At 37.7% G+C, this 144,179-nt stretch overlaps 1 long non-coding RNA gene across 1 annotated transcript; it reads left to right on the forward strand.

Annotated features, from left to right (window-relative positions):
* The first annotated feature begins 16,222 nt into the window (after positions 1 to 16,222).
* On the forward strand, positions 16,223 to 84,958 carry LOC311430809. Its single transcript, XR_014689039.1, has 4 exons — positions 16,223 to 16,369; positions 41,548 to 41,732; positions 42,260 to 42,437; positions 83,700 to 84,958. It is a non-coding gene; the product is annotated as an uncharacterized lncRNA (long non-coding RNA).
* Positions 84,959 to 144,179: the final 59,221 nt, after the last annotated feature.

Genomic DNA, 144,179 nt, shown 5'->3' on the forward strand with positions numbered 1-144,179 from the left:
TCCATTAATGCGGTTTGGCAGCTGGAGAGAAAGGTCAGCCAGCTCCCCACAGACTATAGGCAAATGCTCCTTAGATTGCAGTGGGAAAACAATTACAAATTTAATACAAATTTGTGTAACTGAAAGGTCCACTGTGTTTGGGGATGTGGACACTGGCAGTTGTAATGAGTGTCTCCCTGAGGCTTTGCGGTTATATGGTGTTATCTAACACTTGATTGTACACTTTGCCACAATGTAGGAAAAGTTTCAGAGTGAATGGCCTGTAAAACTCAACATCCAGGCCCACTGTGACCCGGCATTTTCTTGAAATTCAATATGACTATTGCCGTTTTCGTGTGGGGCTCATCAATTTCTCATTCTAATAACTCTCTGGAAAGGTCACATGCAGTTTGCATTTGTTACTTACATTAAAGTGTTCCATTTCTACATCATGAAATTTTATTTTGATCTGTATTAAATCTTCAGTAGAATATATTATTAATTATTCATCCTTCAAGAGATATTATAATATTTTCCAAATATGCATTCAGATTTTGTATTATCTCAGCACTTTAAGGTTTAGTGAAGCTTAATATAAATCCTTTTTTCTCCCATTGCCCAAATGCATTAGTTCACACTTTTTCTGTAGAATGAAAGAAGTAACCTACCTTTTACAAGCTGTTTTAATGTGTTGTGAAACAAATACATGAGCATAAAAGAAATCAGTATTTCAGTTTGATTTGAACCCTTGCATATTCATTTGATCATGCATATAACAGTGCCAAGCATACCTTGAAAGGACTGTTGGATGTGCCTTCTCAAGCCTACCTGTCTTACTGGGAGCAGCTGCTGTGCTTCTCATCCCAAGGATCTGCCTCCTTCTGCTCAACCCATTGCTGAGGTTGCTCTTCTATGGAGGGAGGGCAGCTAGCAGTGTTGCACTGCTAGCAACACTATGAGAGTGCAGAGAGGTAAGACTAAGCACTTTGTCACCATGACAGTGAGCTCTCCTTTACCATTTTCTTGTCCTCAGCACATCACATCCCATGTTAGTCTATTTCTGCAAGCACGTTCCTACCCTGTGTCCTCCCATGAGTGAACTGCTTCCTTCACATGCTCAGATATCAGACTAATGCTGGTCAGTGCCAACTTCACATGTGAACATGGACATTTCCTCGTCTGATATCCTTGGCAAGGCTGATTAAAATTGGTATCTGCTGTGATCAGGCTGTCTTTGGGGTCTTGGTCTAGTCCAGCCTGCAGGCTCCCTCCCAGGTTGGCCATTAATGCACAGTTTGGGTCTTGACCATACGTGCTACATAGCTTCTTCTCCAGATGTGCCTTTAGAAGATGGCTGCTGCATTTTGCTGTGCTGATACCACATAAATGCAAGACTTACTCTTCATAACATTGCTAAATATCTCCAGGCATACTTGACATGAAATCAGTATTTTTCATATTTTCGTAATTTTGTGTTTTATTTATATTTTGCTTAAAATATTTTTTTAAAAACAAACAAAAAACCAACCAAACAAACAAAAAGATGCTTCCAGAGTGTCTTCCAGGCCCAAGGCTGACTGGTAAGGTAATGAAGTTTCAGACTACCACACAAACCCTGGCTGGTATAACATGTATTCCTGCCCTGAGAGGCTGCTCCCTCCTCTCCCCAGTGAGATCAGCACAGCCTCTTCCCTTCTCTCCAACATTTTAGGCATCTCAGTAGGTGCCCAGACTTTTGCATTGTGAGGATTGTTAATTCTGCTGTGGAAATGGCAAATAAATGTCCGCGTGCTTAATCTCATCTCCTTATCTATGTAGAATTGCCTCTGAATCTTTTTGCCAATAATTACCTAGTACAAAACAGAACCTTCCTAATGGAGTGGAGAAGATAAACAGACAAACCTGAACAATTAGTAGGATGGATTCAGTGATTCAGTGATGAAGGATTTCCCCAGAGCTGATTCTGTTCTGTGACCTTTGTTTCTAACAGTGCTTTTATCCTTATAAACTGTATTCTGAATGAAGCTGCACCTTTGGTTATGGTATTTGAAGATACACAGAGATGAGAGTTTATACACATCTTTTCAAGATCTGCACAAACTGCTAGAAATAACTTTCACAGAACATAATCCAAATATGTGAAATGAAAGAGGAGAACTGAGAAGTGACCCACAGGAAGAGAGAGGTTGCCTGTTTCATCACATATGGCAACCAGACAGGATCACAACAGCAGTGCTACTCTCCAGGTACACTTGAAAACATTCACATTTGTTCAGATTTCTTTATTTCAGACCTTAAAGAAACATTAAAAAAAGAAGGACACACAAGGGAACACAAGTACTAGGTAAATTATACCAGCAAGACTGATAATTCCAGTATTTATGAACCAAGGAATCAAAAAGGTTAGTGTGGAGTACCATGTGAATTCAGCCCCACTGCATATATGCCAGTCAGCACTACATTTATGTCTAGCCACTTATTTGTACATCTTTGTTGTATAGATTATGTTCTATAGATCTACTACCCACAGGTTAAATGGGTTACAGCCAGAAAGACAGATCTAAAGCATTGCTTGTCTGTTGTAAAATGACTTAGTGGTCATACTGGTGGTGTAAGGTTGCACAGATACCCCTGTTAGATACCCCTATGGCCATTAAAGCTCTGGCTTGTGACATACATGTAAAGATGTGTCTTACAGTATACTACAGAAAAGAAGCGTATTGTTCTAGCTATCTTAGTGACAAAGAGAAGAACTTGAAAAATAAACATCAGAACATCCCCAAAGAGAATAAAATAGAAAGCATTTCAGTTCTACCAGTCTTGGATTGGTTTCCTAAATGAAGGAAGTATAAGTGATCATTTATGTTTTGTGTAAATTTGCAAACCACGATGCAAACCTTCACTAGTTCCATGTAAGATTGTGAATGCTTGAAGAATAGAGGGTGAGATTTAAAAATAAATAAATAAATATGGGCAGGTTTTATAGCTCTGGTTACTATCAGGCAGCTGGCAGCCACCCTGTGGCACTGAGCAGCTTGAACAAGCACTGCTGTGGGGGTGAGATTCCAGGCCATGTGTGGGTAGGAGTATTTTTTCAGTAGAGTTTAGGAATCGAAGACCATCCAGCCAGAGGAAGCAAAGATCATAAGTAAGATCATTAGTGACATGAACATGTTGCTTGTGGAGCAGTGGCTTTATGACGCTCTGTCTCATAGAGCTTAAGTCATGAATTTGGAAACCTTCGTGTCATCAGGATGTCATCAGGAGGGGCTGACAGACCCCCACCTACAATCTTTACTTGATGTCGTTGAGTTTAAATCTTCTGTAGCCTCTTTATCTCTGACTTGTTCCGTGGCAGGACTCATCAGCCCCAACCCTGAGCACCCAGGCATGCTGTGACATCTCATAGCATTCCTCATCGTCCCTGCCAGTGTTAATGCTGTGGAGGGAACGTGATTAATCAGGCTCTGTAACACACTCTGAAAACAGCTTTCTTATCAATTTCCATCCTTTGTCAGCCCATAAAAATGGACTGTGGCAGAGAGACCTGCCAGACTGAAGAATACAGGGATATCATGGCAGCTTTAATCCCTGGATTTAAGGAGCAGTAGTTTTAATAATGAATATTGATGTTAGAAGTGTGAGGGGGCGTCTCAAAGCAGACAGGAGGCTGGTAGTTTGCTCTTTTTCACCTTGAAGCTCTTTTTAATAAATCATAAAAACTCCCTTACAGTTACTATCACATTAAGATTGATTTTTACTGTGCATTTTTCAAACTATCCTTTATGATTATGATTAAAATAAAAATAAATATAATTCCCCAATGATCCTTCTTCCTTATCTGGCATACTTTCAGTGCCTGTCTTTAAATCCCTCACTTTGAATTTCATCCATATTTCATACCTTGTACATGTAACACCACTTGCTCGTTTACACTTAGCCTGAGTGCAGATACGAGGCAGGCCCACCAGTTTGCATTTGCATCGTGAGTAGCCTCTGAGAAGCTTTGTTAGGGAAGGCCCACACACTCTTCAATTTGCCTTGAGAATCGCTAGAAATTATTGTTTATGTCTACGATAATTATTAGTTGGTGAATTTCATCACCTCCTGTGAGCTTCTCTAAACAAGTGGAGACACAGTCTCTCGATCTAATAGCTACTGTTTTATAAATCTTTGGTTACTCTCTCAGTTTCGGATAATGTTCGTGTACATATAGTCACACAGCATTTGTGTAACGTCTTTACTTCATATCTCATTGCCTTTCCATTTCAAATTTCACAACCTGAGTGCGCCACAGAGTCAACTCCCCCGAGCGTTACAAAATTAATCGGCTCTATCCTAATCGGAGCCCATTTCTCTGTGTCTGCTTCATCCTCTTGCAGCTGGGGAGCCCTGTGATGGAGGAGGGCTGTGCTGGTATGTGTCTGCCACCTCTGCTTATAACTGTTTCTGTGGAGCACGTACATAGAAACTGCTGTCACAACCAGGCACAGAAGCAACAAAAGAGAGACCTGGAGGGACACAGCTCTGTTCTGCCATAGCCCAGCAGTCCACCACCCATATCACAGCTCTCCCCTTCACTCCAGATTCTGCCCAGCTGGATCCAGCCTTGACGGTCGTTGCTGCTCTGCAAGAGACAGCTGCTTACAAGGGCCAAGGGTGGCACTCCCACCCAGTCAGACACCTGGGGCCTTTTCACTCAGCTGACAGCACATCATCATCTAATTGACAGAACCACAGGGGTTTTTACTACCATTGTGTCACTGTAAAAAAAGAAGGCCATGAGGCTGAGCGGGTTGAAAAATCTTAGGTATTGATTTTGATACGATTTTCCTATAATAGCACTGTGTTTTTCTGCATTTTTTTTTTCTATTTTGTTTTTTAACCTAGCCCAAAGTATCTTTTGCTCATTCCAGGGCTCAGCTGAATGCTGCTGAATGATTGCTGTCCCTTGTGCTTTTTCTTCAAAGAGGCCCTGTTTGCTTCTGACACTCAGCCCAGAGGTAATTAGGAAAGTCTTCTTACATGATATGTCTTTGCCATAGCCCTGTGCAGTGTCCCTTTAGCGTGGTCATGGGAAAACTCAAGAGTATAACAGCAATTAATTTAATGTATTTTATGTGTGAATACATTAATGGGAGCAGGAATTCAGGCTTAGGCATGATAAATTGTTAAGGCTTCTAAACTGTAACAAGATCGAATGTTTAATAGTGCTGAGGCTGTACTATTCCCTCCCCTACATGAGATCCTCCATTTTCTAATACTATTTTGCATCTGTTTATTGGTGTCAAGTGTGATACAGACCCAGGCTGATGACAGGGGAGAGAGCTGCAGTCACAAGGCCATAATCTTGTCACATAATGCGAGCACATGTGCCACTGAGACAGACAATAGTGGTGGCCTCTTGGCTCCCTTGTCTGGGGGAACCTCCTCCAGGATACCTATAGTTTGAGAGTAGTCATGGGACATTCCTGATGACTTATATAGTAGAATCTGTTGAAGCACAAGGGTTGAATTCCTGGATGCAGAGAATAAATGACACAACTGTTGCTCATTCCATGACTTAAATCTCAGATGGAAAATGTATCTCACACAGGACTGAAAAAGCAGAGAATAAGCTAAAACACAGGCAAGTTTAGGGGCAAAACTAAGCTTTGGGACAGAGCTGGCTGATGGGTTCAGCTTCAAGCAGGATATGGGTTGCAACTAGGGAAAGGTGTGGAGCAAGAATAACCATAACTAAGAATAATCCTAGCTCTATTCAAGAATATTCAACTGTAGGGCATACCAAATGTGGCTCTGCAATCCTGTTTTATACAAAAGAGGTTCTAAATGCAATCTTATAATAGCAGCTGCTCTGTAGATATCATGATTTCTAAGCTGCATCAGCAAGAATTGAAAGAGGAAAATGTTTCATGTTTCTATTTGATTCACCCTTTGGGTGCAGGACAGATATGATAGATATTTGCATGATGATTAACATTCTTTTACTATGGGAACAGTTATTTAGATAGCTGTTAAGTTTTATAACTCAAAAAAGACCTGTCACTGGAGAGTTTAAATTAGAGAGGCTCCAGACCAAAAGGTTTTGCATGTGATAGGTTACAGTTAGAAATAAAAGTATCACAGAAGCCTGTTTTCTAATGTAGAATGGAGATCTTGAAAACTTTCTTTTTTAATGAACTCCCAATTTCATTGAAGATTTGTTTGTAATAAAAGCACATGGAAATGTTTTAAAAATGTTAACATTTCCAATGTAGTCAATTTTGGAATGAAACATTTCAGTTTTTGACTTTGAAATAATTGAGTCAATTTAAATATGTTCTATACATAATTCAGAAATCAAAATTAAAAAAAAAAAATAAAAAAATGAATAAAATATTTCCACTGATCAAAAGTTTAAATTTGACTCTAAAATTTTCCTATGAGAATGTTTGGATATAACTGTGGCTCAGAAATTTCAAAATCTTCATGAAAGAAATCTTCTCAAAAGCATTGCAGATTTTCTTTCTGTATCAGAAAGCTGAAAGATTTCAGGAATACCTACAAAGACAGTATAAAACAAAGAAGTTCAGTTTTGTGAATGGTCACAAAACCAAAATGGACTTATTGCGGCCACTCAAGTATCAGTCTGCCACATGGGCCAGTCTAATAAAATGCTCTGCCATGTAGCATCCTTACAAAGCTTGATTGATTGGCAAAGTTCTTGCTCTACAATGTTAATAAAGTTAAATAAAGACATTTTAAATAGAGTCTGGTTGTATTTTTTAATATGGAATTATGTGGCATGAACAGATCAAAAACATTTCTCTATAATTTCAGTCTATCCATTTAATTATTTCTTTTAAAATGAGTATCATAAATTATATACTGGACATAATTTCTGGGAGGAATTATCTTTTTGTAGGAAACAAAAGCATAGGACACATGAGCAATACAGACTATGCTATCATTTTATACTGGGTAATGGGGAGAATGATTTACATGTACCATGCACTCACTCAAAATTCACTCATTTACCACTTTAATTTATATATATATATATATTTTTTTATTTTTTTATTTTTATTTTTTTTATTTTTTTTTTTGAGGGGGGATATTGTTAAAACATCCACACATTTCAAATGTCTTCTTAGTCACTTTATACAGTTCAGGTAAACGATTATGCCATTAACAGTTTTAAGAATGAGTCAGTTCTAGAGGATACATTTTTATCATTTTTTTGTTTGAGATAATCAATCTTAAAGAATACCACTAATATAGCACATGTCTATATTGATTAGTGTGAAAGTAATCAGCATTCCTCTGTGATTTTATTCACATTGTGATTTCTTTGAATGTATTAATGATACTGTTTTCTTCCCTGTGCGTCATGAGTATTCATATCTGAAATATAGGTCTGGATTATACTTACAGCACATTTTGCATTTTGGCATTTTTTCTTCTGGATTAGTGTAACATAATAAAGTGCTAGTAAGAACCTTCATAGCTGGGAGCCTGAAGTTGCTGCAAACATCGAGGGGGTATTTATTATTTTAAAAAACAAAATCCATGACCCTCTTACTAGTCAACTTTTTTTTTTAGAATACTCAAGACTACTGTGACAGAGTTATTAATGATGATAATAGAATATTTATTAAGTGACTGTGATAGGCTTATTAGTGCATGATAAACATTCAGTTCTTTCAAGTACTTACAATCTAAGTTTGAGCTTGGAAACACATTTTTATTTGAAAATACAATACTTCCAAAACCATAAAATGGTGGTCAACAATAGGAATTATAGTAATAGTATAAAATCAGTATAATTTCTAGGATAATTTATTTTGTGGCAGAAAGGAGATGAATTTTTTTCTCATTTTGCAATTTTGCCATGAACTTAAAATTCTAAGTCACATTAATACGTAGAATTTGCATATGTACTTAGTATGTTAGGTAGTGAGGAAGTATCAAAGATTTAACCCCTCTTTTTCTTTTTTTTTTTTTTTTTTTTTTTTTCCCAGAGTGCAGTGATATAATTTTCCCTTATTGTTTAGCAAAGCTCAGAGACCATGTACAGATGGATGACTTTAATATCCATCTAGTACTGACATTTTAAAAAGTGCCACATATGAGACAAATGGACAATAGGCTTTGCACTGTTAGCCCCAACCCCCCAAAAGACAGGCCACTGAAGAAATATATAGACTCTTCTTTTGAGGGTAAAGAGGACTATTGATGAATCGCATAAGAAAAGGGATTTTGAAGTCTTTTGACTGTAATAATGTCTTCCCTGCTGAGATGTTAGTAATCTGTTGGCTCTCTTTTCCTCTTTTGAACATTAGTTTGAAGAGCTTCCATTATTGTTTTTGTTTCTAGCTGGAAAGAAAACAAATTCTTTGACCTTACTCTTATGAAAAAAAAAAAAAAAGTTTTTTTTCCCTTTGCAGTCGTGAAACAAATGGACAAACATTTTAAAACACCAACCTTCCACCTCTGCCCAGCTGAGTAACCACAGGGAACTTTAAGTCCATGCTCTCCATACAAGACCTTGTGTTGGGTTGTACTCAATGTCCTTTTTTCCCTCGAAAAGGTTGACCCTGGATAAGAAACAAGGCTGCAATCTTGTACTAATGCATGTGTCACTGTTTCTTCACTACCAATTTAGTCACAAAAACTATATTAAATTTACTGTCAGTTACTTGCCTCAACCTTTATTGTAATTTCATATATAGATCTTCCTTTTGCTACTTTAGTTCGGTGGCCACTGTGATGTATAGAAAACTTTGATTCCTGTAATGCAGACAATTAAGCAAGTATCAGTCAACCAACAGTGATTTTTTCTTTTCCATATGAAGCCAGTGAAAAAAATAGGATTTTGTGTGTTAAAGTAGAATAGAATTGTTCAGTTGGAAGGGACCTACAATGATGATTGAGTCCACTGACCACTTCATGGCTAACAAAAAGTTAAACCGTGTTATTTAGGGTATTATCCAAATGCCTCTTGAACACTGACAGGCATGGATCATCAACCACCTCTCTAGGAAGCCTGTTCCAGCCTCATGGTAAAGAGGCTGGAACATTTCCTCATGCCCAGTCTAACCTTCTCCTGGTGCAGCTCTGTGCTGTTCCTAATCATCCCATCACCAGTTCCCAGAGAGCAGAGGCTGGCACCTCACTCTGCTTCCCCTCCTCAGGAAGCTGCAGCAAGCAGTGAGGTCTCCTCTAAGCCACCTTCTCTCCAGAACTAGATAACCCAAGTGTCCTAAGTCTCTCTTTACAGGACATGCCTCCCACATCTTTTACCAGCTCTGTTGCATTCCTCTGGATAACCCAAGGATCTTAATGTCCTTAATGTCCTCAATGTCCTTTTGAAATGCAATTTTTGTCTGTTTAATAATAGAGTTTAATTAGGTATTGTTAAATTTTACATTGTCTTTTCCTTCTTCTGTGATTTAGCTAAATCATGATGTATGATTATGACTCCTTCTGAAGTGGTTATTACATCACAGTGGGAATGACCAGCAGGGACAGGACTATCCTCTAAGATAGACTGTAAGCTGGCATAGATACAAAAACTACTGGCCTATTTAATGAGATCTCAAGATGAAACAGATAGACCATAAATGATATCTGATAATAAATTATCTGATTCACAAAACCCGTCTGTGAATCATGTGGATTTTCACTTTTTAAAAAAAACTTACTCTATGACTTTTAGAAATTTCAAGTTTCTAAACGTATTAATATTTCTAATACTAAGGGTATCTTTATTATTATTATTATTATTATTATTATTATTATTATTTTCACTAGCAAGTATCTGAGATGTGAAAAATGATTCACAGAGTTCTTGTTTCAAAACCTGGGTTTTCATCTCAATGTCTTTATTTTCAGAGTGCTTGAATCTTTGTTTGTGACGTGGGTTTATGCCCCAGTGGTAAACAATTTGCAGAAGTGTTTAGGATAATTTTAATTAAGCCATAATGATCTTGAAAACCAGTAACTGTGAGAATTAAATATTATGCTATCCTCTTTCTTGGGGCAATTTTTGAATTCACTTATGTTTGGTGCTTAAGAAATTATGATACAGTCAACAATTTTTAGAAGAGTATATTCAACAACAAAAATGACATTTTAACTCAGGGAACTTTTATGATTTGTTTCTGATTGTTGATTTCCAAACAGTTTTGAAATACCTGTAATTTTTCCATGCATTTTATCTTTTGTTTTTCTTGAGGAATAAGAAAAGTGAAATTTATGTTTAGATTTTATTGCCTTTGAAAAAGATTCTGAGATATATAACAAAGACCATTTATTAAAATAAGAACTGGAATGATTTTTACCTTCATAACATGTGGACTGGAATAACTATTTTATGGCAAATCAGCTCTACATGTTAGTCCATCTGCTTTCTATAGGGCAAAACTCATTTGAGCCTTGCCATGGCTGGGGATGCAAAATTGTGGGGTATCATCACTTCCTAATCACCTTTTTTGTAATTCGGCATTGGCCACATATAGGAGTAAGCCCTGTATGGAGTAAGACCAAGTCATGAAGACCAAGAACAATTAAAAGTTAAAAATCAGACCAATTGGTATGAAAAAGAAGGCATAGCAATCACTGCTGCAGCCTAGATATTGGCAGAGTGCACCCTGGCTCATGTCTTGGTCTTGTACTCATGGGTGGATTTTACTCAGCAAAGTAAATTCTCCTCATTATTGGGCTAAAGTGATCGTATTTCAGAAAACGAGTTTGAGTAACGGTAATATTTAAGGAGCATTTTTCAAAGTCAGATGCAGAACGGATGTCTATGAGAAGATATTATACATTTTCTGTGGGCATGATGACGACAAAGGAGCATAACAGTACATAGAAGATTTGAAAACTGGGAAACTAGATGCATGCCTTAATCGTCACACAGTGGAAGACTTTAGCATCCAGCAGAGAGTTTATGGATAGTCTAATTTCTTATTAATCAGAAAAGTGCCTATTATATTATTGAGTGAAGTGGGGTTCCAAAAATTAACACTGTTTAATTGCCCAGCTGGAATTGTAAACAGTTATCAGATCTGACTGCTAATGCCAGAAATCCATCTTTAACATGGATTATTGTGCTTCTTCTTGGGTATGGTAAAAATAAAAGCTGTGTTTGACTGTAGAAGATAAAGAGTCAGTCAAATGTCTGTCTCAGTGCTGTTCAGCTGGATAATGGTTCTGCAGATGTTGAAACCAAGAGGGAAAATATTAAATTAACAGTGAGTGAAAAGCTGGGGGAACTTGTTCTATAATTTTCTTTTTAGAACAGTACTAGTCCCTTTGGCCCAGTTCACGGGGATGTTCCTGCTGCTCTTGGAAGTGGTTGATGCTTTCCTTCTTAGATTTTATAACTAGAAAATTTGGGATTCATATTCTCTGTGGGCTATTGCCACACAGAGGCATGGCCTTGAGTTTGTGTCTTTTTCTGAGCCAGGTAACGAGAGATGGGAGAACAAACATCCCTGCATGGGCCTACCCTTATGTTTGGGGTCAGCAGGGAAGAGGGCAGGTTAGGGTTAGGAGGTTATATGAGTCCCTTCTCACCTTCACAGAGTCAGTGAAGACTATGTGGGGGATTTGGAGGACAGAAGAACTTGTGCTGAACTTGTGCAAACACCTGTGGTGACATGAGACCTGTCTTAGCAGAGAGTGGGGGTGATTTGAGGCTGTCCAGCTTGCTGCCTCTTGCCTTCCAAGCCCGTTTGATTGCTTGGTGCCACAGCCTGGCCTGCAATCATGCTGGTTTGATTTCCTCATCCTCCTCATCAAGTCTCACTGCTGGAGTTTTGTCTCCAGCTTTTTCATCTCCAGGTCAAAGGAAGCAGTCTCTGAAATTACTTAATTTTTATTTAGAAATTCATTAGGGTCTCAAAAGCACTTACACATACCTTTTAATTCTGCACAGATGATGGAGGAGCACCAGCCATTGCTTTACATGTGAATGCAGACATAGGACTAAAAAGAGTTTATATCTGATTATCTGGCAGTATAGCACCGATTCTATCATGGGTATGGATGAAATGTATGATAAAGTGACAACTGAATACCTCTAAGGAAACTTTCACACAGATTCAAAATAAAATTTTCCAGAAAAGTCTATTTCCTTGCCCATAATACTTCATAAGGAAATTTCAGTTTTTATGTCTTTCATGCTTGTGATTTATTTATTTTTTTTAATAATCAGAGTATCTCCTTTAGTTATTTTCAAAATGAAAAGTTTTGTGTTTTGTTGAACTTATATTTTTTAATTTATAGTTCAGTTAATAGCAAGATAAACCAAGATAAACTTTTGAAAAACACACTCAAAATTAACTATTTTAAAATGATTTAAAATACATCATTCTGTTTGATTTCATATGCATTTTGGAAGGATTATTTTTATTATTATTATTTTTTTCTTCAAGATTTTGAACTTTACCACTTTCAAGATGGAAATAATTCTTAGACATTTAATTCCTCTACCTGTAATACAAAACCAAAAATCCCTTTCTATTTTTATGCTTCCAACACCAAAAACTGTTTTGATTTACTGTTCTTCAGGAAAATATAAAGTACTGTGAATCTCATAATACCCCCATATTTATAAATTTTAAAAAAAGAATTCTCAGATGGATAGCAGTACTGTGCAACTGAAAATAATATTTTCTCCCATGAACAAAATTGTGGCTTTTCAGTAATAATCAAAGAATTGTTGATAATTTGATTCAAGCTTTCTAGTAATGCACTTCAATTTTCTGCGTTTTGACTGCGTTAGGTAACATGCCCATTACATAGTCCTGAGGGAGTCTGAAATCAAATCCACAAGGGGTGATAGAGAACTTATATTGATTTCTGAAGGCTTGATACTGGGCTCATCAGGAACAAACTATAACAACTTCTACACTGGTCAGTCCTCTTACTTATAATTACCTGTACCTCTCCAGATATCCTTTCATTTGCAGTCCCAGTTATGACAGCAGATATTTTCAAAAACAGATATACATTAAGAAGGGTATATACACCTTTCACCCTTGGATCACATACACGTTCTGATTTTTCTGGAAAGAGAAATGGTCATCTCATTTTGTTCTGTGAACAGGGATTCAGTTGCAAGGTAATTGATTTCAGTCCCATTTAAATGGAAAGAGGGAACAGAAACAAATTCTCAGAGTGAAGGAAATGAATGTAACACACTTTCTTAGTAGTTCCCGTGCTTCATTGTGAGCTGAAAATGATAATTTACCCCTCCACAAAAATATACTCTGATCTTCTGCTACTAGGAGAGTATATGTTATTTTTTGTAACCATTGGTTACTGATTATAATTTTAAAGCAGTACTAATAGCTATTGGGATTTATTTTGTAATAGGTTTGACCACAGGGGTTTTGACTAGGGATGCACTAAGTCAATTAATAGCTGAGTGCCACTGCTGATGATAGTTTTACGATATATTTCTGCTAAGAATAGAGTTGATACTATGGCTATGCCTTGGCAGTGATAAGGAATCTTTGATGAATATGATATTTTTCTCTACCTTCAGAAGAAATTTCAATGAAATGAGCATTTGAAATATGATATTGGTGAGATCAAACAGTCATATGTCAGTAGACTGCAGGCAGAGTTTTTTAATGCTTCCTGCTGGTTATGAATAGCAATTTAGTTATGCAGTGTAAGAATGTCTTAAGAGCTTGCCAGTGATATTATCTTGTTGAGGTTATTTCCCATTGTTTAATGAAACATTTGCAATCTTAAAATATCAAGTGTATTTCTCTCATGTTTTTGTTGGGATCATACATATGGATGAGCTCTGGAACACAGTTAAAATCTGTGGTACTCCAGAGCTGCATTCTCTCTTCCTCTCACAGTACACATGCTGCACTGACTACACTACTTTTATTCTTCAGAGTAAGTCTCAGCATCCATCCCAGGCTGGTGATATTATTTCAAAAAAGGAAGAAACCTCAAAAATGGCAGTACAGGCTGCTAAATCCCACCTTTGTCCTTGTGACAGACTGCCAGGGTAACTTGCACCCGCACTCTGTTTGCTGTTTTCTATGCCCAGGACACACTCCCTTGTATGAAGGGAACTCACTAATTTTCATAACCATATACCAACGGGTAAGTGGAGGACACTGGGGATGAGTGAGGATAGACCCCCTGGGTCTATCTCAGCTGTGCATGACTCTCCAGCAATACCTTTCTGATTATGTGTGTGGCATCCCGTAATGGGCTGGTTTGTCCCACCGCCTTCAGGCAGCTCAATGCCCTTTCCAACAGCACTGCAGAGCTGAAGTTAGTCACGATGGCCTTCACTGTCCCTCTGGGGCTGTTTGACCATCCTTGTTGACCTTGGCCTTTGCAGCCCGAACCTTAGGGTCTGTCCTTGATCTTCCTTCTTGACACACTAGAAAGAATAAAGCTCCCAAATTCTGGATGTCTGGGCATGCTGCAGTTTGCTGCAGTCCATAATAGCTACTCTTGTAGGATACTAAATGCCTGTCTGAAGTAATCAGGTCAACTTCCACTGTGCTCACCTTCCACGTTGGCAAGTGCCGGGTTAGACTCAGTTGATAGAGATGAAACACATAACTTAACTGCATATTATCAGTACAGACTTGCATAAATAGCTGGAAAATCAGAAGCTTGCGCTTGGGTGTTTTCGAAAGTTTTCCTCATAATGAGGAGATCCTTGATGTAAATATATAATTTAAATGATAAAAAATGGAAACTGTTGCTAGAAAGCAAGCACTTTATTGAAATGGCATTTTTTTCAGCTCTATTATAGAATCTCTAAATTTTAATTCTCATATTCTAAATAGTTTTCAGCAATTCATCATCTGTCTTCAATTTTACATTCATTTTCATCACAGAACAAAAAGGTTTCTGTTTATTTTTCAGTATTTTCTTAAATCCCCAAATGCACATGCCAAGCATTGTGGCATAATTATATCATCTCTAAGGCATTTTAATCACCTTATAATTTAATTAAAATATTTGCTGTGGATTTGTTCAGTGATAATGGAACAAAGGGCTTTGCATTCATTTAATGATTTAATTGAAATCAAGTTCTGTCAAAACAAGGATTGATGTTGCCTAATAGATTCTGGGCATAGATTAGCTGATCTGAGTGGGCCTGTTTCCTCAACAGTTCTTCCGTTTGCTGAAGAAATTGCAAATTCCCCTGGTAGTTCTTGGGAATTTCTTTGAAAAATGTTCCCACCGTATATATGAGCACAGACAGGCAGATTGCATGCCACTTCACAGCTTCATTTCTTGGAGCAAAGCTGTTTGATTTGCTCATACCCATCCCCTTCTCCAAGGCCTTCTTAGTAAGCAGCTCACAATCCAGAGAAATAAGCTTCTATGTCTTTTTCCATCTAGCTCAATCGGTTTAATGTCACGTGAAATACATTAACACCGTGACTTATGCATCTCTTAAATTACCAGATGTATTCTTCTGCTCTTCCTCAGTCAATGCATAACATTTAAACAGAAAGCCCAGGTAAAGTTAGACTCTCCCCCTGTTAACATAGAAGTGGAGTGCATTGTGCTTAGGGTCACTGAAGCTACCTATGCAGTCAGTGGAATAAGGGAAAACATTATGTTAGATGACTGGACCCCAGGTTACAGGACTCAAGGTACACCCATCCTTCCACTGGCAGGAGAAGCAGTTTAAACAGCTACCACAGGTGGAGGGGATCTTTCCCCCATCTCTCTTGCAGTGTAGATCAAAGCCCAGATGAGGCTGGATTGAGCTCCCCTTGGGATGGTTAACTGTCTTGATAGCCAAAAAAAGTGTTTTCAGAGATCAATAACATGGAAATGCTCTTCAAAAACTGGTGCTCTTATGGGCAGTGAGTAATACCTTGCTGGACATTTCTGATTGCTTCCATGGTGCTACCTGCAGGGTGAGATTTAACTCAGTGTGATTTACAGCCAGAAAAAATAAGGGCAAGATCTATGCAGATATATCCAGTCTCTTAAATGTAGCTTTCATTTAATTTAAAAAAACCTTCTTTGACTATCAATCTAAACTGAATGACTTCATCCTCAATTTTTCTCTAGGCGAGCTCATCTTATCTGCTCTCCAGCCCCTAACGATCTCATCCAGCCCTGTGGAAGAATCACATCATCAGAACTGAGGTAGGAATCGGAAATCCATGATAAAGGTCTTAATCTGGCAGACTTTTCTCTTGTGGTGTCCCCTGGCTGTGTTGAATGAAATTGCTGTTCTACATGTCACACCAGATAGTCTTGTGGTTCAGGTAGCTCAGCCACGTGGCAAGTCTTCACATACCAGGCAAAGTACACAGTTTATCAGCAAGTCTTTCACGTGAAATGAGCTCTGGTGAAATAGCAAGTGAACCTATGACTTATTCTGCTCTACTTGAAGGTAAACCTTTAACTCCATAGTTTTGAATAGCTGGAAGGAGTGTGAAGCCATGTAATGTATAGCCAACACTACTCTGTTAAACTTTTTTTTTTTTTTTTTTTTTTTTTTTTGGGAGGGTGGGGGGAAGGTGCAAAACAGCTCACAGAAATAACAGTGAATTGATCTAGGAACTCTGGGTGTTAAATTAGACAAATTGCTTATGACAGCATGAAAACCTGATCACTTAACCTGTTTTATCACCTCCAGTGTGGGTGGAAGAATCAATAGGAACATTTTCCCAATCCTGCCTAGTGTATTGGTACAAATCAGTCTGAGCAGGTCTGTGGCTTTGTAAATGGAGGCAGCTTTCACTCTTCTGAGGGGGAGTTATGCTTCATAACAATGTTTGAATGTGGGAAGTAAATCTGTCAACTGTCAGTCTGTCTGAGATGTGCATAAGGTTCCTCACTTAGCCAAAGATCATTAATTGCACACAGTGACAATGTGTGGTATTAAAAAGAAATGTTAGGCAGCGAAAGTTAAGCAGAGTGAATTTTGTCCCTTGAAGAAGAATGAGAGATGGTGGTGAAACTGGTCTATGGAATAAAGCACGCTGACTGTTTTCTTGACAAGCAAAATTACTCAGATCTCGGTGGAAAGCATTTCAACATTGCAGGGCAGCAAGAATTTTCTTTGGCAGCTCAGTGTGATACACATCACAAATGGATATTAGCAATAATTACCAGTTTTACATTCTGTTAAGCAAAACTCCACTTTTTGTTCTCATTTGCTTTCCAGATTTTACATTCTGATTTTACAAAATGATAGAATTTCATGAAAAATATTGGATGCCAGGATGAAAATGCTGAGAATTAGCTGACATTTCTGTGGAAAAAAAAAAAAAAAAAAAGTAAAATTGTTTAAAATATTGAATATCAAGTCATGATGAAAGAGATGAAAAGTTTGTAATCCTTTTATTACGGATTTTCTGAAAATCACCTGGATTCAGGCCTGGTTTGATTCTTCCCTAGGTTCCACGCAGAAAGATCGCATGGCCCATTTCATGACCCTGCCAGGCTATGTCCTACTGTATTTCTTTTTTATCTGGCATTTTAAGCTAGAATCCCCCAGGGGGACCACATTTTGTGCTCTGGAGGGTTCTGCTCTGCCTGGTGTACTGGTTTATAACTGACACCTACTGAGGCAGCCTGGATTCTCTTTTTCAATTTATCCAGCATTTCCTCTCTATTGCCTTGCCTGTTCTTCCAGAACAGGCCATTTGCATTAATTTGAATTCATTTATAGCAATTTATTAGTCATGAATATTATTCTGCCATATCCTGTTACACCAATTAAATTCTTGTTCTGGCTAAAAGCTTACAGCCCTGATGGCTTATTCCCTGTGCTTTCCGTGGATTGACACACATCCTTCTTGTCCCTTTCTTAACCCTCCTGTCAGCAAACAATTAACTGTCTGTTTCTGAAGGAGAAATCTTATATCTTTCTAGTGAAGGTCAGAGGCTAAATCGTCTTTTCGTCTTTGAGGAGTAACCAGCTCCTCTTTTGTTGGTACTGCTACATGCCCTGGTAGGTGGCAAGCTTATTTGGTTTTCTTTTAAATAAAAATGATTAAGCAGTCCTGTTCCTGGGTAAGTACTTTCAATGTGGTGTATCTACAATGGACAATTTACTAAAGCCTATAAAATTTTGCCATCGCTGTAAGGATAAAAGACGGGAATCAGAAGATTGATACTGAAATTACAAGCCCAATCATTTTTCTTCTTGAAAATAGTACTTTGTTTACCTGAAGAGCAAATATGGAAGAAGAAACATAGAGAGTAATTTTATAAACTTTCCATCAGTTTAAACTTGGGTGTCATCAAGCTTAATTTGCATCTAGACAATCCATAGTGATCTGAATAGGTATTTTTCATTCAGTTGCCCCAAATTTATTGATTTGCCTATTTGATTATCTATTCTTAGTGAAAAAAAAAATGATTGAACAGTAAAAAAATGCTATTGTCATTTTGTCATCCAACCAGTTTGGAGAGATGAAACTGTTGGGATAAGTCAAGATATTATTTTCCTCTTAGAGATTGCAATGTGCTTTTAAAATGGTACTTAAAATGGCAACTATTTGCTTTCACAAACATCAGACTTATTTTTCCCCACTAAATGCTTCTTGAATTATGCTTCAGTGAAGTCAGCATCTCTCTTCATTAAAGATTATATAAGTATCATTTCCATATGTTTTAAAGAAATTAAATATTGTCACGGGCTTCATAGTCAAGATTTTTTTCTAGGTAGGAACTCATCATTCATTGATATTTCTTCATTTCAGCTCAGTTGTAGCTTGCCTTAGTGTTCTGGGAGTCTAGACACAGCTTGCCACAGACCTTGGGATGTCCAGGGACAGAAAGCATCTCTGTTTCTGTTTCTACTCTGGCTGCAGGAGTGAACAAAAGGTGGAGATGTGCTGCTTTCCACACCCCAGACAGCATCCTGGGGTGTCAAAGTGGCTTCTACAACCTGCATTATCATTTTCATATTCCCTAAGGAAAATACTCAAATAGTTGAATTATCTTCTTGTTTCCTCCATTGCTATTGTTGAACTCAGATAATCCTCTAATGAAAGAGGGTGCACAATAGGACTTAAACACATGGTTAAAATGTGACACACAAAGAGAATGGCACTACAGCAAAGGTGCTGGAATGGCAGTTGTCAATTTTCTAGTTGTCAACAGAAGAGATTACTTCAGTACACTTCTTTTTCTTCTAATACAACTACTTACCAAATTTACTCAAAATTAACACTTCTTCAGCTGGAAAGCTAAGCTCTTCCTGTGTTCTACATGTTCAAACTGAGATGATTCTCTTTGTATGTATATAAATGAAGATGTTTCTTCACCTTGGAATGAATGTGCAACTAAATATAAACTTACTTAAAGCACACACAAAATATTTAACTGGAGCAGATGTTGAGTCAGTCTAGGAAGCTGAAATCCTGAGACGGCTCCCAATACTGGAATAATGACTGATTCCTTAAGACTGGCTGTTGACGTGTGATCTCCATTCAAACAGATGGGGAATAACAGAAATACTGGCATTTATGGTAAGAGAGATGCAGTGAGATCCCCTTTGGAACGATTTACTGCGCCAAGCCTGAAGAGAATAAAATAATAAAAGGCCCAGAATGAATGAGGCTTTGATCACCTTAAAATGTGGCCTGATTAACTTTGACAGCTTAGCTCCATCATAGTGTAGTATCAATTATTTTCCAACAATGTGTGAAAGGCAGAGTACAGATGTTAAATCACAGATGGAGGCAGGAAGGTCATTAACAAGTTCGTTAATCCACCCCCTTCCTAGTATCAAACAGAAGCAGCAGTCAGAAATGACAGCAGAGGTTTCCCCTGTTATGTCAGTGGTGTGGGCTCTTAACTGAACAGCACTTGTTTCTCCTTCATCAGATATGCCTATAAAATTTTAAATGCAACCTGTGGCATGTTGTTCTTTTGTTAAATACAGCTTCCTTCAGGCACGGCTGCTCTCATGGCCCTGAGACTTACTGCATCAGAATTGTACTCACAGTTCTTGTTTATGGTCCCAGCAGGAACTGTCAGGACTGAAATCAGAGCAAAAAGCATCACGAAAAATCCTCTGTCAGAAAGTGAGTTTAATTCTTTAGAAATCATCATAAGTGCTACAGATATTCTGAAATATCTTCATTTTCTGAGTGCATCAGGGTTGATGCCTTTGTCCTTCTGTTTATAAAGACCTTTATTAAAAGAAAAACTATTGGTTCAAGCACCACTGTTAATACTTTGGCTTTGCTTTGTCAGCCACTACTATGAAGCAAGGAAAACTGTCACTTTGCCTATATTTCGGATTTATCCTGATCCAGCCTATGGCAGCTGACAGTAGCTGTAGCTGCACCTCTGCAAAACCAGGCACGGTGAAAGGGAACATCATGCGTACCTTTTGAGATTACATTGACTCCTGCCTTCTTAATTTTCATCGTCATGCATGAAAAGTTGGCTGTGGTAACTGTGTTGACTGATTGCAAACAGGTGGGCATCTCTTCTGGATGCACAGAAGCACAAGTCTTTAACATTGACAGAAATGTGGCATAGTCAGACACTGCCTAAGGAGCTTTGTAAGGAGCAAGTCTTCATGTTTATGGTCTCCCAAGCATTTCCAGTATCTGCAGATAAAAGTTGCCATTTACATGAATCATTCAGAAGCTTTATGGCACTTCTGTTATCACCTACCATAACTGATACAGTCTTGTGTGTAGGATAAGATAAAATCTTATGTATAGAATGTGAAACCAATGGCTTTCAGTTCATTTCTCTGGAAAGACTCTGGAGATACATCTTTATTATCTTACTCCTCAAGTTTGTGGCCAGTGATACCAGTGATGGTATTTCCATCCTATGTAAACTGTTCTGAGACCAAATGGTAAAAACTCCTCATCAAGAACTAGGCATCATTAAGTATCAAACACTTTGTAGCTGTGAAAGTTTAAGGTTTTATGCATTATTTGCCAAAACAGAATGAAAAAATGGTTTTGTTTTCCTGTATTATTTATACTATATGAATACGCAATATGATTTTATGACATGACCTGCAAATTCAGTTATAGGGAACACCATGCTCACAAATGCCATTTAGTGACTGCCACAAAAATATGAGCCTGCTGTAAACCACTGTTTGTATTCACATACTTGAATCAGCCTGAGAGCTGCAGGTTGCGATTTAGGGGCTGTTTCCAAACTGGAAGGGAAAATTCAGAATGCTTGGTTTGGGTAAACAGCCCAGAAAGGGCTGTTGGTTCATTAGTTTTGATAGGCATTGAGTGATTTCAGTATGCGAGCATATGGGAACTGCTCCTCCCACCTGACAGCAGCATCGCTCGTACATCCTGCAAAGCTCTCACAGTAAGGTAGGAAACATTCCTGCCAACAAGAAATTTCAGCTTGCTAATTCCCACTGAGGTAATTGGCCCCCTGTTTTTCTCTTATTGATGTCCTTCTCTTCAGCTCGTTAAATTATATATGTCATGAAAGGTAAAAGCAGATTTCTGTTACTTTGTAGGCATTGTTTTCAGAAGTCAGAAGAACACCAGATGATGGAATAGGTGTTCAGTATAGGTTATGTGTGTACTAATGAACTAATTAGAGCCTGTGTCAGTGTTCTGGTTTGTACTGTTACATCATTAGCACCCTCCCTGGAGTTTTTTGCCCATGTGCCCTACAGTTCTCTCAAGCAATGGCCAGGCAAGGTTGGGGGTCAGCTTGCATCAGCAGCCATTTCCAATAAGCTGAAGGTGCTGGGTTTAAGTGTAGCTGTATGGACTTGATCTGTATTGTGATACTTGGATTCTGGGCCAGAAAATGGTCCCCAGACTATCCTAGGGAGTTCTATAGCTATAGCAATTATGACTTTACTGGACAAGTTCTTGCATCTCAATGACACTCCTTAGAGGAACAAAGTAATGTCATTTTAGAAAAGACTTTTAAATCTATTGCATAATAGCTATGTTATTAAATACTATTTGTATTCCTATGACTTTCCTGTAGACATCAGATTGAGACTGGTTCTGGCAGCCTCCTCTCCCATCACTGAGTGCTGTAACAGCTCACAGAATGAGCTGAGGAATTTCTGATCTCATATGATATCACAATAAAGGGATGCAGTTTACAAAATAAAACAAAATAAATCATGAAACAATTGAACAGCTTGAAAAAATTATGTTGTTCCAAGTATTTTTTTTAAATGAAAACCATTTAAAAAGAATGAATTACATCATCTTCTATTCTTTACTTTTTGTCTTTCAGATTAAAATAAATAAGAAAAGTTCCATAAAACACTAGCAGAATCCTCTTTATTAGCTTAAAACAAGTTAATATTTTACTTGTCCCTATTTGGGACATTTTTATTTTTTTAACCAAGTTATAATGTTATTGAGTTTTTTTATAGTTTCAACAACATTTCATTCCTTGATATAAAGCTAACTTATAATTATCATGAAAATTTGCTCTGAGTGGGCTTAGATAGAAACAGATCAAAGAAGTGTTGCTAAAAGGCTTTATTTCATATAGCTTCTTTCATTCACTACATTACTCTTTCCCCTTTTTGTAACATATAAGTATTGTTATGAATCCTGGATCTGTTTGATCTTAAATCAGCTTTGTAGGTAATTTGCCATATTTATTAGACATTTTATGTAGCCTTAATCTGGCAAAGGAAGAATAAAAGAGAATTAAATTTAAAACTGGTTGATTAACTGATAAAGGCTGAGTGTTGGGCTTCCAGTTCTACATTCAAAGAAGGAATTGAGCCTTGCTGAAGAAATACAAAAATCGTCTTTTGTTCTATCGTGCCTTGTTCTCTTTTCACCCGTTGATAGAACTTCATATCCCTTCTAAATGTTTGCAGAGGCTCATGTTGTGACTGTAAATGTAAACTGAACACTTCTTTTGTGAATAATACTAAGTTTAAATATCTCTGAGAACTTGGTTATGAAAAGAGGTTATTAAAATCATTGTGGAGTGTATAGCAATTACAGTGGAAGTTACTTTAATTCTGCTAAGGCAGCACAGATTTCATCAAAAAAAAAAAAAGAAAAGGTTTATTTCTTGTGAGAGTGATGCACTTAGACTATACTCCTATGATACATTTGCAAAGGATAAATTCTTCATATAGCTCTCCTACTGGCCTTTGATGTCCTCTTTGTTTCTTTCAAATGTTGAAAGTCTCCTTCTGGGTTTGGTATTCAGGCAGAAAGAATGGAAACTGGGCATCCTCCTTCCCTATTACAGAAGTAAGACTCAGGGAAAGTTAACATACTCTGGAATATGGTTATGTTTCCTGCCATGCCCTCTATGTGGCAGATTTAATCAGAAAATCATTGTATTTTTCTGGTATGGAGTTGAAAAGCTGGAAACCATGCACAACACTGAAATCACTGTTTTAGGTTTGATGAGGTACTTGTTCAATTTTCCTTATTGTCAGGGTTACCTGCAGCTCAGGATAAAAGCACGCAGTTCACTTAAAGGAAAAGCTCAGTCAGTTCTTCCCCCCACGTCAAACCATCCTTGCCCTTCTGAACAGAAGATGCTCAGTTTGTTTTGGTGCAACTGCAATACAAACTGCTGGTTTCTAGTTCTGAGTACACCTTTACCTGGCAACTGTGCAAACAACCATCTCAGAGGCATATGCAAACAACTTTGCTTTTTTTTTGCTGTTTCTGTATCTCAGAAGAGCGGTATCTAAATTATCTCCTTCAGTTTCTTGAGTTCTTTATTAAGCTTTGTATTCCAAACCCACCCCTTTCTGCTGGAAAGGGCTTACAGGGCTTTGGTTCAGTTAGCTAAGTAAGCACCATTTTCCTGTTCACTGTTACAAAGGGATCTCTATGTCCGTTCAGAAAGGTGTGGTGATGGCAGCCTAAACATTGTCATAAAACATTAGTGCTTCCTTCAAGTTTTCCAAAAACTTTAGCTGTGCTGGGTATTTCGAATACTCTGTAATTTAGCTGTTCTATTTTCTTAGCTGATGTTACCCTTTTACTATGTGTTTTCCAGCCACATTCAAAGCTGAGAAACCTGACAGAGGTCTGCCTCTTCTGAACTGAGCCTGAACAGACCAGTGTGGTACAGCATGAGCCAATGCACACCACAGGGCTGCCAGGTGGCTCCTGCCAGTCATCAAGGCACCCACAGAAACTTTAACACCTACAGGTGATGGAGTGAAGACTGGAAAGAAAAGCACAGAAAAGTGAAATGCTGAGAGGTGGAATATTACATTCTCCTCTTGCTAGCTGAGGTGAAAATGCAATGCAGAACTATGTTAATGGACGTATAGCAAATGATCAGTGGGTGCCATGGAAGGGCTCTCTGAAGGCCACATCAAGCCACTGAGCAGTGGCATGTGTGGTGGTGCTTGCTGGCATTTTAGGATGGATGATGATATAAATGATTTTCTGAAGAGTCAAATTTTGATTTCATTGAGGCCTTTGTCTTATGATGGAATTATATTTCCCATGTTGATACTGATGAGAATCTCCCTTTAATCTCCCTGGCCACTTGCTGAGGCTATCAGCTCTGGGGCAGACGCGTTCTGCAGCGGAGCGGCGGGATGAGACAGGCAGGGCTAATTTTTCTGGCACCGAGCCCACTCGAGGGAGCCGCCAGGACCCGGCAGCCCTCGCAAGGGAGGTGAATGAGGTGAGAATGAGGCGTAGGCGGAGCCAGCAGCGCCCCCTCCCCAGCCGTTCAAAAGCTGCCCCTAGGGAGCGCAGTGACCAGGATGGGCAAACAGGGCACGGCGCGTCAGAAGGGCGTGGTGCGGCAGTTAGCACAGGCAGGGCAAGCAGAAAGGGCAGAGTGCTCCCCCCGCCCATATGAACACCTCCTCTAACGGCGGTCTACCGCTAGCTCAGCTGCAATGGTGTACACCAGGCACAGTGCGCTCTCCAGGAAGTCTGTACACACCCAGACCGACTGCCCGCTCAAAACTGTGGCAGTTCAGGTCTCTGGATGCAGGGAGTGCCTGAGCCTGTTGCTACCACCTGCGGGGGGCAGAGAGACTGTGTGCGTGAGGTGCGAGCAGGTGGACGACCTGGTCCGCCTGGTGGCAGAACTCAAGGAGGACGTCGAGAGGTTGAGGGATATCAGGGTGTGTGAGCAGGAGATACATGTAGACTTGTGGAGCAACTCCCTGCAGGGCCTGAAGGACAGGTACTGGGGTGAGACCCCCCAGATGGGGGTGGGCCCCCTGCCCTGTTGCTGTCGTGCAGAGGGAGGGGACCTAGGAGTTGAGGAGGAATGGAAACAGGTCCCTGGTCGACATCGCAGGCGATGTCCCCCTACCAGTCCCACCTTTCCAGGTGCCCTTACGCAACAGGTTTGAGGCCCTGGAGCTTGAGAGACCGGTAGCTGAGGAAGAGGTAGAAAGTCTACCCAGGAGGATGCCTAGGGTGAGGAAGTCGACTCTACACCTCAGAACTGCCTCCACCAGGACAGAAAGAAGGGTGATTGTTGTGGGCGGCTCCCTTCTCAGGGGAACAGAGGGACCTATTTGTTGGCCTGACCCTACCCGTAGGGAAGTCTGCTGCCTTCCTGGGGCCAGGGTCAGGGACATTGCCAGAAAGCTTCCCAATCTGGTTCGCGCCTCTGACTATTATCCTCTTTTGATAGTCCAGGCTGGCAGTGATCACATTGAAGAGAGAAGCCTGAAGACTATCAAATGGGACTTTAGGGGACTGAGACGGTTAGTGGATGGAGCGGGAGTTCCGGTTGGTGTTTTTGTCCATCCTTACGGTGGCAGGGAGGGGTACAGAGAGGACACAGAAAGCCCACCTGATAAAACATGTGTCTCAGAGGCTGGTGCCAACACAGAATTTTTTTATTTTTTTTGACAATGGGGCATTTTACTCAGCACCTGACCTGATGGCAGCAGACAGGTCCCTATCTCTAAGGGGAAAACGGATCCTAGGCCAGGAGCTGGCAGGGCTCATTGAGAGGGCTTTAAACTAGGTGAGAAGGGGGATGGGGCCAACACAAGGCTTGTTAGAGCTGTGCCAGGCGGCACAATGGCAAGGCTGGGAGAGAAGGCAATGGCCCCAAAGTGCATCTACACTAATGTACACAGCATGGGTAACAAACAGGAGCTGGAAGCCATCGTGCGGCAGGCAGGCTACAACTTGATTGCCATCACGGAAACGTGGTGGGACCACTCTCATGACTGGGGTGCTGCAATGTCTGGCTATAGGCTCTTCAGAAAGGACAGGCAGCATGATGGTGGTGTGGCTCTCTATATTAGAGAGAGTTTTGATGTCGTGGAACTTGAGGCTGGGAATGATAAGGTTGAGTCCCTGTGGGTTAGGATCAACAGGAAGGCCAGCAAGGGAAGCTTCCTGGTGGGGTCTGTTATAGACTGCTGAACCAGGATGAGGAGACTGATGAGGAGTTCTACAGGCAGCTGACAAAAGTTGCAAAATTGTCAGTGCTTGTTCTTGTGGGGGACTTCAACTTCCCAGATATATCCTGGAAGCACAACATAGCCCAGAGAAAGCAGTCTAGGAGGTTTCTGGAGAGTGTGGAAGACAGCTTCCTGACGCAGCTGGTTAGTGAGCCTACGAGGGGAGGTGCCCTGCTAGACCTTCTGTTCACAAACAGAGAAGGACTGGTGGGAGATGTGGTGGTTGGAAACTGTCTTGGGCAGAGTGACCATGAAATGGTAGAGTTCTCCATTCTTGGAGAAGCCAGGAAGGGGACCAGTAAAACCGCTGTATTGGACTTCCAGAGGGCCGACTTCGAACTGTTCAGGACAGTGGTTGGTAGAGTCCTCTGGGAGGCAGTTCTGAAGGGCAGAGGAGTCCAGGAAGGCTGCGCGCTCTTCAAGAAGGAAATCTTAATGGCACAGGAGAGGTCTGTCCCCATGTGCCCAAAGACAAGCCGTCAGGGAAGGCCTGGCTGAACAGAGAGTTGCGGCTTGATCTTAGGAGAAAAAAGAGTGTTTATAATCTTTGGAAAAGAGGGCGGGCCACTCGGGAGGACTATAAGGATGTTGTGAGGCAGTGCAGGGACAAAATTAGAAAGGCCAAAGCTCATCTGGAGCTCAATCTGGCTACTGCCGTTAAAGACAACAAAAAATGTTTTTACAAATATATCAACACAAAACAGAGGACTAGGGAGAATCTCCATCCTTTACTAGATGTAGGGGGGAAGTTAGTTACAAAAGATGAGGAAAAGGCTGACGTGCTTAATGCCTTCTTTGCCTCAGTCTTTAGCGGCAAAACCAGTTGCTCTCTGGATACCCAATACCCTGAGCTGCTGGCAGGGGATGGGGACCAGAATGTGGCCCTCACTATCCATGAGGAAATGGTTGGCGACCTGCTACGGCACTTGGATGTGCACAAGTCGATGGGGCCGGATGGGATCCACCTGGGGTTACTGAGAGAACTGGCGGAGGAGCTGGCCAAGCTGCTTACCATCATTTATCAACAGTCCTGGCTGTCGGGGGAGGTCCCAGTCGACTGGTGGCTAGCAAACGTGACGCCCATCTACAAGAAGGGCCGGAGGGTAGACCCGGGGAACTATAGGCCTGTCAGTTTGACCTCAGTGCAAGGGAAGCTCATGGAGCAGATTATCTTGAGTGTCATCACGCGGCACTTACAGGGCAACCAGGTGATCAGGCCCAGTCAGCATGGGTTTATGAAAGGCAAGTCCTGCTTGACAAACCTGATCTCCTTCTATGACAAAGTGACACGCTTGGTGGATGAGGGAAAGTCTGTGGATGTGGTCTACCTTGACTTCAGCAAGGCTTTTGACAGCGTTTCACAGAATCACAGAATCACAGAATTTCTAGGTTGGAAGAGACCTCAAGATCATCGAGTCCAACCTGTTCCCACAACATTCTCCTCAAGAAACTGTCTGCTTGTGGCTTGGACTGGCTTCGCTGGGTTAAAAACTGGCTGGATAGTTGGGCCCAAAGAGTTGTGGTGAATGGAGTCAAATCCAGTTGGAGGCTGGTCACTAGTGGCGTTCCCCAGGGCTCAGTACTGGGGCCAGTCCTCTTTAATATCTTTATCGATGATCTGGATATCAAAGGTGCTTGAGCGGGTCCAGAGAAGGGCAACGAAGCTGGTGAGGGGCCTGGAGAACAAGTCCTACGAGGAGCGTCTGAGGGAGCTGGGCTTGTTCAGCCTGGAGAAAAGGAGGCTCAGGGGCGACCTTATTGCTCTCTACAGGTACCTCAAAGGAGGCTGTAGCGAGGTAGGGGTTGGTTTGTTCTCCCACGTGCCTGGTAACAGGACAAGGGGGAATGGGCTTAAGTTGTGCCAGGGGAGTTTTAGGCTGGATTTTAGGAAGAACTTCTTTACCGAAAGGGTTGTTAGACACTGGAACAGGCTGCCCAGGGAAGTGGTGGAGTCACCATCCCTGGAGGTCTTTAAAAGACGTTTAGATGTTGAACTTAGTGATATGGTTTAGTGGAGGACTTGTTAGCATTAGGTCAGAGTTTGGACTTGATTTTGAGATCTCTTCCAACCTAGACAATTCTGTGTGATCTAAAAAGTTCCATCAAGACCCACTTGTTGATACTGGAGGCAGAAGAGATGGGAATTGTCTCTGGCATCAAAACAGCAGCAGCTGAGCTCAGAACTACTGAGGCAAAGAGTGATGGCCAGTGTGGGAGCTGAGCATTTCACAGAGGAGTAGGAAAACCTGCTGCACTGGTCACTCTAAGAGCATAATTTTAGGGAGTTTCCTGTGTGTAGACTCTAATTCCACTGTTTTGCTTTTTCTTACCAATAGTAAGGGATACGAAACATGATAGTGGATGGTGGACTGGGTATCATTTCTCTTTCTCAACTTGTCTTTGTTATGAGAAATGATGGCTGTTGGACCTTTTGTTTGTGTTCATTTCAAGATCAGATTGTTTCCATAAAGGATAAACACTCTCTTTTCACCTCTATTCAAAGCAAAACTGTGTCTCACCAGAATGGCTTATTGCACCGTATTGCTTGCTTCATTCATTCAGGTTTCCTTCCTCAGACACTGTTTATATCAAAAATTGTGAGCAGATTAATCTGATCTGAAATAAAAATACCAGAAAAAAAGAAAGAAACAAAAAAGGGGACAACATTAATCCATTTTTGTGACAAGATAATCTCACAGATATTTGGGATGGCATGTACATGAAATAAAGGGTTTTTCATTTCATGTCTGCTAAATTGGAATTTCTCGTATGGTTTCCTCAGGGAAAGCAACTATGCATCTGTTTAACAGTTTCTCATATAAGTCACTATGACTGGACAGAAGGGGAGATGAATTTATATGGCATATTAGGTACTGTATAAGGGTAACTTGTAGGGAGGGAGAAAGATGATTCTATGTTGTCTTTCTTCATTGATTTGATAAATGTTTAGTTGAAGCTCAGGAATAACAGGCAGCAGCAGATGAAGACTCTGAAATTTGAAATTTGGACATCAAAGAAGATGATTATGGTCTCTAAAAGATGAGAGATGAAGACAGGGCATAGAAGTTAGACACGTCTAGAAACAGCGGGAGCTGCAGACATGAAAATCTTAAGGGGAATATTGCTTGCTGACTTTTCAGTAAGTCAATCTGGACTTCTTTTTGTGGGGCTGTTGTCATCTCTGCCCTTCTGTCTGTATACCAAAAAGTATACAATTTTACATTCATAAATGATATGTGTAATTAGGAAGCTAATGTGCAGTTAGCAAAGACAAGTGGCGAGAGGATCTTCATGTGAGCTATTGCAGTTCCATGTTAGAGCAGATGGAAATTACAGGTTAGGGTCACATGAAAATCTGTTATCAATATTAACAAACATTTCTTGGTTACAAAACATCTGACTCAAGTGCCTCTGACCACTTAGTTGCATATGCTTCAGACATATGTACATGCATATGCAACAGATACGCATTAAGAAAATTAAGCTCTTCTCCTTAAGAAGTTGTTTTTAATTAAACTCGTAATTAAAAATAAAAAGTAATAATGGTAGTTGCTAAAATATCCATGTCTAAAAATCATAGTGTTTGTTTGTTTGTTTGCTGGTTTTGTTTGTTTGTCTTTTAAAGACAGCTTTCCTTCAAAATGTTAGCAATGGCTTACTCTATTGTCAACTAGGGAAAGATTACAAATAATAAAAAAGTAAAGCAAACAATTTTTTTTTAGTCATCTGAGACAAGATTTCTTTTTTTTACAGATGAAAATATTTGAAATTGTTTTTCCTACTGAAGTGGGATGGGAGAAAACATCAAAGCCTCAAATCTCCTGTGAGATGATGAAGCCATTACCTATCCAGACATACTTACCTGCAGCACACCATCATTTTGTAAGCGATGTACAGAAAGTCTCAGACACCATTACACAGCATAATAATGGGTAATGCTGACTAATGGAAAAATTTGTAGACTCAGCTGGCTCTTGGAATCAGCCATTGTGGAGTGGGCTGTGGACTCTGACCTTGAAGATCTGCTCCTGTATTGTACCAGTGTTAGCACAAGTCATGCATGAGAGATTTGGGCCTTAGGCAATGACCAAGGGACCCTCATTTACCTCACCAGGTTCTGCTATGACTTTCAGCACATTCCCTTTTCACATTGTGAGCAAAATATAGTCTGCCACATGGTCTTCTTTACCTTGATACATGGTCTTCTTTACCTTGGGTGTAACAAGCACAGTGTTCAGTTATGTCAGCCCACATAGGTGACTTTGGTTTAACCATACTCACGTTTTATTTTGTTTTCTGAATAATTGGAGAAATTATACTTGGGAGGGGTGTTTGTGTCTGGAAAATGAAATTCTAAGTGAGTCTATCAGTTTGACGGATTAAAAAATAGAATAAAAATATGCATTCAGTTGAAAGTGATTTCTTTTTCTTCAGAACAGATGAATTGCATATCCTTAGGTTAGTGGCTAATCTTTCACTGTTAATCTCCCTTTCTGCGACAGTGGAAGAGGAAATGTCAGTGGATATTTCCCATAGGAAAATGGATGAATTTAATTAAATATGGGAAAGACCTAATTAAGAACAAAAGCCTGTGATGTAAATTCAGGTATTGACTGTTCTCCAATATAAATATGCTGTTTTGTTTCTGTCCTGGGCATCTTAAAACAATGCTCCAGGACTTCAGGCACAAACAAGCCAGACTCACTGTCAGAGGATGAAAATCTCTGGCTTCTTTTTTCCTCACTCTTTTATTTTTTTAAAACTGCACTGATGAAAGCCCAGTGAATGTCAACACAGCAGTCAGAAACCTGTTCATCAATCACCTGGGCAGAGCTCAAACATTTCTCAAGTTTTTGTTTCCTCTAAATATTCCTGGAGCAGGTGGAAGAGGAAACATCATCACATTTCCCATTACCTGAAGCCTTGTTTTTCTCCTGCAATCATGTAACATTATTGCTTATACAGTATAGCTCAGGGGGATTAAACTGATAAAGAGTACTGAGCACATTTCACAAAGACAAGGTGAACTCTGTTCCTATTTTTGAAACCATAACAGAGCAATTGGCTTTCCTGGGGGGGAAAAGTCATGTTGTAAAGCTAGAGAGCTGGATGCCTCCAGTTGCTACAGTGTATGTGTGTGGCTAGATCATGTACCTTTGCCTTAATGCCAAATGCTGTTTCACCTTTACAAAACTGGTTCTGTAATTGGTCCCACTTGGAGAGAAAAGATTTAAGTGCAGGGTGGAACAAAATAAAAGGGGGGCAGGCAAAATAAAATGACATGATTTTCAGACTGATCTTTTTTATTATTTTTATTTTTATTTATTTATTTTTTTTTAAGTTTTGCACAATCTATTTCTCAACATACCACAAGACAATGATAGTTTGGGGAACAGCCTCGCAATGTTAGATAACATATATTTTTGATGATTATTTTTTCCAAGAATCTGGAATTTGTCTCTTTAGGATGGAACATATATGGTTGCCTAATATAAAGAATTTAATATGAATTAAAAATACGGGGAAAATATCAGCACTTTTTTTTTTTTTTTTTTTTTTTTTAATCTGTTAATACAACTGTTTTTACAACTGTTTCCCAAGTTATCTATGTTAGGGTAGTTGGGCAGGATCTGACTGCTTGATGGAAGTGAGGCTGCCACAGCTCCATGCTCCCAGGTCCAACCAGTAGCAAGGCTGAGCATGTATTCGCAGTAAGCACATGAACACATATCCCACTTGTACATTGCATATATCCATATGTCCACACAGATCAACGCTGACAGACACACAGAGCACTCATGTGAACACAGACAGCACCAGTAACTTCATCCTTCTCCCTTTTCTGGCTTAGCAGGATGGAGGTCTACTAGCTAGCTAGCTAGCTAGCTAAATAAATAAATAAATAAACATATATGCATATATATACAATGTGGATACCTCCAGCAGCTAGATGAAGTGTGACCAGCATCTCCCCTTACATATCAGTCTGCTGACCTAAGTGGCACCACAGACACATGGTTATCTGACCCCTGGTCCCACCGCAGTGGCTAGCATTTGTTTTTGCTCACACTGGTAGGCAACTAGCCCTTTTCATCCCTTTGTCCTTCCATTTTTTTGATCACCAAATCACCTAGATCCGTCCCCTTCCCTGCCTCTGGTTCTTTCCTTAAACATCCCATTGTAAGTCTTGTGCAATCTCAAAATGCTCTTTCCTTGTTTCTCAGGTCCCAAGGCAGTAGTCCAACAGGGGGTTCCCTCCTGCAATAGCACTGACAGGGGATCAGACAGGGTGTCCCTCTGATGCCTCAGTGGCTCCCTCCTGCTATTCTCTCTCTCTGCTCCACTGTGGGAGTGCAGAAAAGCTTTTATCACAGAACCTAACAATCCCAGATACGTATTTTTGGCTCTTCTATATCTTGTACTTAATGTACTTAATGTACTTAAAGTACTACCAGTTTTGATATGGAAGGTTATATTTTCGTGAAATCATCCAAATATCTTCTAGAGGTCATGTACTGATGTTTGCAAGTATTAAGGCTATGCTTGATCTGTGAATTTTAATAACAGGTAAAATAAAAATTGTTCCAATATTTCATCAATTTGATGAAATATTGGTGAATTTTTGATCATCAATTTGATGAAATTTGGTGAGATCTTAGAATACGGGTTGAATAAATGGCCCAAATCCAAACATAGAAAGATTTCTCATCTTAAAGACTTTTCTTAATTCAGGACATTTTTAATGAAAATAAAATATTCTGTTCAAAGTGAAAATGTAAAACAAGAAATTAAAAACATAGGTATTAAACACTTAGATGTTTCTTACTTGAAATGCTCAAAACCACTTGAAATAAAATTTTATAAATACACTTCATTGGCTGAAATTGTAATGAAATTTAACTCAATTTTTAGAAATACGTCAGTTTTCCCTGAAACACTTATTGTTCCATGAATTTCTATTAGTCAAAAAAGAGAAAGAAAATGCCTGTACTGGATTACATACGCCATCATAATATTTACCACATATAAAAAAAATGTTACTTGTTGCTCATGACTACATTTTCTTCAAGAGATATTTGTTGCATTCAGCTGCCAACCTGCTCCCTCTCTGCAAGAAAATGACCAGCTGAAGAAGGTTGCTACCTGCTAAGCCCAAAATCCCAGAGGCTGTGCTTTTTTGTCCAAGTGACAAAAACTTGTTTCCATACTTTTCTTCAGATCCACTAGCAGTGGTTTGAATGTTACAGAAAATGAAGTGATATTTTACCCTGTTTCCAAAGGGTTGTGAGGGGAGCCCTCCCACCAGAGAAGACCCTAGGTTTGGAATGGTTTGGTCACTACATATGTAGAGCTGCCCAACTGCGAGTCTTCGAGACTGGGATCGTCGAGGCCCTCTTCCAGTTACAGGTCCTCTTTTGTAATGTAAGACTCCCATATCATGTCATGAACACTGAGTTGTCACCTCATTTCTTGGTGTTTCCAGGGCCATCTGGCTGAGGAATCCTGCCCCTATAGGGGCAGAGACACAGAACTCTGTGTCTCAAAGGTTTGTGACTCAAAGATCTCCTACCCCCTCTTTTTCTCCCTTGTTTGCTGCATAACACAAAAGAATGTATTAAAACTTTATTACTTGCAAAATTATGTCTTCCTAGTCATATTATTTTTCTGTTATGTTCCCTCTCTCCCTGAACATACAGGTTGTGCCAAGCAAACAAAGTAATATTTTCTTCTGTTTTATCTACTGTGCTATTCTGAATTAGACTGACCCTTGCATTAGGTTCCACATACAATTTCTTTCAGCATTTCTCAGAAGAGCTGGGTGGAAAAATGGCACAACAATAGCTGTCTAAAAGCCAATATAACAAAATCCAGCTGTTCCCTGAATCTAGCACTGTGGCCCCCACCATTTTGTCATTTGCTTTTTAAAGTTACCTCAAAATAGCAACATAGAGATGTACACAATGAAGCCATTACACAATAAGTAGAAAGATCCCCTAGTTCTTATGTTCAGAGGGGATTGCTCACCCAAAACATATGCCTATTTAAAACTTTATATCTGTATCTATATAAATCATGAGTCTGATGGTGATGGGAGTAGAAAGGTGTTTTGTACAGACTGTTTGGGCCAGGTTTGTGACTCAAACTGTTGTGCTTTTTTTTTGGCAAAGAAACCAGGTCAATCTGAAACAGGTCTCCACAATGACTCTTCTGGCTGCCCTGACCCTCTGGATCCATGCTGCGTATGTTCACAAAGGCTGTGGTGGCACAAACATCCCCTGTGGTGGCACAAACATCCCCTCTCCCCACTTCCCTGTCCCTAAATTTTCTCCCCATTGTCAGATCTGTTTGTTCTTCGCCACTGGTGGCCCAGCAGCAGGGAGTGCTTGGGCAGAGGAGGCCTCATGGAAAAGCAGCTGTTTTGGGCTTCATGCTGTCTAATCCTTTCCAGAACTGGGCTCTTCTCTTATTTTTTGATGCTGTTTCTGTCATTCATGAAGCCAAACCAATGGTCATATTAAATCTTGGGGGGAGGGGGGAAGAAATCCTAGCAGAGACATAGGCAAGCAAATAAATTAAGAAACAAAGCCCAAAAGAGAAAAACTAGTGAGATGCTCTTTTTAAATTGCTAATGAAACATTGCAGTTGGTCTGCTTCATGTGACGTGTCCTATCTGAGCTCTGGATGTCCCAGAGCCAGCAGAGGTGCTCAGCACATGGTGTGTGGCTGAAGGGAAGGTATCACTGCAGTGCTTGCAGCACTGGGGCCAAGTGCTCTGTGTCACCTGGTGGAGTGCACGTGGCCATTTGGCACCACTTCCCTGTACCATGGGGCTGCATCCATCCATGAGCACGTGGAGAATAGCATCTCCCAAAGAGAAACAAAATGCTCCAGAGTCAGGAGCTTTCTCATGTGTCTTTAGCTGCTCTGGTATTTAGAGACCAAGAAATGGCTCCCACTGCACAGTCCCAGCCCCTTTTCCAGAAAGTGGCCAGCATCTGTTGCCTTGCTGCAAGAGTCTTCACAGCAACCAGATAGCATTACTTCTGCTGGTGAATGCTGCTGCTGCTTTGTTGTGCTGTTTGTCATGAGTCTTTGCACATGTGTGTGTGTAAACACTGTGTCACTTAGGGGCTTAATGACTTGGAAGTTTTCTGGTTTCTTATACTTAGGGTAGCCTTTCTGGTCATCTCTGGGGAGAAAACAAGAGAGAAAAAATGATCTGAATTTGAGGGGGGAAAAAAGTGTTCTTGTATTAGCACAACTCTGCTTTGTGAAAATACAGGAGATGTTTCATTTTCATTCCAGTGAAAGATGAAAACAAAGTCCAAAACCTCCCAAGTCATCATGAAGCAGAATTGTTCTTCTCTGCCTGGCTCTTGGCATTGTATTATGAGAGAAGTTGCTCTTCAGCTCCTGGTATTTAGGAATTAACTTTTATCTGAAACCATAAAACTTTGTATGCTTCACAGGCTTGCAGCCTATCCTTGAAGGTGATGCTATTATAAATCTCATTCATTTTGAGCCTTGCTAAGCTCTTTGAGTGATATTCTGTGGCTCAGATATTAGAGGAACATATTCAGAAGCCAAAGAAGCAACAAAATTAATTTTCTTTCCGAAGCTGAATTTCAAAAATCAAGGATGGGTAGGTATGCACTGTTGTTAAAAAAGATAATAATAAAATAAAATAAAGCAAAAGCAAAAAGCAAAATGATGCATTTAAATTCAGTTGTAGTTATGTCTTACTGATCAAAACATGTTTTCCTCTGAAATGGTATGCATTTGTCTTGGGGCCACAGAGCTTTTGTGTTTTTCTTCTGAGTCTAATAGCATCTTTAAAAAGGTTATTGGAAATTCTATGTTATTTGAAGCAGAGCAGAAGAGAAATATAAGAAACAAACAACTAAGGAAGAGATAAAAGTGATTTTTCTTGACTCTTCCAGATATTTGGGCTTTCTGCATGAATCCTGCTTTTCCTTTGTTCCTTTCAGTCACTGACCATCATACCTCCAGAGCTTACTCAAAACAGGTTGCTATATGTTGCCATAAGTACTGATCAGTCAAGCATTCTCTACCTGTTCAAATACTTTAATGAAATATGTGGAACTGATTACTACAGTGGCTTGGTAAAAATAAAATAAACAAATAAAAATCAACCAGCAGTTTCCTAAGGTTGCCCTTCAATTTCTACAAAGGAAGGAAAAAAAGCCTACTTTGTAATACCAGGCAACATTGTATATGTTGCAATCACTGTCTGAAATGGTAATATGAAAAACAAACAAACAAACAACAACAACAACAAAGAAAAAAGAAACAACAACAACAACAAACAGGGAACTGGGACAGAAGCAAAGGACCATCAAATATCAAAACGGACATTCAAATATCAAAACTCTGAGGCTGGTAGGGAAAATTTTTCCTTGAATAGAGCACATTGTGACAAACGCATGAAGATATTTGGTACGCAGGAAAGCCCCCTGCAGTACTGCTGGAGTAATGGCTGCAACTGGATGTCTTGTCTCTTCCTTTGCTCAGCAAACGGCACAAGTGAAACCAGAGGGGTGTTCTGCCTGCAAATAAAATAGTCATGCTGACTGAGTAATGACTCAGAGAGCTTTTGTTTTGAAGGAGCACACAACCAAACCTAAGGCGGGCCAAGTCAGCTGTGAGAAAAATGGCAAGCAACAGGCACCCTTCACTGCCTGTCCCTGACCTTCTGGAGAGAGAAGCAGAATGTGCAGTCATCTGCTCTGATATTTTCCCTCTTTATTAGATACTCTGTGAAAAAATTGGCCTCTGAGAAACTGAGTTGTTTTGTAAGTCTTCTTCAAGATAATGCAATAAGCCATGAAATACAGCAAGAAAGTACTGGAAACCTTACTGTACAGGAATAATTCCCCTCCAATCCACTAGATATTCAAATTTATCTTTTAGCCAGTAGTTATTTTTTGCTATTTAGGAATCATCTATCTCCCACATACTGTGAACAAGTGCAATTCTAATATGTCACAGTTTCTCATTAAAAAATTGTCCTTCATAGAAGGGCAGTTCTGAAGATGAACTGCTTAAAGTATCCTAAGGCTTCCTGCAAAATGCAAAGGCAGTCTTACAGAGCTAATAACAGTTTTTCTGAACTCGCTGATAAAACAATTAATGTCTTACTTCATTCACAGCTATTTTCATCCCATTAAATGCTGGGGAATCTAATTTTCCTTAGCTTTTCCTAGCTAGAATGGCTTCTGTGAAATGACATGCAACATCAAGTATTCCATTTACATTCTGTTTTTTGATGTCTGTGAAGACGGTGATCCCAAGAAAGTGTCACATTTGCAATATTCATTCAAGTGTGTATAGCAATGAGATTTAAGTAAATACACTTACATTACATTCCGCTACAGTTGACTTAGTCTGATATTGGTTCCAAAGATATATATATATATATAATATATATATATATATATTTATTTATTTATTTATACAAAGCTAATGTCTTCATTTGTTCCATTTTAGGTAGATGAGTTTAATTCTCATGAACAGGAGGAAAAGGTAGCAATGGTAGATGAAGTTTAAGGAAAGCTTGTATCAAGCAAGGACAGCCGGAAAAGCCCCAGCACTGCCTGTGTTGTCTTCAAGAAGTTCCCTGCCAGACTGAGTGAAGAGTCTGAGACTCTTCAACTGCAGGCTGATGGGAACAACTGTGTTGCTTGGTGATACAGCACCTCAGAGAAATGAGGAGCCAAAGGAGGAAAGTTAATTACTCAGAATTACAGCCCCATTAAGATGTATTTTATAAAGAGCACACCTTGCCTGATGCCTTTCCAATGAGCATCCATCCACAAAGTACCCCAGAATTTAAAAAGAAGATGTAATCAAAGACCATGGGAAGGGACCCCAAAGAGACTACCACCTTGGTTTTGCCAGTATGTGCCTCAGGGTGCCTCTGACTTCCTCCAAAGGAGTGAACTCAGACTTTTTTCCCCCCTTAAGGGTGGCCTCACCTCTGAAGTCCTTCCCATGTGAAGAGTCCCACTAGTGAAGAAATGTAAAGGAAAACATAGAGAAACAGTGAGGAGGAAACTGTTCCCTGAAGAGAGAGGGAATAACCGAAGAAATCCTTCAAAGAGAGCATAAACCCCTCTAAGGTCCTATCAAATTGTTATTTCAGCTTCTAACAGGAAAAAAAAAATATTATGCCCAGGTGGACCTTGCTTTAGCATCAGTGCCTTTAAAGACAAAGGCAGACACACAGATTCAGCTATTGCACTGGATTTCATTTCATTTAATTTCCAGAGCATCTTAGCCAGTCTGAGCCAGGACTCATGACTTATATTCCTTCATTACTGAAAGAAGAAAATGAACAAAAAATAGAAAAGAAATTGTTAAAAAACCCTTTGTTATTGATGGTGGCTTATCTTTTAATGCTGTATTTGCTTTTAGCTGTTGTGCCACATGATTTATTAGGATTTTCATGTTTTTGTCTTTTTCTTTCATATTGTATCTTATTTAGAAAAGATGCAATTTAAAGTTCACTGTTGCTGAAGGCATATACTGGTACAGTAATTGACAAACCAAATGGAAAACACACTTCTATTTCAGACTGTCAATCTGATGAAATGAAAACTAGTTAATACCTTGTGGTATTAATGTCATGTGTCATCAAAGGACCACACAGAATCCATGAGAGAGGGTTATATGATTAAAATTCTTCACAGAGGCACATGTGATCCCTAACATATTGTTTTTTAGGTATAAACATAATTAAACCATTTGCTAGAATAATCCTTAAACTAGTAAAGACAATAGTTAATTTTACAAAGCGGTAAAATAATAGAAACTATGATTTTGGCATTCAAGACACATACCAGAGAAAAGGATTTATATATATATATATATATATATATATATATATATATATATATATATATATACATGTATACACACAGTATTTTTCTCTCTTAATTTTTGATAAATCTGATATCTATTAATCTAGTACATGGATTCCCTTGGAAAATAAAAAAAAAATATGCCCCATTAGTTAAGCACCTGTTATATTTGTTTTCCATGTTGCTTTAGAGAGAGAAAGAACAGAAGCTTTTTTTTTTTTTTTTTTTAAATTCTGTGGGTTGTAGAATCAGAAGGACTTGTTTTAGAAAGTTGTTTTTCTTTTTCTTTTTCTTTTTTTTTAATAATATAAATAATATATTAAATTGAATAATATAATATCTGCTGATCAAAGCTGTTAATACTTTATTTTCCATTTTTTAAGGTAATTTAGGAGACACCTTTAAAATTGAGACATTTTGGAAGGAAAGTCTATCCTCAGGTCATGTACTCAGGCCATATAAAAGAGATTAATTGTCTTGTCCTCTGAGGCATGAGGCAAAGCTAGCTGCCCCTGGGGCTTTGCCACTCACCATAGAGGAGAGGCATGCAACAAAGTGATGCAATACAGGTTTATCTGAAGATATGAAAGAAGAGCTATGAACAGATGTATTCTTCAGTTGCTCCTGGGCAACTGGAAATGCTTTTACTTACAAGTGCAGTTTTACTCACAGAAATGACAGTAAGCGTGGTGGTGTCAGTGCCTTATGAAGTGTTTTTCCAGTAACTTTCAGACTGAATTTGCTTCAGTTATTTTTCAGTTAGGGATTTATTTAATCAGGCATTTGGGCTTGGCTGGGGAAGAGCTGTTGTGCAAATATGCATTTGATTGGCAGACTGGTCCTTTAGGCCTGTAAGCCATGGTATGATAGCTTCTTAGAAACCTCATTTTTTAAAGAAATGGAGTAATTGAATGGGAGTATTGTTAGGAAACAGGAGTAGAATAAGAGAGTGTGTAACTTTGGTAGGAATGATGAGAAGGAAAAAGTTACAATATTGAACTATACATTGACCTCAAACATGTCTGCTGTATTAGAGACTCCCTTGCCTGCAGAAGACAGAAGCTGTAATGTTTTGATTACATCACCTTGAAAGAAAAATGATTGTCTGGCTACTGGGCTACAAATGGCTCCTGAGAAGCAGAAGCAAGACTAAAGAAAAATATCTAAATGGTCCATTAAATGGTCCAGGAAGTCTTAAATGAATAAAGGCCCTTAGAAAGCAATGAATACATCTCTCTCTCCCTCTCTCTCCCCCTCTCTCCCTCTCCTTCCCTCCCTCCCTCTCTCTCTCTCTCTTTTTTTCTCCACCTTTTCCACTTCCCCCCAAATAATAGAAAAGTGTATTATCTTTCACTTACTATTCTTTCCTAGTCCTTAAGTAGAAATGACTGGTACTATTGCTTATAAAGAATTAATTCATCGCATAAGTGAAAACCTTTTCTAAAGTAGGTATGTTTAAAAATGCATGTAAAATCAACTCTTTAGACTCATCAATGAACTATGAAAGATTATGCATTGGCACATTAAGGTGTAGATGTAATCACAGCTTTCACTCTTGTGTTACAAAATCACTTTGAAGACTGCTGTATACCTTACTCTGGTTCTTTACTGATAAGGAGAAATCCCTTAAATGTGCTGACTGTATTTTATAGAAATATCAGGAAGAAGAAATACATTTTTTCTAACCCTCTAAGCATGGAAAATTTTTAGTATACAATACACTTTTCTTGAGAAAGAGTTTTAGAGGTTTTGTTGTTGTTGTTGTTTTGTTTTTAATCCCAGTACCTTGTCGAGGTGAATTTAAGATTAAGGTAAATTATATCCCTAAAGGCAAGTGCAGAGGTCTTAAAATCCATGCAATCTTTGTTTCACTTTCTGAAGAGTCCCGTGATAGTAAAGGAACCAAAGTTCTTACTCAGTTGAATTGGAAGCCACTGAGAGTATTGATAGGTTGTATTTCTCCAACTATTACGAGACCTCAGTTCAAACAACTCTATTACTAGTTCTAGGGGTTTTGCTTGCTTCTTTGTTTCTTTGTTGGTGGTGGTATGATTTTTTTTTCTTCCACAAATTTTCTGGTGATTCTTTTATCTGTCTACATTCTTTTAACAGTTTTGTGGGCTGATTCCCCCTAAATTAAAGGGAATGTAGTTTCTTACCATTATCAGTATTGAAATAGAAATTCAGGAAAAAATACATCATTCTTAGTGGCATTTGATTCAGAACATGATGGAAGCAGTGTGAATGCATATTATATGAATTCCGAGAGAATGCCCTCAGAATAAAAGGAGTATTGTTAAAAGGCCTGTATATTTTGTATGTTCTATTCAGGTCAGTAACTGAACTGAAGAAAAGAAGTGGGAGAAATTGCTAGAAAATATAATTTGCCATGCTATTGGAGTTTGGCTTTGGGGAGTTTTAGAAAGACACTCTACTTTCTCTTTGCTAAGTACTGCTGAAATAACAATGGTCCATCCACTGGGATCATCTCACACTGCATAACCTTTATTCTGGTGGTGAGTGTTCAGTTTAGTGTTGTTCCAAAGAATGAGTAATACAGCATACAAGAATACCGATGAAATAATAATGTTCCTGTAAGTTCTACTGGAGAATGTCTCCTGTGAATATAACATATTTATGTTGTGCAGTATTTTGCATTAAAAAATTGTCTTCTCCAAATGTCTGCATGTGCATTTATCTATGAACAGGGAAACTAATTCAATACAAATCATTCTAATCTCTGCAGCAGTATGAATGAGATCATTCTGTATCTAAAAACTGAGCTACATGAAAAAGTGCATAATAAATTTCAAGTCTCAGATTAGGAGTTTAATTTAGAGGCAAACAAAATCTATATATTTTTTATATTCTGGTGACAATTGGAGGAACTGAGTTGATTTGAATTAGTTAGAAGATTCACCTATGCATAAATACACAAGTAGAGGAGTCAGGTACGTGGCACTACAGTTTACAATAGCTAGAATGTAATTAATACAAAAAAGTATGAGATGTGACACCACAAATGCATATTTTTTTTTGACAGATGATTTCGTACAAAGATTTTGCTGAAGAAGAAGAAATTACTTGTTAGTCCCATCTGAGCCTTCTTTGCAAGTCAAAATCAATAAAATCATCATCATTACTGTCTATTTTTTGATAGCTGTCTTCTGCACTGAATATTAAAGAGGTTTCAGACTGACTGAAAAAAAGACATTAGAATGGTGAGAAAATTCTTTTATATTTTACTCAAACATAATGTCTCTATTGATTTGTCAGGAAGAGTAGCTAGGTTTGTCAAATGATAAAAGGCTCCTTTCAAATTGAAGGAGTTAAGACAAAGGATTAGAATACTCTAACCTTTATTGCCTGCTTTTTAAATACTTTATGTTGTTTTTCTTTCTTCCTTCTTTCCTTCTTTCCCTTTCCCTTTCCCTTTCCCTTTCCCTTTCCCTTTCCCTTTCTCTTTCCCTTTCCCTTTTCCTTCTCTCTCTCTCTCTCTCTTAGATAATCTCAAGTATTCTTTTTTGATGTTGGAGAAAATGGAAAACAGAAAAGTGGAATACTTTTTTTTTTTTTTTTTTTTTTTTTTTTTTTTTTACCAGACACTATAAAATAACCCCTAACTCAAGACATTAAACCCTTAACTCTAGAAATTAAGAATGAAGGAAGAATTTATTTACTGTTGTCTACTTCCTAACTGTATAATACAAAATTTAGGGAAGAATATAGAGGAATATAAGACTATATATACCTTATATCTGTCTGTCTGGCAGTCCCTAGCTCTGTTTTGCTCAGCTAGTGATCTCTTAGAATGCTTGCAGAGTCTTGTGTTTGGAATACAATCTTTAAACAAAACTTTCTGCCATATCTTGGAAAACAGTTTGGCTAAACTGAATCCTTTTTGGGGTCATTGATAACTTTCTATCTTGACATGGTACATATATTGCATTTTCCAAACTTCTGTGATTTTTAATTTAATCATAAAGGAAGATTTAAAGCCTATGGCTTTATCATGGCTGTCTCCATTAGAAACACCAGCGACCACTGGGACTGATAACCAGAACCATTTCCTATTCATCTAATAAACTGAATGCATTAACAATTGCTCTCACAGTGCACTGTAAGGAAAGAAAAAATACATCCACAGGTTAAGTTTCTCTTCTGCCTGGTGGTTCCTTGTACATGTATACTACAACTCAAATTTAATATTGCCTATCAACTATCAAGTGTATTTTTTTTAACTGTACAAATAGGAATAATGCACAGGTTGAGATGAGGCACGATAACACTTAAGTATTTTCAGGACAGGATCAAGTCCTTTTTGAGGGTCACCAAGGTGAGAGCATTGTGCTATGGACCCTGAACTCTTGAAAAGCTGGTAATGGTGAAAATATCAATGGTTTGCAGCAAAGGTACTACCTTGGTCTTCTTTCTTCAATTGAAAGAAAAGGAAATTACCAAATCACATCATATAACGCCTTGAATATAATGACACTAAGCAGACAATTGAATATAATGACAGTAAGCAGACAATTCATCTCTTTTTCCTCTTTCTGAGATACAGGTAACCCTATGAAGCAGGGAAGAGCAAGAACAATCTCTATGTTTGCTGTTGTTTTGAATCCTAACTTGATATAATATGCAATAACCAGTATTGCTTAAGCTGAACTTTTGCCAGTCATCAGTTGATTGTTCCTAATCAGGATGTGCAAAGCTGAATCTTTGATGAAATTCTGAAATTCACATCAGTGAATTAGACAGCTTTTTTTTTTTTTTTTTTTTTTTTTTTGTTTCCTTGGGCAAGGGGGGATGAGGGAGAAATCTCAGGGTCTTTGATTAGCTGATCAACAGAGACATTTGTTTCTGCCCTGAGGAAGAAAAAAGAAAAAAAAGAACACCTAAAAACCACCACCAACAAAACACCCCCAAACCACTCCTGATGATAGAAAGAACAAATTGAAACAGGGTGGGGATAAAAAAGGAACACTTTCTTATTGCTTAGTTGCCTCTTTGTTCGGTGTGTAAGTAAGCTTGCATTCAAGGCATACCATCAGGAATAACATATTTTTAAAATATATGTTGATTTTTCAAGTGAAGAATATGGGAGAAAAAAATATTTTGAATATTTCCACTGAAGGGTTCTGAAACAGTCTAAATCAATGAATGTGAATATGTTGCTAGAGATGTCTGTTTTTGTCTTGCCACCTCAGTCTATGTCTATGCAGGAAAAGCAAACTCTTTTTTGCATCAATAGTGAAGGACAAATGAAGATAACACATAATTTTAAACTTGCCTACAGGCATGCTTTGAATCTGTGAGGGAAACCAGGAAACATAGTGAGGGACATGTTCCCCTTCCATACAATGTGAGGCTACATTTTCCATCTGTGGGTGTGTTTCTAAGTCTGCTAATATTCACTATTTTGTAACTGAAAGAGCTGGTTGGGTTTGGAGGGACAGGTATGACGTTATGAAATGTTCTTGTGGTCTTTCATTTGCAGTAAAATCTATTACACGGAAGCAGTCCTTTTCAACATGTACAAAGTAATTTTTCATTACCTTCATGGTTGTAGATCATGCACTGTCTCCCACAGAGAGAGGCACACCTTCAGGGTGTACTAATTCTGATCTGCTTAGCTGTGACCATGAAATGTATAAACACTGTTTTTAAAACAGTGGGTGAAACTGTTCTTATGCAATTGCTGTAGAAACTCTAGGTAATGATTTGTTCCTGTCATCTGCATATATTTGGCTTAACACAACAGGACTTTGATTCGTTTTCAGCTCGTGGATATGTTTGACATCTTAGTATGAATTTGAAACAGAAATCCTGTAAGACAGTGATGGTGTTGCTTTCACAGCTGTATTTTGCTGACAAGTTACTCACAAACTTCCTTCCCTCCAGCACTGCCTGATATAACTAACTGGACACACATAATGACTAGCTGATAATTAGAATTTGAACTCTTTTGCTAGAATAATTTATTAGCTAATATCATATGAAAATTGATGTTAATATATCCTAAAGGCTAATCTATTCAAATTGCAATGCATAGTTTTTAATAGTCCAGTCTGCTTTGGTAATCAGAAGGAATTATGTGATTATGGCTTGTGGCTTGAGCAATTAAAAAGATTAGTTTAGAGTGCTCATTTCAAGCTTGTTGGGGAGTTTATAGAAAGAGATTCCTATAGTAATTTTGTCTGTAATTTCAGTGGAATGTGGACATGCCATAAATTACTGGTGTGTTTTTAGTAAACTAGCATGTGTCTCAGATGTTTCAGGACAAGGGGATGCTTAGGCCCAAATTTTCATAAATGTCCTAAAAAAGAAATTAAATTCTAGTTCCTGAGATTTTTATCTTAGCTATTGCTTCTTTATCCAAATGAGGCATGAAGTTCAACACTGACAGAAAACCATAGGTAGGGTAAATTAAAGTGGTGACACAGGACATATTTAAGACGAGTCATATTAGGGCTATTGATAGGCTTTTAACAATTTTTTCAGGCAGCTTATTTTAAATTGCTTATTCACTATTACCCTGAAGTCACTGGTTTCCAAAATAGAGTTCCCACTCTCTAGCCCTTCATTCACTACTTCTAGACATAACACTTTGCCTTAAATGGTACAAAAATACAGTTCAAACTGATTTCATTGCTTCCTGATCTTCACCAGGCCAATTTGCGGATGCAGCATGTATTTTATATTTTATAAATTGTAACTATACTTCTGTTCAGACCACAACCAATAGTTTTTGGGTAGATTCATGACTAATGTTGCTCCCAGGAGAACCTTGCTGGAAAAAAAGTCCAAAGAATGATTAAAAATCTGTCTATTAGGTGGCTCTTAATGTACATGAAATATATTTTACTGGCCCTGCTCTAATTCAACATTATCAAAATGTATGTGGCACCGAGGCAAATAGTTTAGAATGCGTAACACATTTACAGTTACCTTTATTGACCAAACTTGTAGTCTCCTCAAGGAATTAAATCAAGTTTGACAAAACCTGTTTTCTGTAAAGACCGTACTGACTGGCACCAATTATTATATTTCTGTCCTTTAATATTTTTTGTTGAGCAAGAGCCACAAAGAGCTTTCAGCTACTCTGCAGAAGGATCATTTTTCTGCAAAAGAAACTCTCCAGGCAGAGATCTCCAGACAAGCCAGGCTCTTTCTCTTTGTGCCTGTGAACCAAAAAGTGAACTACACAGGCTGCCACTGTTTAATCCCAGCTGATTGGGATTTTAAGCAGAAAATGTTGAAGTGCTAATTATCTTCAATCAGATGGACTAGTCTGGAGATCAGAAAAAAAGTACTGAGAATCCTATTAAAGTGATCAGGCTGCAGAAGTGACAAATACAGAATTCTGTTGGGCCAGTTCAAAATAAGCCAAGAGACTGATCAGCCCTAATTTATTTAGCATACAGAAGGCCAATTCTATTTTAAAAAAATATGATGAGATCCAGGAGGAGATATAATAATAATCCCATTAAAAATACATTTTTCTTTCCCATAAATGTGTTAAAGTAACTGCAGAACTGTATCCAACTTCAATAGCAGGTAAAGCACTATAAAAATTGCTAGCAAAACACATCAGAAAAGTGAGAAGTGTCAAATCTGTTAAAATGATGGACACAGTCAAGGATATCAGAGAAAACACTTCAGACCACATTGACCATTCTTTTGAGTTAAGCTTCATACTTGCAGTGACTGAGGAGTGCCAGTAAAATGGCTTCATTTTCACTGAACAGGGCACAGACCTGACCCATTCAGTGCCTGCTGAGCTGCCTCCTGAGTTGCCCAGCCACAATCATAGACACTTAGTGCACAATGTAGGGAACAGACTAAAGTTTGCTACAGCCATGACGTGGCAAGTCCTTGCCTCTGTATGTATGTCCCTCTAGTTATTTTTTAATTCAGAGACAAAAAGATAAGAGAATGCAGCACTTCTCTCTTCTCTAGGAAGAACACACAGATGAAATCACAGGATAAGCAAACTGTAGCCATCATGTTCAGTCATCCAAATGTATTTAGCATGTAATACTGTTTTTGATACGTGTACAGATCTATTACTCCACATAAAGTCTTTTAAGGATAGGACTTCTTCTGAGATATATTTATTCCTTTGCATTCAGTATCTTCATGCTCTCTTCAGGTGCCAGACATGACTTCTCCAAAAGACCTTCTGACACAAGAGTGCAGTCCTGAAAATTGGTGACATTTCTCTTGTTCTGATCCAGTTCAGTTCCTGGCCAAAATCTCCTTAATATCTGCCATTTTTTTCCTCATGTATTTTGATCAGATTCTATCACACAATCTTTTTCTTTTCAAACATCTTTAATTTTTTATACCTGGCAAAATTTGTACAACACAGCATTAGTTTCACTTAGCATTTGCAGAAAGGAATATGTATTTAGCCAATAACTTTGGTTTAGTAGCACATTGCTTTGACTAATTGTAATTTTGATGACATCATCTCCTTTTATTCATAGTTTATCTAAATAGTAATAGTGAAATATTTATAAAATTGGAAAACCTAACCTTTATCTAACTTGTCCTGGTATATGCAGATGTTTGCATTAATTAAACTCAAAATGAAATACCAATAGAAGTATTTAAATGCGGCTGAATGATCTTCTTATGAATGACAATTACAGCTTAATGATTTGAAAAAAACGTATCTTGAGTGAAATCCCTGCCCTTCCAAAATAAAGGTAACACTTCCATTGCTATGGTAATAAGCTAGAATTTCATTTAATTTATTCTGGTAATGGTGCCTTAAGATATATAAATATTAAATGTCTATGCAAACTAACAGTAGATACAAAGACGTTTTCAGTTGTCTGATTAGATGCCATAAAATTGCTTAAGTAATTTAATACATTGTCCTATCTCAAAAAGACATGACACTTAGAATAAGGTAAAGGCACTACCTTTATTTATTTATTTAAGTATTTATTTATTTGTTTGTTTGTTTGCCAGCAGTCCCATAAAATCAACCGAAACAGCCTCATTTGGATCTCATCATCTGAAACAAAAGGAAGCACTTAAAGGCTTCACTTTCTGAAGCAACAACAAAAAATGACTTTCTTTGTTGACGTGCCTTACCATTTTATTAAATAAAAATGTGGTCCACAGCAGGAGTATCTTCATCTATTTATAATGTTGATAGGTATTTTGAGCAATCATAGAATCACTGAATCATTAAGGTTGGAAAGGACCTTCAAGATATCTGGTCCAACCATCACCCTACCACCAATGTCACCCACTAAAGCACTTCTCTAAGCACCACATCCAACCTTTCCTTGAACACTCCCAGGGACGGTGACTCCACCACCGCCCTGGGCAACCCGTTCCGATGCCTGACTGCTCTTTCTGAGAAGAAATGTCCCCTAATTTCCAACCTGAATTTCCCCTGGTGCAACTTCACAGAATCACAGTCACAGAATCATCTAGGTTGCAAGAGACCTCCAAGATCACCGAGTCCAACTTCTGACCTAACACTAACAAGTCCTCCACTAAGCCATATCACTAAGCTCTAAATCTAAACATCTTTTAAGGACCTCCAGGGATGGTGACTCAACCACTTCCCTGGGTGGCCTATTCCAATGCCTAACATCTCTTTCAGTAAAGAAGTTCTTCCTAATATCCAACCTAAAACACCCCTGGCGCAACTTTAGTCCATTCCCCCTCGTCTTGTCACCAGGCACATGGCAGAATAGACCAATCCCCACCTCGCTACAGCCTCCCTTAAAGTACTTGTTACTACAGCCTCCTTTAAGGTACCTATAACTTGAGGCCATTCCCTCTAGTCCTATCACTAGTTACTCGTGAGAAGAGGCCAACCCCCAGCTCCCTACACCTTCCTTTCAGGTAGTTGTAGAGAACAATAACGTCTACCCTGAGCCTCCTCTTCACACTAAACAGCCCCAGTTTCCTCAGCTGCTCCTCACAGGACTTGTGTTCCAGACCCAAGTCCTGGGGAACACCCCTAGTGATTGGTTGCCAGCTGGATTTCACTCCATTCACTACCCCTATCTACGCCCAACCATCCAGCCAGTTTTTAATCCAGCAGAGTCTACCTTTCCAAGCCATGGGCTGCCAGCTTCTCCAGGAGAATCATTACAGTCTACCAAGAAAAATAATAATAATGTTGTTTCATGCAACAAACACAGGGTGTTAATGGTAGCTCATCTCCTATTACATACCCTGAGTCTTATTCCCCAAACTAGGTACTTAGTTTATTACAAATGAGGAAATTAGTTTTTCATATTAGTTATCCACCGTTAAGCACTCTGGAAGGTTTCCTCATTTTTAAATTCCTATATGATCAATCAGTGAGCTTAGAGTCTGAAGTAGACATGGCTTAGGGGACAGAGAGGCTACTGAGGGACAGAGAGAGGTGTGGACATATCATAGCTCTTGCATGTCAGAACTTCCGTCTTTGACATCTGTGGCATTTTGCAGCCTTCTAACCTCAGCCCATATTGTTCCCTGTGCATCCATGATATTTGCTGTGCAATCTAGTTTGAGGTATGTTAGAAGAAGTGATCCTATATTTGAGATTGTTATGTTCTTTTTCCCCAAAGCAATTTGAGTGTTGTCTACATGAATGATATTTCTATATTTTAATTTAATTTAATTTAATTTAATTTAATTTAATTTTATTTTATTTTATTTTATTTTATTTTATTTTATTTTATTTTATTTTATTTTATTTTATTTTATTTTATTTTTTCAAAACATGTTGCCTGCTCCTGCTGAGCAGTAGCAAGTTTTTAGCTACACCTATTTCCAGTCTCAAGCACTAATCAGCAACACTTGTTCTGACATTTTCTGAGTGTAGTATGTGCAGGGAGCTGGGAAATTGCTTCCTGTACTCTTCCTCTCCTCTGTCTGCTTTAACCACATGAGGAGAAATCAAAGTTTGAGGGCTTGCAACTGAAAATGTCAGTGAAGAAATGTTGAAGTAGGCACACTCAATGGATCATCCAGCTAGAGACAGCTGCAGTGTGTGGGCTTGTACTCCTAAAGAGCAGTTGAAAACAGGTAATTTTTATTTTATTTTTTTTTTTTTTCTAGTTAAACAATAGGTTGGCATTATCCATAGGGAATCTGGAGAGATGTAATCCAGTTAGAGACACCACTCACCTTAGCCATATCCTAAGATCATGCTCCTTTCAGTTTGTTTTGTTGCATCCTTTTCAATATCTTCATGTTCAGCATACTAAGGTAATAATGGCTTGCAGCAGGTGTCTGATTCTACTTGCCCTTTTGTGCTGAATGAGTGCCCTTAGGATGGGTACTGGTCTCTGAAAGTATTCCCTTGAATTTAGACAGAAATGGAACAACAAGTCTGGTGGTAGACTGAAAGCAATGTGCTTCCTGGAAATATAAATTCTTTTATCAATATTGGTTTCAGCTTGGGAGAGTTGAAAGAAAATAAAAATTTAAAAAAGGTATAAAGGAATCATGATCTTCAACATTATCATGTATCAAAGCAAATCCACAGCAAATGACAGAGGGCAGAGATAAGGATTAATGAAGATTGCCTCTTTCCAGACATCATGATCTCAGATGATTGCAGGGTAGAGTATACGTATGCGTTCACACACTGGGGTGTGAACATGGACGCACTTGAGTAGGGCAATGCTAATTTTCCCTGGAGATGTCTGTGGGAGGTGAATGAGGGCAAGAAGCAGCCAAGAGGATGGGGCTGTAGAAACTTCTGTAGCAGAGAACTGAGCTCTTCATCATGCCTACAGTCTGCCCTGCTACACCTTTTCCAGAACATCCTACTCCTCAATTCTCCATCTCACTCACCTTGAACACTATCCTTTATTCCTTACCCAACTTATTACCTGCCCTTCAGAATATGTTCTGCTTTTCTTCAGTCTTTTCATTCAACTAATGTTTTTCACAGAAAAGTCTCTTTCCTCACCAAATGATTTTCATCCACAAACCATATACAGCGAGCCACATATAGTGTAATTTATATGACCATTGTCTTTTATAAAATGCTGTCTTTTCCTGTTTGCTTCTATGGCCAGCTCTCCAAGACAAGGACTGTCCTTATTCCATGTTTATACAGTGCCTTACATAGCACACTCCCAGCAGCCTTTATAATCCCTGTTTGCTCCCTTATGGAGCAAGCACAGAACTAGAGATCTCCTAATTGATTTAGAGTATGTGTGGTCTCTCTGCCACCATGCAGTAATTTTTTTGTCAGTCAGGTCTGATTTCTTCCTTCCACTTTACTGATTTCTTCCTGGGGTCCTGTCCTCTGTAACAGAGGAAAGATGTAGACCTATAATTTGAAATGGAACATTTTACTGCCCATTATAAGATCACAGCGCAGCCTTCTGAGCAGAGCATTAGAGTGAGCATGAGAGCTCATGAAGCCCCATTCAAGCATAGCCTTTCTAATTCCTTTAGCATGAAGTAAGAATCAGATTCAGGGAATAAGCAGGTAAACATTTAGAAAACAAAACCAAGAACAAATCTACCTCTGTTATTGAAGTCTAGTTTTTATTTTTTTCCCAGTTTCTTTCTTTGAATTGTCTGTCTTCCAGAACTGTATTGTTGTTACATTTAGGATATATTTAATTAAATTCTAAATATCTGTGAACATTTGTCTCCTAACTTTAATATGCAGTGTATGGGGAAGGCTGTTTGAAAAGTGACTACAGAAAGCAGGTTCTGAAGCCTGTGGAAAGGGTCATCTGTGAAAGGTGAAGAAGCAGATTGCAAATCAGATTAAAATTGGCACAGGCTTGATGACTATAGGCTTGCAAACTGTCCATTTAGCAACAGGAACATAACTTTTGAGTTTCATTCCAGTTGTAAAAACTTTGTAACTCTTTTCACTTTTACTATAGAATTATTTTTGACTTCTCTAATTCAACCATTTTGGCAAACCACATGAATTTCAAAGATTTCAGCCAAAATTCTCTGACTTAGTGTATCTAAGTTATCCCAAAATACTCAGTAAGTGCAGTACAAGGAGCCATGCAGACCATTTACCAAAAAGAAATCAATAAAACTTGATGGCTGCCTTAACTTCAGATTCAACTGTGCCACCTGAATTACATTAAACCAGTGCCTGAGAACCAGAGCCTGTTGGGAGACAGAGAAGCAGACACTCCACTGAAAAGCAAAGTGTTCTCTTTTTGGTATTATTGTTTCAAATCCAAAACAGATTTCACTTCTGTTTTTTGTTTTGTTTTGTTTTGTTTCTTTTCTTTTTTTTTTTTTTTTTTATTGATTTGGTCAGTGTTGTTGAGTGAAAAACCTTACTGTTTTGCTTCACTGAGCACTGGAAAGCCCACAACATAGGTAATTGGATTGCTGTTCTTGAGAAAGTTCCTTAGGAAAACCTCTTCTCATAGGCAAGGAAAATATTTAATTTAAATGATAGATTTTAGTTCCTTTTGTAACAGCTCAGTGATACATCAGGCAAAATTTTATCAGCACATGCAGTGAACTCACAACGCTGGCTGCCTGTTTTCATTAGATCACAGGCAAATTGCCTGGTCTATTTACTTGCTGTATTTATGGTAATCAGTGCATCTTAAAAGCAGCTCTACAGATTCCATAATGAAATCCTTTTCCTCCGGGTCTTTGAGGTCTTTTTTGTGTCTTCAAAATTTCAGTAAGAATAACGGACTGGCTAGTTGCTTTGCTGTTATGTGCTCCAACTAAATGTGCCAGTATTTGAATTGTTTTGAATACTTAAATCTCACATTTCTGCAAATGCCCTTTACAAAATTCAGCATTTGGAGATTTGTTGTTGTTGTTACAATACTCCAGGGACATTTACTTAGAACAAAACACCCCAGAGAGAAAAAATGTGCTTGTATCTAGTCTGGACCAATGGAGAGGATTGTGCTTTGGATGCTCTCTATGCAGGGGAGCTGTGTGTGGACACCACGATGGCACTGGGGGCCACAGCCCCACCTAAAGCATGACAGAGCCTCTTTCAGAGTGCTGTCATGCTTGCTTCCAGGGTAAACATGTGTAAGATAATTTTGCAAGGCAGGAAAAGGAATGAGTTTTCTGCTTACTTATACTGACTACGTGGCATGTTGTGTTGATTTTGGTGAAATACGTGGAGCCCAATATCAAAGTGTTAATGAGGTCCTACCAATGTGCAATCATCAGTTCATTTTAATAATAAGACTTTAGATTGCTCTGGTCTGCTGCCATAGTCACTGCTGAGCATATTTTATGTTCCACTTTTTAATCAAATAGACAGAAAAACAAGGGTAAAAGTTAGTGCTGAAAATGAAATGCTTTAATAATATTGCATTTTCCTTTTAGCTGTAAAGAGTCTTTCCAAAGAAAATTCCAAGTCTGGTAATCCTTTGTGTGAGACAGAAGCACTTTGGGTGTGGGGGAGAAGAGATTTTTTTTCTGAATTGAACTGCTATTGTTGCTGTAGCTCTGGGTAAGATCCAATCCCACTGCTCATTCTGGAAGCTAATTCCATGGAAGGGTCAGAAAAGGATGTCAAAGACTGAAATACATCCTTTGCTTTTGCAGCTAATTTTTATTTGTGTTTTCTTTGCCCAGCACAGGGTCACAAAATTTTAAATCCCAGCCAGAGCATACCAGTACAGGTAAAGAACTAAACTTCAAGCAGCTGTAGGGGATGGTGCAGTCTCTTCTCTGTGCACAGTCCTGGTGTGGAAAGATCAGGACAGGTGGTGGCCACAATATGTTTCAAGCAAATTATGCACAGTTACAGTAGACTTTATATATATGTATATATATATATATATCCCCATTACTCTGTTTTTTTAATTGTCTGCATCTCCGTCCCTTGGTTTGAACATATGTCTGAAACAGATTTGGCCCACAATTTTAAGTTTGTTCTAATGTTTGTTCTTTCATTCTAATATTATATGTATATATTATTATTTTTTTTCTCCATATTTATTTTACCTTGCTGCTTCTTTTATTTTTTAACTCTAGCTTGCTTATTTCTGTTCTTGCATCTATTCCTCCCCTTGCTCTCCTTTCACTGCACATTTTCCATTTTCAACAAAAAAAGGACTGACTTGAAGGGGAAAATGTTTACTTTCTCAAGGATCCTTTTCTTTTAACTGCATTTACAGAATAATGTCTTGTCCATCATGAGGAAAGGAATAGCTAAAGGTGACCATCTTTTCCAGTGACAAAGTGGACAGTGCTACCAGAGGAAGACTGGATTTTTCTTTTCCCAATTCCCCTTGTGTCTTTGTTTATGCAAGTTCTTTTATTTAGGGAATCAGAGAAGCTCTCGCCCATGTCACTGTTGAAGCAGCAGCTCTGGGGAGCTGTAACATTTGTTTTTTATCACAGCGTGGGAACCCTTTACTGATTTCAGCTAACTGAAAGTCAGATTGCTGTTGGGGAAGGGACTAATGTTGAACAATGCACTGGCACAGTATCTCTTGCTCAAATCTTCCCCGGTCACTCAGCACTTGAGTGACAACCTATGACCCTCCATTCCTCAAACTAAGACAGCTCCAGGCAGCTTTATAAACATGTTCAGAGCTCAGGCACTGCACAAAACTTACTAATTCTCAATTATTACTTTTTGTCAAATCTTCCTTTGCTGAATGAATAGTCCCTGTGTTACATAAATCAGAAGGAATAGAATGCCCCCAGATTTGGCTCCATTTCTTATTGGAAGTCAATAGCAAACTAATAAAAAGCAGACAACCAGGAAATCTGTTGCTTGGAGTCTGTGCTAAATGCTTGCTAACTCTTGTGAATATCTGGGCTTCTGTCTTCATACAGATGTCATCTTTCCCACCTCTACAATAAGTCATTCGAAATAATGTCAGGTGTAATCTACTTTGGAGTTCATAAAACAAAATAAAACAAACACACACACACAAAAAACCCAAACCAAACCAAACCAAACAAACAAACAAACAAAAAAGAACACAAAAACCACCATAGAAAAACAGATAAACCATCTTCAATATATAAATGTATTTTTATTCCTATACCAACACTGATATACAGTTTGCATAAAGGCAGTTTGTTACAGCAGTTGAAAGGTGAGCTAAAAACTTTTTTTTTTTTTTTTTTTTTTTTTTAAGAAAAAAAAAATACACCTTCTGGAAAGTTTCATCAGCTTGTTCCCAAGGATGATACAAGTGGTACGTGCTCCACCATACCATGCCAAACTCCCATGCTGCAGTGGTGATAAGGGATGTCATACCATTAGCCATAGGTTCTTGCAGGACCTTTAGGTAATAGAGATGACCACGAGATAGCACAGTTCTACATGCTGCATTATGAAGTCGTTAGTTACAGGTTTTCCTATACGGTTTGCTTCAAAATATTATAGACTGATAGAAAATTTGGGAGAAATATGTTTTTAATGTAGAAGTTACCTAAAAGCTACTGGAGATGATACCGCTTGGGGGCTTTACTGAGGATGGTATTATTAGCCATAGCTGGGCTGCTTCTGCAGCTGTATGGCACAGAAGACTGTCTTGAATGAATGGTGATTTAATGGGAACACAAACGCATCACACAGCAAGGTGTTAGAACTGTTTCTGACAGATGAAATGGCCTGACTACATTTTTGAAGGCTGATGCACTATTCTCAAAAGTAAAAATGTTTCAGAAGAGAAAAAACAACTGTGAAGTGTCTTGCTTTGAACAATACATTTATTTATTTGTTTCTTTGTTTACCCTTAAAAAGTGTCCTATGGGAAGTTTGCAAGAGTGGGTGGTTTGAAAGCTAGATAAAAAAGTAATGTTTGATAAGAGCGAGGTATTTAATCAATGTGGAAAGATCACACATGACTCCCAGGCTGTGTTCTTTAGAAAAACACTGCTTCTTGGATATCAAGGGAGCAATGGGCAGGAGAAAGGAATATTTGGAAGACATTTTGTTAAAAAAGTGGAACTAAACAAACTTTAAGGTCTATTGTTTAAAGCTTTTTCACATTTGCATTCACTTCAGCCCTTTCTAAATCTTCAGGGCATTCAACAGAGCATCTGTAATGTCACCAGTTGTATAGACTGTGTCCCTTAGGTATTCACAAACCTTCTGAAGTTAACATTAATCTTCATGTCTCCTCTCCTTGGTACTGTAGCCAAATAAAAGCATTGCAGATATCATGCTGTCGCCAGATAAAGGCATTGCAACTGTTTAAGTGTTAAGACTTGTCCCTTGGTAACAAGGCCATGTAAAATGAAATATGAAAGGAATAGGAAGGGGTTCTAAGAGGAGACTTATGTCTCATTGATGGCTTGGAGCAGGAAAATAACAGTGGAAAGTAATGCATATATCTATTAGTGGATTGCCTTTCATTTCTGGTCATCCTGTAGACAAAAAAAACAATCCCTCAGTCTCACAGGCACTGATACTTGGATCTGTATTTTCTCCCCTCGTTTACAAACCCTCCTCAAGGCGCTGCTCTAAAGCAGATGAAACTCCTTGGACAAGAGTTTCAGAAACAAAACAACTTTCTCAGATCCTTGCTTGATGCACCTTTTCAGAGACAACCATTTGCATGATGCTTTCTACAATTATAGTTCATTTATACATCTGAGTTTGGGAGCCCTAGCTTAATAAACCTTGAATTACTAGTCCATTCTGAAAAACATTGTAAAGCCAGTGACAGATGCCACAAATAAAAGAAAAAAAAAAAAAAAAAAAAAAAAGCCTCCTCAGAGATGAAGGCTGAAATTTCAAAATTATGTTTACATGGAATGATCTGATGATGCACAAACTGTGTGTAGTTTCTACATGTTAGAAAACTCTTTAGAAAGCTTTTGAATTAGTTTATTTTATGGTGTTTTCTGATTTTTACAGATTAGCACTTTCTCAACATGCATGATAAATTGGGTGGTATTTATTAAACCATTTAACTAATATGTAGTATTTTCTTTGAAAGACCATTATTTAATACACCTTTATACTACTTTATATAGAACATGTCTTGGTTCATTAATATTATACATTTACATCTCAGTTTTGGAGCAACTTGTTACAAGCTTCAGGTTGTTGCTCTTGACCATTTTTTTCCCCTCAGAGTGTCCCCAGTCTTCTAAGGACTTTATATACTCATGATAGCTCATGTAGATAGCTCTTTTACTAGCTATCTACACACTCCATGTGTCTGGCCTCTTGTATTGGGTTTACATGGCAAGGTTTTGGTAGCGGGGAGCTGCAGGGGTGGCTTCTGTGAGAAAAGTCCAGAAGCTGCCCCATGTTAGATAAGGGCCAGTTTCAGCTAGCTCCAAAGGGACCCGCTGCTGCCCAGAGCCAAGCCAATAAGCAAGGTTGTTTGCGCCTCTGGGAGAGGAGAGTTAAGGAAGGGAAAAAATAATCTGCAGCCACACAGGTGAGTGCAGCAGGAGGGCAGGAGGTGCTCCAGGCAGGCAGCAGCAGTTCCCCTGCGGCCTGTGGAGAGGCCCCTGGTGGATCAGGCTGTCCCCCTGCAGCCCATGGGTCCCACATGGAGCAGATCTCCACACTGCAGCCCGTGGAGGAGCCCCTGGTGGAAGTGGAAGAGTGTGGATGGGGGGCGGGGGAGGTGGTTTTAGTTTTTTTTTCTTTGTTTCTCATTTCTCTAGCTTGTTAGTAATTGATAATAATTTTTGCTAATCTCCCTACACTGAGTCTGTTTTGACTGTCACGATAATTGTTGAGTGATCTCCCTGTCCTTATCTCAACCCTTGAGCCCTTTCCACTGTATTTTCTTCCCCTTCCCCTTTGATGATGAGTGAAAGTGTTTGTGGTGGAACTTCGCTGCCCAGCTAGAGGAAACTACCACACCTCTTCCTTTCACTTCATCCCTCCCTTTCCCCACTTGCATGGTCAATCCATTAGTGTTAAAGATCCCAACTTAATATTATAAAATGGAAGCAATTCAAAATCCCACAAAGAACTGGCAGTCCAGGTAACATGCCTGTTGGACCTTATCAGCAAAGCTCAAGAGCTTAATGCCACTTGTGCCCTCTCCCCACTGTGATACTTTTTCCTTCCTTTGGAACAATTGGCATGTCTCTTATGTCTCCTCCCCTGCACCTGCCCTCGAATATTACCTCTTGTTTCATCACTGAGCTGTTATGTTTAGTCTTGTGCCAATCTTTGAGAAGGCACCAAAGCATACTGCCAAACACAGTATGCTTCCAGCTTTCTGCAGTGCATTAGGTACCCTCTAGGAAAACCCTTTGCCTGCTTCATCTACAGCTGACTTTTTGTTTCTGGGTTCCTGGAACAATTTTTCCACGTGCAAGATGAAAGTTCATTTTACTCCTTTATATCCTACTTCTATATTGATTTGTGTGTGTGTGTGTGTGTGTGTGTGTGTGTGTGTGTTGTGAGCCAGCTGTACTGCAAATGTTCTTGCAGCTTCATATATTTAAAAGGCAGCCAGATGAAGAGAGGCATATGCATACATACACAGGATAGGCATGTAACTCCTTGTCATCCCTTTAATGCTAAATCTAATTTGAGTTGCAGCCCTTGGGACCTGCAATTTCATTTGTCCATCTGTCAATTAACTGCCATTTGAGGTTTTCCTGTAGCCAATTGCTGTTAACATACTAAGCTTTTCCATTTCTTCCGTTCCTCCACATCACATCTCCTTTTGTTTTTGAGGTATATTTAGAACCCAATGACAAAGCAACACTAGCTTAGCAAGAAAGAGCCAAAGGGTAAAAGATAGATATTATATCTTTAGGTCTAAGGAAAAGAATAACTGATCTACAGAAGTAGAAAGGGGTAGGTATCAAGAAAAATTAAGTATAGGATAATAATATAATAATTAATATAGTGTAATAAAATATAATAATTAATACAGTATAATAAAATAGAATGTATGGGACAATGGTTACCTAACACATACTTTTAGTTTCTAACATTTCCTTCTCACCCATCAAAATATTCACTCTAAGCATTCAGGTTTGAATCCCTTGTTCTTTGTTAGCAGCTAGGATCATCTTTGTCTCACACGGTGAGTTAGAGGTAATCCCAGTGCCCATTTCAATTCTACCCACAAGGATGATGTAAGGCTTACTTAGGTCTTTTTTCTTTTTTTTTTTTGGCTTAGTCATACCTCTACTTGTACTTGTCTTACATACTCTAAAAAGTCTTGTGAAAATTCTTAATTCTCTATCAAGTTTGGAGAGAGACTTGAGCTTTTATTTTTGAGTACACCTGCTGCCTTCAAATCTTCTAAGTTGAATATAGAATATAAAAAGTATCTGGTAAATGTTAACACATTGAAACAAGCTGGATACTGAGATTTCTTGCTGCAATGCATGAGCATACATTGAGGATTAAAAATGAAATGAAAAAAAAATATATTTCAATTCTTATATATATTTTTTTCCTTGAATTTCTATCAGGGGGGATTTAATTTGACACCAGAATTCCATCTTTCCCTATTAAAAAAAAGTGCATGCAGAGTCTGTTTTCCATGACCTATTGCAAACCTGCATTCCAACTGACTTGCTGCTATGGATCATTATTTTTGGATAAGTACAATGGGATTTGTAGACAGTGAACTAAATATGCATCACTTTCTGACATCTGTCTGTTCCTTTCTCCCTCCCTTCCTCCCTTTCTGTTGTTCTCTTGTTGTTTTGTTGTTGTTGTTGTTGTTTTTTCTCCAAATGAAGCTGATACAGATCCTATTAATTGCATGCAGGATAGAATTAGTAATCTTCCTCTGCATACTCTGCAGTATGGACATATTGAAATCTTACTGCTCCAAGTTAACTAGTAAATTTTCAAGGGAAATAAGGTGGGCACATCTGAAATATAATTGAATTAAATAGGATTTGAGTATAATTAAGACCTCTTGAAAATTTGTTGTTACAAAGAATTGTTGTGTTAGACATCCTTTCTCATATTCTTAAAATGATATTGATAACATTTATTTATTTATTTTTGTACATGGTGGTTAAATTTAGATATCCATGTTTGAAAATTTTGTCCAGATTTATCTTCATTTCACTCTTCTATGTTAAATGGGTCATGTCTTAAATTTTACTTATTAAAATGAATACATAATATTATATCAGTGGTCCCTTTCTTCTATATTTCTTCTTCTTGGTCCCTTTCTTCTATATTTCAATGCAAACAAATTAAAATAAATGGAAATTCTCTTTATTTATTACAATGGTGAATTAACAGGTTGGGTAGCTTGTCTATGGGCAGACACTTAGAGAAATTAATTCAAGTTAACATTTCAGTGAATATCCTAAATCACAATACATATCTTTGTTTATATGATAATAAAGTGGCCTTAATTTTGGATTATTTTTGATTAACTTAGTTTATTTTATTTCAGTTTGTTTTGGAAGAGAGATAAGTTAGCTGGAACAAAACAACTTAAATTCAAAATAAGAGTGTTCCCACAGGAATTTAATGCAGTTTAATGACTCCAGATTACTCTTCCTATGCATTTTCATGTAGATCAGCCCCAAGCACAAAATAAAAATGTGCGTTGTTTGTTCATTCTAAAGGAATCAGAGGTATTTTCAATTTAAAGAGGTTCTTTTAAGATCAGTTGGATAATAATGCTGAGACACTTTACATAAATTGGGTAAACCATTCATTTGAAGAAGTTGACTATCCATTTTAATAGATGTATGCACAGGAACATCTTCATGAACCATGTTATATAGTTCAATTTATCGTGAAACACCATAATGAAAATCCTTATAACAGCTGTGAAAGATCCTAAATGTTCTAACTAATTAAAAAAATGAAGGCTCTTTTGAAATCTCTGAAGAAGTATTTGCAACTAATGGATTGTGTAAACTTATTCTATAAAATATCATATGATTTTGATACACAATATCATATGATTTTGATACACAAGTTTAATTCTCCAAGAAAATATTTACATGCAAATTCTCATACACTGATTTCTGTCACATCTTTCCTGAAGAAAAGGGTTGTTTCAGATGGCTTCAATGTTTTCCTTTCTGTACATAATAATGAATATTCATGGCAAGCCTGTTTAACATAATATTCATCCTTTCCTGGCTTAGTAATGGCAACTGTATAGCATTGGCATTAACACATGGAAATGATTCAGGGAAAGGTGAGCTGACAGGAATGAGTACTGGGTACAAAATGAATAAGGGTGCATCCTAAACAAACATGTTTAGGCTTCACAAGGAAAGTGATTGGAAGATGTGATATGATAGAGGAGATGTGGTCTGACTTTGTATTAATGCCATCTACCTCAGTAGGTGCCTCAACTCCTGCGAAGTTTGAAATATAATGAAACTAAGAATTTATACCTGGCTTTTTATTCACAGCACTTCAAGAAGAATTTATATCTGTATTATAGCAATATAAAATGGACATTTGTTTCTTAGATGGTTACAACGTGATTTTTTTTTTCTACCACTCACTGTCAAGCCAGGTCTACAGGGTAGAGAGGGTCCATTGAAGAGGAGGAATTGGCCAAAACTCAGGAAAGTACAGGTGGATCAGGATGCTACTTGATCCTGCTAAGACAGGCTTGTGTGCTGTAAGAATGCAAACTTCTGTGTTTCATACGTCAGCAAACACATTGCCAAGTGTGCTTATACAAGAAGGTAATGAAGAGAAACAATACCTTGCAAGGACTCCTGGGTGACTACTACATTTTTCTTCAAAATAATTTTACAGGAGAAATGAAAATTTTGATATGCAGAAAGGAACACAGGGAAAAGATCAGTAGCTATTATAAAAATGTGGACCAGACCAAAAACAAACAAACAAACAAACATACAAACAAAATGCAGAAGAAAAGAAACAACCCACTCAACACCTACCTTTACCATTTCTAGATAATGTGGGAAACCCAGAATACTAATATATTTTTTTTTTTTTTCTACACCTAATTGTGTCAGGAACCTGAATGAATCTTAAGGAGTACAGCCTTACTGTAAATGGCAGAAAAAAAAAAAATAAAATTAGCTTGATCTGAATATTTTTTGGCCTAATATGCATCAGTTTTTTCTTAATGCTTTAGCTGTTTTATTCTATTTGTGTATGTGTTATTTGATCAAGTGGATTTGAAAAAGTGAAATTGTAACATTTTTGAAACAGGAATATGCACAAACCTTATGAGAATTCTGTAATCACTATTTTTTCTAATTAATATCACTAATTAATCACTAATTTTAAGAGAAATATATCTATTTAACTTAACCTATTTTTTGCATCTCTGTACACAGAGATGTACTCATGTTAAATTGGCGATTTGTTTGCATGTTCATCTTTTCCCCATGAACTGAATTGAAGCAGTTTTTGGAGGGTGTTAACCTTTGATAATCAAGCTATTTTGCCTAGATTGAATTTTAGACTAATTCATAACAATAGACATACAACCACATGAAAAAATAATGATTTCTTTGATCCAAGTGCAGTACAAACAAGTATGTATGGGAGAACTAAGACCCAGAGTCTATAAAACTAAACAGAAGGATGAGCAAAAAAAAAGCAAATAGATGGAAAGGTAAGCAGGAAAATACAATTTATAAGGTTTGAGAACAGACTAGCTGAGTTCTTTCACATAGGATTCTTCCTACTGTCTCTGCTATGAGCAACAACCCTGCCAGCTGCAAATATCGCTGGAAGTGAATTTTGCATGAGAGCAGTTACAGGAGACTTTCATTAACTTTGGACTCAGCTGCTTAAATTGTCACAGTGAGCAAGTTCAAGAGGAAATAATCATTCAGCTCATGGAGCTGTTTGGGGATTTTTCCTACTGCCCAGCAGCCTTTTAATGCTTCTGTTGGCAAAGTTAGATCAGCCCCTCGCTCCCCACCCCAGATGCCAGTTTGGCAAACTACAATGTTTCATTCCTTTGAGAATGAAAATGATTTTGCCTCAACTCAGGAAAAAATCTGAGCAGTGATTTGTTCTTAGGATGAATACATTCTTAGAGAACTGTTAAGCCATACCTAAATAAACAATTGTTTCATTAGGTAAGGAAGAGTTTATGCAAACATAGAATGAAGTGCATTCAGAGTGCAACGCAGAGTTGTCTCCTTAGTATTTGGCAGTAATGCTCACATACATGACTGGAAGAGTCAAAGAAAGCCTGCAAGCTCATGTATTTGCCATTAAATGAAAGAGCAGAGAGGAAGCAACAGCTAGAAAAGAGGGATGTAAAAATGTGCTGGCAGTTAGCAGTATTAGAAGACCAAATGTACTTTTCTATGGATTTCAAGTATTTAACATGGTGTTGGAAGATGCATGTTTAAAATAAAAATAAATAAATAAATAAATAAATAAATCCCTCTTTATATGTCTTTACAGTTTTGTGTATTGTGTGCTTCAACCCTGCTGGATTATCTGGCATTTTCACCATTTGAAACAAGCAGGTGTCCTTCCAAAGGTCTTAGATAGAAGTTTATGTGAAAGTTCAGTACATATGTGATGAAATCAACCACAAAGATGAAAAGAAAATAATGTTTTAGTGCTTTTAGCATAGAAGCCTTTTCATGTTGCTACTTTTCTGCTTTCCTGTTGCAATGTCTCAGCTTCTGTTATGAATAAGAGATCTCTTTCTGCTCTTATCTTTTCCCTCCAGTGAGTAACTAAACACAGAATATTTTTACTTTGATTAATTCTTCATTTAGCCATTCCAGGATTTTACACTTGGTCAGGCAGGTTCCCCCTGGCTGAGCATGCAAGTGTTGGGACTAGTGTGTCCCAACTTGGTAAAGCTTTAACAGTCAAAAGGCTTAAGCTATATCTGTAGTTTCTTCTCACAAGGGGCATATATGCTGTACAGACTACAGCTCTGATTCAGAAAAACCCTGAATTTCAAGCTTAGGTTCTACTTGAATCAAAGTCTTTAAGCATGTCCTGAAGTGGAGTCTCTTTCCCTCCAAAGAGATGTCCAGGGTGTAGAACACTACATTAAATTTAAGTGTCTTCAGAACCAGTTTTTGCTTATGATTTGGAAATATCACAAAGGTTGTGATTCAGAGGCTGAACATACAGAATATGTACTTCATACTTGTGCTTTACTTGACTGAGATGTTTGCCTTTGAAATAATGTAATACTAATATTAATCTGACTGCCAAAAGCTGTCTTGACTCAGTTGAAAAGACATAGGGTTCACTCTTTACCATGCATTTGATACAGTGATTTTATAGGCATTGGTGTTGTGTTTTACAGCATTAAGAGGTCCTAGATAAGATCTGAGCCACATCACTCTTAAAATAGATTGCTCTTACAAAGTATGGGTGTGTGGTATGTGGTGATCGTTCTTTAAACCCTTATAGTGTGGCTGTCATGGTAAATAAGGCAATGACAGTTTTTTTCTTTGTCTTTTTGACCAACTGCCATCACCAGACTCATCAATGTCATTAACCTTCTTAAAGATTACAAATTAGGATGGCTGGATCCAAAAGAGCCCCTGTTGTTCTGTGCAGAAATGTTCTGGGACCGTTCTTGCAACAGAGCTTACTTTGTCAATTTTTAAAATCAGGTTTTGATGCAGTGAAGGACTATGTATGAAGACATATTGAGAAAGGGTTTCTCTCTTAAGATGATCAAAGTCTTCTGGTTCCATAAACATCCTCATAAAGGAAAAACATTTCAGCAGGACTGGGGCAGGTTCACAAACTCAGGAATTAGTGAAAATACAAGAGTCTTTATTTATTAAATACTTTATCACAAATTTTGACTTTCAAGAGGCAAACAAGCCTAGCAAAGTGTTTCTGCTCACAGATCAGTTATGGAGGCATGATGTTTCCACTTCAGATTAATTAGAAGACTGTCTCCTATTTTTTTTTTTTGTTTAAGTTTCATAGAATGAAATTCCATTTTTTCATTAAAACCCAAAAGTGTCAATAAAATATTCAGATCAACACACAAAATAACTTTAAAATCTGTTCTTTGAAAATCTACTCTCAGGATGAAGTATGTCACAGGTAAGAGTGGGTTTTCTCACAGTTGTTTGAATACAGTTTTTCAGATGGCAGTCTGAAAAATATCCATTGGAAATTACTGTGTTTGCTCCTCAGGGGAGTTAGCTGCTCTGCAAGTTCCATATAACTCTGATTTAGTGACTGTAATGTAGAAAACCCAGTTCATTATGGTGATCAATATCAGTAAGCTCATCAATAGCATGGATTCTTTTTGTAAGCTTTGGTCAATAAAGCTGAATGCCAGGTCTAGGGTGGTTGGGTGGTTGATCATGCCGGAGGACAAGTATCCTTGACCTACCACTGCCCCTGTTGCTTGTGATATACAGAGGAGCCAACAGAGCTGTAGAGCTGTGCTCTCACCTGCACCACCCTCCCCCCCAGATGTTATGACATTGCAGTCTTGACATTTTGTGGCATGTGGAAAGTATAAGGACAGCAAGAACTGCTAAAATTTTTCAAAAGCTTTCTTTTTTTTTTTTTTTTTTTTTTTTTTTTAAAATCTCATAAACTGATTAAAATAAATACTGGGTTAATAACCATTGATTTTAGAAACAATATCTAAATGAATAGTTACAAAACTTATACAGATATCTATGTAAAATATGAGTTTTCTACAGTAAATTTAGAAATTAATTTTCATCTCATCTGGGCCTTTTTCCGGCTGTGATGTTTTTGTATTTTCTGTGTTATTTACTTTGGTTGGCAGCTCAAGAATAAGGAAATTCAGTGCTACCTACTACTTATTTTGACTGCTTAGACACTTAAATACTCATTGTTCTTAGTGATGAACTAATAGATGAAGGATGGTTACACAGAGCTGTTTGCTCAATATGGCTTTGGATAGAACATTGCTATGATATACAGTAGCTTATGTTAGAGCTGCCTAAAGAAACCTTGATAATGAAATCCAACTGTAGCCCATGATAAATTGGTAACCATTGATTAGATTAATCTTCCTTAATTTCTAAGACAAGCATCTGGAAAGACAAATGTATGAAAGAGAGGAATAAATGAAAGAAAATGAAACCATGTGACAAGATGAGAAAAAAGCAGTCAGAAAAGGCTATCTGTGGCCAAATGTAAGTGACATGAAAGGTGTCTAATGGCTGTTGTAGAAGAAGGAGCCATTTAGCTGAGAGCATTTTGGAAATATCTGGTTGGGAAAAAGAGATTTCTTAGAAGTCATCACATGTATGGGACAATGTAAGGGAAGATGGGAGGCTTTGGAAAGTACCTGAATAGTTAAGCTTTGCCCAAAGGACTTGAAAAATGAGTGTTACCTCTAAGGGGTGAAACATGCTACCTAATACTAAAACTCAGCTGGGACTCCAATAACTCTGAGTTATTCTGCATTAACAGACGTATTCTTCAGCCTGTTTTCACAGATTTTGAATTAACAATGACTTCATTCCATTCTAACTTAACTGTTATGACTACCTACAGCATAGATAAAATTGATGGATAACACACATTGTGAAAGTTTTCACCATTCTCTCCCCTGTGTTGCTGAGTTTTGGTAATGTCCTGTCAGTGCTTTAACAGGGGCCTTCCATGATAAACACTGAAACTGTGGGTAACTGTAAGTGGTTGGAGTTGAAGAATGAAAGATTATGAAAAAAGGAGTATTTGACCAAATAAAAATAAATTATCCTCAGCTGTTATCAAGAAAGTAGTGTCATTTTTCTAACACGCACAGTTATTCATTGTGCTCATCCGGGTTTATATTTTGTTCTTTTTCAACGGCAGGCAATAGTACAGACAATGTATGGCTTGATAATAGGGGAAGAAAGGTGAAAAACCTCTACTAAGATTTTCTTCCCACTCCTCTTGAAAATACTGCTATTTGGTGCAATCTTATCCATTATTAATGGGAAAAAAAGAAAAAAAAAAAAAGAAATAAAACGGCATTTCAGAAAAAAAGAAGCTATGTCTTGTAAGGACAACTTAGCAGGGAAATTGTCGCATTTCTTCCTTAATCTGAAGGCGGAATTTTAACAAAGATCTCTTGAGGCACTGTGATGCCTTCCGGCCCCTCACTGAACAAGCATGCCTGCTAATTTAGCCAGTATTTCCTGGATCCACAGCAAGCTGGAAAGTAGGCTGAAGATATTTCTCTTTTCTCTTTAGCCTTCTGGATGGTCTAATTGAAGGCAGTGAACTATTTTGTTCTTGTGAAAGACATTTTATGAAATGAGTTTCACTTTGTACTTCCTTTAAGGATATTCAACTTCAAATGCTACTCTCACAAGTCTGTGCCATTTTAGTTACTCCAACATATTCTTCACTTGGTCTGAAATCTTTAGATAAGGTGGAACTCTCATATATATAGTTCATCTGACTAATAGGTATCTCTGCAACAGAAAAGCATATGTAAGCTGGATATCTTTAGAAAGGCAAATAGACTTTCTGAGGAAGAAACAGACTTTATTACTTAGCTTTTATGATGCAAAAAAAAACTCCAATCCTCAAATCTCTTGAAGGATCACATCAGTAAAGGTAAACATGACAAAAGTTTTAACTTGTAGGAGACTTTTCTTACAAAAACCAGTTTGGAATAGAGTAGGTATTTCCTGAAGTATCAGGAAAGAACCTGTATCAGCTTACTCTTTTGACAAACACTGACAATTCTTTCCTAATTTGAAGGGTAACTTGAAAATAGTGTCATGTAGGAATCCACAATAAAGAAGAAGGAGGGATGAGTCAATGAACTGGAGTCAGAAGTCAGTAACTGGATTTGCACTGTTTTCAAATTAACTCCAGCAGAAGACTGTGGTGCCTACAGGTTAGAAGCTGAAAATCAAGTTCATGACCAGTGATATTGAATTCAAAATGCCGTTTGACAGTCTATCTGCTAATATGTGGTAGGTGTCTGAGGAAAATGATTTTTAAAAAATGCTTAGGAGATACTCAGGTGAAAGTCACTGAAAATAGGTATGTGTCTGAAATCCCACTTTCCTAAAGTCAAGGCATCTGTCATAGATGTCCAGAGACCAGGACTCTTTCTGACTCTTTTTGACATTATTAGCTGTTAATTTTATGAAAGTTAATAGTTTATGCAGTATAAAACAGAAGGAATTTAACCATGATAAATAGGACCAAATTATACTGCAGGATGAACTGCCCAAGGTTATTGTTCTAAGGTATACCACAAAGTTGACATGCAAATTCAGGATTTTCTTGTTTCTGGAAAGTTCTGACAATTTCAAGCATTTTTTTTTGCAAGTTTGCACTCTCCTACCAAGTAGCTGTTGCTTCTGTTTTCTGAGGTAGATGTTTACAATAGGCATTGAATGTCAGAAGGCACAGAGCTGCTTCCATAGCTATTAGTGACTACAATTGAGTGAGCTCAATTAAATTAATGATGAAAGTAGAGTACATGATTTCCTTAGCTCTGCTTGTCCCACCAGAGGGTGCTGTCCCAGGAAGTATTGCCTGGTGACATGACAAGTGGTAACAAGCCATTTAACCCCAAACAAGTCAGGGATGTCCTTCCCTCAAGAGTATTAGCCATTCTTACTGCTATAGCACCTGATGTGGCTTTGCAATGGGCCTGAGAGCTGCCCATGTGCCTTAAGGCATAATAATTATTTTGTACCTGTGTGCTTTGGTCAACAAAGAGAGCAATGACCACTGAAAGGGGGCTGGATGACTTTGGGAGCTGAAGGGAACCCAGCCTGGTCTTGGCTTGTGTATTGGGAGTCTTGTGGAAAACATCATATTCTATCTGGGGGTTTAGTGATCTTCAAAAGGCCTTGTTTGCTCTATTGGGCTTTGTACTTTCAGTGTGAGAAGCCTATATGTTACTGATATAATCTGCAATTTATAATATCTGTTGGAAAGTCAGGCCATATATGGAATGTATTGACCCTGACTCAGAGATGGTTGCATGTTTTTGTTCCACTGATCCATGTAGCAGTCAGCCAGAGCAATTGCTGTGTGTCCAGCCTGGCTTTCAGGCCCATGCTATGCTGCACAGATCCTGTGGCCACAGGGTAGGTAGCCTCAGCCAGCTTCCTGTAACAGAGGACCCTCGGGCAGCACTCTTTGTCTACAAGTGATTATGCCACCTTACCTTTACTTCACCATGCAGCAAGATCTCATGAATATCCTTTAGGGATACAGATGTTTTCTTGCAAGGAAGTTATGTAATAGCTGGAATGAACAATAGGGAGAGCTTCACTCCATGTAGCACCTGCTCCGTCTGATGCTGCATGAACACTGTGTGCGCGGCGTCTGAAGGGATGTAAGATTTACTCACTATCTGTATTCCTCTTACCCTGTTTTACTAAAGCAGTCATCTTATTAAGCTGTTTGTTGTTGGGTCTTTCTTACTGAAATCCAGAACGAGCCTTGCATCATCTCACTCTCTCTCACTCCCCTGATGTTCTGGTGCAGAACAACTTGTTCATACAGAACAGTCCTGGGTGAATGACCCATGCCACTGCCTGGGATCTGCCTCAAGGGAAGCTATTTTGGCCTATTATGACAAAACTATTTAAGGTGAAGATACTCAGGAGAGTGGGATCTTGGAATTAATCATGGGGCTAAGTTATTTAGCAGTATAAATATACTTATTGTTAGCATGAATCATAGGAGCAAATGTGAGAACAACGTGCACAAGGTGATTTTAGTAGTAGCTTTTTCAGCTAGAACAATGTATTTTCTGATATAAAACCCCGTCTTTCCATTCACTAGCTCTAGAAACTTTCACCTCATATAGGAAGATATTTTATAGACAAAATGTACATTTCCAGCATAGCAAGAATTAAAAGAAAAAGCAATTTACTTCAAATTAAGATATGAGACAGTTATATAACCTTTTTATATGATTCATATTAGCACCAGCCAGGGTTTAGTTTGATATATTTTAAAATGTATTGTTTCTGACATATAAATGCTAAATCCAGTTCAAGAGAAAAGTCTCCAAAGGTTCACAGCCGTGGTTTCATGAAAAACAAAAATGATTTTCACTTCTGTAACCTTCTGCTTAGTTCTGAATTTATGTGCCTTAAAAGGACTTTTCCAAAGAAACAATCTATTTGTGCACATGATAAAATTGCTCAATTGCACAGCTGCGGCAGGAGGTGAGTCCTGACAGCACTGCTTATTGGAGTGTGGATGCTTAGGAACCCGGTGTGAGTGTATGAAATGTAATTGTTTCCCTTGCTTGTTATTAAAGGTTCCAAAAGGAGAGGTCTCAGGTATCTTAATATTCAAAGTGTAAAAAGAGAGACTATTGATCATCCCTAAATGTGAGCTAAGGAGAACCTAGAATTACTGTTCCTAAGGGCTCATTTGTAACAGGGGTGTTGTAACTCCACAACTAACATGACAGTTTTCACCAAGAAGAGGCAGAGAGGGTTTTTTTCTAATTGGTATTCAGATTTCCACAGCCAGAGTATGAACTATTAATTAGGTGTACAGTTAAAAAATCCTCAACAACGCATTTCTCCCAGCATCTTCTTTCCTCACAAATACTGTTAACATTACTTTTTTGGAATAGTGTACCTATGAATGTGATAAAGTGTTTATTACCCTCAGGACCTATAACCTAGGAGACCTTTCTGACATTTTTAACTGATCTTTTCAGTGACTACTTGCTTTGTCGATTAGTAACACTCACCACTAGACAATATAGCCATCATAAAAGCTAATGGGTGTTTTGTCAGTACAACAAATGATGCTTTGCTTTTTATTCAACTTGTCACTGCATTTTAGAAAATAAAACAGTAATTAAAATAATAATAAAAAAAATCACATACCAGTGTTTAATTTTCATCAGAGATCCTTCTTCCTTATCATCTTCCCAAAGAACATGCATTAAGTATTCATAAGGTTTTTGGCTGGTAGAACAACATTTTGCTGGTACATCTTCATGTCTAAGAGAAAGATTGCATGTCATATAAATCCTCACTAAGCCAGCTAACTGGAGGTCTTGCGATTAAGCCAAGAGATCTTAACATGCCAGCCAACATTAAGTGTTATTGCATCCTGTCAAGCTGAGGAGAGGAGTAGTGTGTTTAGAGGGTAAAAGGAAGCAGTTTCCAGGAATGCAGAACCAGACAATTGGTTTCACAATTTCATTTCTAATTATTAGCATATTTGTAATAACTAGCATCAGAATAAATCTACCTGAACTTCTCTTCTTCAGTCAGAGAAGAACAAAGTTCTGATACAAAATGGAAGTGGTTAAGCAAGAAAAAAAAGAAGAAAAAAAAAAAGCCAAAGCTCACACAAAGCAAGACATTATTCACTTTTTTCACAGCTCATCAATACATAAGGAACTTTTGCTAACAAAAGAATACAAATGGATTAAAAATAATATATCATAGAAGCAAGGCAGGATTGATAATAGTTTATTCTTCTTGCATTGCGTCATTATTTGAGTATGAGTAGTCCTTCAAAAGTCTCAGCCTAGACTGTATTTTGCTAAACGTTCATTGGCGAGTGCTGTTCCTGACCTGACGAGCTTCCAGCCTACAGCTTCAGTCAAGTGAAATGAACAAATGGAAAGAAGAGTGCTTGAAAGTATGATAGTTATAGTTTAGGTGCCAATGCATCGAGAGCCCTGAATCATATGGAAATATATTCTATTAGTAATAAACAATATCTGTTACCCCAGCTACTGCTGACTTTGGCCTTCATTGGGTGGGCTTTATCAGATGTTGGTTCTTCTTGATTCCATGATTTTATAACACCAGCAGCCCATTTCTGTGCTAGATGTGAGTATAAACAAGAGAATTAGGGCTTGACCAACTCCTCAGAGAGTTCTTTTACAAGTTGCCTTCCAGTGCTCCACAGACATACCTGTCCTCATCCTTCCTTTTCTATGACCCTCTTCATTCAATTGTGGCTTTTCCCTCAGTTTCATGTACACATTCCAGCCAAAGAAGTAGCTTTTAATTCCATATTAAAAAGTCATTTTAAGCCAACAGAATTTGTTCATCATTTACATGTTTACTGTGAAAACTGAAAACACGAACAAGCAACACTGCAAAATGTTAAAACTCTCTTCATCCTTATATTCTAGAAATGAGCACTTTCACTTCACTTTTGTTTCTTTAACTGGGTTGATCTGACCACTTTACCGTGTTTATTTATTTATTTATTTATTCTTCTGTGGGTAAAATTCCCCTTTCCCATTCTGGTTCAAGTTTGTATAGGTGCATTTTGCTTGACCCTATCGAAGCTGTTATTTACACGTCAAATGAATGCTCAGTAGTCTCTCAGAGCAGGAGAGGGAATTGCTGAAGCAACTCCAATCCTTCTATTTGGATTTTGTGTTCCTGGCTCCCCCATCATTTAGAAAATCACCCCTTCATGCATGCAAACTTCATCCAAATGCCAGTGCATCAGCTTCTCTCCCCACTTAAACATTCTTTGTCTAAAGCAAAATTATGCAACACCCGTATGACTAATTTGTTGTGAATAAAGCCCAGAGTTATAATTTGTGCCTGTTCTCTAAAAGTGGACTTTTGAGGATACTCCTTGAATACTTTATGCCAAACATGACTGTTCGGATATTCATGCAATTAAAATGGGGGCCTTCAGTGCTTCTGGCAGCTCTGCTTGGAAGTCCAGCTGCATTTGGCTTGCCGTTAATGCAGTGAAACCTCATTTTGCCTCAGACTTCTCTTCCTCTGTCTTTTAAAAGCCAATAAAATGACTGACTGAGGCAATTTCAGTGGTCTATGCATCTGCCAGTAACTACATCTATTTCTCCCATTAATTTGCTTTTAAACTTCACATTGATTGCTATCATTTTTTTCATTGAACTTAAAATTTGATATGTCTTCTCTTTGAAGGCCAACATTTTAGATTCACCACCACAGGTAAACAGTGGAAGGTAGCTGAGCTTCATAGCATGGCTTTATCATTTATTGACAAAAGGAAGCAATTTAGAAACTCTGGTACATTCCAGCAACAAGTCAATAAAAAAAAACAGGGAAACAAAGGAACCGCTGTTTGCATGAGAGTCATTAAGTTCTCATATACTGCATCTATCTGCTGTTTCTGTGACATATTTTTTTCTGTAAGATTTTTTTTTGTGTGTTCTACCTACGTGATACTATGTCTATTCAGCTCCACAACATTAGCACTAACACGGCTAATTTGTAATAGCTGTTTTCTCAAAGGCAGACTTTGGAGGAATGCACAGCCTCAGGCATGCCTACCTCACCCCAGGAGAGATCAGGATTTGTGGTGCAGAAGTCCTGTGTTGCCTTTGCATGCGTAGTGCAGGGCCCCGTCTCCTGGGAGCCTGCAGCCTGGCTTTTCTGCACGTGTGCTAGTTGGCTGTGCTTCCCTGGACCGGTCCCACAGCATGCTTGCAGGGAGTCTGGCGCTCCTGGGAACTGCTGGGCTTCCCAGGCTTGTGCAGGAGGTTTGGTTATGGGTGGAGGCCAGGAGTTGCTGGCTGGTTTTGATGGAAACTTAAGACAAACAAAATACTCATGGAATACAATGGTAGGAAGGGAATGGGGAATGGATCCATCCTGGACCAGTGCTGACAGCCTGACAGTGCTGGATTTGGCTGCCTGCTGCTGCCTGATAAGATCCTGAGGTCAATTTTATACAGTTCTGTCCCATTTCCCACTCTAGATTAATACCTTCCCTTGTTTTTGATCCCTCTTCTTTCCACCTACTAGGGACATGGGATATTCCTGGAGATCTGATTCACAATGCATTCCCAATTCTCAGCACATTGCCTATTATTGTATTTAACCATGAACACTAGTGTGAGACCCGGAAAGAAAACTATGCTATTGATAAAATCAATCTGCTTTCAGATATTTTGCTTTCAAACTATCCCTGGGGAAAAAAAAAAAAAAAAAAAAAAAAAAAAAAAAAAAAAAAAAAGATATCACCCACTTCAATTTCTTGAACTCTTTTAAAATACGTGTCTATTTGAGGATTACTGGAGGCCTTTTGTTTATCATAGAAGAAATTGAAATATTTTCTCTTCATTCCAGTCCTTGTAGTCTCTCTTAACCTAACAGCACGTAACCTGTCATTTGAATAGCTCCTCTAGTACAGCTGTGCAGGGATAGCAATATGTGCAAATTGTTTTCCATTGTTATTTACTCTGTCCATACATTAAATTATTTGTTGTTTAGGAAAAGGGGTGAATAGTGAGTGAGGTGGTAGTTTGTGATGATATGAAGTTATCCAGGATAGATGGGCAGAATGCAGAATCACAGATGTATTTAACACATTGACCAACTGGCAGATAAAATGAAATTCACTGTGGATAAATAATAGGGTGACATGCATGGGAAAGAAAATCTCAACTTCACTAATACACCTATATGGATTCTGAGCTGGGTGTCATCACAGAGAGTGAAACGGGATATTTTTCTATGAAAGTTTTGTCACTGGTCACTAGCAGTCAAAAAGTATATGAAACATTAGGAATAATTTGAAAAATAATAGAAAAACAGAAAAAAAAGAAAAGAAAAGAAAAGAAAAGAAAAGAAAAGAAAAGAAAAGAAAAGAAAAGAAAAGAAAAGAAAAGAAAAGAAAAGAAAAGAAAAGAAAAGAAAAGAAAAGAAAAGAAAAGAAAATGAGGATAGGTGCTATGCTGGACAACTTGTTGCAATATGCTTCCATTAATAACAACTTTGCACACACAACAAGTTGGCTTCCCTAACCCCACAATCACAATCTTGTTGCTGTACGTTGGTGTAGCTTAAAGAGGTGATGTTTGGGACCCACAGCTGTACAGGATAGCATTTATGAATGCTGTTTCTCACATTCCCACATTGTGTTCACTCGTTCTTGCACAAATATCAATAAAAGTACTTAAGTCTGCATGATGAATGAACCCATGGTCACAACAAGACATATCCAACGCACTCTGGGCTGCGCTGCTTATTTATGTTCAGACTTTGCTGAGTGATACAATCTGTTGGTGACTGCAAAACAGTGCAAAAGGAGCAAAAGCCTTAACATTCTGATTTGAAACTCAGAACATGGCCTCATTATACAAACCTGAATTACTGCCTTATCAGAACACAGACTTGGGTTATTTTAATTGGATTGGAAATACTCTTTCACTGTCCCCTGGGTGATCTACTAAAATTAACACCTGGCTGTATATGTCCCTGCAGACAATAGGAATAGTGAGTTTGGATTCTATGCAAAATGCTGTATGAGGGATACACGTGGGCTGCATAGGGCAAACTCTCACTTTGTTTCATTGCATAATGTCTTTGAAGAATTGCTACTGTGGATTAAAATCTGGTAAATCTGAAGTAAAATTTTCAGAAAGGCATGACCCACTCAGTGTTTTTAATCTTTTCAAATAAGTTGGGATTTGGGATCTTAAATCATAAAGAACTATAATCTCAGCTTTACCTTTAGGGAAAGAATGAGTGAGAATATTAAACGTAACACAGAAAGAAGTCTATGACATTAGGATGGGACAGGATATTGCTTTAGTGTACAGAACATGGGACTTATTCTCCTTTCATCAGGAGTGTTTGATACATGATGTTCACATATTATACAGCTAGTCAGGTACTAGAACTTTTGGGAAAAAATGGGAAAATATTTATTATTAGAGTGATGCAATCATCATTAGCACTTTTCTGAGTCATATTCTCAAGATATAATTAAATTTAAATATACGTATTAGGGATGTGAGTGTCTGATGATCTTTTATATGATAACTTCTTTTGAGATAAATAATCAGGAATTATTTATGTTTTTCAGTTCAGTCAGAAGTACTGGAGGAATAGTTTTGTATATACCAATTATACAGAGGATTCCGTGTCTCTCCTCCTACACACACACACACAGACACACACACACAACTTGGAGCAGGGACAGCAGTGGCAAAGTTTTGTACTTTGAAAGCAATCAGTGGTAATTAATGAGAACTTTAAAATATTGGGATAGATGTCTTCTCTCTAGTATCTTGCTTAAATGTACTGCAGCTGCCTACTTTACTCTTAGGACATTGAAATATCATTAGTATAATATGCCCTTAGAAATGCAAGAAGACTTTCAAGCATAGTTGCCTATGTTGCTTCTCTGATGAGTCCTCTGTACAGCCTGCTGGATTCCCATCTTCTCAACCCAGCTCTCTGTCCCTTAGTTACTCCTGCTCCTCCACCAATTACTCACCAGAAAGTTTCAGAAAGGCTGGAAAAAAAGCCAGCTCTTGTAGACTATTCCTAATGGTTGTGAATCTGTTCCTAGTGGACTAGTACAAAGACACACATCTCCAAAACCTCTAAACTGGAAGTGATGTGACATGTTGCTGACCTTTTGCTGTTTCTACAAGCCCACAGGCAAATCATGCCTGCTTGAGAATCACCTCACACTAGTGAGGATTGCAATGCAATTCACTTCTGTTCCTGTTAGAGGCATCTGCTCATACATCATCGTTACACACAGAAAAGAATAAGCTGTGTTTGAACAAGAAGTCTGGAAAAATTTGGCTTTTCACTGAGGACTACCTGACAAGTGGATACCTCAAATGGATTTGTGTAAAACTGACTTCTTATGGAGCTATTTCCTCAGCCTGGTTCTAGCTGAAGAACACTTTCAAACAGATTCTTGCTTCCCCTTTAGCCTGCATTAGTGTCAATTCACCCTGAAAGATTTGTTCTCGTGTTTTTTCTGCCACATTTCATGAAATACTTTAAAAGGTGCAGTCAGTGAACAGGAAACAGAAGTAGCACAGATAGCTGCATTTCTAACTTTTGTCTTGGTATTTTGGGCAATGTACCTTTGTTTCAGTTTTCCAGTCTGGAGGAAACACTTGCATGAAGCTTTTGGTCAAATCACTGAGATGAAAACGGCTCATGTCATTTAAGATAATTCATCCCCTCTTTACAACCAAGTATTCACCTTCATTTGAGCCAGCAGGAGAAGGTAGGTGAGCACTCCCTATCATCTTCAGCATGGAGCCAGCTGCTTTCCTTAAATTACCCCTGATGTTCTTCCAGTCTTGACCAAATCCCTTGAGGAGTGTCATGAGGTCTGTTCATCTGGGTGAGCTGAGGGAGCAGCAGCCAGCAGCTGGGTGAGTGGGGACAGGAGGAGGAGTGGGTGGAGGTGAGAGCCACAACTTCTGCAGTGATCATCTGGCAGGGACCTATGGCTCTGTAAAGCAAATAGTGTTTGTGTAACACTTGCAAGAAACAAAGTACTGTAAAGAGCATAAGAACAAAGTGCTTAAGTAGATCTCAAATGATTTGAATTTGCAATGTACTCCATAATGATGGATAATGTGAATTTTCTGTAATTGCATAAAAGGATTCACATTTTTAAAGACTGCCATTAAAATATTTATCTGCTGAACAATAAAACATGGATGAAGTCAATTTGTTAATCTCAGTTTCTAGATTCCACTTTAAATAATTTGACAGTTGTTCATAAAAATACTTTTGGGAATCTGAGTACGTCTCATTTGGTTATCATCATCAAGTCAAAAAATTCTTACAGATGGAGGACCCGGTTCTGATTACTTTTGTTGCCTTGCTGTCATTCTGCTGACATCAAACAAATGATTCCCAGTTTATGACAATGTGAATCATATTAGTCTCTGCCCAAAAGCTGTGAAATGTCACTGTGACCACAAAGCACATGACAAATTGACAGCTCAGGATATGAAGATTTGGGATGTCAGATGACACATTAAAAACAAACAAACAAACAAATATATAAATTATTCTGGTTTTAGAATACTTAATATCAAGATATGAAAACTCAGAAATTCAAAAAATATCACTAATTAATTTGCCTTGAATCTGCCCATAGTTTGCTCACATGTTGCATTTTTCACCCAGTGGTGTCATTAAAGACTGGAAGTTGACAGACTGGGTCAGATCGCTCAGCTCTGCCTCTGGCACTTGTCAGAAATGAATATGTCACCAGGTCCCACTGAAAACAAAGTATTCCCATCTGTCAAATCAGTAGCTGTGATTGGGCCAAAAAAAAGTCTTTCCACTCATTCGATTTCCATGGTTTAGCATTTGCCAAGTGTTCAGCCACAATTCATGGCCTGTGTTTATGGCATCTGGGAGATCTCCAGTCCAAAAATTGAGTCCAGAACTGTTAGTTTTCAAGATCAAATGAATTCAGCTTGGCATTAAATGAACACTTGGACAATTTATTTATTGTTACAAATGAAGATGAGCATTTCTGACTCCTGTCAAGATGTGTCAACACCCTATATACAATGTACTTTTCCAGTGAGTTTTAATGGATTGTGTTGGGAATAGGATAAAAATCCATGGTCTGCTTTTTTCCCTGATGTTCCTTTCTTTCCTTGCCATGACTCTCCTTTTGATTTTTTTTTTTTTTCCATCCCTCCCCTCCATGGATTAAAGAGTCCTCATTTTTTCTATCCATTTATACATAAATCTCAGATTTCACAGATCAACTTTTAAGCTCTCTTTCTTTCCTTGAATTCACCATATATTGCATATTAGCTCTAGTGAAAAGGGAACAAAAACAAAGCAATGGCAGTGTAGCAGTTCCTGTGTTTTGTTACTGTGATGCCACCTGTGCTATAAGTATTATAAGTATTATAAGTATTAGGAAGAAAACAGAAAAAGCTTCCTACACACCTGATAACATGCGCCCCAGAGAAGGAATCCTAAACAGGGGACATTAGGAATCTCCTCACCATTAAAATTCGTAGAGAGAGAGCCTAAAACATCAAACGGTTTGTATGTATCACACTGAGGATATGAAATTATTCTGGGTCTAACTTTTTTAATGTTCTAGAAATATATATATAATATATATTTTATTTCTTTGTCTTGAGACTTTATCAAAGGAATTCATAGAACAGAAAAAAAAATCTGTTCAACATTATCCATCAATTTGTTGTTTGATTTTGCTATCAATTGAAATCTTTCTTTCCAAATCCTACTTTCCAGCTCATTTATTTTGACATACACTGAGCACATATTGCCAGATGTTCTTTGTCACTGACAATTTTGCTACTTCAGCCTCCTATGTAAGTATTGTTTAGGAAGAACTTTCCTGAATTAAATATTAATTATTTTCAACATTTTTTTCTGCCTATCAATCTTGTTCCATTGTAGTTTATTTATTTATTTATTTAATTTCAGTTTGCCTTTGCATTTGTCATGATTTCACAACCATAAGATTGTTATCTTGACTGTTTGTCTTTCTATTTGAAATTCTTTCTTGTAAGTACCCATATTTATTTTTGTTTCTGTAATCAGGCACATCAAAGTTGTTTCCCTCTAATTGGCAGAGCTACCGTTTGAGTTTTTTGATCAAATATTTGGATGCACTTAAGGATAAATGAAACAAATTGCTAGGGAGAAGCAAGAGAGAATACAAAAGCTATAATAGAATACAAACAGGAAACAAGTGACAGAGATGCCATGTAAGAATATGTAAGAATACGAGGATGGATTATTTGTACTCATGAGTTAATTCAAACTACATACTTTTACTAAAGCGGATTTTGAATGAAAATTAATGTAGCTTTATGGGCAATCTATTTTTTTACATGGAAATCACTAGAGAACTGATATGCTGCATATCCACCTCTATCCTTAAATATTTTGTACAAAACCCCAGTAAGCCTAATCATTTGAGATCATTGATGTACTGACATGAGACAGCACTTATATCAAAAGCAAACCATAGCTGTTCAGTGATGGGCAAGTAAACAAAAAGAAGACCCAAAGTATAGATCGTATTTCCCCATAATTTAATAATTTTACCCTCGTACTTAAATAAATTTATACCTAATTTTAAATTGGAATAACTTGTTCTGCACTTTCCAAGAGACAGAGCATGTAATACAGCCTGTGGTTGGTTATGGCCAAGCCCACATCACATTTGTTTGGAAAATTATATGTGGATAGAAAGAAAGCAATCCCTTGGTCAGGCTAGAATTCTGTTTCATGTGGGCTACTGCAGTAATCACTTCATGGTACTCATAAGACCCCATTTCACTGCACTCAAAATACAGCCCTAAGGAAGAGAGCTAAAATTTTTAAGCACATTAGATGGATGTCTATTTGATGGAGCTAATGTTGCCTTTTGCTCAAAGTATAAAGGGTTAACTAGTCCCACACAACAAGAGTTATGTCTCATTGCAGTAGCAGAACTCCCATATAGATAGGGCCACCACACATCAAGAACTGTCACTGTTTCATTGATATCCAACAGGAATAAACTACTAACTTTATGCTTTTAAGTTTTAAGCCACTTTAAACAAATACAAACTATTGACAAATAGGAAAAGAATGGAAATAATCCAATCCAGAAAGGCTGAGGAATTGGAAAATACAGAAAAGCAGGAGAGAAGGTTGAGAGGAAGACTGTCAGAAGACAGTCTTAACACTTCCTGGGAAGGATAAGAAACTTGAACAGAGCAGATATTTTCCCCTAGTTGTACTCTCTCTCTCATATTTTCCTTCTGAACAAGATGAAGTTTCAGGTTTCTAAGAGTTACTGGCTCCCCAAAGGTGGCCCAAAATGCCTGTGAGGGTAAACATTGAGAAAAATCGGTATTCATGATGCTGGTCATGTTTTTTTACAGTTCAACATTATATCCTGCCTGCCTATGTGGGATGTGATCGGGGTCTGGATCAGTTGGGGCAGGAGAATTGCATGCTCTCTGAAGCAGAGTTTACACTGAAGATTTTAGCCTTGGAGCATGGGTGAGGCGCTGTGGATGTGCACCAAGATGTTCGGGGAAGCTAGAAGAAATGGCATACAAGGAGAGTCTGACACAAATGTGGTTTGTTGTTGTTTTGTTTGTTTTCAGCCTCAGACGATGTGTTACTGTCTGTAACTATGTAATGTGTGGCTGTAGAGAAGACAGAGAGCCAGGCTGCACTTGGAGGTGCACAGTGCTAGGATAAGAGGGAACAGACAGAGGCTTTAATGACAGAAATTACCATTAGGTATTAGGAAAAAAAATTACTCTGAGGGTGGCAAAACACTGGAATGGGTGATCCAGAGAGTCTGTGGGATCTCCATCCTTGAATATATTCAAGACTTCATTGCACAAGGCCCTGAGCAATTTGCTGTAACAGGCTCTGCTGGATGGATGTGGTGACCTTAGGTGTCCCTTCCAACCTATGCAGTCCCACGAGCCTTTGTATGATTGCCTGGTGCTGTGCATGCAGAAATGGCCACTATGCTGTTAATGAAAATACCAACACAGCTGCCACGATATTCCCTCTCCCCTCCATGTGCGATTATGTTAAGGTTAGTGTACATAGTGCTTTGAGAATACTGATAGCTCACAGGACACCACAGAATAACACACGCCATCTGTTTTTCTATTGTTAAAGTTTAAAAATAAAACCCTGTGAACATTTATTATGTTGGCAGACTGAAAAACACAAATCAGTACTTTGTATTCCCTCACTTAGGTAATTAGCAACTGTTAAAAAAACAGAAGTGGGAAAAGAGAAAAGGAGAGACAAAGCCTATCTTGCATCACACTAAATGGTAATTTTATAGTAATATACACAAAGTTTGTCACATTCCCAGTCATCCTAACCAAATTTTGCCCATACTTGTACCAAATTTTGCAGTTCTCAGGCTGCTTTCTGTGCATTAATAAAGTAGGAGCTGATCTTCTCTAGAAGGTCCAGAAAGATATGGGGAATAAGTCTGTCAGAGAAATTGAAGTATACTGCCTTCCCCTATAAGATGATGCTACTCAGGAACAAGCAGTGAGGTCACTGCTGTGCCAGCCACCTTCCCCACATTGCCAGCCAGCACAGGGAGGAGGATGAAGCAGGACAGAGGTTATATGGGATAGACAGGTTTGGGTTCTTTATATAGATATAAAACAAATTATCTCCCAGCTGTGAGCAGCCACTATGTCCTGCAATGCTCCATCATTGCCTGATCACACTCCTTCAGCGTCCTTGTGCACAGGCTCAGTGAGCTGATAACCTTGAATCCTTTCTTGACTGGCAGTGATTGCCCGTTTTTTCTTCGCATAAGTTGATCTTGTTTTACAAGAAGCCAGCTTCCTCTCCAACCCTCCTCTTTCAGATAAAGTTTTCCTTATGGAAAACAATTAGCACATTCACTTCACTGAATGTTGACGTTCACCTGTGGTATGTTGTTAAATCTGCTGCGCTGGTGAGTAAGGCATGGGGGATTTCTGCTGTGCATGGCAATGGGGAAAACCCACACCCAGGTGCAGGTGTTCTGCACCTTTTCCCATGTAGATTCACTGGAATAAGTTAAAAACATAAAGATGCTTTGTGGTCAAGGAAGCTCTGGCTTCTTGCTGTGAAACTGGTTTGCAGTAGTTCTTAACACCAGTGATCTGTGGTGGATTTCTCACCTCCTTTCCCCCTCTTTAACTTTGCTAATTATGGTACAATGCAAAATGATTAAGAATAGAAGGTAATTTTCCTCTGATTTATGTTTGCTGCACAAGTGCTTATTGCAGTAAGAAGGTATGCACTGTGAGAAGTATGGCTGTGTTTCAGGTATTTTAAGATGAGGCCACACAGGGTCTAAAATCAGGGTAATCGACTTTATGCCAGATTTTCTCTATTCAGTCTGGTATTAACAAGGTTGGCTCAGTGTTAGTGAATATTCTCTCTTTTTTTTGATATATATATATATTTATATATGTTATTTATGTATCTCCTTAGAACGACTTTTTTGAACAGAAGACAAAAACAACTTTATGCAGATAAGCTGTTATGCAAAAAGGATAGGATGAAGGGAAAGAAATTCTTTGACAAATTAATTGATACGTACTAAATAATTGTTAATAAAATGTGTTTTAATGAGAGCTTAGACATTCTCTGTCTTGAAGCATCACTTAAAGAAATGTAAATTCCAGTTAAGTAAACCTTTTATGAACAATTAGCAATGAAATTTTCTGTTTCCCCGAGCAGAATAATGTGTACCTGCGATCTTCACGTGATTAGTTGAAGCATGGGCAATGTTTCAGATACTTGCATATATTCCTCTTAGTATTATCAATTAGTATGTGACCGTAGTTGTTTAGAATATTAGCACTTTGAAAGCCAGTATGATTGGAGAGCCTTTGAAAGGAGCTAGAAATATTAAGAAGTTGCTGCACATTAATTCAAAGGTGAGGTTAGGTTATGTACATGACAGGGTACTTGAAGTAACATCTCTGCTTACCTTTTACTAATATAAAACTCTCCCAGCCCTCTCCTCAAAACAGAATAAAATTTTAAGTTTATATGAAAAGGTTATTCTTTCCTCCTCTTTGCCTTTCTTAACTAAAATATTCCTGCTAATAAATTGTGGTACTGTTTTATCTCACTAAAAGCTTTGAGGTTATGCTTTCAAATGTGTTTTGACAGTATGCAGATAGAACTTTACACTCATTTATTTCATCCATCTGCATCAAGAACAATACAATTTGAGACTCCCAAAGAAAACTGAAAATGCCGAAATATGTTTATGTAAATTAATATTTTTTTTTTTAAAAAAAGCACAACACACCTGAATGCTACTAAAAATTATCAGTTTAAATATGCTAGGAATGTGAACAGCTTAGAATTAATTCTACTAATACATGCTTATGTATTTTTCTTCTGACTATGGCTGTCTTATTTCACAGGGGTCTGAACTGAAGACTCATTGTCTGCAGTAGGTTTCAGACTAAGCAATTCCATGCAGACTTCCTTGCAGTTACGGTCATCTAGCAAAATCCAGGGATGTCTATAGAAGTAGAAGTAATATCTGCCATCATGGATCCATGACACCTAATTTCTTTGGACATGTATCCCATGTGAAAGAAATGGAGACATAAGAGTTGTAATGGAGACAGTCTTTGCAGAAAACCTGTGACCTCTGTCTCCACAAACTGACACCAGCTGTATTTTCTGCCTGTAAGAGGAGTACTCCTACCATGAAGAGGCAACCCCAAGTACTTTTCCATCATGCTTTAACATGAAAAAAGAAATACTCTGTTGATAAAAATAACACTGACATTTCCAACAAGATTACTCTTTGTGCTCATTAATATATTTTATCTTTGAGTGGAGTTGTATGTGAACCATTAGGTTTTTGATCTGCAGACTAAGCTGAAGAGCTCTGGTCCCTCAAACATATATTATAGAGTATGATCAATCACTTCTTCATCTTGTCTTTGATGAGTTTCACAAATCTAGTACTCATATATTTCCACAAACCACGTTTCCTATATCTTAATTCATTCTTTTATTCTTCTCCAAAACTTTCCTACCTTATCAACATCTTTCTTGAACTGTGGGTGTTTCAGTAGCAGTTGCCTCAAACTGTGAAGTAAATACATAAGCTCCAACCTCTGCTTCTCAGTTTAAACATTGCAAGACTGCATTACCCCTTTTTACAAACAGCCATGAAGTGTGGGGTCATTTCAGGATGCCTCTGAGGTGTACATACTCCATTGTTCATACTCTGTTCAAATGTGGCTGTATTTTTCCTTCTGACTTTACACCTGAAATCATTCCTGTTCTACTGATTAGGACATCTTTTTCTACTTATTAAAATGCATTACACTGTTCTAGGTATGTTATGTCAGTTTCACAGAATCGCAGAATATCCTGAGTTGAAAGGAACTCACAAGGACCATTGAGTCCAACCTCAGGCTCCACATAAGATTGTTGTTGTCCAGGCCATTCATATAGCAAGAGCACATTCCACGCTTGATCATCCCAAAGACAGTTCTTTACAGGATTCTTAATGCAGCTGTAAAAGTAACAGGCTGAGATTTGCTAGAGGACAGAACAGAGGTTTGACAGTTCATCCTGCAGGCACACTTCCTGAAGTTTCAGTATGAATGTAAAATAAAGAAAGAAACCAATCTCAGATGAAATAAATGAGTTTGTTCCACTCTTCCTAACTTACTGTATTATTCCTCTCTTTGAAGAGCATGTATCTACACAAAAGGCAATCTTCTGGTTTCATGTGCCAGAGAAATTTAAAAAATGTAAGCAAATCCAGAAGTTTTGTTCCTAGGATAAATAACCTTTGTTTTATTTAGCTCTATTGCATTTGTATTCCCAGCTCTCATCATGGGAGTACATGGAGACAGCATCCCTGTCCCATCTAAGCGAGCTGATGACCTCCTAAATGCTCAGATAACTCCAAGCTGGACTGTCGAGATCTATTTTCTGAAGGTTTGTGTTATTTGTTCCACTCTTTCATTTTTATTTATATTTTATTATGACAGTTTTCTCTATCTAATTCAGATAGGTGTCAGATTGACAAACCTGGAACTGATTGGATCATTCAGTTAACTTAAATTTCATAACAATAAAATATTTCAGATTTCTGAAGTCTTTTTTAATTCAACTTAAATGACTTAACATTTCTTAAGCTCCTAAATACACATCCTAAAGTTCTTAAGCATTTTTAAGCTCCTAAATGCACATTGTTTCTATCTACTCATTAAGCATTTATTGTTTTGGCTTAATATAATATTTGAATGGTATTGCTACCATCAAAGGAGATGAATTCTTTTTCTACATTTCTCCAATCTACAGCTAAGAATGTTTAGAAAAAACTTTTGCTTTCTCTCATCACCTCTTCACTATTGACAATTCTACCATATTATTAATAATAGGCTAAAAAAGCATAGTTAGAAATCTTCCCATCATCACTTCTTGTTCTACTAGATAATAGATTATAAGGTTTCTCTGTTACTCTGGCACAGCTATTAACCATTACTCAAGAGTTTCAAGACAAACAGTAGAGCTCTTCAGAAGTTTGAGCTCACAGTCCCAGTATAGCAGCTCACAATGTTTTTATTCTGCAATCAAGCTGCAGAAGTTATACTGCATACTTCACACTCAGCAAAAACACTGAGGTGTTAGCTGGATCCTTTCCATTGTCTTCTATGCTAAGTGCTATCAGCAGCAAAGTTGATCTGCAGTAGCTGCTCTTTCTGAGCCCCAACAATCTCACTTAGGTCTTTTCCTTTGCATTAGTACTTGGCAGATATTTCAGCCAGAGTGCTTCCAGCACTGTTGGAAGCCTGGGCTGAAAGAAGTATGGCTACAGGAAAACAAATGGCAAAATACAGGAAGGAATGTGTGTACAGAAAAGCAGGAAGATTTCAGGGAGTAGCTGGAGGAATGAGCCAAGCAAATTGCATGGCTCTCCTTTGAGAAGCAGGCTGAAAGAAAAATCACAGGAGAGTATGTTACTTTGGAGTAAGAAAAAAAAAAAAAAAAGCTTAAAAGAAATTACAGATGATGAGAAAAGGAAGAACACCTGGTACTTTATAAAATAACTTCCAGCCTCTCCAGTTCTACCTAAATCATTTTATATGAGCATTGATTACTTTGATTTTCTAATAAGGCTGCTCAGGAAAACAGGACTTTGAGGTTAATTAATGCAAAGATCCCAAGTGAAGCCACAGACCAATCAAAAATACTGAATCATCAGACCTGACTTCCTACCTGACTTCCTGATCTTTTTTTTTTTTTTTTTTTTTTTTTTTTTTTTTTCAAATTTATGTAAAGCAATTGCTTCTATAAAACTTTGAAATCCAAATTACAGAGGACACCAGGTTCCCATAATCATTGCTCAGTCAAACATTCCTTTCTAAAAAACAAAACAAACAAACAAACAAACAAACAAACAAAAACTTTTATAAAAGGTTTTTACCTGTGAAGATTTTGGAAGTGTACATCTGCATTTTTCTGCTGTATCCTCCTGCAAGGCACAAAAACCTCACTGGAACCAACAGAAGGAATACAAGAGCATCAGTCAACTGCGGCCAAGCTGCTTGTGGTAAGCTCACTTTGACTCACTGATGATGATTATGCAGGAATTGCCTCTTTTGAACACCATTCCAGAAAGGGGGTGTGTAAGAATACAAAGGAGAAAAGTATCTCTGGAATTTCCATCTGTGCTATTTAGGTTGGAAAAGATCATCAGGTCCAACAGTCAACCTGACCTATTGAGTCCCATCAATAAACCATGTCCCTTAGTGCCATGTCCATACATCTCTTAAATACCTCCAGAGATGAGGACTCTACCATTTCCCATGGCAGCCTGTTCCAGTGCTTGGCTGCCCTCTCAAGAGCATTTAGAAAGCTTTGCTTTAAAACTTTAAGGTCTTGTAAATCAGGCATCGTGCAAGGTAAGGTTTCTATATATGGGATGTATTACAGCACCTGTTACTACTGTTATGAGGTTAGGTATGAGCACAACTTGGGGAATGGACAGAAGACTCTTTGCTAAAGCCAATCTATGGATGAACTGTTGGCAGAAGGTACTCCAGCAAAGTCCTTTCTCTTACACCTTATCTTGTGTTTGGGATGCTCTTGGCAAAATGAGAAAAATCTAGCTGGTAAGACAGCCAGGAAATTTACAGAATATGCAGACCTTGCAAGGAATGCCAAGTTTTCTCAAACAGGAGGACGAGATCCCAAGACAAATTTGATAGAAAGTAATCTCATGTTTGAGAATACATGAGATTACATTAGGCTGTACATAGAGATTTGATAGACAAATATGTACATAGACAAATTTGATAGAAAGTAATCTCATGTTTGAGAATACATGAGATTACATTAGGCTGTACATTTAGTACAGCCTATGTGACCAGGCTCTCACATCACACCAAGGCTCTTTCTTGCTTCCTCACCTCCCAAAGTGTGCTCAAGTAAGAATACTAGCTCTCTCCATTATCACGTATAACTAGGCTACAGAAACCAGGCTGGAAAACACGGGTGATGGAAGTAGGGGTATTTCAAAGGGCTTGCCTTAAAGCAGCTTTCATTGTTTGGGCTTTTGTTCCAAAACCTGTCCCTGTGTGAGGTGAGGTGCAGGTGCACTGGCAGAGCAATAAGTAAAGCTGATGGTCTCAACAGTCTAGACAAGGTTTACATCCAGTCTTGAGTTTAAAGGTGCTGAACTCAGATAGTAGTGTTACCAAAACAAAAGGCAGTTACCTTTTATTTTGGTGGTAGGATACCACAGCACGGATAGAGCAGACAAATGATAGTGGACTGTGGGATAGATGTGCAGGAGCTGTGGGTTGATGTTAGGTGCCATGAAGAACAGTGTCACAATCTTGGACATGATTGGAAACTCTGGGAACTTGAGATGGGCTTAATAGACAGGTAAGGATGGGCTCTTTCAGCCTTGGTGTTATGCCAAGCATGACATTCAGGAGCCTATTGAGAGGGAAAGGTTGGTGCCAGACTAAATATGAAAGTTCTTTCTAGTGTTACTGCAGCCACACTGCACAGCAATTTCATCTGTAAAATTCTCCCCATGTCATTTTTCTCATTGTCTGCTGGGTTTGAGTGACACCCAACCTTAATGTGTCCATACTGCTGGAAATTAATCAGAAAGTTAGAATTGCATAAAAGAATTCCAGTATTCAGTCTTCCTTTCCTGACAGGCTGAGGAAGAAATTAAATACTCTCTCCTTCATCATTTATTATGTACTGAAAAATCATGAATACAGAGGACTCCTTCATCTTTATACAGTGATAATAGGAAATAATATAGCTTCAACTATCTCTCCATACATTGTCTTATGGCAGTTCAAATGCCTCATTACAATGATGCAGAAAAGCACCAAGCTCTCCTAGTTTGTTTTATTTATCTGCTTGTATTTCCCCATTCTCATAGACAAGGGATAAATGGAAAATCCTGTTTGAAGGCTGGATAGATCATCTATAATGACTTATGAAAGGAAATTCAAATTGTCAGCCTCCAATGCATCACAAGCATTTCTGCAAACACTTTTAAGGGATAACAAATAATCCTTGTTTTCCATTTATTTGTATATTACTAATGGTGTTGTTATTGTTTACATTTGCTTATGAAAACAGATGAATCTCTCTTATTATTAAGATTAGGCTTGTAGATATTTGAAATCAATACTCTTATATTTTACATTAAATAGAAGAAAAGAATGTGAGTTCAGGAATGCATAGCAATATAGTGGTTTTAAAGGTAACTAGTGGTATTTTTTCTTTATAACAGCATTCCTTGTCCCATGCATATAAAAATTCAAACCACTTTACCAACTGGCTTGTGCTCTATGACATGAACAGATAAAAGGATGAACAGAACACTAAGTACTGGTGATACACTTTTTCCTGGCTTCTGCATGTTACATTCTTCATTAATTTATAGTCTGGGAGAGATTCTCGCTATGAAGATGTAGGATAATGAAGAATTTGCATTAGTGTGTACTCATTAAATCAGACTTTCTGTACTTTTAAAGACGAAAATGAAGTCACTGCTCAGGTTCATGAAGAACCAAGCAGGTAACTTTGCCCTACTGTGAGCAATCAAACTGTAGTCACTGGTTTCAAAAAAGATGACTGTGTGTTAATAGAGTCTGACTGTCAGATGTTGTAAAAACTAGAATTTTTCTTATTTCCAACATCCTACAGTAATGTTCCTGCTACCACTTGCTACTAATTCTGAGATAGTTTTCTCGTTCAATTTGACTTATGCAATGTGAAAGAAAGAAAATTAAGTTGAATTTCCAGGCTGTTTTTCTGCCTCTCCTGTTTTGAACATTCATTCTTAGAGAAAAGTCCGGGTACAACATAACCCATAACAGCCTCCACCCTAACTGGCATGAGGACATGGGAACTGCTGGGCCTTGTCCAGGTCCTCCAGCTGCCATTGAACATAGCCACCATCCTGGAGCTTATTGTGGACCAAAGGCAGAGCTGGGGAGGGGAGCAATAAATTATTCCCGGTGTGTTTCAGGGACAGAAAATAGTAAATCTGGAGAAATGAGATGTTCTCTAGTGCTGAGAAGCAAACCCAGCATAGATATTGGTTATAAATAGGGACATGGAGGCTTTCTACACAAGCAAATGTGCGCAGCTGTAGGCTTTGGTCCTAGGGTTCTCTCAGTGTAAGGGCTGGGAAAATCCATGCAGTCTGTTTAAAATGCCACATGTTAGATGTTACAGAAAATCCACCAGTATTTCAATGAGCTGCTGTTATTATATATTTATATTATAAATATATATATAATATATATATATTATATATATTATATATAATATATATACATATTTATATATTATAAAATATATTTATATTATATATTTATCCATTTGAAGCATCCTTGCCAGTGGCAATCTATTAGTGTCTTTGAGAAAGTTATTGTCAAGACCAAACAATACACATCACAACTTCAAATATTATCCCAAAGGAAAGATGTGAACAGAGGCTTTCCTTTGGGTGCAGGATCATACTAATGAATTGCAAATATGTGATTTGTTAAGTCTGATGAGGATGTAAGGAAGTCGTATGTGAAATCCTGCATAACCAGGGTGAAATAGGTACTTTAACATAAGAATGAAGCATCAATCAGCATTATTTGAGTCTATACAGAGGCTCGAATGCCATGCTGAACAGATACTTTCCTGAATTGGGGTCTACAGTTGATATCTTAACTTTAGGTACATATTTAAGTAAACAAGATAGGAGTGAGATCTTTCTAACTTAGCTCTTGTGCTACAGTTTCCATAGTTTCTCAGCTTTCCTTAAATATTAATGTTGATTGCTCACTAACAGCTTAGTTTGAATTTGATTTTGCAGTTCTTGGATTAGGTTTGGAAACTGCTAGCCAAAAATGTATGACCTCTCTCAGGGAATCATAATACACAGTCAAAATTGGTCTTTTAGTGGCTTCAAAATCAGACTAGTTAATTACTTTAAGAATACGTTAATACATATTAATTAACAATATTTGCTTTGGTGTAGTGCAGTACCTTGTTTGGCCACTTATTTTTATTCCACCCAAGTATTTCTTCTTGTTCAACTTAAAAGAAAACCTACTGCAGCTAAGCTATACAAGAGACTGTCTACACAAATTGCAGAGGAATAATTATAGTGGAACAATGGGATTTAAAATTGCTGATAATTTCAAAGAATAAAATGTTAACACAAATGCGCAGAGACTTTGTAAAAGCTGTGTATGCACAATACATCCAGATGTGAATCTATAATGAGTGCTAGAGGGTGATACTGAAATACAGCCAAAAGTCAGGAAAGAAAATAAACAAAGAAAATCAATGCCCAAATTTCAGGAAATTTCTGCAATTTACATTACAAATTTTCTCATGCCAATGACAAAGCTGTCTTTTAAATTTACAGATTGACAACTTGTGTGTGGGCTTTGGCACGACTGTTTGAGTTTGTCTCCTGGTTATCACCAGGATATTGCATGGAACGAGCATTTGTTAAGAAGGGGATGTGCCACCTCACAACAGCGTAAGAAACTTTGCCTCAGTAACAAGTACTGTGGCAGTGAAATTATATAACCTGGGCTGTTGTTCAGACTGAAATGAAACCTAGCACAAGAGGCTAACACTGAGCACAAAGAAGGGGAAAGAGAATTTCTCAGCAAGCTGCCAGATCTCTGTGAGACAAATTAAAAGTCAAGAACAAAGACCAACAGGCAAAATTCAAACTAAGAAAAGAAAATTCAAAATGTGAACTGGAAAAACACTTCCTAAAGTTTCTGCCAAATATTAATCACAAATCTTTTGTCTTCACCCCTCTTTGACAAATCCCAAAATAAGATTAGGAAAGCAAGTTAAACAGTGATAACATAACTCCTCACCGGAGTACCCTTTTCCAGATACCAGAATAAAACTCAATCAACATTGGTTCGCATGCCTATTTCTAAGTTGTTTGACATGTTGATATGTCAGTGATGGCTAGAATATGTAGACCACTATAGAAAGAGAAGAAGGAAATATTATATGTATTCATGCCACTTAGCAAATTGTTCACCTGCTCTGGGAACTTGATTAAAAATATCTTGATTCAATATTAATCTGATAGCCATTTTCTCCCTGATGGGGAACACACAACATTTTTCATAGGTTTATCTCAGGTTGCTAAGGTGAAATTTACTTTTTCACCTCTATCTCCCCAGACTGATTACTTCTCTGTCTGATAACACAGTTCTGATTCCTCCACAATTCTCTTTGGTTTGGGCACCCCATAGGGGGAAAGAGTTGGGCTGTTGTGTTTCCAAGGAGTGAGGAAAGTAAAAAGCATACTGTGGCAAAGGTAGGAAATTCTGATGAAGTCTAGAAGTCCCATCACCTTGCTTTTGCTTTCCACCCATGAGAGCATGACTTTTAATGGGACAGTCCTGGGAAAGGGAGGTCAGCACCAGCCCCAGTTCTTGCTAGAATTATTTCTATTTTATCCTCATAGGCACTGACACCTGTAAAGCTCCAGTGCCTGAAATTCCTCCTACAAGCGTAGGACAAATTTTTTTATTATTATTATTTTTTAATTTATTTATTTATTTATTTTTTAAATATAACTAATTAAAAATTTGAGGAATTTCTCACACTTTGATAGCCAGTATACAAAAATGTGTCTTTTACTCACAGTTTGGGGAAAGCCAATTTTCATCAGCAGCAAAATTGCAGTGACTTAAATTATTCTCCAGTTCTGAGGCTTTGCTAGTATTTTTTTTTTTTCATCTTGTTACTTGTGCAGCTATTAGGCACTCTTCAGCCTCTCTCTGCTCATCATAAGGAGTCAGGCTTACCTGCATATGAGAATGTTTTATTTTTGTTATTATTTTTGTATAAAACCCAACCTACATTGCTAGAAATCTTGGTGGATTATTCTGTATAGCTCCTAAAGATGTTGGCCAATTTAAAGACACCATAAATTTAATGCTTTCAAACAGACTCTAGAAAGACTCTCAAAATTGCTTTTGATTACTCAACAAAATCTAACATCATAATACACACATGACAGCTAGAAAAGTTTTCAGCCATCTCCCCATAGTCAGAAATTTCCAGGGTTAAATTTGATTCCTTGCTTCATTGTAGGGTCAGTCATGGGGAATTACAGACATTTTCAACTTCTTGTAACAAGTGACCTCTTCTCTGTTAAAATTATCCTGGTTTCAAGATTCTACATAGTGGAATCAGGCACTAATAATCGTGATGCTGAGTACTGTAACTGGTAACTAAACAAAAGTATTTCACAAGTATGAGGATACTACAATGTTTTCTAACTAAGGTGTTGCTTGCTGGTTGGTTTTGGAAATTATACTTTACCTTTTATTTATGGATCTGACATGAATGTATTTGGTATGAATTTGGTAAGGTGAGAAGAGATAAAGGAAGTAATTATGTGCTCTGCTGTAAAATATATATTATCCTGTGTTTGTCATCTTATATACAGAGGGGTTTCTCCCTAAGACCGTAATACTCTAGGTTTTTTATTCTATAGAATAAGAATCTGTACTAAATGATGAGGGAGAATACCTAACAGTCTCAGAGTGTGCACCAAATACCCCTTTTTGAGAATATTATATTTATATCAACTACTAATTCTCTTAAAACTGGGATTCCATTCTTCAGTAAATAGTATAAGCATGTGATTCATCCTAGTGTGATTGTACCAAAACAATTGCAACTTGCATTACTTTAGTTGACTCCTGTCTGAGGACTTTCAAAGTGGTTAAACATTTGAGCTGGTACAACTTCACTCCTTGGGCTTACTAGCAGACATATTTCCTGCTCAAATATTTGTCTTTTTAATTTGATAGAGTTGCCTAAGTGGGAGCAAACAGACGGTGAGATACCTTTGTGAACAAAAGCAGCAAGAAGGCAGAAATTACACTAGTCATATTTAGTCTACTATATCCAGAAAAAAATCTTAGTTAATTTTGAAAACTTCATAGATTTCAGATTTCATGTTTATTCATCTGAAAATTTTGAGTGAAAATCCATTATTTACTAGTCCCTGGTTTTAAAGATTCAACCATACTTCCTGGAGAGGAAAAATAATACTGTGGGACCTAGCAGATGCTTGAAAAATGGATAGTTGAAGCAAATGGTATACAAACAGCCCAAACTATAGACATTCAAACACGCTGGCAAGTAGTTGCTAATAACAAAGACATTTACAAAAAACTGTTTGAAATTGCCATTTAGTTTGATCTCCTAATAGTAGCACAAACTAAGAAGAATAAGGGAAGCAAATAGATTATATGAATTTAGATGCAACATGGCTTGGCAAAAAAAACTTTCCTTCTGAAAATGTGTTGGTTAATGTTAAGACACTTAGTAGCATTGTACGTTTTATCATGCATTTATTCAATAAACTTGTCAGGTTACAGGCACAGGAAATGCAAAAATTCTGATGACAGACGTGGCACAAATTAGGGCATGGCCATATCCTCAGAAGGTCATGGTTTACCTGATGTGGTTTTGAACAAGTAAATTGGGCTTGAAACATTTGAGACTCTTAATCCATTCATTTAGTTCTGTATACAGTGACATGAAATTAACCTTTAACCTATGGAGTTCAAAATCACCTGTATCAACAAATATCTGAGACAAAAATATGGTGAACACATTAGGTAAATTGAGATTAATATTTTATTTACATTAGCTGCAGGTAAAATGTTAATGTGATATCATCTATCAGATAAAGTTGTCAGGGCACACTATTAACCTAATTTTGTGAAAAGTGTCCTCTCTCTGTACCCCTCAGCTCATATTCTGTTGTGTGGGATACATTATTAGACTGCTTCAGACTTGTTCTCAGGCTCCCATCTGTTATCTCATGTACAGAAAAGTCTTCTCAGTAGGACTTCAGTATTTTTAGGAAAGGGTGGTGTAGGTTAGGGTGGAAGAGGGATTTAGCAATCAAAGCTCTAGTTTTGTATTTTATCTAATCTTTATTATTATTATTATTATTATTCAGATCAAACAAAGGCAGTTCAGCAACAGAAAATGTTGTTGTGTGCTCTCTCACTTATAATTCTGGGATACTGTAGAATTTATTTTTTTTTCCCCTCTTTTTTTTTTTTTTAAGAGGAAAATGGAGAGTCTTTGAAAAAGAACGTATCCCCAGTGAACTTGCTAGATGGTTAACAAAGCAAAATTTTTTATCTTTGAGGAGAAACAGTACTCTTTGGCTAATATTGCATTTCTATTCTTGCATTCTTGTGCAGAGCAGGAAGGAAAATATTCTTCTAAGAGTAAATCACTTCTTTTCTGTTGTCTCAATGAGACAAATCAACTGTAAAAGTGTAGAAGAACAAACTAAAGTTTGTCTTCTTGTTTGTTAACAAACTAAAGATTGTTAAAAATGTAGTAGCTGGAGGTGGCACACAACTTCAGGATTGTAGTTATTCAGAAGTCACACTTTAAGGGAAACTGTGGCAGTGAGTAAGTTTCTAGGCTATGGCTAGGACTATTGAGCTGTATGTTCATCAAATTTATGAACAAGTATGAGGTTTGTAATTCTTTGTATTACATATAATATTTTAGCTGAATATTATCTATAAGAAAACCGTGAAATTGAACCACAGCACAGTATAGAAATAGAAAGCCCAATAACCTGGTAGAAAATAAGTTTAATGCATTCAAATTTTGATATGGGATGAATTTGTACCTGTTTTTTCTTCACACATGGATTAGGGATGCTGTACTGTATATTATCTAACATCTAGATAATATAATGTCAGATAAAACAGCCAAAGTCCTTGTGCAGATGGAGAATATTTGTCTTGTCTTTGCATTGTCACTCAGTGGAGCAATGCTTGCTCTTGGGGAGGTGGAAGCAAATCCTGTGCTAATAAATGAAACCCAGAATTTGTGGTGCAGTATTACTTTGCCCAAGAGAAAAATCACAGCCATATGGTAGATGCTTATAACTCTCCTATAATAACTCTTCTGCCTTCTTCCTAGCTTTTTATTTTATACTGGATTAAATATCCAGAAAAATCTGAAGATAGTTGGGCTGGCTTGCCAGCTGCATCTCCTGTTATTCTTATGGCATGATCACAGCTACACACATACACGTCATGTTATCCCATGTTTGTTCTAGAGTCTGGACATCACCGGTTAGACCTGGGGCCTGACACAAACCCATTTAAATTAGTGGGGACAGTTCTACAGACTTGCATAATTTCTGGGTCATGCCTGTGTCCTCCTAACCACACTATGATGTGCTGAAAAGAGTTTTTGAAATGCCAAGTCTGTCTCTGTGGGGTTTACATTGCTGAGTAACTTTAATTTCCACAGCCATGCTTCTTAGTCATGTCACACAGGTTTTAAATATCTTACACTTCATAACAGGGTCTCTGTGCCTGTATGTTAAAAACAAAACATTGATCTTTTACTGTTAAAAAGAAGTCCAACGGGGTCAACATGTCACACAGAATCATAGAACCACTGAAGCTGGAAAAGACCTTCAAGATCACCACGTCCAACCATCAACCTGACCTCCATGCAACCACATGCTGCACTTTCAGCTGGTCTTGTCTCACAACAGTGTGTGTTGCCCTCTAGTCATCCTTCTTCTCCTTTATTTCAATGGTGCATCACAAAGACTTCTGCAGGGCTGGGCTGTAGCTCTGTTCCTACTTAAATTTCTTTGTAAAGGAAAATAACACGTTGTCTTTAATGCAACCTGCTCCAGCTGGTCAACGTATTTTGCAGTTTAAGCCAAATCTGGTCTGCACCTTAGCCAACAAGCAGCTTGTATATTTTCTGGAGAATATTAATTTCACACATTCTGCTCCCACTCCCAGGTATTTGAAGCCCTGATATCATGAGAATATCGGCTTGGCTGTTCCTTCTTTTTCAAATTCTAGACTACTGCAGTTACACTTAACTACTTATAAGTAAAACACAGGGCAAAGTCCAGCTAACTTTATATTGAATGATGCCCAGTGAAATGTACAGGACTGTTAGGCTAAACTACCCATTACAGAAATGGTGGGGTGAAGTAGTTCTTACAAATCCGCCTTTACTCCCTGCAGATTTTGGTGTCCAACCCAATCAGATCCTTGCATTTCCATGGGCAGCTGGCTGCCTGGAATGCCAATGTGCTACAATCCTGTGCAATACCTCACCTTGCTCCAGTTTTCCTTGGATTTAACAACACACTTCACACTGCACGTGTAATCATTACTTGGTTAAATTTAAGGTTATTAAATGTCTTCTTTATTTTTTATTTTTTTCTCCCTGTTGTGGCCTATTACCTGATAATGAGGGATTTCAAGCTGATATACCTAATACCTTAATTATTATAAATCAAGATCCCAGAACTGAGTCCTCACAAGGCAGCCATTAAAATATTTTTAGCTGTTAGCCTTTCATTTAACATTTTTTAGGCAGCAAAACTTGTTTTCTAGTTGGAGTATGCATAAATTATAGTGCTTTTTCAACCAAGGGGCATTAATCCTAACTTCTTTTAACATGCAGTTCTTGAGACAACAATAATAAAAATTACATGATATGTGAATATATTTTTCAACTGTATTGGGTTTACATGGCAAGGTTTTAGTAGCAGCGAGGCTGCAGGGGTGGCCCTTGTGAGCAGAACCCAGCAGCTGCCCCATTTCAGATCAGAGCCAGCTCCAGCCAGCTCCAAAAGGGACCTGCTGCTGGCCAGAGCCGACACAGGGAGTGATGTTGATTGGGCCTCTGGGAGAGCAGACTGAAGAAAAGGGAAAAACTGCTGCGCAACATCAGCTGGGAGAAACAGGAGTGAGAAATACCAAACCTAGAAGAGACAAGGTCTGGAGGCACATAACTGAAAGTCATTGGGTCTGAGTTACCAGAAGATAGAGGAATAAATTGCAGCACTATACAGCTTGCAGCTAGTTCCTTTCCAGTATTTCTCATTTTGAATCTGAATTGAGGTTTGAGCTGGGAACTTTCTGATGTAGCAGTCAAGCTTCTTCACCCAGAGTTCTAGGATTAATTTAAGCTCAGTATTTGGAAGCAAATTTCAGAGAATCGTAGAATTGTTAAAGTTGGAAAAGACCTCCAAGATCATCTCATCCGACTGCCCCCCTACTACCAGTGTCACCCACTATACCATGTCCTTTACTACCACATCCAACTTTCCCTTAAACACCCGCAGGGATGGTGATTCCACCACTTATCTCCCCAGGCAACCTGATCCAATGCCTGACTACTCTTTCTGAGAAGAAATTTCTCCTAATTTCCAACCTGAGCCTCCCCTGACACAACTTGAAGCCATTCCCTCTTGTCCTATTGCTAGTTAATTTGCCTGTTTCACAAGCACATTGTGGTGCCTTCACCTTAACAATTGTCAGCTAAGGAGATAATAAAGAATGAATCTTCTCAGCAGATATTCTTAAAAAATAATCTACTCTATGTGTTCCTGGCCCTAACGCTCTCAACTAGTTCTATATCCAATTTATGTTTGTAATCATCATCTTCCTGTCCCTCACCACACTGCAACACTGAAAAATTCATTGAATTGAGTACTTTGCAACATGGACGTTTTTATTTTGTGCACTATTTTCCTTACCAGAAAACATATTATTGAATTCAGAGACTTCATCCTCCAGCACGTGATATTGAGTGACCGAAATCTGTTCTTTGACTCCTATATTTTGTATAACACACCTGAAAACTATAAGAATAAATACAGTGATGAACCTTATTTATATAAAATACTTGCAAGTATGTGATTTAATTTTTAAATTTCAGCAGCCGTCTTCTCTATGTCAATAAAACTATTTTCTATCAAAATATTTATTACAAAAATGCAAACAGATCAGCTTTGTATTTTCTCTGGCATCTTTCTTTTTGCTTTCTTTTCTCCCTTCCTCCCCTTATCAGATGGCATCTGCCCCCTCCTTGTTATAAATATGTCTGATGTGATCTCATTTTTCACAGCACAGATTGTAATACCACATAAATACTATTCACAAGTAATAAGCCCATTTAAAATCTCTGTTGTTGCTATTCCTCCTTGTAGGTTCATACTACATTCTTGCACAACCAAATCTCAGATTTTTAAAAAGTGATCATCACATTTAATGTTGTATGTTGGTATTCCAAGAGGAACACAGCAGCCATAAACTACAATAAATATTATCTAAGGACTTGTGACATATATATTAAGGATGACTTGGTAATTTCATCACTCATGTTTAGAGATGTTTATATTGATTCACAGAATTTGCATTATGTTACCAATATCATGTATGATTTCAACCTAAGTGTAGTTCACATGCTTATGAAAATATAATTTTACCTAAAACTGAATTTGTCAGAAGTTGTCTTTGTTTCTTCCTGGTTGGCTTATAGATAGTAAGAGATGGAAGAGTTATAAAACACAGTACATAATAAAAAGGAGAAAAAGATAATTATTTTTTTAAACACCTACTGCTTAAATTTTTTCTAGAAGGGAAAATAGCCAAACTTAGTATTACAGAATGTTTTTAGAGGTAGGGAAATTATTTTCTCACAAAATAAAAAGTTCTTAGAAATTCTAAGAAAGTAATACTTTTGTGACTTCATCAGAAAAATGGATATTTTTTTTCTCCCAGTCTCATGTTCATTATACTATTCTGAATGTCCTGCCATTTTCTGGAAAGAATTAGGGGGACTATAACGTCATTCATTATTGTTGACAATTGAGAACCAATTGTAGAGCAATCAAGTCACTCATGAAATAAAAAGAACGACGATTATAAAAAACAAATTTATTTGTGATTTCTGATAGATTTTAAATGTGTTCTCAGAAGGGTTACAAGAATAACTAGAAAAATTCAGTAGTAACACTTCAGATATCCTGAACAGCTAAGGGTAGTCAAAATCAAACATTTTGGTGTGTTTTCATGAGTCAATATTATCAGAAATGAGAAATTGGAAATGACCTGATAATCTTCCAAATCTGTGTCAAACGGCAGTGATAGATTTAAGAAAAATTAAGGATGTTTTGTCAGTGAAAGTTGAATAAGTAAACATTACATCCAAAATGATGTTCTAAAGAAAATACCCTAAGAAATAAGCATTAACTCATATTGTTGCCAAAATTTATATATGCAAACAATTGTGACTGCATGAATTTGTGTTAATATTTCAGGTCCATTATAAAGTTCTACCTTATGAGAAGACAGCTGCAAGTAATTGTCTTCAATGCAAAAATGAATTTTTCATGTCTGGGCTTTATTTTTTAGAACAAAAACAAACAAACAAACAAAAAAGAATTAACTAGCTGTCAAGGCATATGAAGTTTTAACCAATAGAAAGTGAAGCAACACTTAATTCAGGATCAGAATCCAACTCTTATTATTCCATGTTTTTCTCTAAAGTAAAACCAACCTCATAAGTAAAATATCACTAAAATCAAAGTCCTTTAACCAAAATTACAACAATCTCTTAGAAAACCAAAAGCCATTACAGATAAACTTTCAGATGTCAGTCAGTAACTAATCATGGCTATTTTGAAATATCTTAATATAGACTGAACCCTCAGTGCCCTGCCCTTTTGGGAAGATGCAAGCATGCAGGCATGGGAAAACAGCAGACATTCTAGCTGTGATAGCTGTGCTTAAAACCCACATTGTTTGACTCTACCTACATCACAGTTCTGTTTAATCATCTCCAAGGGAATGTATTTCATTTGCTTCAGTCCTGTCTTTCTTACCACACGCTTTAGTGAGTTGTGTTTACTGCCAGGTAAAGCTATTACCTTTTTTTTTTTTTTTTTTTTTTTTTTTTTTTTTTTTTTCTGTTTTATACGCAATTGTTTTGCTGATTCATTTCGTCTTTTCTTCTGACAATATCATAGGGAGCATTGGTGACATTACTGAGAACAACATCTATCAGAAAATTGAATAAAATCCAATAAACACAATAAAATTCTCTATTCCAACACAGAAATAATGGGTTTGCGTCCTCTGTTTGTTGATGCTGTCTCTATCAAGTACTCTGATTTGAAAAAGCTGCTAGTACTATTGTTGGATAGAGAACATAGGCCTCTTCAAACATGGCTCCACTGTCCCATGCAAAGGGCAAGCAAGCTGTAGCTCTGTTCTTTTGATACAGCTGCAGCATTATAGGCAGAGCAAGACCCTTCTACAATTCTTGAGTAAGCAAACTTTTGTGTGGACATTGCTGCAAAAGAATAAATTACAATGTTATAGAAGCCTCCCTTCATGGATTTTGTCAGTCTGTAGAATGGTCAGAGAGATGAGGTTTATTAAGAAGATATTTCTGAAGTGGGACAGACACTAGGAGGACCTGTAGGAATTGTTTTTGCCCTAACTCCTGACAGCAATTCACATCCCCATAGCCTGGACAGAGAGACTTGATTATGACTTTCATTGATGTGATGAGGACAGGCTCTCCACATGATGGCTTTTCTTGAGGTGGCAAGTGCTGATTTCTCTGTTGATTGTAAACTAAAGTAAACCAAGGTAAAAGTAGCAAATAAATAATCTAATAAAGCAGCCATGTGAACCCATTACTCCCTTGTCCTGATTTGCTCTATTTTTTTCTGGACACCTCAGTTTTTAATGCTTTGTTAATTACTGGTTAGGAAGCTGTAGGCAACAGAGAACAGTTGACCACCCTCTACCTCCTTGATGTGGCATGTCTGTAGCATCTAAAAGAAGTGGGGATGTTTGAATGCATTTGTTTCTCTTGCAGTGCACACCAGGAAGAGAACGTCTGTAGAGTGAGGTAGTTGGTGTTAAACAGGAGAAAAAAATGGTAACAGAGACCTTTCCTATTTATGTCCAGCGGACCCACTCCTCCCAGGCCCTGCTAGTGCAACATTCAGCTCTTGACACTGCTGCAAGTCTCATCAGAATTAATGTTGAAGCCTGAGGACTAAGGTCTGTTCTTACTGAAATCTTCATGTCTTATCAAAATCTTTACATCTTTGTATACTATTTTGTTTCCTAATGCATATTATATTCAGTGTTCTCTCATGAAATATTCCTGAAGAATTTCCTGCTGATGAGAATAGGATAAGATAAATAACTGAATATAAGTCTTTTTCAGGTGCCAGAGATTTTTCCTATTTATCAGTATCAAAAATAGAGTCTCTAGGCAGATATTTTTATTTATTTATTTATTTATTTATTTATTTATTTTCTGGGCGTATGAACTATTTTTAGAAAATCCTCTGCCCTCAAACCTTGTCATTTGCTCCACAGCTTGTGTATAGGTCGATGCCCCTGTTTCTTAAACCCTAGAGGGCAGGTGTGCTGGGGTCCCTTGGCATGGTAAGAAATAACAAGTGTGCCAGCACGAACCAAGTCCTGCTTTTCATTTCAGAAACCAATCAAACCACCAGAGAACAGTGGCTTGTAGGTTACTGTGCAAAGGGTCTTCTGATTATACTGAGTCCCAGAAGTTCAATCCTAAATTATAATTAAAATCTGTCACTAGTTAATTATGCAGTATCATTTGAAAGTAACTCTGGTAGTGATCATTATGTCCAGAAGTAAATTTTAAACTGGAGCAGCTGTATAGAGTTTCATTAAATTTTTTTGAATATATTCAGCATTCTTTTTCAAACTCATTGAGACGAAGAAATGCTGCTCATTTTATTATTTTCTCAATGATAACGTAAAATGTATTTTATGTAGAATCTGTTAATAGCAAGAAGAAAGCTCGATTGAAGGGTACTAACTGCTGTACATCTTGCTGGTTCAATACTCATTTACATCATTCAGCACTAAAATCAACCTGGAAACTATTTACTTATCCTTTCCATTTTAACAGTGTGGGAAGAAACATAGTAAAGATAAAAACAAAGAGAAAAGGCAGCTTATTTTCATGCCTACAGCATATCCTGTGGAGCCAGCTCTGAGACTGCTGCAAGAAGCAATGTGCATGTGCTAGAAAAAGAGCGTCAGAAAGTCTTCCCTGAGACATTGGGCATGTTTGAATTGCAGAGCACAACAACTGGATAACAAAGTTGTCAAACATACTTCGTCTTTAATTCAAACTGATTTCTTGATTACTCAAGTGGAAAATTAGTTGAGAGAAAGGGAGCAGTATAATCATTGTAAGTAACTGAATAAGACCTTGCCAAGTTTACAATCAATAATGTGCCAATTTTCTTTCTAATTGCTTTGCCACCAGTTTTGGAAAGCTCTGATGTGCTGGATGTATGTTATTTTCAAGAGGAGTTGCATGCACATCAGTATGCCAACAGTTTGTTAATGGTGTGATGCTGATTTGTTCAGCTGTGCAAAATGGGGAAGGACAGATGATGGATGCCTGTCATGACTGCATATTCTCCTTTCTGGAGAGCTAGTTTCTTGCTGCTCCTCTAATTATCTGTAGAAGGTGTGCTGTATTTTACAGCAATTTCACCTTTTTTCAGCCAATATTGAGAGTCAGTCTTTATGAGTGGAGAAATTCACAGAATATAAATCTGTAAAAAAGGGTACATTGGCATGAAAACATCAAATTTCTCCACTCTTTAAATGTCTTGAAAATGAAAGTGATTCCTTGATGTACTAAGAGCATGCTCAATGTATTATATTCTCTTCTCCCACAGCTCTTCACCCTCTCTCCTTTTATCTTCCATCTTTTCCAGTGAATTATTACCTCTTTAAGGTCTGCCTTGCCTCCAGTGTCTTTTTCAGACCACCATCTCACTGTTAAATAGCTCATCACCTCTAGCTCAGATGCGCTGTATCTCAGAATCACAGCATCACAGAGTGGTTGAGGTGGGAAGGGACCTGTGGCGGCCATCTGCTCCAACCCCCTGCTCCTGAGCAAGCTGCCCAGGATCATGTCTGGGTGGTTTTTGAAAATCTCCAAGGAGACTCCACAACCTCACTGGGCAACCTCTGCCAGTGCTCTGATACCTGCACAGTACAAAAGTATTTCCTGATGTTCAGAGGGAGCCTCCTGTGTGCCAGTTTGTGCCTACTGCCTCTTGTCCTGGCACTGGGCACCACTGAAAAGAGCTTGGCTCTCTCCTCTGCATCATCCCTTCAGGACAGATTTCTCCATCTCATTTTTGATTCTCTCCACCTTTTCCCATGTTTTTTATGGCCTCTGGCTACTGCTGCATGGAGTGGCCAGAACTGCCCTGCATGTCCCTGGGGCAGAGCCCCGTGATGGAGTCAAAGCTTCTCTACAGGTAACATGCAGCTAGCATGGCTGTCCTTCTTGAATGATGAGTGCCCCAAAGCCCTACTCATCTCTCTGAGCCATTGCCTGGCTTGTTCATTTTAGGTCAGTGTTTCCTGTTCCTGCACATCTGCGTGTGCTTGTTCTGTATCAGCTCCCTTTTTGTCCTTCTTACAGGTCATCCATCAGTTCTTTTCCCTCAATATTTGCATTATGCTCCTGCTGTTTCAGCCATGTCTTTTAACCACTCAGCTTTGTACTTCATCTTACAGGTTCTCATCCTCCAAGTTGATAGTACAGTTTAGAGGTTGCCTCCCTCTCATTTCTGATACTTTTGTTAACAAATTTTGATGGCTCTGTTTCCATTAGCTTCCAGATTAAGCCCTGATATCTGCCTCATTCTTTTAATGAAGGGAATACAGGATTGCAGAAATGCAATTTTAAAAATCTAACCTTGAGCAGTTCAAAGTAAGATTCTATAGAAAATTTGTTTTAAGATGTTCACAATGAAGTGAAAACTTTATTTGTTGGCCAGTGATAAATTATAAATAAATAAATAAATAAATCACATACTCTATAGCAGTCATAATGAAGCTTTTAATTAATGTGTTAGTATAATTTTTTTTTTCTTTTCTTTTCTTTCCAGATGATTTTGGTGCTTCGGAGCACCATGTCTAATTTCAAACTCTCTCACAGCAGTGTGTTTTTTTTTGTACAGTTTGTGAACAGCAGTATTAGATATAAAAAGAAAAATTTCATTAAAAAAAAAATCCAGCAACAAATGACCTGGATAGATCAAATGGAGACCATGAGAGAGCTTCTGTGTGAAGGGAGAATAGGAGTTAATTACTCAAATATCCACAGAAATAACACAGTGTTCAGATAGAATTAACTCCTCAACCGTATTACCTCTGTATTGAGTTCTATAACTGATCTAGGAAGACTGAGGGCTGCAGCCTGGTAAGCTGTGAGGGAAAAAGAGTATTCTCTAATTAGTTAGTAGTTCACTCTCTTAAAGACATGAGGTTTATGTGATGTTTTTCCATCTGCTCATCTTCTGTTTAGCTGCACTTCTGGACCTGCTGCTCAATGTTAGTCAAATGTGGCAAGGCAGCAGTCTCAGGGGTGTGAAGCTACTCCAAGTTTCATAGAAGTGGATTGTTGGGTAGAAGAAAGAGGTCCTCTTGGTAGCAAAAGGATCTTGACAAACGTTTTTAATGCTTCTGCTGAGGGAAAGGATGCTGTGCAAACACAGTGCTTATCAGATATCTTTCCTAAACAAAGCTTCTGGCTGAAGAAAGCATTTCGGTGAGGGTTCATGCTGTTTGAGACAGCAGACAATCCAGTCAGAGAACACAGGGAATGCAGCTTTCACGTGATCTACCAAACTGTGTACTTACTGATTACAGAACTTATCAAAGCATACATTTTTAAAAGTGTGAGTTGTGTCTTTAAGGTATGTGCATGACAGAGCCCTTCTGTATTTTTGTACTGCTATTTAGAAAGTCTTTTTAACTCTGAATATGAAATTCCTTTATATGCTACTTCCATGTTTTCAGATTAGGACATCGAGACCCTGGAAGACAAGGGCTACGAAGCTGAAGAAGGGCCTGAAACACAAGTACTGTGAGGAGCGTCTGAGGGAACTGGGGTTGTTTAGTCTGGGGAAGAGGAGGCTCAAGGGAGATCTTATTGCTCTCTACAACTACCTGAAAGGGCGTCAGACTCTTCTCACAGATAACTAGTAATAGGACTAGAGGGAATGGCCTCAAGTTGCACGAGGGGAGGTTTAGGTTGGAAATTTGGGGACATTTCTTATCGGAAAGAGCAGTCAGGTGTTGGGATGGGTTGCCCAGGGAGGTGGTGGTGTCACCGTCCATAGGGGTGTTTATAGGGGTGTTCAAGGAAAAGTTGGACATGGTTTAGTGGGTGATATTGGTAGTAGGGGGGTGGTTGGACCAGATGATCTTGAAGGGCTTTTCCAACCTTAATGATTCTGTGATTCTATGTCATGTTCTTGGAATAATGGAAAAAGAAAGTACATTTCTTCTTTTTCAATAACTGGACTATCTATCAAAGCTAAAGCAGACAAAGGTGGTTGAATATCATTCCTCCCATAGAATGCCTTTTTTTAAGTAACATATTTTGTGCATTTTTTTTTCCTGCTCTCTGAGCATCCTACTGAAGATTTTTACATTTCAGTGCTTCAATCAAGCCAAACACCAGTGCCAAAATGCATAATGATCTGCAGTAACAGATATATGTCCTGGAGGTGCTATATTTTATAGGCAAAGAAGAACTCTTAGACATGAGGACTAACCCTTTGTCCAGCACTCTGGTGGAGAAAATGAAGTGAGGTAGAGTGAGTTACAAGGAGATTTGACTGTGCTGTTCAAAATCAGAAAATTCAGGCTTTTGTTTTATCTCTGGGAATTATTCTGGTACGGCACCATGGTAATTCTGTGCATTTAAGGCTCACAGAGGCATGGAATCCTGTTTCAAAGGTCCATCCAAAAGTGAGGCAATTCCTCTGCCTTCAGATTGGCCAAGGTATAGCTGCAGTTAACTTGCAACTGCTGCGAGAGAGTTAAAGTTGTGTCCCTCTTGAATATAAAGCTAGCACTAAGAATTAGGCCTTGGGCAGTTTTTGTGTATTCTGGAAAAGTTTAAAAATGTTTGCCTAACTTATCTTTTCTGCCTGCCTCCTTGGAGATTCTATTAATTATAAGCTCAATTTCTCCATATAATTAAGCATATAAATAATGAAACTTGATTTTCCTGTATTAAGCACTGATGTTGAATGCCAGTGAATGGTTTGATGTTTAAAGAAAAACTGCTCCTCTCTCCCCCCGATCCATGTGAAAAGAATTCAAGAAAATTGATACTCTGATCTACATATTCCATTATCAGTCTCGGTTAAGTGTGATAACTATAAATATTATTACTAAATTATTTGTTCTATTTTAAAAATATGTAGTTGAAATCAAAGTTATATGCTGGCAGGGGAGAAAGAAACGTCTGAAAAAATCCTTACTGACAATTCTGACTCTGTCTGTTATTGAAAGCAATTGGCATTTTTTTTCCTGTGTGATTACTCCAATTCACAAAATTGTGTAAATTGTGTAAGTATTTATATTCACACCAAATTATTTAAATTACACTAAAAAAAGTTAGAGTACCCTAAAAAAGTTAGAGTATTCCATTGTTTTCCCCTCTCTCTCATGGCTAGTCACTTCCTTAGGCTTGGGAACTACTGACCTCTCTGTGGGTGCCAGCACAGCTAGAGGTTAGATAATTAATCTGTGGTAATATATGCAATGGGTTGTGTGGGGACAGCCAGAATGCAGACAATGCTGTCTGCTCAGGTCTCTGTGCAAGGCATGTTTGAGAAAGACGAGACAGGGTAGGATCTATGAGGATACGTGACTCTTCAGGTTTTTTACTTTGTACTGCCAGAGTCCAGTTAACGAGATTGTATGTTAACAAGATTGTATAATGGCTCTTGTATCTAATTTAGAGATTCATTTTTCTCCCTACAGAATGTGCTCAATATGGGGTTCAATCCAGGGTTAAACTCTTGCTGCTTTGTATTGTCTATGTTATTAATGCCTGCAAATAAAAATGACTGGAGAAACTTGTCTCCATAGAAACTAGCATCTAACTAAATCTAAGAAGAAATTTTCTTCTTTCTCTTTCACCAGACTAGACCAAGAAGAACATGATGTCCTCACCGAATGAAAGGACTTTGTCATTTAAATATGTAGCCTTCCATTCCTTCTCCAGTAAACCCACAAAACATTAATTTTTCTAACATTTATTTATCTTAAGAATACCACTGTTGCTCTCACAATATCCCCAGTACATTAGCATCTCTTCATTTATTCTGCAAAAGAACAGGGAAATTCAGATCATAAAATGTGCTAGTGTTATGTTAGGATCCTGCAGTCTGTTCTTAAAGAAAAAAATCTTTCTTAAGAAAACTTCAGTCACATGAAAAATTACTTTGAAAAATTTTGTAGCTATTTTCTCATTCATGACACTGAATCCCTGTCAGAAGCAGAACATTGCACAAAACCTGTTATTCAGGCCACGTGGTGCTATTTTTCCTTGCATATTGACATGTAAGATTGAGTTCTTCTAAGCTTAAGAAAACTGAAAGTCAAATAATGGGAAAGAATACAGCAAAATATAAGCACAGTGATGTGTAAAATTTTTTATTTTATTTTATTTTTTTTCCCTCCTAGGGTTAAATTGCGTATGTTTCTTTATATGTCCTCTCTTTCTTCTCCTTGAAATTTTGTCCTATCAGAATTTGAAGACTCTAGCCATTTTCCTGGGTTTTCCAGATTGCTGGCCAAATGATCAGAGTGGTAGTACTGTGTAGATATATGAAATTAATGCAAATGTCATAGATGGATTCCCTTCAGGTCTGCAAGCAACCTGATGCATTTCATTGGGCTGTTGAGATTATCTCCCTCGTGCAAGTGTAGTAGAGGCACTGAGATGGCTTGGCATGTGACATATAGGTGGTTTGAGACACATCAACCTTTCTGTGTACATGCAAAATATAACTCATATGCAAGTTATATTCTGTACCCTGTAACCCTGTACCCTGTCTAAAACACAGAGCTTACACACATACTTCTGGATGGGACTTGTAAACAAAGACATATGCCACATACAAATTTATATCCTCCAGTGCCTTTTTTTGCCCATCATGTCTAAATTTAAGATGAAATTCTCTCAAATAGCTGTTCTCCTCTGGGACATAAAACTCAATTTTAATAACAAATGCCATACTCCTTTATTTATTTATCATGTTGCACGCAAACCTGAATTAAAGTCATTACAATACATGATTTCTAAGCAGAGGACTTATATCATGACAATGAGTTACGAAAACAAAAAAAAATCTACACGTTTTGTCTTTTTCTGTCATTGTAAATAGGGTTGCAGAGACCTTTGTCACTTAGATAATCTCTTAGATACCTTATCTCACTTAGATAAACTCTTTGAATTTAGAAAGATGAATTTTTACGTATACCAGTAAAAGACTCTATACAAACGTTCTGATATTAGTGGATGTCAGAAACTGATGTCATGAGCTTGGGTTTTTAAATGACTTTACATCATTTTCAAGGAAATGATGAGCAATGTACTTATACCCTATGGCAAATAAAAAATGAAAATTGCTGAAAATAGCATAAAGTCTATTTCCCATACCTGAATTATAATTAGAGTATTATATACAGAGATTTATTTTTAAGGCTTTGATATGTCAAAGATCTGTCTTTGTTGAGCAGAGATTGGGATGAATGGATCCTTCTCAAAGGGGGCAGAGTATTTGAACTGTAATGACCATCTCACTGCCAGAGGTCAAAAGCATGTGGATTCAACAGCTGGCCACCTTCCAGTTTACTCTCCAAGGCTTCTACTTATTTTAGTGAGTTTGGTGGTGCCAAAAGAGCCTGGAAGAGATTATTTTTCTTCCCAGTCTGTTAAAAGTTTTCTTTTCAGAGTGAAATGTGATTGGTTCAGAGTGATAGAGAAATTTTGGGGAAAATACTGTGGGAGAAAGAAGTCGTTATCCTTAGAGCCCTTTGGGTTTTCTCTGGGGAGTAGATGTAGAAGACGGAAGGACAACAGAAATCAGATTTCCCAGCTGTTTTCTTAATTACTCATCAGTACCACATGGTACCATTATGTCTGGTGAAGATTCATTCAGGTATTACTTGAATGTAAAGGAAGTTTATTTATTAACCTGTTTGTTTTGGATTTGTGCTAGATAGACAGAAAGTGAAATAAGAGAATAGAGATACAGATGTTTTTTAACATTTTCTCCCTATTCCCTTCATCCAAACCCAGAAATCTGTCTGTACCCTAATGCCTGGGCCTACGCTGTTCAACTGCAGCATGATGCACCTGGGCTTCACGGGGTCCACCTTCAGATCTTCTACCTGAAATGTGCCTCAAGGCCTTCAGTGCTACATGTTGTTCTGCATTTACTCCATAAACTGACTGTCCTGTGCACATTTCTGTCTCTATGCTAACTTGGTGTCACTGTCACCTCATCTGTAAACAGATGGCACTTCATTGGGCTAAGCAGTCCCACCTGAAGGACAACCTGGAGTGAAACAAAGGTCTGAATGCTACTTTCCATAGTGGAGGAAAGGCCATTTTTACAAACACCAAGAAAAGCACTGTCTCCAGCCCAGCAAGAAATGAGGGCTTAATCACCTGGTTTATTTAAGGAATATGTGGAGACGAAGGGCAGAAGTCAGTTGTAGATTTGTCAAAAGCAGCATAGAGTCAGGGCATGCCAGTTCTGCTTGCCAGGATGGATCAGGATGAGTTCAGCTGGCCATGAAGGATACCTACTGAAAGGTATGTTGAAGAATGAAGTGCTCTTTCTAGGAAAGGCAATGAAAACTACTTTTCTGTGCTCAAGAATATCCATGAGAATAACGTGGAAGGCTGGTAATATGATGAGTTTCCCAGCAATAGAAACAAAACAGAAAATTTGTAATTATTTAAAATTTATCTGGATCTGTTGGGAAAATCACAACACACTCCCTCCATCCCCATGACCTTGCCCCTGCTCTGTGTGCAGCTTTGCTGTCTTTGAGCACCAGAAAGTAGTTTCCTCCAGGGCCTTGGGATTCAAGAGCTCTTGGAAAGAGCATTAGCAGCTGATGGAAAGACCTGGGGGCAATCTGCAATGTTGTCACTGTGACATTGTGACTAGTATCAATGAAGGAGCTACGAGGAAAGAGACCCATCTGTGGAGTTACAAATAATGGGGCAATGGGTTTTCTTGCCTCTGCCAGAGCTCTCTGGAAGCCCTACCCTTCATCAGTCCACAGGCTTCAGCAAGTGCTGGTGCAAATGTGATCTGCAGACACCCTGCTAAATCACTGTGATATGCCATACAGAAGAGAGCTGGGAACAAAGCAGGTCCTGAACTACCGTTAAAGCTTGTGGGATCATTGTTTTTCCTAGAGGTACTCAATGCAGAGGGTAGTTGGGGTGTGTCTGGACATCCTGGAGATGTCCCATGAGCTCATGATACTGATTTAGACTTCGTTGGCAGTCAGTGGGATAAACCTTGAGAAAGTACAGTTGGATGAATAAAAAACAAAACATTTTGGTGGAGAAAAGCAGGAAATAAATGGAGTTTGTTTTTGATTAACCCACCCATTTAGGCACTTGAGAAAAAAACACATCAAGTAGATAATCATATTTAATAACCACCACAGCAAAGCAGATGACCAATGAAGGAGAGCAACATTTTATTGAGTTCTGAGCATGTGAGAAAAAAATAAATCTATGGCTGTCACAAATGAATGTTTCTTACAAACAGGTAATTATTCATAATGAGTGGCATAATGATTTCTCCCATTTTCTTTGGCAAGTTGCTTCAAGACATCAGTGGTGACAGATTATAGACAAATCCATAAGCAAAGTGCACAATGGAATGCTCACCCTGTTCAGCGGGTGGGTGTTTGAGCTGTATTATAGCAATGTCTTCTGGGCTTTGCAATTTAGTAGACAGACTTTTGGAGCTTTCTCTCACTTTCAAAATACATTTATTTTCTCTATGAGCTGTCGTTTCTGGAAGGGATTACTTCTAAGTTTTAATTGTAAACCTTAACTATTTGCACAAGAATCTTGAAGGCTAAGGGCAAAAACTGAACTGCAGATAGAAAATTAAATACACCCAACCAAATAGATGGAGCTTATCTTAAAATATAAAGGCAAGAGGAGTTTAGTACTTATAGCTATAACAGTGGCTGTTAGTAGGCCACTGTATTTGTTTGTTTGTTTGTTTGTTTGTTTTGTTTTGTTTTGATTCAATTTTATTCAATTCTGGTTTGTTCTATTGTATTAAAGGAGCTAGTTGGGGAATATTTAAAATAAATATATTGTGTTATAACTCATTAAACAGTTCACACTTCATATGTTGCACTTCCATCTTGAGAAGAAGCTAATCACCTTTTCAGGACTGCAGGTGTTTATTAAAGCACCTGAAACTGAGGGCTTCAACATTTAACTGGACTGGGTCTTTTGTCAAAAATCATGGTGAAAAAACAGTAAGACAGAACCGATGGTGATAAAATAAATGTGAAATCCTGGGAGACAATCTTCCTCTGTATAAAAATAAATAGGCATGGAGAGAATTTAAAACATTTAATCAACCTTATCAAGTAAATGTGTATTCAGCAATTAGTGTTGTTAATGCATTTGATTAATAAATTGCATCAACGTTTTGCAATGAACCTGGAAGAATTTTCCTGCATATGAAAAGCAATTTTTTAATTTTCACTAATTGAAAAGAGAAGAGTGTTTTTTTTTTTTAATTACATGCATTATTTTTTTAACAGAACAACTCTTCCACAGCAAAGATGCTTCTGAAGGTCACAGTAACTATAACAGTCTTTATTTGTAAAAGTAAATAGAAAGCTGAAGTGTGTGGTATTTTACAATAAAAGCAAAGGCCAAAGATTTGCAATATTTTACAGAATCAGAAAAGGCAAAATTAAGGTCAAGAAACAAAATGTTTTAATTGTCCTGGTTTCTACAGCCTTAGTTATCATCTCTTGCTGTCATAAAGAAAAATGAGAAAAGTTTAAAAAAGCAGTGGCAGCTTTTTTTTTCCCTTCATTCTGCTCTTTGTGCTGGGGTAAAACAGTGGACTCCAGTGAAAAGCTAATGCAGGATCCTAAGTTTCTGGCAGCAAACCAACACCGATTCTGATGTTATCCATATTATAGTGATTCAGGAAAGTAAAATAGAAGAGTCAAAAACAGAGTGCTAGGGATCATCTACTGTTTGCAACCAACTTCTTACTACCAAAACTTGCAAATAATTAAGATTTTTATTTATTTATTCATTTATAGCTTTTATAACTGGAAAACAAACCAAACCAAAACAAAACAGTTTCTATCCTGTGACAACTTCAGTCCCTGCAAGTGCACAAAAACTGCCACATTAGTCAGCTATGTGCTCTCCTGTGTTAGGTCCCTAAAGAACAAGATGTGGAAATTCATACTTTGGGGCATAAACATTTCAATAGAACCACTCCAAATAGGTGTTTATGAAGTTTATTTTCTTGATCAAGCCATCAAAATAGTGCTACTTTGAAGCTGATGATGCAGAGCTGGTCTCAGTGCTGTATGACAGGGTTTTTTTCTAGGATGTTTCAAAGTCTTCCCCAGTGGCTCCACAGCCAAAAGAAGTTAATCAGTCAGTGCTCCTAGACTGATCCGTGCTGCATGTACCTGGGTCATGACCATCTGGGAGGACTGAAGAGTAGTGCTGGCAGTACTGGCAGTACTACAAAGACTTGGCAGAATCCTTTGGCAAGTGTTTCTAGAAGTTTGCTCAACAGTGAGAAAAAAAAAATATTCTGGCATGCAGCTTGTGAATTTGGTGGCAATGAGGAGGATTATTGCCAGATACACTGGAAGGGTTGAATCTAAAGATTATTGTCAAGTACACTGACTTCACAACACCATCCCAGGAGATGTAGCTGTCAATCACATTAGGAAAAAAAAAAAAAATACCAAGAATCAGAGGTGTGCATACTAACTGAAGTTGTAATTGGATTCAGTTTTGCTGCATATACTCTACTACTTCTCTTTCAGACTGCATTTGCAACTTAAACCTAAACATTCGATTTCCTGACTAGAGGTGGGAAATGAGGAAAACAATAACCATTGAGTCTCTGGAATGGTCTTCTGAAACAGGCTCATGCAGCACGTATTATACAGCTTGCAAGGCTGGAGCAGCTGCAGTTTTCATTTGGAAAAGCAATGCAATAAAATGAGCAGCTGTGAAAAGCACATGGAATGGGAATTAAAGTGAATGTAAAATAAATGTATACCCAAATTTTGTTTTCTCATTTGAATATGACACTGAATTCAAAGAGGAGTCATTTCAAACAGTTCAAGCTAGAAGAGAGCATAGAGAAAGGAAAAAGTCTGTGTTGAACACTCGCAATTGTACTGGCTTTGTGACAACAGGTTAAGAAAGAAAAATGAATAGCAGTCTTGGAATCATATCCAGCGTGCAAAATTTGCCAAAGTGGTTATAAAAACCTCCTATTATAAATTATAAAAACCTCCTATCAAAAGTTTTCCAAATAAAATTTCCTTAGTTAATGGTTAGATCAGAACAACCAAAATATTACAAAGTCATTAAAAGTTCCCCCAAAAAGTTTGTATTGATTTACTTCTTTCTCAGATCGGTGACAGCCCACATTCAGGTATTTGTGGGTTATCCCATTTAATTTGCAATTTTGCCATTACAGGATTAGTTTCTTAAAGTCACTGAAGTTGGTCTTTGAGAGTAAATCAATTCATAGGAAGTTTTAATTACAAAAACATTCATCTATTTATTACATTAATTGTGAACTTCAATGCTTGTTGTAAAGATAGCTGAATTGATACAGAATGGATCTTGTTGGAGAATCCTGGAACATATAAGCAAAGTAATCTAAAATTGGAAATCTTCCTCTTGAGAATGGACACAGCTGAGAGAAAGAATTTGAGTGATGATCTGAGGAAATGGAGCAAATTTAGGTAGTGAATGTAATCCATTTCCTGTAAACATGAGGAATATTTGACAAGCTCCCCACTAAGCAACCCATGTGAAGTCATGGTCAGAATAGCCTTCTTATCCTTAGAAAACAGAGCTTTACCTTCTCTGGTACATTACCTGGTTCCTTTTTGTAGCAGCTTGAATAGCATCCAATAAACAGCTGATGAAGAGCATATGTGACAAGATCGTTTTATTTTGTGTCACTGAGCAATTGTGGACAACACAGCTCTCTTTTGCTCTTTCAATACTGCAGGCTAAGACCTGCAGCATAGCTATTTGCTTGTGGAAACATTGCCTGTGTGGGGAGGCTGACACTTATGAAAAAAAGTTTTCTGAATATATTGGGACAAATGTAAATAAGCCAGAGCACAGGAAACATAGGCAATTAAGATGACAAAATACCACATTGTTGACATTGCCTTTATTATTTGTCTTGATTTATTTCATCTCAAATGGCTGGCAGCAACAGAAGGGGAGTGAAGAATAAAGTTTGCTACTTTTCACAGATAACTAGTTACCCATAATCAAGCCCTCACTTCTTATTTGTTCCCCAGCCAAATTTCTCATTTACAGGGAGGAAAAAAATGTCAGAGAGCACACCTCTTTTTGCTTGCACTGAAGATTTCAGAATCACCTTGTAATGTGAATGGGCCTTGAAATCTCCCACTCTTCCTTTGACCAGGTATTTCCCAGCTTTGTTTACTCCAAGGCTCTCCTGCTTTGCTACTACCACATTCCTATGATTTGCGTAGCTTGACTGAATGCCAGGTAAGTCCCCTGACATTTTGTGCAATATGGATATCCCATGTGTGATACTGCAGGAATCAGTTGGCTAAAACCAGAAGCATTATTAGATCCTCTCTGACAGTTCTTTAATTGTGAAAGAGGCACATAAGAGGGTGAAAGAGAGAACCATATGGGCAAAGGCAATCTACTTCTTGAAACAGCTTTGGACTGAGTGTTGAAAGTGCAGGCTGGTCCACTGGAGTCCTTTCTGGTCCAAAAGCATGAGTTCAGAATATAGAAGTATACTATGTATAAACTGAAGAGCTTTGGTTAATTAAGACACTCTTGGTATTATAAGAATTTAGGAGATTTTATGAGATTTTGTAATATTTGCAAATTGGTGGTTAATTTCCATGCAATGATAAAGAATGTATAAGTTTTTAGGAAATTCTGATACATTTAGCATTGGGTTTTCTATGTTTGGATTTGTTAAGTCTTTTGAAAAAAATGAGAATGAGATGCATCACAAAGCCTTACTATGAGAAATTAATTTTTCTCTTTGGTGATCTCTTGCTTTATTTCAGAAGACCAGTAGCAACAGCACAGTTAAAATTGTAATTCCAACACATATTTCCAGGCTCCTTTTGGACAGTGTGATTCTGTTCCTGATACAAATTTTGAGTAATGCATCGAAATGTGACATAGTTTTGAATCTTAACTGCTGTATAACATCAGCAGTTTTAGTCCTACCCTGGTTTCAACTTGGCCCACTAGGTTGGTCCAATAATCCCCAATTTTTAGAAGGAAAATCTGTTTTGAAAGTGCAAAAGAGATCCTCTCTGCTTTTTGTTCAGAATTCATTATAATGGGTTTCATAGAAACTGTTTTAAAAAAGTCTCTTGCAGAATTTGATAGTCCTTGGTTCTGCTTTATTTGTTGTGCAATTATGTAAAGAATACCTAAACGATCTTTTCCATATCAATAAGAGTTGCCCAATATAGTGCACTTCATCTCTATGCTATGACAATAATTAGGAAGAAGAGAATGTTGCATGGCAATAATGTTTCTCCCTTTCATCTAGTCTCTATTAAACACGGTAAAATTCATGTTCTCTTTGATGCAGCTAAAGCCAGTCTCTCCATTTTGCATTTCCTACCTGGTGCAGTTCTGCCTTTAGCAGAAAGCCTTTGAGCTGGGTCCTGGTGGAGTAAACGCACTGCAGCACACAGGGAGAAATATGGACAAGTCTCATTAGAAAGAATGATGTGATTAATATATTTAACTCCCTATGCATTGCTTGTAAAAGGTTATTCTTTATACACAAAAGAACTCTGATGTTAGAACATAATTATCCATGTATTGCTGATACCTTTGCTTCCATACAAAGAAAAAATTGTACTTTTCATTCTGCTTTTGAAACTTATCTTTGAGAAAAACTCATCTTTTTCAGAAATCAATCTAACTGTTTTTCCTTTGATGATTCAGTGTAATAATAGGAAAGATCCATGAATAATCATTGCAGGAGTCTTAAAGTATAATTGTAGTAAGCAGTTTAACTTCAAAGGCAAAACACCTAAGATAAAATGATATACTGCAGCCTGCTAATAAATTCTCCTGACAATTAGTTGTTCACTCAACTCAGAAAAAAATAAAATAAAGTTCTAGTAGCTCCACTCTGTGACTTTAAGCAGCACTCTTGCATTGGTACATTCAAATGCGACAGAACATAAATTTTACTTTAGCCAATTTACCTAAGAAACTTCTCACATTGAGTTCTTGCAGTCTGATAGGTTTCCTGAAGTCCAAGGAAGTGACCTTCTAGAATGGACTGAAAAATAATCCTTTTAATGCAAACCATTATATCAAAACTTAACCTGGAAATTCTCACAGTCTATATTAAGTAAAAAAGCTTGTTATTGCTCCTTGATCATTTAAGAAAAATAATATTTGCATGGGGTATATTGGATTCAAAACTGTTGAGGAAAATCAAACCAGTGAATCAACTGAAGAACTGATACTATAATTGTCTGTACTAATAGAGAAATTTTTGATAACTTTATCTGTTCTGATGATGTTGAATAAGTATGTCTTCATTTTCATTTATATAGTTGGACTAGCGCATTAGCTAGTCAATTCAAACTTTAAAAATACAATTGCAGTTTCCAAAGGAAATTTTCCTGTCTAGACAGAAATTGTGTCATTTTCCCCTTTGCCTATTACCAAACAGGGAGGTGCAAGAGCAGAAATAACCATAATAGCTGTAAGGGGAAAAGTGCAGTGCAACATGGCTGTAGCCTCTCATTCCAACCCATTGTATACATGGTAATGGAAAACTTCTAAGAATTTATGGAGGGGAATAACATAACATTTTAACATGCCATGATTCCTGTTTAAGGTGAAATGGGAACTGAAACCTTAAAAGCAACAACAGATTTAGGAGGAAATGACGGCAAGGGAGGAGAATGTATCTGCCTTCCTCTACTGTCCTGCTGTGCCACTAGGTATGGGCAGACATGAGAATCTGAGAAATTCAATAACCTTCTAAATACACACAATGGTCTTTATTGTATTTTATTGTAGAGTTGTTCTTTATTAATAAAATTTAAGGTTCCTGAAGACTTTTTTGAGTCATTACAGGTAATGACCTCAGTTTATGAGGTTCTTCCCTACCCTGTAGCATGTGTTAGCTCTCTGGTCCCAAAACTACAGATTAGCAGAGTTCATCTCTATCTTCTGCTACTTCACTTTTCTTCTTCCCACCTGAAGCTCATGAGCTTTTCTGGTTGTTTCTGGAAGTCACTGTGAATAGGTATAATAACTTCACCTGGTCTTGTTGCTGAATTTGACTCTCTCTCAATGAGATCCAAGCAAAGACCCTTTAGAACATTTTGCACCTGCTGGGTATAGAGATGCTCCAGAAATCAAGAATTTTGAAGGCAGTGTCTTCTAGCATGGAAATTCTCAGATGCTATTGGAATCTGCAATTTTGTTTGTTTGTTTTGCATTGATGGAACACTTGGAATTGCACACAGCTCCATATCTTCAGTCCCTGCCACCCCCTTTCTACATCTATGTTTATCCGAACATAAAACTTTAGTGACAATAAAAATTAAAAGAGAATAATTATTCAGCATTTTGTATCCTTTGAGAGTAGGAGTATCTTACCAATGGATGTCTTAGCACAACATCACATAAAATTCACCAAAATTCTGTTTGCTTAGCACCTTTAATTTATAAAACTTTTTAGCTGGGAAAGTGATTTAGCTGTAATGCTTTCATTCAACTCTTACAAAATATGTACAAGCTCTCAACCATACAAGTTGCAGCTTTCTTTCCAAGTCCATCCTATAATATTGGTATAATTGCAATATATTTAACAGAAACAAACCTGTCCCCAAACTAATGAAGCTGCACAGTCTTTAATTAGTGCCTGTAAAACATGATGGTGCTCTCACTGTCAACCTTGTGAGTCGGAATACAGCCTTGTAAGACATTGTTGTGTGTAGTCAGACTTGCCTAATCAGATTGAATGAGTTCCACATATGTATACCGGGCAGTCAAGGTTAAAAATCCGTAAAATTTCCTGTACCAAAGCCAAACTATTTCAAAATAAAAGAGAAGTAGAGGAAAACCCAGTGGCAGGAGTTCATTAAACAGAAACGGTAACAAAGCTCCTTTTACTCAAGTCAAATACAAAACACAGAGACTGTGCTCAAGTATAGGGCTCTAGGAATGGAAAGGTATTTCATTGCATCTGGCTGCTGCTAAGTTTTAAAAAAGGATAGCAGACATGGTAGAAAAGGGTTATGGAGAAGCATAATGCCTGGGTTTCCATGAGAGCAGAGTTTTCACATGTGGTCATTGAACTGATTCCTTCAAGTGATGTTTCCAGGTGGTCTGTGACACATGTGACCCAAAGCAAGAGAAGAATTAGCAGTTATTTTTGCTTTGAAATCATCCCAAGTAGCTCTCACCCTCTCCATTTTCCAAAGCTCCAGCATGTTTTCTCATATGCCATCAATGGTTTACCTCAGAAACATGCAGGAGAGGGCCTGATACCTTCAACTCTTGGATATTGATTCAAGTTCTGTTGAATACAATTTTTTGCACATTTTTTGAAAATCAGGCTAGGAATTTATGGCTGTTCCAGTGTGCAACATTTAGGACAACTAGGAAAGCAAATTTAGGGCCTGAGACTATAACAAGAAAGACAAACAATTGTTTAGATATTTACAGGAAGGCCTATGGTCATAAATGTCTCCCTTTCCAAGCAGATTTGGAAGTTAGTCCATTTGAGTGAATTAACTCACCATACTCCATGGGACTTACACATCCTGAGGTGTTTTTATGATCTAGAGCTCTGACTGTGACTCAGAAAATATGACTCCTATTGATAGACTCAGGTATCACTTCTGACAACATATAGTGAAGGAGCAATTACGTGTACACCTGCAGACACTGTGTAATGCTGCAGTCTGGCTGTTTCTGCAATTTTGTTTCATCACACAGTTGCTTAAACAGAGCTTTGTGGCTGTGCTTTAACTGGGAAAAATACCAGTATTTCTTAGGTCCCTAAATCAAAGCAAAACTGCTGAAGAAACATAACAATGTATGTGTAGTTTATATATATAAATATATATTTAAATTCATTTAATCAGGGCCTTAAATGCCTGCCACCAGCTGTCAGAACTCTTAGAAGCTTTTACCTCTGAGTGTAATCGCAGTATCCACATTAAGCCTTTCATTGTATTAAAAGTATTAAAGAAGCCCACACTTCATTAACACCTATAATATTAATCACAAATGCTGCAACATCAACGAGATTAGCTGTAGTTTAAAGATAATCAAATACACCCTAAAGGCTCTGTATTCCTGCTTATTAACTGCATGCTATCTTTCATACTTTGCCTTTTTTAATTGTTGGAGATGTGGCAATAGTTTCATATGAAAGCGCACCTGCAGCTTGCACTTGGTGAAATTACTTGCACGTTGAGTACATTTGTCTTTTGTGGAACAAATAAGGTTGTCTTATGTTTATGTTTCTGAGAGAAACAGAAGAAGCAACTGTGGAGGGAAGGCTCTCTGTAGATGGTGTTATAGTGGAAACAGAAGCTACCTTTGTGAAGGGAGAAACAGGTCTTTGGGGGATGGTGTGATACTCAGGTTATGTTTAACAGGGTAGACTGAACTCTGACACTGTTCATAAGACCATTTTCCTTCTCTCTCTCTCCCCCCCCCTTTGAAAACAAAACAAACAACAAAACCCAACACTCTTATACAGTTCTTTTTGAGTCAAACCAAAAGACATTTTTAGATGTAATATATATATATATATATAAAATAAGGCCTGTTTCTGTTTGAATATTTCCTTTAAAATCATTGTTTTGACTCACTAAATTTCTTCCTCATAAGGCAACATGAAGCTTACAGCTCACAAATGTATTTGTCATTTTTACCATGACTCTGATAAATCCAGAATTTGAAAATTAAGACAAATAAATAAATACTGTCTGCAGAATGCCCTACTGGTTGGGAATGAGATACAGAACAAATTCTGACAATGCAGAGGTACTCAAAATTACTACAGGCATTATATAAGCCAAAACTGGTGATATTTTTAAAAGATATCACTCTTGGGCAGGCCATCAAATTTAGTATATCTTTTCAATTCTTTCCCTACATGGTTTGTTCCATCAAGGCTAGGACTAGAGATATTTTATTTCCAGATGCAGGCAAAGAAACAGAAAGTGTTAAAGACATTAGGGTTAGTGAACATGAGTGAATGAATTGTCCTTCCTAATAAAACATTTGTCTCTTTTACTTACTACTGTTACCACTAGGCCATAAAGAAAGGCTAGTATTCATCAGAAGAAATGTAATATAGTGCTTTATATATATATGTGTGTGTGTGTGTGTGTGTGTGTGAATTTTATTTTATTTATTTTTTTCTAAAATTAACATAACCAAGTCAAGCAATCTTTGAATATATTGTAAATACCTCCATTTTCTGGCCAGTGGGGTTTCTCCACACTAACAGCATAAGTTTTGTGCTGTCTAATCCAGCATGACTCCTGAGTGGGAAATCCTAATGAGTTATGTGTTCACTTCTATGCATACACTGCAGGAATTGCACTTTTTACTAAGCTGACACATTGCAGGAAATTCTATATCTTGGTTCATTTGATTTCAGAATTAAGGTATTGCACTCCTACCCTAAGTTGAGAACTTACTTCTTTTTGGTTCAGGTTTGATACCTGTGGTTGTGATGTGCTGAAGAAAACTGTGGATCCTTCTGGAAAAAGGGTTGGGGTGGGAGGGGGTTTGGGGGGGTGTGGAGAGAGAGAGGGAGAGAGGGAGGGAGAGAGAGAGAGAGCTTAGAACTGGAATTAAAATTGTTGTGAAACTATCATTGTATTTTTAAGTGGATTCTTGTTCCAAAAGTATATCACCTTAGAAGGATACATTTGTTCCGGAAGAAAGCTTGACATTTCTAGAAATACTGTATTGCTGACATCTCTGAGAATGCTTTTTTCACTCTAAGCTTGACACTACTGTATCTTTTTTATTAACATTACTCATTTCAGTATTTTGCAATAACTGGATTATATGTGAGTATATAACCTTTAGCTAAGAAATCTTTTGCAGATTCTTAACTAACATATTGGTAGTCCATTTATAAGTGCAGATTGAAGGCTAGTATAGGAGCTATTTGAAAAGCATATTTCGGAAAAAAAAAAAAAATCCCCTCCCCCAGAATAAAAGCATTTTCTAAAGAAAGTAATAACGGCATTGAGCAGAGACTGTTGGATCAAAACTCCAACAACTTTCACCATATCTGTAATCCTCAGGCATATTTCCTGGCGCTTGAGAAACAAGGGCAGATGTTCTGACAACCCTGCTTAGCTCCCTGAAACAGGAGAGGGGAAAAGAGATGAAGATGAGGGCAGGAACATCTAATGGCCAAATAGAAATTGATAAAAAGTATTCTAATGCTTTATAAGTATATATAAATATATTAGAAAATTGCACTTCAGTAAAACCAGAACATTCCCGGGAAACACAGATTTAGTCAAGTGCTTTGTTGAAGCACATCCTGGGAACTTGCTCCTATTTCCTCTAAAACATCCATTTCCACTGTGGCCCACCACCAGGACAGTCAGCTTGATAGGGCTGGATCTCTTGGGTAATCTAAGCTCTCAGGTTTGGGTGTCTTTTTTAAAGTGGTATTAAACACATGAGAGGTGAGAGAAGGGCAAATCTGCAGAAAATCGTTGGTGGAGTCAGAGGAAAGGGGGTGGCAGGGACTGAAGATATGGAGCTGTGTGTCTTGTTACTTTGCATTGCACATCTTTTAGGTGAAAAGGCATCAGTGGTCAAAAACAGTTTGCTGGAGGCTTTTTCTAACAGCTGTCACAAGTTGCTCTCTGGGATTGAATAAACAGGCAGGGCTATACAGTTCCTAGTGCCTTTAAACACTGTATGCCTGCAGCTGCTAATTAACCTGATTCTCAGAGTAAATCCTCCTGCCAAAGCTATATTGCTTGGGATTATTTGCAAAATTACTTTGTAATAAAGATACTCTGTTTAAAGAGCTTAAGCCCCAACAGCTTATTCTGACTAAAAGTCAAAGGATCAACCACCCAAGCAATTCAACTGGCAGGTCTGAGAGGCACTGAGGTTTGGCAGCACGGCTACAGCCTGGAGCAGATAGCCACCTACCTGATCGTCACCATTTCTTTCACAAAGTGATGCTCAGAAGGCACACAGATGTTTCACATGGGCTGTTTCAGATGTTTCCCTTACAGCTTCGAGTGGACTGTTAATTCTGATGCATACTCATGGGAGTTGATCCTCGTAAAAGCGTCAGTGAGGTTCTTTCCCTGTATACTATTGAGGGATGACTGCACAGTGAAAGGACCCTGCAAGAATATTGCATGTCATAAGAAAATAAAATGTAGAGAATGTTAAAAGACATCAAAACTAGTGTAAAAGCTTTTACTGAAAAGCATTGAATGCAGGAAACTTAGCATGGTATTAGAGGAAAGAAAGAAACTTTGGTTACAATTACATGCATTACACTCTAAAACACAGCTTTAAGTAGTTGAAAAGGAGCTGCTGGTCCTTTGGAAACCCTGGCACATCTCAAGGACAGCTACAGAAGGGAGACATGTAATCACTGCTGTTCGTTATAATTACAGGTAACGGGAAAATCTCTAATTCCTTTGCTCATCATAATGAATTAGTAATAGGTGAAAGCAGAAAAAAGTGATGCTGTAGGTGGAGACAGGCTATGTAGTGGTATCTATTACAGGGTACATTATATTAACATACTTTTTAATTTTATCCCTGTTTAATGAGAATCAGCAGTGGAGACAATTATTTTTTTCTTGTTTATTAGATTAGGTTTGTGCAAGGCTATGCTTTTGGCATAAATACAAAAAACATCATTATGCTTATATTTAATATATTCTTACAACATTTAAAAAGTAGTTATTGTTCTTAGGGTAAAAAAAGAAAACAACTACAAACATACATTTTAGGACTATGTAGTATTTACTATGCAACATAACTATAGCCTACATTACTGTCAAGGACTTTATTAGAGCTGCTGGAAGAAGCTAAATAAATATGATTCTGGACTACTATAGATTTCATGGCTCGTAACTAAATGAATATTCAGAAGGAACACATAAAAGCCCACAAAATCCCTGCTATACCTAGGATACTAACCTGACATCCTCAACATTTTCGCTGATTTCACTTGCAAGATCCCTAATCACCATCATCTTTTGACTTTCCAGATGCCAGGAATATCATAAAAATGGCAACAGTATATTGCAAAATTCCAAGGAGCAATGATTCTCTTGCAAATCCTGCTACAATCATAACACACCAAAAAAAAAAAAAAAAAAAAAAAATCTGTTAAAAAAACAAACAAACAAAAAAAACAACAACAACAAACAAAAAAACAAGACTTAAACAATAATATATGAAGACAAAAATGACTAGTAGCCTACTTTATAGTTTGCCATATCAGTTAAAAAAAAAAAAAAAGACTTTAAACAAATGATGACAGTTCTCTAAATATCTAAAGATGCTATCAAATATAACATGCAAACTTACCTAATATGAAAACTACCCTTTCTGTAATGGTAAGCCCATTCAATATGACACCTTAAACACTATATATACTAAAATCTTACAGAAAATCATTTAGCAATTACCATATGCTTTGAAATAAAATTAGAATTGGCAATAACTCTCTCTGAAGTTTTGAACAAAAATGCAAAATCTGCAAACAGGCCTTAGGAAGCAAGTCCTTCAAGGGCCAACAGTCCCTCATTATGTCAGATATCAGAAATCTTCTTATCAGCAAAAGTATCGAGAGCAGTGCATCCTTGTGATAAAAATGTACTGGAAAAGTTTCTGGGCATGTACAAGCACTGAAAAACAGAGTAAATTGGGAAGGAATTGCCTACAGAGTTTATGAAGAAGGCAGAAGGCCTGGTAAATGAGGTCTGGGTTAATGATATCAGTGTTGGAGAACAGCTCAGACTTCATATGAATGTTTAAACATAGAGACTTGGTGCAGATAATGATTTGATGACATACAAACACTTTCACTGAGTTTTTCCACAACTAACCTTGACCTGAAGTAATAATTTCATGTTATAATCAGTAATTCTTTGTTAACTTTTCTCCAAAAGTACTCCCTTGCTAATGGGACTAGCCATGAATTTTATCTTGTCTAATTGATAAACATAGATAAGCTAAATATAATTAAGTTAAAGTCAAAACAAGTGTTTCCAAACACTGTTTACATTAAAGTTTGCTGATACAAATTCAGAACTGAAAAAAAAGTACCCTGTTTTCAAGACCTCTATTTTTTTCAACAGGGATAGTATGCCCTGCAGTCATGGCCTATCCTTAGGCTTATCAAAACCTCTTCATTACCAGAATAGAAAAAACAACGTGTACAGTAGAATCAGCATAGCCAGGAGGAAGGCTCTATGTTATCCAGGGGTGGAGAATGGAATAAACTGCAATAAATTAATCAACTGAGCAAGCTCAAGATGCTAACAAACAGGGAGATTAAGAAAATATATATCACAAAACATCAACAACCCCAACAAAACAACCCCAAAACCTTGCCATATCTAATGGAGAAAACATTAAAAAAAAAAAAAATCTATTACTAATTGCAATTTTTCTGGTTTTATACTGCTGTCTTTCATTGATTTGAACCACCTTACAGGATGTACCACTGGGGATGAAATTAGAATTGCATATTCAAGATTAAACATAATTAAGTTTGCAATGTTTGCAGAGAAGGGGAAAAATTGATTTCACTGGAGGCATCAACTTCACTTTTCAAACCCAGGCCATTTTTATTTATTAGTCTCTCTATAGTATTTGTATTTTAATTTAATTTGAACAGCAACATTTATAAACTTAGCCTATAGGTAATCCTTGAATGTACCAACTAAACCTAAAGAAAAAATATTCTCCTGATTGATGATTATGTTAAATTTCACAAAATAGTCTAAATGAAAAATAAAAATATAGCAAAAAAGTTATATATATTTATACACACATATATTTAAAATTAAACAAAGCTCAGCAAAGGAGGGAAAAGAAAAAATATATATATATAGGATCTGTATTTTTCCAAGATGTCCAGTTAAGGGGAGACTCCCACCAGCCTGCAGACTTCAGCTCACAGCAGCTGCTTTAACATCTACTTCTACCCCTTCTACACTGTTCATAACCCAGAAGAATACAGATATGAGGTTGAAATGGGGCCTCACAGTTTTAGTTAAGAGTACTGAAGGACTCTATAGGAAAGTTTCCATCTGGTCCAGAAACCAAACTCTATCAGGAAGATAGCACATCATATCCTGCTTGGCTTTCACAATGCAACAAACTCCAAGTACTTTTCCAAGCAAAACGAAACACAGGTCATCCAACATGCAACATGCATACTTGAAAGTATGTCCATAGTATTTATACCCACACAAATATACACATGTTCATACTTCTTTGTCCCTTCATACATGGTTTGCAAAAACATTGTTTATCAAATCATAGAGGACTCCTGTGAGTGCATGTGAGGGACATGCTTTTATAGTTTTGAAATATCCTCTCTTGCAGTGTTTGGTTACTCATATATGGCAAAAGGAGGACCACAATTTCCACAATGAAATCTGGTCACTCATAAAGTCTCCATTGCAGAGAAAAATACAAAATGCATCTTCAAAGTCTTTAATTGGATATTTGTGAGAGTGCAGAGGTCTACTGAACATCAGTCAGAGATGTCCTCTGAGGTCATTTACACAACTTTGAAAATTTGCAGCTTTCTGCTGAGTCTATTACTAATCTCACTTCATTTTCTGATATTATTAATAATGTAGCACTAGACCAGATTTTACGTGCAAGCAGAGACCAAGAGAAAATAATTGAAGAGTAGAAATGGTCAGAATCAATTTCTGAATCCATTTCCAAATTTCTGAGTGCTTGGCAGTGCCTGGTTCCCATCTTCCCCCATGTCCCAGCACAGAAGTTAGTTGTTGAGAGCTCAGGATAGGTCTTCTCTCTCCCACCCAAAGGAAGGAGAGGGAATTCAAGAGGAAGCTGGACCTACGGACCTATGGACCTACTGGTTATGTGTGCTGGGAAGTATGCTGCATCAGTGGTGAGTTGTGGCCAGAGACAGCAGAGAAAGTAATATCCATTGGATTTACTAAGCCTTCTCTTCATGTAGAACATTTTTTATTTGGTAGAGAGACACATAGAGGGCAGGGTTAGGACAGAAACATGGTATGATGGGGAAAGATTTGATGGAGAAGATCTAGGGTTTGGTGGCAAAGGTAAATAAAAGATACCAATGAACTAAACAGGTGATGGTGACATTGAAGGAACCATTTTGAAGAGAACAAAATAAATATGCTAATCCTTCAAGCACAACAGTTCACTTCTCTCCATGTCTTTAAGACCAGTGCGTATAATCTTTGTATTAATCAAGAAAGCATGATAAGGCTTAGTGTGAAGTAGAAAACTATAGCAGAAACAGTGTTTTCACTTTTGGACATTCATTTCTGTTAATATATTTGCAAGCTAGAGGAATGTTAAGAGGAGATCAGCAAAAATGATGAAACTAAAGGGATTAAGTAATAAAAACAGAATAATGTATGAACAAGGCTGTTGTTTCAATGGGTTGAAAGTTACATGAAGAGCACTCAAGAAAACTTTCTTGTTTACTTGTTTGTTTTATTGCTGATTTTTGTTTGTTTGGTTGTTGGTTTTGTTTTTGAACAATGGATGAAAATAGACCAAAAGAGATGAGGGAAAAAAGCAATGAACAATAATGCTACCATGACAGCTAATAAACGTAGAACATGTGTCTGCCTTGTACTGTTGTAACTTTTAAGAGTTCATTGTTCTTAAACACAGGGAATGAGAGTTTCACATAAATCATCACTCACTGTCTCTATCTCCCTCTCTCCTCCCCAGCTGCTCTAATGTCTGTTTTCTTTGTATGGGCAAACATTAAAAATTCAAAGGTGTCTCATGACTATAATAATGAATTTTCTATAGGACTCATAAAAATCAATATTTGGTTTGGCAAAATAAAGTGCCTGAGATCCACATTTGCACATTGCCTATTTGCTCTCTATCATTAAGAAAACATGATTATTAGAGTTAAGCACTACAATACAGTTAACAGTTTCCATTGTTTTCTGCTATTAAGTTTTCTACAAACAATTCAGAGAATAAAGAAGATCCCTTTAATGGAAAAAGCAGCTGGTCAGTTTATTTGTGTTACTTAACTCACAGGCTAGGAGATTTTAAACTTTCTGTGACAAAGAAATACTAAAAATAGATTCTGCCATTTTATTCTTGCCTTTCCACCTCTATAGTTAAGACAGTGTCTGTAAGCCAACTTTTAACATGCTTTGCATCATTGGTGAAAAATATGCAAATGTGCTGGTGAAGGAACCCCCAAATTTCCATCATGAAAGCAGAAAAGAAAGAAAAACCAGTTTTCCCAAATAAACCATCTCTTTTGGTCTCCTTTGCACATTGAAATCCAGATGGTCCACATAGGCCTTTAGTAATTCTCAACTGTATGAAGGAATGTAAGTACAGACAATAAGTTATGTGAATTTGAGTCAGTCAAAAATTTTCATTGGGAAAAAAAGACATTTTTTACAGATTTGGCATGTTCCCCAGGGAAGTCTATTTCAATTACGTTTCACTTTTTCATGTTTGAAGATGTTTCTGAAGATCTAAAAATTGTTCAAGATAATTTTTTAAAAGTCTGAAAGTCCAAAACACAGATTTGTAAATTCAATGAGATGCATTAGGGCATGGGTCTTTGAGACTCTGTTTCATTCATTGTGTTATGGAATTTCCATCCTTGGAAATATTCAGAATTTGATAGGACAAAGCTCTGTGCAACCCACTTTAGCATCAAAGTTTGCCCTCCTTTGATCAGGAGTTGGGATTTGGTGATTTTCTGAGGTCCCTTCCAACCTAAATCAGTCCATTATCCTGTGAGGATATTTTCATTTTGTGTCTCAGTTGTTTGATTTTGTTGTTGTTTTCAGGTTTTATTTTCATTGTTTCTGTTAACGAATGGTAACCAGAGCAGTGACTGAGAATCTCTTTTTCTTTTGTCGTCTACTTTGTCACTAAGCATTTAAGATTTTAACTTACCCATCCACAAATTAATGTCTTGGCTCTTATGCTTCTTTCAGTTCCAGAGGTTCCAAAGTCATATGTATGGAAGATGGTGGTAGCAATTGTATTACAGGACTGTAGCCAGATAGCGTGGAATGTAAGTATTTTTTGGTGAGATAGCCATGTAATTTAAATGCTGATTACAGATGTGTGGCAGAATGTAGCCGTAATTTAGACTGGGAATCAGAAAATATGAAGACCTGTCCACAGCAGTCTGTGCCGTGGTTAGCAGTTCTAGGCTTGTGTCAAATGAGATGTCAGAGCTTGCATCTTAGGTGTAACTGTGATGTTTTCTTTTGGTCTGATAGGCAGGAAAAGCTGTCAGTATTTGCTAGTTGGATGATTCACCCCGCATTATCATTTCATTTCTCATTTCTTTGTTAGTGCTATAGTATTTGGTGATATAATGTTGGGTTGTCAATCTACTGCCAGGTCTTCTGTCGAAAATCTTCAGAATAATCAGTTTGTTGGATATTAGATAAATTAATTTGCCTAGGTTTCTGATTGTGTTCTTTGTCACTTTCAGTGCTGTTCATGACTGGAGCAAAAGTAACAATGAACAAAGCGCAAGTTTTGTGTTTCAATGGAAGCCATGGGAATATCAGGTGCTCTTCCTCCTATTGTTTGTAATTTCAAAATTAGCATTCAATTAACTTGTGTCAGAGACTGAATGACCACATGAGAGGAACATCTAACCTGTAGTGGGTCAGTAGCTGATTTCTACCAGCAATTTATTTTTTTTTCCTCTTACAGTTTAGAATTGTTGCCTTTTATATTTATTGTTCTTGCAAACGCAGTGACAGTTTACGGTGTTTTAAGTCACAGTGAACCAACCGGCATCCAGCATATATGGAATCTAATAGGGCAACCTGCTCTAGGTGTCCTTGCTTGAGCAAGGAGGGCTTGGACCAGATGACCTCCAGATATCCCTCCCAGTCTCAACCATTCTGTAATTATGTGAATACCTTACTATCAGCATGTAACATGCAGAAGGTATTACAGAAGAGCCTGCTTTGTTGAAAATATCTTTTTTGTTGCATTCTGTTGACTAATATTTCCATTTTGCTATACCTGATAATTTTGTGTGTTAGGGGACTGGTAAATGAGATTTCTGGTTTCTGCTAGGGTAAAATAGTCTTGACAATTCATGTTTCCTTCAAAGTAGTGACATATTCTGACATACCCCACTGATCAGTAGGCATTTAGGAAGTTATGCAGACTTTTAGTGAGGAAGCACATGGACAGTTGTATTTGATGTTGACATGCATGTCTATGTTTTCTTTTCATCATTCCTGGCTGTAATAGTTCTGTGAAGGAAGGTGAAGGATGGAACTCAAAGTGTTCAGTGTAGCAAGAAAAAAAAAATATTTTTTTTTCTTTATTTCTCACTGAAGAGGAAAATTCCTAATTTCTATTCATACTCTATATGTTTATGAGTTTATATCACATTTTAAATTCATTCTGAATGGTAAATGACAGATGGCTTAAGACCAAACAAATAGCATAAAAGTAGAAGTAAAACATAATCTCCATTTGATTATGAAAATCTGATTCATCTATTCCCTGAACCATGGCACTCCATCTCCAGTGTACTTCATTATTTCTGAGAGCTAAGCTGAAAGCTGGAGCAACACAGTCAAGTTATGTCTCTGTTTTGCTGAGATCATGCAGAAGTCATCAGTATTACAATACTCTGCATATTGGAGTAAAAGTCAGTAAATTTCTTGTTAAAAGTGTTGATATTTAATTTACCAAATTGCCTTAATTTGAAAGCAAATATATTAGTTTATTTATGTTCCAGACCATTTGAGTTTAGTAAACAGTCTGCAATTCACATTGTACTGCAGGAAGTCTTCTGTGTTTGTTTCTCAATTGATTAGGAACACAAATCACAACATTCACAAATGAATTAATTAATTCAAAATTAACCAAAATATTTTTGGAAATTAATAATTAGCAGATCTGATCCTTTTCCACTCATCTATTACCAGGATAAAACCAGGGAATAGATCAAGACTGTTCTTGACTTTGATAAGCCATAGTCAGTGAAAAGTGATGTAAAAGAAGCAAAGCTTCAAAACAATCATATGAGCATAAGGTTTTCCCCATAGCATTGTAACAGTTCTATAACATTGTGCTTTTGACATCGTCTTTTTCTTTTTGCACTGTGCTGCTTCTTAGAGTTAAAGAATATTCTGATTTGTCATTCACTAGACAATAGGATCATAATGTGCTTTTTCTCCTAAGAAAGAACAAAACAAATATTTTGATGAAAAAAAAAAAAAGTATTTGAAGGATTTTTACCTTCTAGAAAAAAAATTAGTTTTCTTACTGTGTCATTCTGCATTGTAGGCATAAACAATCCACATAAAGACTGTTTTCTTATCTATATTTAATCATTTAATCTCTCGTGGTACATAGTATGATTAGAATTGAATTGTTAATATGTCACAGAATTAATCACATGCAACATGGATTAGTTATAAGAGCATTCATACTATACAGTGAAAATCTTTTTTTACTACTGCAGAGAACACCATTTTCACCCAGGTACATAGGTGGAAAGTTTTCTTGTCAGCAGGACAGAAATAGAAGACAAATTTTACAAATTTGAAGATGTTTAAAAAGCATGCATAATTACAGCATTGCCCAATATCTGCTGTCAGATACACTGGTTTAAATTAGGGGAAATTTAATCAAAAGTAGTGACATTATTTCTGCTTTGCTTCATGTTAACCAAAAGAAAAAAAAAAAATAAAAATCTACATTAAGTAGAAGGATTTGTTTTTCCCTGAAGACTTTCTGAGATCTTTAGTGAAATCCAGTAAACTTCTGTGATGAAAAAAATGAGAGATTAACAGATCCTAGAAGCCAAAGTTATGTTTATTTTCATTTTTACTGGTGTTGCACAGAGTTGTAAATGAACAGATCATGTTATCATGTGTAAATTAGCATGTAGGTTATTTGTCATAACATATCATAGGGTCCTTCTTCTTCATGTATCCAGACTGGTGAACTGGCTGGTGGTCCAGTTTGGATGCTGTACCTTTTCTGTGACATGTCCTGCATGGCAGTCTAGTACAAGGTGTTCCATCTAACAGGCTGATGTTGAAGCAGTAGGCTGATGCCCAATTTTGTCTGAATGCAACATGAAATAAGATAAGTTGTAGCCATTGCTAAAACTCTTACTCTTCCTAGCTAGAAAGATTTCCCAACTTCTTCCATATCCGTCCTCAGTAATCATGTGTACTCATCCACCAGCAGAAGTGACCTCTGTGAGCAGAGCCCAGCAGCTGCCCCATGTCAGACCAGAGCCAGCTCCTGCCCCTCCAAAAGGGACCTGATACTGGCCAGAGCCGAGCCAGTGAGAGATGGTGGTTGGGGTTCTGGGAGAGCAGAATTAAGGAAGGGGGGGGAAAAAATGCTGTGCAACAGCAGCTGGGAGAGCAAGCAGTGAGAACCAGCCCTGCAGACCCCCAGTTCAGTGCAGCAGGAGGGCAGGATGTGTACCAGGCACGCAGCAGCCGTTCCCCTGCGCCCTGTGGAGAGCAGGGGCAGAGTGACTGTGAAGGAGCAGCAGAGATGAAGCGACAGGGACTGACCCCAGTCAGTTTCTCATCGCTCTAGCCTGTTAGCAGTAGGCAATAAATTATATGAATCTCCCTAAGCTGAGGCCTATGACGATAACTGGTGAATGAACTCCCTGTCCTTATCTCAACCCTTGAGCCCTCTCCATTCTATTTTCTCCTTTTTTTTTCTCTGAGGATGAAGAGTGAGAGTGTTTGTGGTGGATCTTGGCTGCCGAGCTGAGTAAAACCACCACAAGTATCCAGATTAACGTACCTTAGTATTAAAAAGTGTCCCAGAAAACTCAGGTAGAAAAGTTACTGTCAATTTAATACCTTGACAAGAAATAGAGAAGTCCTGTGTGACATACAATAAAGGATTATATACAATTGAGAATAAAAACTCCTTTTAATCTTTTAGTAAATCGTTTAAATTTAAATGCCTCTAATTTAGGGCAATTATGCAAATATTTCTTCAATGAATGAACGCCATGGTATGTTTAATGTATTCCATTAATGCAAACTTCACTCCATTTTTGTCTGGTATGATTGAGGCTGTCACTTAACATGGTAGGTATTCAATAAAACCGGTGTGTTTGCACAGAGTGCTAAGTATATTCCAGTACCTGATGAAGCTAGAAGTAAAAAAGTGTGGAAAGGGCTGGGCAATCAAAGCCCATTGTATTTAACAAAGAATAGCATTATAATAGTTCTTTAAAGTAATCTTTTTGGTGGAAAAGTTTAATTTTAAAAAGAAAAGGGGGGATGCTAAGTAATGTATTGTGCATGTATGCTTTTCATGTTTCTCCTTTAAGTGCCATCAATACATCCTAATCTTTTTTATGATATTTTTTCTGGTTCTCTGACTTGTCATTCTTTAGTTGTTAGTTATATCACTTCTGACATCTCCATTGCTGTCATAATGGGACTTTTTTGGAGCTTTCTGTGACTTCTGTCTAATTGCAGAAAGGTTTTTCAGCACTTCAAATCAGCTGTGTGTAAGCTTGAGGAAACATCTCTCTTCATGTCCGAGACTTAATATATTGCTTCAAAATGTGTTAGTTATTTTATAATCAACATTGAAATACAATATCCCTGTTTCAGGTGGCTTTAAATTTGAACAAGCAATAGTTAGATCTTCTAGCAATAGTTAGAAGACCTGTTGGAATAAAATCACCAGAAAGGTCTTCTATGTTTATTGAAACATCTTCTGTTTGCAGAATTCTTCAAGAGTTTTTCAAGATATGGACTTTTTCTAAGAAAGCTTCATAAATCTATGTCATTTGCAAATGGCAGGGGAAGTGAGTGGTGGTAACAGATGACAACTTTCAGAACAAACATTTACATGGTAAAGGAAAAAATGATAGTAAAAGAGACAACATGAAGTTTCCCCACAACCAATGTAGATTTTGTTTGCCTGGGGAAATTATTTATTTTTTTCCTGAAAGAAAACAAATTTCTACATATGCATATGGGCATATGCAACCCTTCTGTAAGGACTGCATACAAATTCATGACGAAGGCATGAATTCCATAGAATTGCATGTTCCATAGTGAAATATTGTCCTGGGTCAATAAACCAAGCCTGATTCAAAATCAATTATCCTTAGACAGAAAAAAATAGAAAGGAAAATATAAACATTAAATAAAGGAAAATGGCTTAAAAGTTTTGAGGGAACACTACAGAGATTACTTTAAGGATATCTATGATAATGTTTTTGTCCTTTTTAAAATAGACTTTTTTTGTGTGTGTGTAATAACTCTATCTTTTAGATTTCAATAACATAAAATAACAAAAAGGTTCCCATCATACAGTATGTCCAAGGTATTTCCTAGTTGTAATCATTGTTGCTTTTTAAAGGACCTTATGGGAAAAACTGCAGACAAGTTTACAGCTAGTTATGTTATAGCTAGTTCACAACGATCTCCAATTGATTCACTCATCCTTACTGCCCTCTCCAATTGCCTGAGAAGAAAAACAGAATGGTCCAGGCATGTGTTGGAAACGCAAGTACCCTCTGGGCACTGTGTCACCTAAAAATCCCATGGGATTAAACTGGCATGATGTAAAGCACATCAGAAAGCTGCTGTAAATCTAATTAGAAAATGGTATTCTGGAAAGACACTGAAGGGAAAAGGCCAATTTTCTCTAATCAAGAAAATGAGCGTATCAAGAGGAAAACAATAACAACAACAAAAAAGGGGGAACCTTCATCTTTGAAGAGTACCTTCAATTCCTGGAAAGAACAATGAGATAGACTGGGAGAGTGCTCAGCAGTACAAGAGAATAAATAAACCTTCTACTTAAGAATATGTTCAAGATAACCTAAAAGGTACATTGTTGATGTTCTAAATTGAGCTAGAGTGAAACAGAAGGGATGGAAGGGGAAATTAATGAATTTATGTATTTTTCTCCTTCATGTAATTTTTTTATTCAAAGATGGGAAGGTGACAGTGGAACCAGATGGGTGGCTGCTGTGGAGGCTGGAGGGAGTCAAGGTGATGCTTTGCACAACATACTCATTACTGGTGGATCACTGCCACTTGGTCCAAAGCAGAAATCCTATTCCTCATTCAGGAGAGAAGTACCGCAGCATTACAGGCAGAAAGAACATTTCTCTTCTGTCACTTTTGTATCTACATTATTCTGTGGGAAAAAAAAAAAACAAACCAACACATTAAATGTTGATGAAATCCTCTTCTACATGCCATCGCTCCCTGTTTCTTCGCTGTTCCTTTGCTGGGCGCTGGTAGCTGGCAGTATACACCACCCATTGTTTTCCCAATGAAGTCTTCTCCTTCCCAAATTTCACTTAAAGATTTCTGAAAACCTTACTATCTGAGCTTCCTGGTAGGTAACAATCCTTCTGGGCAGATATACATGTATATAACGCTACTGTGAAGTGCAAAAAGTGATTAGGGAACATATTGGGTATATGTTCCAAAAGATCCACAAAATGGCAGCTGCTTGTCCATGCATCTCCCCCACCCCATAAGAGACATCCAGGCTGTGATTTTCAATATTTGGGTGACTTTATTAAGAAACGAAAGCTGATTGTAAAGTTGCTTGAATTTTGTACATTAACAAATGTGGGAATCACACAAGCTTATGTGCTGAAACTCTTTCCAGCTAATGTCAGATACACTTAGTTTTTTATTAATTTAGGTAGGTTGGTAATTTGTGAAAAATGTCTGCAAAATGGAAAAACAGCTGTGGCTCTAAGTAGAGGATTCTGGGTAGTAATTAATAGAGCCATTATTCAGGGCTGAGAGTACTCAACAGCTGAATAGATTTGATTCTGTAAAACATGAATTCAATTAATATATTTGTCTTACATTTTGGCCACATTCAAGTGGGTTGAGCAGAGCAAAAGGCACAGCATCTCTCTTTATTTTTCTAGTCAAAGCACTTATTTTAGTGGCAGCTGCTCTAATTAAGGATGTCTGAGTAAATGTAGCTTTCATGCTTTGTTAAAAGAAAACATTTTCTTAATGCTACATTTGGATTTATCATGCCTACATACAATAGTACAGATGGACGAGTCCTTGGGCACCAACATCTGAGACTTTCTGCAGTGATTCAGCTGTCCTGAGCTGTCAGCACCCAACTGTGGAGACAGAGGATTTGGTGGCTCTCAGATAGCATAAAAGGGCAGGGGGCTCCCAGCAGTTTTAGGGTTCTCAGGCAGGCATTGCCCTCTGGGAAGAGAGGGATTTGCTCCAGCAGCTTCAGATCATCCAGCTGCTTTCCATCAGTGTTAGGAGACAAGGTCAGAAAATTATAAGAAAGGGAAGTTTCTGTTAGAACTTATGTAGAATTGGGTTTTCAGGTGGGTTTCCAAAAGAAAGGGGAACTTTTCAAGAAATGTTTCTCCCCACATTTTGAGCAAGTTCTAAACCTCTAGAGGTGGATTTTACATCAGTTTTGAATGATGACTATGTAGGGCTTATTTGAGTAAGTAACATCTAATAGAGAAACTCTGGTTAAAATTTCTAGTCACTTCTCAGTTAGAAAAAAATCCTTGAACTAATTCCTTGTCAAAAGAAAACTCAGAAATGAACACAGACAGAATTCCAACTCTTTCAGCCTAACGTCTTAAAGACATTTTTTTCAGATCCAAGATTCACATCTATGGCTCTAACAGCATATAACCCCAGGTTGACCAGGAACTTTCCTCTCCTTTTCCTCATCTTCTTGGTTTTCAGACTAGCTCTTAACCATTTTCACAGGATAACCCATCCGTAATCGTCTCAGCTCCAAAACAGCTGAAACGTAATCCTTGTTTGCTTCCACAGCTGCACTTTTGTTTCTAACTGACTTTGTATTTATGGAGCACCAGGGACTGCAATTTTCTTGCTTTTGTTGTTGTTGTCTTTTCCCCATTATATTCTTAACTCTTCATTCAAGGACAAACCTGGATATGGCTAGCAATAGCTCTTGGTGATAAATCTGCAGAGTAAAGCCTAAATAGCAGGGGGTCCCTTAAAACTCCTAAGATGATGTGATAAGCACCAGAGACAATAAACATTTACATTTCTAATGTCCCATTGGAATACTCTGATAACCCAATAAAACCATTGCAGGACCTTGGGATTATATTTGTTGCACAGTGAATAAAGTACAGATTGGTTTTCTGTTTTTCATATATGACATTTGGACTTAGAGGAGACCAAATGACATCTCTGATCCCCATACTAAAGGGAGCAATAAATGTCACAAACCTTTTGAAAGCTCTCTGCTCTTAAACATTTCTGTTTAGCTAGTTCAACATGGATTTATGTGCCATTTTTCTGAAGAATCACTTGCCAATATGAACAGGAGGATGTTGAAGTACAACAGTCCTGGGACTGAGAAGAGGTGAAATATAAATATGGATATGGTTAACTGTTAGCAGTGCCAGTATTGATAACTTCCCTCACCCCTAATACCCAGTTCACTATCCCTACAGGTTAGACTCTGACAGATCATCCTGAACTCAGGTCTTGTAGATAGGCATATAGTCAAGCATATCTAATTGCACTTTTTCTTCTGTCAGGAATCAAAAGGGAAAACACAAAGAATTGTATTTATTTATTTATTTATTTATTTTCAATTCCAGAAAATACAGAGCTTTACAAAGGTGTCGGGGCTTGGTGGATTTAAAATAAATAAATAGATAAATAAATAAATAAATAAAAACTACTGAATTATTCTCCTTAGAGTTATTGTGACAGACTTACAGAAATAGAGTGGAAACATAAGAAATAATCACAGAACTATATTTCTTCCAGCCAAAGAAGACCATGGTTTCCCATGCCATCAGTATGAAAAGTCACATACTGAATATATTGTAAAAAATGATAAAATCAGCTTACATTACTATTATAGAAAAGCATGGTATGTATAGAGATAAACATAATAGGACCTGTCCCAGCTTCTCTTATACCATACTTTTTCTATTTGCTGGTTTGGGCAGTATCAGAAATTAATCAGATATCTTAAAGATTTCCAAGTCTATTTCACCTCTTTCTCTCTGATTTCAGCTGTAGTTCCAGAGCTGTTCACTGAAGTATTCTTGAGGACTTTTCCTAAATGGTTGTCGTTCTGAACAGCTCACAGCACAACACCCCAGATTAATACCTCTCCATCTAGAAGTGATGTTTAAGGAGAAGAGGAGAATCCCTGAAGTGCTGTACACTCTCCACTGAGATTGAAAAACTGAAGCAGAATTGCTCTGAAATTAACTTTTGTTCAATGCCTTACTTTAAGACCTTTCATGATAAAACCTGTGCTTTCCTTATTGCACTGTCTAGATTTCAAATGTCTATGGCCATTGTTCCCAAATAAACCTCTCTTTTGCAGATAAAATTTCATTCCCCTCCTTCTTGTTTCTACAGAACCAAAAAATGGACCACAATTATACTCAAAAAAGTTATTTGTATAATGGAAGACAGATCCATTTCAAAGCACTGATGCAAAACTAAACACAAAAATGAAATCTTGAAAATGGCTCTTCATTTAATTCTTCATGAATTTCACTTAACATTTGAACTGAATATGTAATCTTAAATCTTCCCAAACTCATAGCAGTCACGTATCTAGCAGAAATGCAAGAAAGTAATACAACACTGTTCTGTAAGTGTTTTTATCTCTTTCTGGATTAGCAATGTATGTACAATTAACCAAACATTACAACCAGTTCTGAGTAATTGATTTTACTTATTCATTGTGTAAGCAGTCAGCAGATAAATATATAGATATATTACCTCTGTAGTTTTTTTATTAGAGTCTAGATTTGGGACAAAGAAAGGAGTTGCTTATTCAGTTGTAAAAAATGATTTCTGTGTTATGATCTATATTCTGTAAACAGTTTCCTACCCAAATAATGGCCTATCCAGATTTCTTAATCAAAACATTTTCTGACAGTTGACTGACTACTGTCTGTGGCAGATCTGACTCTGAAGAAAGAAAGCTGTGTATCCCTTGTGTCTTCATTTTTCTCTCCCTAAAAGGAACATTTCAGAAAACTTATAACATCTGCAGAAGAGATTCATACTTTTCTGATCTCAAGTCACTCCTCCTGACAAATACAAGGTACTGGCACATCAACAATACCCACAAAAAGAAGGAGTAACTTTGTGTTTTAAAGTGCCAATACTGTGATGTGAGAGGAGTAATTAAAAGGGAGAAGAAAGTGAGCAAGAGCAAGCCCACATGCTTGAATTTGGGTTACCTAGATACGTGAAATTAATGAATTTCACCTTGATTTATCTCAAGATATACAAGAAGTCAAGCGGGTTCATTCCTGACTGCATAGGAGTCTTATGAGCAAAGCTGGCTCAAAGTTTTCCAGCAGGTTGATGGCAATTGAATCCATTCACCCCAGCAACAAGATGAAAAGAAGAGCTCTTCACCATGCAGACCTCCCTCTTCCTGGCTGAAGGCTGGAGCACCCCCACCCCCTGCTAGAATGAGGCACACCCAGCGTAGAGGTGGTGCAGCTGTCCTCCATCCTGCATCTCACTGCTGAGCATTGCGGGCACCGGTTGAGCTGGGGGTCAGGAGTGTGAAAAGGGTACAGGGAATGCAGATCTGAAGGCTCTGTTAGCCCTGCTCCTCTTTTTGCTTTGGAAAATCCCTCATCACAATCAATATGTGCAATTTAGAATAAAGCTTTTTTTTAAAAAAAGCTGGTCTTTTCATACTATAAAATATTAAGAACAGCCTCACACATCCTGAAAATGAATCAATTATTTTTACTTTAATTTAGTATTGCCTGACTAACAAGTGCCTCTGTCTATATTCATTTACTCAAGGTAGGCTTTAGGAGGCACATAAAGTGTTGCTACTGAAGACCTTTGTGATTAACTGTGAGCTAGCAATATATTAGTTTCCCAATGCTGTTCCCTTGCTGCGCAATAACTTACAAGTTCAGGCTTAATAACGTGGTCTCCAAAATAAGCTCTTGCGTGTGTCAGGAATGTCTTGGCAATAACTGCAGCTCTCTTGGTGTGCTGCAGTAGTATAATGATAGCCAATTTTTAGACTTCCCTCATGCTCAGAATTACTCTGATCTCTATGGTCTGTCTATTAGACAGCTACTGGTTCCTAGAAAGAAAAAATTATGTCACTAAACCATCTCTTCCATGCTGTCCTTTGCGGCTGCAATAGAGAGAACAATGAGGCAAAAAGCTGCAGATATTTCCCTAATGTGACAGTGTCTTCCGGTTGGGCCGGAGCTGCTTTGATGCATCCTAAAATATCCCCAGGACAGAGAAGAGTCTGAAAAATCAACAGGGGAAGTGCTGCTATTATGCAGAAATCAGTAGCAAAAGAGATCTCTTCCAGTGCTTTCTCAAACCTCCATGTCACAGCATCTCAGAAAGGTTGTGGGGGAAAGGACCTCTGGAGGCCATCTGGTCCAACCCCCTGCTCAAGCAGGGCCACCCAGAACAGGTTGCCCAGGACCATGCCCAAGCAGCTTCTGAAGATCTCCAAGAAGGGAGACTCCACAACCTCTCTGGACAGCCTGTTCCCTACTGAAATTCACATGACACCACGTCCTACTGAAGTTCACAGGCTTCATAGCACAAAATCATCACTACCAAACAGGTTCCCTTAACCTTAAAATATATGTGGCATAGTTATCTGTCAGAATAATTTCTGTGCAAACTTCAAATGGTGGCATGTATTAGTAAAAGAGCCATAAAATCTTTTGCACTCACCAAGACTGAATGTCCTGGTTACTGAGTCTGTTCCACAAAGTGCATCCATCTAGAGGCCAGGCAGTTATGGAGTAGATGGCACTACAGTAACCCAAAATGCCATCTGTGTTTCTTATGAAATGCTGTTGTGTGCTTACTGTTTGCAAGGCAACACATTGAGAAAGAAGGCTTCATATCAACAAATAGCTCATGGTTGGATCTTTAACTAGAATAAATGTGCATTTTTCCATTTACCCTACTGGATCTCTGCTAACTTCTAAATTTGGTAATCAGACTGTTTTTTTCAGTATTTATTTGGAAGAAAAATATATTGTAGTAACTGCAAAAAGCTTTTGTAGACTAGAGTATTTGAAAAGACAATCTGGGAAATGAGAGATGTCAAAAAAAAAACACCTAGTACAACATTCATAAAAGGAATTCCCAGAATGCTTAAGGGAAGAAATGTGGAAAAGCTGTCTGATGTCATCAGGTAAATATATGTAGAATAAAACAAAATGTTTTAAGAGTCTTGATAGTAGCACAAAATAATTCTTTTTTCTTTTTTCTTTTTTTTTTTTTTCCCAAATTTTATGTGTGTGACAACCTTATTGGTGCTAGCAGACCTAAAAGGTTCATTCAGAAGCCTGAGGAATAAGGTTCCTTCCACAAATGACTTACAAATAAGTGTAAAGCTTCATTAACTGAGTGCAAGTCCTGGACTTCTCTTTTCATTTAAAACCTAAAATGATTTGCACCAAAGTTCCTCTTTTGATTTCCCCCCTGAAATATTAGGAAGAACACTAGTACCCAGAAGGCAAGATAAAGACAGCTGTGCTGACATTTAAACTGGCAAAACACTGCAGTGGGAATGCACTGCCCTGGAGAAATTTATGAAATGTGCATATCCAGATTAAGTATATTCTTTTTTATTGTTTTGGACTGTCTCTGAAGCTGCTGGAAATGTTTAACTGCTTACCTATTAAATGAATGTGTTTTGTCTGTGGGGAAGGCTTCTCATGAAAACAGAGACCCAGCAAATAAGGAAGCAAAATAAAACTCCAGAAAATGATAAACATTAATTCAATACGTATATTAATTTATTTCAGCTGTCCTAATCAGTCACAGTAATAGCAGACGCATGTGCTTATGTATCTTGTATTCTTAGTGCTATTTGTACTCACTGGAATTGTTTTATGGAGGTTGTCTATTTTTTTTTTTACTAGTTATTACATACACATGAAATTGAAATATGCTTTCCAGGGACAGTTCACGCAGCTTAAGAGCAGACATTTAAGGAAATGCATTGGAAGTTGTTGTACAAACACCAGTGATGTGACCTGTTTGAAGAGATAAAAGCCTGACTTGGTTTTGTTCCATGAAACTGTTGATAAATGACAGCTGGTGGGCTGGCAATACTGGATGATGAGAACTAAAGGAGGTGATAAGGAGCTGTTGTGCCTCCCACTGAGTTGCAGGCTGGCAGAACAAGTTAGAAGAAAGGATAAATACAAGGAAATATGCTTATTTTCTTGTATTTTGATTAGCTGGTAGAGAAGGATGCTGCCACCTTTCTTAGACAGTGTTCACCTTTGGGACATAAAAAGGGAGAGAGTGGGGTAATTGGGTTAGAAGGAACCAAATTTACTGTGATTGTTATTACCTCAGAATCTAGTAGACTCCTATAAACACTGTGACATCACTGGGTATGCACTGATGTTATTATGGAAGAAATGCAAAGCTGTCTAAATCAAAGAGAAAAAAAACACTTATTCCAGCATCTCCACAAGTTCTGGTTAAATCCTGAACAGCTCCTGGAACATTAGCCTTTGACCGCTGCTGTTTAACTTCACCTCCGGTCACGGTTTTCTTTCTCTGTTTTGGTTGTCCTTCATTTCATCTTTCATCTCCCAAACATCTGCTTAACCACTCTCCACCCAACAACCCATCAGAAATTTACTGTTGTATCCCTGTAAGTAGAGGCAATTTTTACTGGGATAGTTCCTGCTTGTTTAGCCCCACAACCAGATCTGTGTGCCTCCAAAAGGAAAAATGCAAAATAGAATAAGCAGTACACAGGGAAAGGGGCTTGTCCCAGCTTTCTTTTTCTCTTTCTTTGTGAATATTGAGCTTGTGCTACCTGCTGGGAAACAGGAGGGCACTCCAGCAAGAAGAGTGAGAGATCCAGAACAGTTTTTTTTTTCAACCTGTGCACTGCAGGATGCTGGGGATATGTGGAATACTTTCAAAAGTGTCTGAGAAAGATGCCTTAAATGAGATTATCATCTCCACACATCAATTTCCTTGTCATTGCAGCCATACCTCCTCTGGAAAACTGAGCACACGCTGCTAGTCTAAAAGGGTTGCATGCAACAGGGCTTCAGCCCTTGACTCCATCTTATATCATTGAAGAGTGAGATAAGCTCTTACATGCAGGTATTACCATTTAACCCCCCAAAATGCAGTGACAAGTCTAGCTGATCTTCTTTCTGAACAGATTCTCTGAAACTGAATGGTTGTCTCTTCATGCCACAACACCTGCATGGGGAATAATGGGCATTACTTGCAAAGAAAGTAGTCTGTTTTGGAATCATTTCAAGATCCTTGCGTGAGTTTTTGGACATGGAATTTTATTTCCTCAGGTCAATCTGCTTTACATGATTCAAAATACATTCTCCCTTCTGAATATGAGAAATATTCCCAACATAAAGAAGTTGTGGAAAAGCAATGATACTTTCAATGTGCTTTCTTTGCCTCTCTCTAGTTCTTCAGATGTTCTTACATCCAGGTGAGAGCCTCTATTTCTTCATATGGAATTTATCCAGACCAAATTCCCAGAGGGGCTATGTTCAGGTCTTGGTGGGGTTCATCAGTGAATCCATCTAGCTGAGAATAAATCTCACTAGTTTTTAGCAAAATACTGCCACCTACAATAGCAGTGAGGAACAAACAAGGCAAACACACTGCCTGCCACTGAATGTCAACTTTCTGAATGCAGATTAGGGCATGTTATTTCACTGGATTTTCTGTGTGTATTCACTTGTTCAGAAAAAGGTGTTAACTGATGTGAACACTCATATACATTTATTCAAGACAAAGGGCTTTACTTTTTTCTGTTGCATCAAGAGGAACAGTGTATGCAATCTAGAGACACTGTTCTCCCTTCTGTGATCACATGGTTATTTCTTTTTAGAATGGGCAGAAATAAACAAAATGATCATTTAAAGTACATGCACCTCTATATGAGCATTTTTCAGAAACACATTAGAAGTAAATGTTTTTTTCCTATCTCCTTTTAGGTGGCTAATTCTTTAGATTGTGTGTAATAGTATCAATAATACATTTAGCTTGGATAAGACTATGTTCTGTAAAATTAAAAATTTAGAACTG

This window comes from Aythya ferina, assembly GCF_964211825.1.
Source record: "Aythya ferina genome assembly, chromosome: 2".
In the NCBI taxonomy this organism is placed as follows: Eukaryota; Metazoa; Chordata; class Aves; order Anseriformes; family Anatidae; genus Aythya; species Aythya ferina.